General features: G+C 39.4%; 1 protein-coding gene and 1 long non-coding RNA gene across 5 annotated transcripts; one reads left to right on the forward strand and one right to left on the reverse strand.

Annotated features, from left to right (window-relative positions):
- Positions 1 to 49,561: 49,561 nt before the first annotated feature.
- On the reverse strand, positions 49,562 to 120,122 carry CYTIP (cytohesin 1 interacting protein). 4 transcript variants are annotated; one of them, XM_053215095.1, is made up of 11 exons: positions 120,015 to 120,122; positions 119,004 to 119,100; positions 118,397 to 118,525; positions 80,212 to 80,291; positions 72,975 to 73,024; positions 72,669 to 72,723; positions 68,580 to 68,682; positions 68,273 to 68,366; positions 65,368 to 65,437; positions 53,694 to 53,760; positions 49,562 to 50,862 (listed from the first exon to the last, which is right to left on the reverse strand). In XM_053215095.1, the coding sequence occupies exons 4-11, from the start codon at positions 80,278 to 80,280 to the stop codon at positions 50,405 to 50,407; spliced, it is 966 nt and encodes a 321-aa protein (XP_053071070.1). In that variant the 5' UTR covers positions 80,281 to 80,291; positions 118,397 to 118,525; positions 119,004 to 119,100; positions 120,015 to 120,122; the 3' UTR covers positions 49,562 to 50,404. The 4 variants fall into 4 exon arrangements, with proteins under 4 accessions (XP_053071070.1, XP_053071069.1, XP_014932213.1 ...); XM_053215094.1 differs by having other exon boundaries at positions 80,212 to 80,371; positions 120,015 to 120,121; XM_015076727.3 differs by lacking the exon at positions 80,212 to 80,291.
- On the forward strand, positions 61,630 to 65,014 carry LOC113598217 (uncharacterized). The gene is made up of 2 exons (XR_003418862.2): positions 61,630 to 61,842; positions 64,850 to 65,014. It is a non-coding gene; the product is annotated as an uncharacterized LOC113598217 (long non-coding RNA).
- Positions 120,123 to 121,896: the final 1,774 nt, after the last annotated feature.

Below are 121,896 nucleotides of genomic sequence, written 5' to 3' on the forward strand. Positions count from 1 at the left end.
TATGCTTTGAATTGACCATAGAAGATTCTGGCATTGGAATGTGACAGGAAAATTCATTTGAACATATCCCTGACCCAGTTTTCCATCCTTAATTAATTAATTATTTTAATTATTTTTTTTTAATTTGCATCCAAGTTAGTTAGCATATAGTGCAATAATGATTTCAGGAATATAATCCAGCAATTCATCCCCTAGGTATAACACTCACTGCTCATCCCAACAAGTGCCTCCTTCATGCCCCTTGCCCATTTAGCCATGCCCAACCCACAACTTTTCCAGCAACCCTATTTGTTCTCTATATTTCAGAGTCTCTTATGTTTTGTCCCCCTCCTTGTTTTTATATTATTTTTGCTTACCTTCCCCTATGTTCATCTGTTATATAACTTATATTTCACATGTGAGTGAAGTCATATGATATTTGTCTTTCTCTGACTAATTTCACTTAGCATAATACCTTCTAGTTCCATCCATGTTGTTGCAAATGGCAAGATTTCATTGTTTTTGATTGCTGAGTAATACTCCATGGTATTTACGTACCACGTATTCTTTATCCATTCATCTGTCCATGGACATTTGGGCTCTTTCCATAATTTGAATATTGTTGATAGTGTTGCTATAAACATTGGGGGTGCATGTCTCCTTTTGAAAAAGCACACCTGTATCTTTGGATAAATACCTAGTAATGCAATTATTGGGTCATAGGGTAGTTCCATTTTTAATTTTTTGAGTAACCTCCATACTGTTTTCCAGAGTGGCTGTACCAGTTTGCGTTCCCACCAACAGTGCAAAATAATTTCCCTTTCTCCACATCCTCGCCAACATCTGTTGTTGACAGAGTTGTTAATGTTAGCCATTCTGACAGGTGTAAGGTGGTATCTCATTGTGGTTTTGATTTGTATTTTGATTTGTATTTCCCTGATGTTGAGCATTTTTTCATGTGTCAGTTGGCCAGCTGGATGTCTTCTTAGAAGTGTCTATTCATGTCTTTTGTCCATTTCTTCACTGGATTATTTGTTTTTTCGGTGTTGAGTTTGGTAAGTTCTTTATAGATTTTGAATACTACCCCTTTATCCAATATGTCATTTGCAAATATCCTCTCCCATTCCATAAGTAGCCTTTTAGTTTGTTGATTGTTCCCTTCAGAATCGAAGGAGAGACAAACGGTTTCTAAGACAAGCAAAAACTAAAGGACTTCATGAACATTAAACAATCTCTGAAGGAAATATTAACGGGGACACTTTGAGCGGGAAAAAGACCAAAAGCAACAAAGACTAGAAAGGAACAAAGGCAATCTCCAGGAACAGCAACTTTATAGGTAACACAGTGGATGTTCTTTAATCTCCAAGTATTCGTTGTCTTTCTAAATTTTTTCTTGTGGTTGATTACGAGTTTCATAGTGTTGTGGTCTGAAAATATGCACGATATGATCTCGATCTTTTTGTACTTGTCAAGGGCTGATTTGTCTCCCAGTATGTGATCTATTCTGGAGAATGTTTCATGTGCTGCACTCGAGAAGAATGTGTATTCCACTGCTTTAGGATGAAATGTTCTGAATATATCTGTTAAGTCCATCTGGTCCAGTGTGTCATTCAAAGCCATTGTTTCTTTGTTGATTTTCTGCTTAGATTATCTGTCCATTGTTGTAAGTGGGGTGTTGAAGTCCCCTACTATTTTATCATTGTCAATGAGTTTCTTTATGTTTTTGATTAATTGATTTATATATTTGGGTGTTCTAAGTTGGGGAAATAAATGTTTACATTTGTTAGATCTTCTTGGTGGATAGACTCCTTAATTATGATATAATTGTCTTCTTCATCTCTTGATACAGTCTTTATTTTAAAGTTTAGTTTGTCTGATATAAGTGTGGCTACTCTGGCTTCCTTTTGGCAACCATTAGCTTGCTAGATGGTTCTCTATCCCCTTATTTTCAATCTTAAGATGTCTGTAGGTCCAAAATGAGTCTTGTAAATAGCATATAGATGGATCTTGTTTTCTTATCCATTCTGTTACCCTATGTCTTTTGATTGGAGTGTTTAGTCCATTGACATTTGGAGTGAGTATTGAATGACATGAACTTATTGCCATTGTGTTACCTGTAGAGTTGGAGTTTGTGGTGGTCCTTTCTAGTCTTTGTTGCTTTTGGTCTTTTTGGTTCTGTTTTGTCTTTTCTCCCTTCAAAGAGGGCTTGGTTTCTTCAAATTTTTGCAGGGTTAGTTTAGTGGTGACAAACTCCTTTATTTATTTATTTATTTTTTTTGGTCTGGGAAACTATCTCTCCTTCTATGTGGAATTGCAGACTTGCTGGATAAAGAATCCTTGGCTGCCTATTCTTCCAATTCAGCATGTTGAATATATCCCGCCACTCCTCTCTGGCCTGCCAAGTTGCTGTGGATGGGTCTGCTGCAACCCTGATCCGTCTTCCCTTGTAGGTTAAGGATTTTTTTCCCTTGCTGCTCTCATAATTCTTTCCTTGTCCGTGTATCTTGTGAATTTGACTATTGTGTGCCTTGTTGATGGTCGTTTTTTGTTGAATCTCATGGGAGTTCTCTGTGCTTCCTGGATTTTGATGTCTGTGTCTTTCCCCAGGTTAGGAAAGTTTTCAGCTATGATTTGCTCACATAAACCTTCTACCCCTTTTTTTCTCTTTTCATCTTCTGGGACTCCTATGATTCAGATATTATTCCTTTTTAATGCATCACTGAGTTCTCTAATTCTTATATCATGTTCTTTTGCCTCAGTTTCCCTCTTTTATTTTTGCTTCATTATTCTCCCTAAGTTTGTCTTCTATATCACTGATTTGCTGCTCCGCTTCATCCATTTTTGCTGCCATGGCATCCTGTAGGCATTGCATTTTAGTTCTAGCATTTTCAGTTTCATCCTGACTAGATTTTACTTCTTTTCTCTCCAAGAACGGGATTCTATGCTTTTTTCAACCCCAGATTGTATTCTTATAGTGATTCTAAATTCTGGTTCAGACATCTTGCTTATATCTGTTTTGATTAAGTCCCCAGCTGTCATTTCTTCCTGTTCTCTCTTTTGGAGTAAATTCCTTTGTTTTGTCATTTTGGAGGAAGAGAGATAATTAAGAAAATAAAATTTTTTTTTAAATTAAAAACAACACAAAAAATCAAAGAAAGTAAGCTAGATCCTAGGTGTGTTTTGGTCTGGTTGTTGAAAGAAGCTTGATAGAATAGAGAAAAAAGGGAAAGAAGAGAAAAAAAGGGGAAAAAGGAAGAAAACATTTAAAATAAAAAAGTATATAATAAAGTAGAATAAAATAAAATGAAGTAAGATTGAAGTAATTTACAAAAAAGAATAAAAAATATAGCAGAAAAAATTAAAGAAAAATCTTTTTTATAAAAATGGAAAATAAAAATGTGTTTCCTCTTTCTGTGTCCAAGAATATGAAAGGGAAAAAAACATTGAATAGATGGACCAGAGAACAGAATGAAATCCAAACGAAATTACATCGAGTTTCCCCTAGAAGTCAAATTGTGAAGCCCTTTATAGCCCATAAGCTAAACAGACAGAGAAACTTATGGTGGTCCTCTAGAGCTTAGTTGGCACATTTGGACGAGGCTCGTAACAGCTCCGTTTTCCACTAGGTGGCAATGCTTAGCTTACTGGGTTGGACTGGTGTGGCGCATATGTGTGTATGCATATGCACAGGACAGGTGAAAATGGCATCACCCAGTTTCCTAGTTTCTAGCATCAGAACTCTGTGCTCTCGCCAACCAGCAATTGAGCATCCCCTCCTTTGTCTCCAGCTTCTATCCATTCCCTGCCTTTACACTGTCCACAACCAAGTCATCTGTCTGCCAAACTGCACCTCCCTCCCTAATTTTATTTCAGGTGGGGTTATGTTTCCAAATCCCTCATTTCTAACGGCCTTGTGGCTTGAACCTACTCTGACCCTCTGGGAGAGGGTCTTGCTCAGCAATTGCTGGGTACCATCCCACTCCTGGGAATGCTCATGCTACCATGTCACTGCAGAGGCCCAGAGACTGTGACTGGGTGCCCACCCTGCCCCCCAAAAATTTGCATGATTGTGTAGCAACAGTGGTTAAGGGACTATGGTAAATCACTAAAGACATCTTGTGCCAGGCTTCACTGCACCCTAGGGTTCTTGTTCCTACACCAGCGAATGTGGCTGTAATTTGGGGTCTGCTGGGACCTTTGTCTGTGGGGAGGCTGCACGGCCTCTAGCAAATGCCCTCCTGGCAGGGGAACCGTCTCTCCCTGTGTGGCCCAAGGACCCCTCAGACCTTGCTGTCTGCTCCTGGGGACTCGCCCTTTCCACCAGAGCACCACCAGGTATCAAGCTGCGGGATTTCTGACTCTGTGCTCTTTTTTTATAGAGTCCTAATGGTATTGAAACCATCTCCTTTCTCCTTTCTCCTTTCTCCTTTCTCCCTTTCTCCCTTTCTTGTTCAGTTCCTTTTGGGTGTTTCCACTCTTTCTCTTTCTCTCCAGCTGCTTTCAGAGGGAGTGCTTTTCCTATACTCTCCTCCCTGTCTCTGCCCTCTCTCTACAAACAAAAACAGCTCCCTACCTTCCAGGGCTTATCTCTCCCCCAGTTCAGCTCGCTGTGCCATGTACTTACTGAGTGCTCTGATTCAAATTATGCATATTGTTGTGTTAGTCCTCAGATCAGTTTTCTAGGTGTGCAAAATGGTTTGGTGCTGATCTAGCCACCCTATCCTTCTTTTATAAATACGCTTTTATCAAATATTAGTGATTCAGGATCTAAGTGTTCCTTGGGTTCTCTACAATGTAGGATTTAGAAGACACCACCTACGGGCAGACAGGCAGAATTTAAGTTAGAAAATGAAATAAAGATACAGCCCTAAGGCCACACAGAATGCTGTTCTCTCTCACCTCCTGGCTGCTCACCAGACAGACCCTCGTGGTAAAATACACATTGGCTAATACATTCTTCATGTTAAAAGAGTGTATTGTGTATCATGTATTAGAGGGATTTCTAAGTCAGCCCTGACTAATTTGAAGATGGATATTCTGGGTCAAATTTCTCAGAGTAGAAAGCCCCAGCAGAGGAAGAGCCTGTGCTGAGACAGGATGTGACTTATTTGACGTGTTTAAGACCAGATTGTGGCCAGATAGACCCAATCCCATCTTTCAAAGTCCTATTAACTAGTATACCTTGGGCAAATCATTTAACTCTTGAAAGCCACAATTCTTGATCTGAAAAATTGAGATTATGATAGGACCTGTTCATAGAAGCTTCCTGTGAAGATAAGGGGCGCCCGGGAGGCTCAGTTGGTTAAGCGTCCAACTTCAGCTCAGGTCATGATCTCACAGTCTGTGAGTTCGAGCCCCACGTCGGGCTCTGTGCTGATAGCTCAGAGCCTAGAGCCTGCTTCAGATTCTATGTCTCCTTCTCTCTCTGCCCCTTCCCTGCTCAGACTCTGTTTCTCTCTGTCTCAAAAATAAATAAAAACATTTAAAAAAATTTTTAAAAAGCCTCTTGTGAAGATTAAAATCATGTCCAGAGAGCTCAGTAGTTGGAATCTAACATATTCTCTAGAAAGAGCCTGCTTCTGTGATGAAGCTAATGCAGGATATTCTTGTTGCCATCAAATTTCGGTTTGCCTCAAATCTCCTGGGTTCCTCATTTAAAACACAATTTCTACAATGCTTTTAGATATTTTGATTGGGTTAAGTCCCTGAGCATATATATGATAACAAATATCTGGGTGATTTGGGTATACATTCTAGCAAACACCTATGATAACTGACCTCCAACACACTCCTAAGCAAGGAAAAATAAAAAGCAGCAACTCTCTTGAAGGATAAAACTTCTTTCATTATTTGTATTACTTAAGAACTTAAAGCCTTAAGACAAACTTCTGGGAACAGTAATGACAAAAAACAACAATAATAATAAGCATACCCAACACACTCTACAACTTATTATGCACCAAGATTGGTCAAAACACTTTGAATACAGTAGCCCTTTATTCTTCAAAATAACCCTTTGAGATCGGTACTCTTGTTGCCACCATTTTACAGATGAGGAAACTGAGGCACAGAAAGTTTAAGTCACTTGCCAAGGTCTCTCTATAAGGAACAGAGCAAAGCGAGCCAGGTTCTAAACCAAAAAAGTCAGGCTCCAGAGCTGATGCTCTTAAACACAGATCCACCCTTCATCACAAATATGGCAATATTCTCTGCCAAACCAAATCACATGGACTAAACAGCTACTCTTCAACAAGAGGGACTAAGTTTTCTGTAGAGTTTTTCTATTTAATGAAGTCCCCAGGAGAACAGGTCATTAATACTGTAGTCAATGACAGCCTTTTACTGCGTTCAACTTTTTTTTTTATTACTTATTTTCATTTGTTGCTCTCCACTTTTTTTACCTTACAATATCCCCATGCTGAATTACTGTTGTTACCATGTTTTAGTCTGATGTTCATGGATAGACGTGCAACAGTCTGTACACGTGTGTGCACCTCTAATTAAATTTTTTTTCTTAACGTTTATTCATTTTTGAGAGAGAGAGAGAGAGAGAGACAAAGCATGAGTGGGGGAGGGGCAGAGAGAGCGGGAGGCACAGAATCCAAAGCAGGCTCCAAGGCTCCGAGCTGTCAGCACAAAGCCCAACACGGGGCTCGAACCCACGAACTGTGAGATCATGACCTGAGCTGCAGTGAGACACTCAACTGACTTAGCCACTCAGGCACTGCCCTCTAATTTTAAAAATGAGCTGTCTAACAAAACCAACCCATCCTTACTGAAAGTCAGGGTTCACAGAAGCTGAAGGGATGGAGTCCTAACAACCTCTATAGAAAGCTGGTTTTGGGGGAAAGAGCTAATGTGTACTTAAAAGCTTAAAGTTTATACCTCATTTTTACCAACTATAGCAAGAGACATAGTTTAATGGGTAGCATCACCTGGGCTGTATTTCAGGAGATCAATAGCTAAGAATAAAATTCATTCATAGGGCTGGATTTTGCAACCAATTTTAAGGAACAACTTGCCACTTCTTCCATCCAAAATCCCAAGGGAGAAGAGGAAAATAAGTAAGGAAATGACAGTAGTCAGAACTCATAGTCATCCTTAAGGGGAATTGGTGGCAATTCAACAGTGATTTCTTTCATTTCTCCTTTCTAACCCTGCATGGTCTGTGCACAGGCTTTGGGATGATAATTATGTGTGTATAGATGGAGCATTCCAGGGTTCATAACCAGGCATTCATTTGATATGACTGAAGCAAATCATTTCATACTGAGTCCAGTTAAGAACTTTCCAAAAGCTGGGGCGCCTGGGTGGCTCCAGTCGGTTGAGCATCCGACTTCAGCTCAGGTCATGATCTCACAGTTTGTGGGTTCGAGCCCTGCATCAGGCTCTGTGCTGACCGCTTGCTCAGAGCCTGGAGCCTGCTTCAGATTCTGTGTCTCCTTCTCTCTCTGCGCCTCTCCTGCTCACGCTTTGTCTCACTCTGTTTCTCAAAAATAAATAAATGTAAAAGAAAAAAAAGGAACTTTCCAAAAGCAATTCCTGGCAAACCAGGATCACAGACATCTTGTCACTGAACTGATGTGGGCTTGGAGAAACAGAGGGTGAGTAAGGACCTGCACTTTTGCATCATACACAGAGAACTAACAAGGTGCCTGGCACTAAATATGAACTTGATAAGTGTTTGTTGAATGAATAAATGATGCATCTTACCCAAATTCCTTCTCTTACAAATGAAAAACTCGACCTTCATAGAAGTAGAAAGTTTCATGAAGCAGAAATTAAGGCAGGAGAGAGGAAAAGGAGCCAGGCATATAAAGGAGAACATGCTTCCGGCAATTACCTTCCTTTTTTCCAGTTCTCTCTCACCCTTTGTCTGTATGTCTGTGAGTCCTTCTTATTCTCCCTTGGGTCTTTGTTCATTAAACTAACTGGCATTAATCAGTAACTAAAATATGTTGTTTATGTAGTGGATTAAGGAAAATTAAAGCATTTAAACACACATCTTTAAAAGATAAGCTGACTTCAGTTAGTTTTGAGTTTTTTCTGTACATCTTTACAATAGCAAATTGCTTTTATTTGTCTGTCTTTGGGTTAATACACCTCAGGGGTGAAGAGGTTCTCAATTTGTAGTCTAACTTACCAGCACCTTACCTTACTGGTTAATTTATGTAGTTCTCTGGCTCTCATTTTATTTTAGTGGCTAAAGAAGAGAATGCACTTGTTATTTTATACATATTTCCATTTTATATAAATTATTTTATATTACATATAATAATTTATGTTTTCATATTTATTTATATTTTACATAGTTACATTTTATATATAAATGTGTAATTCATGAAAATGGAAGAGTGTGTAAATTCATGGAAATGGGAGAATTACCACTGAGAACTCCTGCCTCTTGTGTCCCCTGCCCAGATGCTCAGGGATGAAGGCAACTTGAGTTGAATCTATGAAATGTACCGTCCAAAAGCTTAATGTCCTCTACAACATCTGTTCAACATTTGACTATTTTCTTTTTAAACATCTCTAAATCATGGAAAATTCAACACTTCATGGGGGCAGCCAGGATTTGAACTGCTCTCAGTTCTGAAAACCTCTTCTTGTGTGGAGCTGAACTTTCATGCCCTGAAACTTTCATACAGTGATTGTTCTTGATTAAACCCTTTGAGCCTCACAGAACAAATCTGATCTGTCTTCCACCTAACAATCTTTCGGATATTTGAAGACAGCTTTTATGCCCATCCCTGTCCCCCAAACCTTCCCTTTTCTGAAATAATCATCTCTGGTTCCTTTAGCTATCCCTCATATTACATTATATTGAGTATATTTGCACTGTTCAACATTGTTCTTTGAACATATTCTTGTTTGCCCATGTACAGAGCTGATCATGGGCAGAGAGACACTGCTATAGACACACTGCATCAAAATATTGAAATAGTTTCACTATAATGAGTAAAAAGCCATGATTCTAAGACTCTCCTTCAGTGCTCACCACCGCCCTCCCCTATCAACTGGGACCCTCCTGACATCTTTATGACCAATAGCTAAGAATTGTTCTTAGCACTGTCTTGTTGATTGGTAAATGACCAAATCATACCAATTGCTAACTATTTTAAACATGACCCATTCCTAAGTATCTTTTTTAAAAGTAATGCCTGGAAAAAAAAGACTTTATAAAAAACCCTGCATTTACTCAGCACTTCTGTGCCTAGCACAATGGCAAGTGTCTTCAAATATTATTCTCATTTTGTTGTTATAGCATGACTGTAAAGCAGTCATCATTATATTTATTCTATAAATGAGAAAACTAAGATCCTCAGAGGATACATATTGTATCCATTGTTTCACAACTATTAAATGCCAGAGTTAAAGTTAAAAAACAGATCAATGGTCAAATAAATTTGGGGAGTATGGCCAGTTCTTTATCTTCTTGCAAAATCATGTTGAACTTGAGCACATTAAAGATTCTAAGACGGTCTTCAATAAAGGAAGTGGTTCATCTAATGTATTTGAGTTTTTCCCCTTGTGATGTTTAATACCCCAAAACACGTTAGTGAACCAATGCTTTAATTATTTTTTAAACTGATCCCCACTTTTGAGTCATGGTAATCTAAATGGTGACTCAGAGCCCCATATTATTTTCATGTCATTGTTAAGGACCCATTCACCTTTCCCACCATTGGAAAATGTGTTCTGAACCCAAGGCCAAAAACTTAATTTTATCCCTCCTATATTATATTTAGTTAAATTTATGCTATGGGTTCAGATTGTCAGTATCACAACTCCGTCATCCTGTAGAGTCACTGTTCCTCCTGGTATAATTCATCCTCAGACTAGCTGACCATAGTCTCTAAATCTTCAAACAAAGAATTACAGATGTTAAACAGAAGAATTGGGACCCTCACTTTCAGCCTCAACGTAATGAAGTTGGAAGCCATCATTTCCATCCTTCTGGTTAAAATATCTGGTTAAACTAAAACTCAGTGACTTTTCTTGTACCCATCAGAGAACTCAGGTTTCAGAACAAAACATTACTCTGTAATCTGGAGAGACAAAGTCTATAAGTGTTTACTTAGAACAGAAGGCACTGGGACCATAAGCCATTAGGAACATTTATAGAGTAGGTCTGATAAATTGCTAGAGGCTAAGTCAGGATTAGTGTGAGAGGAAAAACTCCTGGGGCTGTAGTCTTAGGAGCGGCCCCACATATTTTTTAGTGCTACCTCCAGAAACCCAGCCAGGTTCTCATGATGAAGATCTGAGAGAGATTTTCCATTGGCTCTGGAGGAAAAAGGGGAAAAATCGTCATTGTGAAATATCTTGTAGTCTTCTCCATAACAAAGGCCTACCCACGGAAAGGGGGGGAGTCTTTCCCTGAGCCTTATTCCAGCTGAATGAGGCCATTCCCCCTGCCCATCCCCCTCTCACCTCACTGTACCAGTTAATTTTAAGGGATAAATTAAAAAGTGATGCCACTGAAGAAACAGTTGTGACAGCCCAGAGAAACAGTACCCCCTCAAAGAAAAGACTGAGATTTAATCATAAAATTATTGAATGTTTTCCCTCCCCTATACCTTCCCACCACAGCAATGGGGCTCTGGTATGATAACAGAGGATTACAGATGAAGGAGTTGCAAGACACAGAGTATCTCTGAAGAAAAGTGCATGGGGAAGCCCAAATCAAAAGAGGAGACCTTTAAGAAAGGATTTGAAGCCTCTGGCACCTGAAGCTTTAGTGAACATTAAGCATAGCCCAGTTTGTAGCCAGATTCACATAAATCCTTACAGAAAAAGCCTATTACCTATTTACCTGTCTGACTGCCTCCCCCCAAAAAAAATTACAAAAAGAAAACAAAAAACATAGTCAGGACAGAGAAAGCAACCATTAGAACCAGACTTAATATGTCATTGATATTGAAATGGTATTGAAAATCAGAAAGGGATTTTATAATATAATTTCTATGGTTAATATGTTAGGGGCCTTAATGGAAAAAGTATGCAACATGCAAGAACAGATGAACAATGCAAGAAGACAAAAGGAATCAAACAAAAATCAAAAGGAAATACTTAAAGAACCCTGTAACAGAAATGAAGAATGCCTTTGATTGGTTCATTAGTAGACCCACTAAAGCTGGGGAAAAAATCAACAAACTTAAAGATAGGTCAACAGTGACTTCCTAAACTGAAATGTAAAGAGAAAAAATGATGAGGAAAAAAAAAATAGCACAACATCTAAGAACTATGGAACAATTTCAAAAGTCATAATATATGTATAGTTCAACTATCAGGAGAACGGGAATGGAGCAGAAGAAATATCTGAAGTAAAAATGGCCACAAATTTTCCAAATTAATGATAGACCCTAAACCACAGATCCAGGGAGATCAGAGAATACCAAGCCGGATAAATGATATAAACAAAAGAAACACCTGGTCATATCATATTCAAACTGCAGAAAACCAAACAAAAAAGGAAAATCATGACAAAAGCTGGGGGAGGGGGAGTGCATCTGTAGAGGAACAAGAATAAGAATGACAGCAGACTTCTCATCACAACCGATGCAAGCAAGAAGAGAGTAGAATGAAATAGATTGCTGAAAGAAAAAACAATAATAAATCCACCAACCTAGATCTCCTGTGAAATTATCCTTTAAAAGTGAAGGAGAAATATGGGGCTCCTGGGTGGCTCAGACAGCTAAGCATCTGACTTTGGCTCAGGTCATGATCTCGCGGTCCAAGAATTTGAGCCCTCTGCTCTGACAGCTCAGAGCCTGAAGCCTGCTTCAGATTCTGTGTCTTCCTCTCTCTCTGCCCCTTGACCATTCACTCTCTTGCTCTCTCTCTCTCAAAAATAAATAAACATTAAATTTTTTTTTAAAGCGAAGGAGAAATAAAGACTCTCTCAGACAAACAAAAACTAAGTGAATTCATCACCAGCAGACCTGTCCTGCACAAAATGTTAAACAGGCACAGATCCTGGGAGGCAACATTAAAAATCCTCTTTGAATGACATCATTCTGTTAAGCATCCCTTGTTTGGACATATGTGAACCATCTTGCAATAGGTTGCTTTAAATACATACTTTTTCATCCTTTCCCCAGAAACTTTATGAAAAAATTCCAATATGCCTGTGGAATATCAGATATAAAACAGGCAATGTTTTTTGCTAAAAAACAAAATGATGAATTCTGTCATAAGTTGATCATAGTGAACTTTTGTTGGATCCTCTTCTAGGATTTTATGAATCATCTCTTTAATAATTCATTCTGGAACCTTGCCCAACATTAATTTAAAGTTCACTAATTTGGAATGGCAGAATACATTTTTTTGTTCCTCTTTTTAAAATTTGAATCTACATTTGCATTTTCTTATCTTCCATTTCCCGCTTTATCCTTAAAATTTCTTCATATATTACTCTCCTCATTTGCACCCTAGGATATTGTACTCTGGGGTTTGGTTTTCCCACAGCAGAAAAGTTGAGCTCATTTTTAGCAGCAGGATCATCTTATACCATTTATCTCATCTTTATCTTTATTCTTCCATACTAATGCTTACTCTGCATAGTCCAGTGTAGAAGTCAGTCTCTTTCACAGAAAAAGACACAGCAAAATAGGAATTAAAGGTTCTACTCCATTATGTCAGCCATTGGCCTCATACCCTAATGGTGAAATACTGCCGTATTCCTGAGTCTGTTCTTATGATGATCTTATTCCTGTCCTAAATGAAACTAAGATTTTTTTTTAATGTTTATTCATTTTTGACAGAGAGAGAGAGAGACAGAGCTTGAGTGGGGGAGGAGCAGAGAGAGAGGGAGACAAAGAATCTGAAACAGGCTCCAGGCTCTGAGCTGTCAGCACAGAGCTGGACACGGGGCTCAAACCCACAGACCGCGAGATCATGACCTGAGCCAAAGCCCGAAGCTCAACTGACTGAGCCACCCAGGCGCCCTGCAGCTAAGATCTTTTGATCGTTTTTGGTTTTATCATAAGTTGCAACCCATTTTGGACCTGAGCCTTTCTAAATCTGATCTTCAGAACTTTGCTTTCCCCTCTGTTGTCACCTTATATATATATTTTTTAATATTAGGAGCCCTTGTTTCCATTGTTGTAAATCTAAGGTCAATTGGAGAAGTCTAATACGATTTCTCTATTGCCACCCATATCAATTCTCTTCTTTCTCCATACATTTATTACACTATATACAAATGCAGATGAATAAAGCTCACTTCCAGTCTATATCCCTCTTGAAACAAATCACTAGCAGAGGTTGAATATCTCTCTAGTTAATAAAATGCCTATCATTAAGGTATTGATAAAAGAAAGCTCAGTTTCCTGTTTCTTGATTAAAAAAATTTTGCTAATTTCTATGTTACTTATATGGGATATTTATTAATAAAAGAGCTCAATGAAATGTCAGAGAAAGGCAAATATTGTATTCTATCACTTATATGTGGAATCTTTAAAGAGCTGAACTCATGGAAACAGAGTAAAATGGTGGTTCCCCAGGGCTGTGGGGTGGGAAAAATGGGGAGATGTTGGTTAAAAAGTTCAAACTTCCGGGGCGCCTGGGTGTCTCAGTTGGTTGAGGCTTCTGGTTTCGGCTCAGGTCATGATCTTGTGGTTCGTGGGTTCAAACGCCGCATCAGGTTCTGTGCTGACAGCTCAGAGCCTGGGGCCTGCTTTGGATTCTGTCTCTCTCTCTCTGTCCCTCCCCTGTTTGCACTCTGTCTGTCTGTCTTTCAAAAATGAATAAACATAAAAAAAAAGTTCAAACTTCTAGTTACAAGATGAATAAGTTCTGGGGATCTATTGTACCGCATGGTGATTATAGTAAATAATACTGTATTATATACTTGAAAGTTGCTAAGAGAGTAAATCTTGAATTTTCCCGTCACAAAAAAAGGTAATTATGTGACACGATGCAGGTGTTAGCTAATGCTATTATGGTAATCATTTCACATTTCACAATATATATGTGTATCAAATCAACAGATTGTACACTATAAACTTGCACTGTGTTGTAAGTCAATTATATCTCAATAAAGCAGGGGGGGGTGTAGAATAAAAAAGAGCTGGAAATATTTGTTGCATAGTGCATACCATAATACAATACATGATCTTATAATGGAAACGGCTTTGTTTTTCAAAACTCTGGGTTTGTCTGCTGTCCACCACTGACTAAACATAGAAGGGACCTTGTAACTTCTTGTGCCTTTGCTTCTACATCTCTAAAATTGGGTTAATGAATGAATATGCCGGGAAGCCTGGGCAGCTCAGTCAGTTAAACGTCTGACTCTTGGTTTTGGCTTAGGTCATGACCTAATGGTTCAGTTCCTTACGTTTGAGCCCCTCCTCAAACTGACAGCACAGAGCCTACTTGGGGTTTTCTCTCTCCTTCTCTCTCTGCCCCTCTCCCGCTTGCATGCATGTTTTCTCTCTTTCTCTCAAAAGAATTAACAAAACTTAAAATAAATAAATAAGTGAATATGCTGTTAGTGCCAACCTCAGAAGGTTAAGGGTAAATAAAACAAACTACATGAACTTGACCTTAGTGCCTCAAGACAGTGAATTCCAAAGTTTGGAACATGATGCTTTACACAGCTGTTGGATGTGTACTAAATAGCATTAAGTCACATAGTAAGAAAATTATTTCAGTTCTCTTTAGTCCTTCTAATTATGTAAAGAAGAAAGTCTGCGTTCAGTGTGAGTACGGTTTCACACCTTTCTAGCACTTGTTAATCTCCCTTTTAAACAGAGAGAAACTAGGTCAAAGGCCTTTCTTCAGCAGGCAACGGCATTTATCTACGATTTGATTACATTATTTTGTTTTAATTTTATTTCTTTTTACCATTGCCTTCTATTTATGCCAAGCAATATTTGTTTTCAATTTCCCATTTCTTTTTCAAATAAAGTAATTTAAAACTTTTTAATTGATTTATTTTAAATAACAAGTGAAAACTAGTACAGGTGAGTTGAGCTTTGGCAAAAATCATGAACTTAGTTATAAAAGACTGTGGAAATAGTCTATAATTCAATGTACACATTTTTAAATGTATTATACTAGCATTGCCAATGAAGATATATTCTTTTTTTTTTTAATGTTTATTTATTTTTGACAGAGAGAGAGACAGAGCATGAGCGGGGGAGGGGCAGAGAGGGAGGGAGACACAGAATATGAAGCAGGCTCCAGGCTCTGAGCAGTCAGCACAGAGCCTGACGCAGGGCTCGAACCCACAGACTGCGAGATCATGGCCTGAGCCAAAGCCAGACGCTCAACCAACTGAGCCACCCAGGCGCCCCCAGCCAATGAAGTTATATTCTTATTATCAAGTTGTTTCTTATTAATAAAAGAAACTAGTTCTTTGGTGCTTGGCACAAATTCCTAAGACTGACTCTCAAAGCTTCCTCCGCAGAATTTTAAAAGGATTCATCAATAAATAATGAAAATACAATTTGCATGTGACACCTGATTTTATCTCCTTTAAGTTGAGGGTAATATCCTGCCTCCTTTGCATGACCTGCAGTAACCATCTGAGCGTTGAATGCACAATTGTTGCTAACTAAATATTCAAATGTTTGAGTTGACATTTAGACGTATCAAGAAAATTTGTTTAAGATAGGAATCCTCCTGCTCTTCTCAGATGTTAACTACCAGAACAATTTCCACACCTAACTTCCACTCTCTCAAATTTGAAGTTATAGCTCAGATAAAGTAGAGAAGAAAGAAACCATTTCTTCAGCTATTTGTTGATGTCATATCGTGAGCCAGTAGCCTGTAAGCAGTGTGTGTGATGTCTAAGACTAGCTCAAGGAAGTGTACTTTCTCCATAATTTAGATATGCTAAGCCTTTGGTTACCATGCTATACTGTCTTCTCTAATTCCTTTCCAACTCGGTCTCTACCCCCATCACCATGACAACACATATCTTATAAAGAGAGCCTTTATCAACAGGTAAGGTAAGACCTTTGATGTTACTCTTCAGGGATCTCATCCATATCCATACTCTCTGTGGGATCCTGACATTTTAATGTCTGAAATACCTGAATTCCAAATAACCAATAGGAAAAGGGAAATAACTCTTCTACATTCTAATCACAAAGAAGGTTGCTCAAAGTCCTAAGCCAAAAAGAAATGCAAAATGTTTCCAGAACCTCATCATGGAAGATATTTAAATATTCATGAGAAGCATTATTTGTCATTAGAATATCTAAAAGGAAATCCAAAAGCTGCAGAGGAAGGCCAGCCCAAGGTGGATTTAAAATTCGCTGCCCTTGAAGCCAGGGCAGTAGGGTTCACACCAACTCCATTTGACTGGCTTCTTCTTTAAGCCTATATAATCTTCTCAACTAGTACTTTGCTTTTCCTTTTATTTCTGACTCTTGGTCTTAAGGCCCTTAATAAAAAAAGTGACATGGATGACTGCCAAAATAACATAATTGGCTAGAATCCAAAATTCTGACATTTGTCTGGCATGCTAGGTTGTTCATTGGAGCCTAGATTTCTGAATCCTTTGAATATTGGGCTGGCTGACTGCTCGCCGATAACAAGCTTTCCACCAGACTCCCATCTGCCCTCCGGTAGGAATCTGGTTTAACTACTTTGTGAAAGACCAACCTCCATTTTGCCCTTAATTTCTCCCATCATCCTCCCAACAGCCCAGTGAAGTAATCTTGCTGGCTGTTTTCTATGGAGTAAGAAACCTGAACTTGGAAAGTTAAATAAGTTACTCAAGGTTATGGAACTGTGAAGGGCAGAGCAAGGTTAAAATCCAGGTCTGTCTGAATACAAAATCCATTCTCTTCCTATTACGACAGCCAGCTCCGTAACAGTGTTATTCATAATGTCAATCTTAAGAATGTCTTAGAATATTAAAAGAAGTATTTCAATTGACTTGCATCCAATATTAGCTTATCACTTGCCTTAAGAAGCAACTATTCTTCCTCATCTGTCCGATCAGAAATTCAACTCTCCGAGGATATTTAGTATCCTCTCTGGCAACTTTTGATGGTGAAACAGCTCTTCTGTTCAAATGCTATTGCTGTCAGTTCATATACATGTGGTTAGAAACAAAGATGGCTACCATGCCCTTGTCCCTTCTGCAGAAAACAGACAATAAGTGGACGCCCTCATTTTACTAATGCTTATAATTGGTCCATCATTCAGAATCCCAAGCTTCTGTTCAAGTTCTATTTTTCTACTTACCCTCTGTGTGTGTGTGTGTGTGTGTGTGTGTTTACCATGCATAACTTTTCACTGTTTCTTTGTCAAGTTTAAGAAAGTCATGTGTCTGGAGCTCATTAACAGCATCTCTAACAGACCAACAGCACTTGGAATAAGCATGAGCAGCCTGCAAATAATACTCCTCCCATGTATGTATACTGAACTTTGGGAAATATTCTATGATTCCTTCAGCTTTCTCAAAGAAGACACAGTTTCACCTAGAGAAAAACAAAGCTTGGGACAACTGGCTTCCTTCTGAAAGCTTCCATATGTAAGTCTGTGACTCCCAAATTTTCTGACCAGGAATGCATGTTGGCACCTGTTTATGGCATGTAGAGGTAGCCTGAAGTACATGGAGTGTGTGTGTGTGTGTGTGTGTGTGTGTGTGTATGTATATATTTGTGCACCCTTCCCTGAGTTCTTCTCATAAACCAATTGTTAGAAGAAGCCCCAACAGGATCTCTTACACCAAGAATGTTTTTATGAAGTTCTGGCAGTCCTTGGACCACAGTTTTTAAGAGCCCACTATTATTATCATTTATTGGAAAGCTTATTACCACCCCTCTTCAGTTCTCAATAAGAACAGACTTCCACATCTCTCTGAAGTGCAAACAGTGTGTTCTAAGTCATAAGGAGCCCACTATGTCCCCCACAGTGATTTCTATTGTTCCGGTTGCATCCTGACTGATATAGTGATGTAACTATGGGTCTAACACAGCTTCCTTCTTTAGGATTGAGGAAGCAAGTCTGCTCTGAAACGGTAAAGGAAAGAGTGAGGCATGAAAAAGTGGGTAAGCCGATTTCCCTTGTGTGCTTCAGAGCACGCAGATCACCTGCATCCACTACCTGGCAGGTGAAGGGCTGAGGGTAATGTGCACATATAAAATTCTCCAACATAGTAATCCAGCCTGGGGACTACAGCTTCCCAAAGGAGAGAAAAGGGTGGACTCAGAGCAATTTCAAGGGTTCTGCCAATACACATAAGTTCCTACCATAAATTTTGCTGTGGACTAATTAGTACCAGAAGGGGGCAATGAGAAAACAAAGTAAAATGGATTCTAACATTCCAAATGAGTAAGAGTTGTATTTTAGAGCAAATGCGTTAGCCCGGCCACATCTTCTCCATGCCCTGGCTTGCTTCCCTTCACCACCTTGGTCTTTTCTGGGTCACTGCACACCACAGCTGAAGGAGCAGCTGTGGCCTTCTCTGAGACTGCCCCAGACACCTGGGTGGGGTGAGATAGGGGAGGCAGCGGTACTTTTAGATGAAAAGGGGATCCACCAAAACAGAGAAGTTGCAAAAGTGGTCTTGGTCCCTGTCTCATTTTCACGCATTTCTTTAATTCTTCTTTCAATTTCGACCACAGGAAAAACAGGGACAAAACCAAACGAAACCGAACCTTGAAAAGGCTTTGCAAATATCAGCCAAGATCACGCTGAGTTCTTAATTGAAATAATTACTTTATTGCAACCAGCTCTTCATGTCAATAAGAATGAGCTGCATGTCTGATGTAGAGGTTGGGGCGAGACCATCAAAGCAACTCTGAGAGCCCCTGGACTCAACGTGATTGCACTCTATGATGTAAAAAGAGGATGGAGAGGGATATGATGAAACATGATACATGGCACAGAAGGCCATGTCAACATGCTTGGCAAGCATTCTCCAGAAACAACGGTTGAATTGAACTTAATTAAAACCAGCTAACAAAGTGGAATTTCAACCGGATTTTTTCATATTTGATTGTAAGGCTAAAATAACTCTAGGCAAAAGTGAATACTGTGAAGAATAGAGAGTCTTAGAGGAGTCTGATAATGCCATTGGACAACTGGAGACAAATTAAACATTTTTGTGGGCCGAGATGACTAAGTGTGACAATACATCAAGAAAAAATCATAAATCATGAAATAAAAATCTTAACAGAAGGGAATAAAACATGAGGAAACTTTGAGCTTTCTCTATGGGTCAAACCACCGCCTCCTTCAATATTCATTAAGAACCTGGGAGGTGAATATTATTATTCCTACTTTAGACATTATGAGGTCATGATTCTGGAAGATTCATAACATGTCTGAAGTCACAAAGATATTTGTGTTCCCGCAAACGTTGGCAGGTATTCTACAAAAAGAGTTCCATGGTACATAATTTTTTTGAAAAGCAGATCATACTGTTTCTCTCTTCTAGAGATTAGACTCTGAGAGGTCATGCAGAGATCAATCTTTTTAACTTTTTAAATATCTCTTTAATTCAAAACTTCTCAAACTTATAACATGATGGGAAATATGTGTGTGTGTGTGTGTGTGTGTGTGTGCACTTACCACCTTTGTGAGCACATGAATGTTCTACTAGAAGCATTTTGAAAAGGCAGCAAAATGTTATAATGGAACTAAACCAATAAGACTAAATTTAATACAGATAAATTTAAATCACATATTAGATATTTTAAAAGTGTAATTATATAAGAACAAAATTCAGGCCAACAGTGTATTTTAAAATGCCCAGGAGAAGGACTACTACAAGCCAAAGATGATGACAAAGCTAAAAGTTAATGAAATCTTAGACACCTTAATAAGAGGATGCTGTCTATATCAAGGGAGAGTAAGGTATATGTCTGGCCATAAATGAAACCTTGAAATAGAATGTTGACAAATTAAAGGAGGATCAGACATTGACAGTGAAGTTGAAAGTTCTGGAAACTATGTCACATGACTTTACTGGGTAATCTGGGACTATTTCATTGATGTAACTATTTGTAGGTTTGAGGTTGCTAAGATTCGGTAGTTAACATTCTTCCCATAGTTAACAGATTGTGATAAGGATAATGACTTACTTAAGGATAATAGACTTACTTGGTATTTTCCTAGAGTCCTGAATGAGGAGTAACACTTTATAGTTATAAGGGATTAAGTTTAGTTGTCACATAACAAAATGACTCAGAAGAAAATGGACGGATGAAAGATCGAGCTTGTTAGTCTCTTAAAAGTCACCAAGGAGCAGAGGTGTTTTTCTAGTTACTTCACTTAATGGGAATACACTCTGAAAATTCAGCTGTAGTGAAAAAGGAATTTTCAAAAATGCCAAGGGAGCCTGGATGGCTCGGTCGGTTGAGCGTTCAACTTCAGCTCAGGTCATGATCTCAGAGTTTGTGGGTTTGAGCCCCAGGTTGGGCTCTGTGCTGACAGCTCAGAGCCTGGAGCCTGCTTCAGATTCTGTGTCTTCCTCTCTCTCTGCCCCTCCCTTGCTTGTGCTCTGTCTCTCTGTTGAAACAAATAATAAAAACATTAAAAATATTTTTTAAGGGGCGCCTGGGTGGCTCAGTCAGTTGAGCGTCTGACTTCAGCTCAGGTCATGATCTCACGGTTGGTGAGTTCGAGCCCCACGTTGGGCTCTGTGCTGACAGCTTGGAGCCTGGAGCCTGTTTCAGATTCTGTGTCTCCCTCTCTCTCTGACCCTCCCCTGCTCATGCTCTGCCTCTCTCTGTCTCAAAAATAAACATTAAAAATTAAAAAAAATATTTTTTTAATGCCATAGCCATGTTCAAAAAGGAAATAAAAGTGTATTTACTGGTCCAGAATTGAATAGCATCTTTGTTTATCAAATAACTCTTCTGTTGACCCCATAGCAACTTCAGTCATTGACTATGCTTGCTACAGTGCTTCTCCTCTTTGCTGTTGTAACTGCATTGACCTGCCCCACAACCGACTAACGTCTTTCCCTTTCATGGCTTCCTGTACTTCAAGGCAGGAGAACCTTCCTGGTGGCTTCTCCTCACTAGTTTCTCTGTTGTTTGGCTTCTGACATCTGTGCTCTCTGGTGATTTTCTCTATGACATACCTTAAAACCTCCTGAAAGATCATCTTATTGGATTTTTCCTGCTAACCATCCAGGGGAGCACATTACCGTTAGATTTCTCTTACAAATGCCTTACAGACTGATCTCTCCGGACAGCGGCCTTTGAGACAGCCACTCAGCCATGATCTACCCAGTTGTGACCAGGGTGATGTGATAATAACACCACAACCTGTATGAGAGACATTCGTAAGAGGGTCTATAAGTGGCAGACACATTAGATGGCCCACCAAATACCACCATCTCAGAGGAATGCTCCAGAAGGTACTTCTGTTTTGTATGAGAGAGTAAATAATACCTTTCGTATAGTCCCTTCTAACACCAATATTCTACTATCTTAGAGCGTAACTCTAACCCATTGTTTTTTCTTCATACTGAAAAATTAAATCTTAAGTCTTATAGAAATAATGGATTACTGGTACCATGTTTGATACAAAACATAACTGAACATAATTTTACGTCTTCCAATAGAAGTCTCTAATCCAGAACATTTATTAACAAGTGAGACAAAAGAGAGAAATGAGAATAAGCTGTAAATATACATGGACACAAGTTTCTATTTTACATAAGCCACCCTGGCTCTTACTTGCTGAATTTAAGTAGATCTCAGTATCTTTGAGATTTGGTTTCCTAATTTGAAAAATGGAGACTATGATCTGACTTTCAGGGTGTGAGAATCAAATTTTATGAGTATGAGAATTCTGTATAAGTTGTAAAAATGTCTGTAATGCCTTAACCGATAACCCGGAAATGATTCAAATCACAGGATTTTGTTTCCCTCAGTATCCAGTTAGCAAAATAAGTTCTTTCAAGCAAATGCACAGTGCCTGTTTTCTGCCCAGAAGAAAACTGGGCATTTGAAATTTTCAAAGGAGCACAATAAATTCAGGCATCCTTCTAGGTGATGAATTTACAACCAGCCAGTAGTTCTGCCTTGATTCTTATCTTTCTCTTCCTCATGGTCTGCTGTTTGATTTCCTACATGATTCAAAAGTATAGAACCACCAATTAGTTTATATTTCATATTAATCTCTGCAAACCAAGTTGAGTTACAATCTGGACAATAAATCCTAGAGGAAATACCCAAGAGACTGTCATGACACATTGTTCTCTGGCATAAGCAGAGATAATAATTAAGAATCACATGACTTAACACTAAATATAGATTTCCTGTGTGGTTTTTGTCATACACGCATCTCAGCCTTTTTTAAAATGTTTATTTTAATATGCCCCACATTTAGCCTCTGGGAATCATTTCAGTGAGAAGCTGGGAAGCTGCAGTAAATTTTTGATTACTAAAAAGACAAATGGATGGGTTATTTAAATATCTTTATGTTTATGACAATAGATTTGTTTCAGATCAATCGTCCCATTGTGGCTAACTCATAAAGGATTCACATCAGAGTAGGAGAGGCTATGCATTGTTTTTCTCAATACATTATTATCTTGAGATATTCACTCAGTCAACCAACATTTATTGAGCCCTCACCGGGCTAAGGCATTTCTTCCCGGGCTAAGGATACTGCAGTCAAAAACACAGATGAGTCTTCTCTGGTAAACTGTCAATTCTGTTTTGGAAAGGCAGACTGTAAACAAGGAAATAATAGAGAATTCCAGATGGAATGAAATGCTAGAAAGAAAATAAAGTGGGAAACAGAATAAGGAAAAGCAACAGGAAGAGGGATGAACCTATTTAGATGAGGAGAAGATGGCGGGCCCTCAGAAGGGAGGTACCAAGTGATGAGGAGCCCTCCACTCGCACACTGGAAGGAAAAGTCATCAAAGCGTAGAGAACCACAGGGGCAGGGTGTGCTCAGGGAACAGAGGCCAATGTTGCTGAAGCACAGAAAACAGAATGCGGTTGGAGATGTGGTCAGGGAGACAGGCAACAGCCAGAGTCCACGTGTGCATGTGCGCGGTGATGAGAGGTTTGTGTTTAATCTAAATTCAATGGGAAGCAATTCGAGCTTTAGCAAGGCACCCATCAGAGCTACATGTTTAGTTTCTTCTGATTATTGGCGATAGGAATGGACTTAGGGAAATCATTTCCGTTTTGGAAACATTGAATAACACGGACCAGTTTATTTTATACTGGTCTGTGCATTGCATAGTAGGAGTTCAAAGCTGATAATAATAATTAAAAGAAAAAAAAAAGAGTAGTCACATAATAGAAGGGTTGAGCCTTCTGGTTCTGTGATCACTGTAGGAAGACCAGAGATTATGAGTTTGTGGAATTTTCTACTTCCTTCCTGTATAGTAACAGATGACTCTACTTTGTCTTTACATTTTACCCCAGATGATAACTTTTGGGCCACCTGGGTGGCTCAGTTGGTTAAGCCTCCGACTCTTGATTTTGGCTCAGGTCATGATCTCACCGTTCGTGGCATCAAGCTCCATGTCAGGCTCTGCGCTGACAGAGCGGAGCCTGCTTGGAATTCCCTCTCTCTCCCTCCCTCTCCTTCTTTCTCTGCTGCTCCCACCAAAATAAGTAAAATAAACTTTAAAAAAGACTATAATTTTTGCACAATGTTGTTTTAAGCACACAGCCCTATTATCTAATTTCAATGAAATGTCATCAGCATAAAAAGCAAACAACAAAACAGAACAAAATTTGATCAGCATCGATGTGGACAATGAAAAGAAAAAACAAAATAAGAGTGCAAAAATATGCAAAAGCAAAGAGGATGGAAGAAAGAGAGGGGAGAAGCCTGACACACGCCTGGGGAATACAAAGAAAGTTCATTTCTAATCATCAGTTTCTGTGTACTTTTGAACCGAGAGGGTTTTGAACGGAGTGAGTTCAAAAGGTGGCCAAGACGGATAAAGTGTCTTTGTTAATCGAAAAATTTAAAGTGAATCTACTCAAGAGAAGCATATCTACAAGCCCTCTAATGAATTTCTCAGTGGGGGAAAAAAAATCTGAACCCAATTCTTTAGGTTAGTTCTCTTTAGTGAAAGACAAGTCTAGTGAACCAACTTTTCTGAAACGCTGAAAGGAAAATGTTGCAGAGAATTAGGGCTGCAAACCATTGCAGTTTAGGCCTTTCTCCTTGATCTATTTTATTTTATTTTTTATCTTCTTTGTTGGCTAATCTGAGAACTCTGTGTCAGGCTGCCAGGCAATGCAAAGGTCTGAACTCTTTGTGATGGGAATTTGAAATAATCACATTATGTCTGTCAAGGCTTTGTATTTGTAGAGGTAAACAGTAACAATCAAGAGAAAAAGTCTGCAATCTGTATTTGTATTACAGGGATAATGACCAGGACCCATTGTACTTAATGGAAGAATAGTGTCGCATCGCCAGCTAAGTCTTTGAAGTACAAATATGATCGCACAAGGTTTCCCATAGAAAACTTCTTCCTTGAACTTTGTGACCGTTGGTATTTCGGTAAACCTAGTTCCATAGCCTTATAAAGGATGCAAGGGAATTTCAATAAGAAGGTCATGAAAGTAGACTTGGGTTGTAGAACATTTTATAAGGCTTTACTTCTGTAAGTCTCAAGGTAATTGTAAACATCCAGTTTTATCAGTTCATTGCATCTGGGAAATAAGTCAGCTGCTTTTAGTCATGGAATAAAGACAGAAAGAAATTTAAAGGTTCAAAGCTCTGAACTCTCTTAACTCATTTTTTAAACAATTACAGAAGATATTTTGTCAACATGAATAAATAACACAAAGTGGTACTTGAATTAAAATTGGAGGTGTTGCTACACTAGATAAGTATTTATATATTATTAATGGTAAAATGGCCAAGGTAAATTGGATAATGGGGCTGGAGGGGAGGGACACATTATTTTTTTGTGTGTGATATAAAACAAGTTTTCTTTTTTTCTAGTACCAGTTTGCTCTTCTAGAAGCAATATTTTCCATCAGTGGAGGAAAAAGAACTATAAATAGGGATGGTGAAAAAAAATCTGGGGGAAAATATCAAAAGCGAGATGCTTAAGCAAGATGAAGGCTTAATTCATGTTTTGGGGTCACTTTATAGAAGGCCATATGGTTTTGCAAAAATCAATCAATCAGTCAATCAATCAATCAATAACACTGGTATCTAGTAAGAAACACCTGTTTGCGTCCATTATTTACCATCCGGGTGATCTAGGGCAAGTTATTTCACCTTCCTGAGCCTTGAGGTCCTTAACTCTAAAATTAAGAGTCCAAATGAATTTCATGGAGCTATTGGGGGACATAAATGAGATATCACCTTAAAAGCAGCTGACCAATGGTATATAATACCTAAAACACATTCACATCTAATTCACAGTGTCTTCACTAGTATAGCAAAACTATATCAATTTGTATTTAAAAGAAATCTGCGTTGGGGCGCCTGGGTGGCGCAGTCGGTTAAGCGTCCGACTTCAGCCTGGTCACGATCTCGCGGTCCGTGAGTTGGAGCCCCAGGTCAGGCTCTGGGCTGATGGCTCGGAGCCTGGAGCCTGTTTCCGATTCTGTGTCTCCCTCTCTCTCTGCCCCTCCCCCGTTCATGCTCTGTCTCTCTCTGTCCCAAAAATAAATAAAAAACGTTGAAAAAAAAATTAAAAAAAAAAAATCTGCGTTAATGCAAGAAATAAGAAAACTAAAAGAGTTCCATATTTTCATTTCCCTTTAATATACTGTATCTTCCTCTGTAAGTATACTGAGGGATTTTATTAGTGGCAATGAATTAACCACCCCTTTATATAAATGCACTTCTTCCTGTTACCTTAGACTCTCAGGATAAAAGACAGTGGGAAACTTGCCTTTTTTTTTTTTTACAGGTTTAGGAATGAAGGAAATAAGTTAAAGCAAGAGGCTAACGAGATACGCAATTTCTTGTCTCTCAGTGGTACTTTTAGAGAGGGGATCAGAGCTGCTAGAGAAGAGCACCAAATGTGGAATTATTTAAGGTGACTTTTATTAGTTGGATAATGACCTGAGTTCTGAGAACTCAAGTAGGATTAGCCATAAATAAAGAAATTCTAGAACCAACGAAAAAGATTTCTGCACTTTCACCTTTTTAAAAAAATTTTTTTTAACATTTATTTTTGAGAGACAGAGATACAGAGCATGAGTAGGGGAAGGACAGAGAGACAGGGAGACACAGAATCTGAAAGCAGGCTCCAGGCTCCGAGCTGTCAGCACCAAGCCTGACCAGGGGCTCAAACTCACGAATCACGAGATCATGACGTGAGCAGAAGTCGGATGTTTGAGGGCAAACGCTTAACCGACCAAGCCACCCAGGCGCCCCTGCCCTTTCACCTTTTTAAAAGGGTTGGGAAGATAGAAACTGAAGTGTTACAGTTTTTAAACATAGTTAAATTTACTGAATCTTTATTGTGGATCAGGCACTAGGCTGAAAGCTTCTTTGTTTTTCGAAGCTTATTTACTTACTTTGAGAGAGAGAGAGAGAGAGACAGAGAGACAGAGAGAGAGAGAGAGAGAGACAACGAGTAGGGGAGGGGCAGATACAGAGAGAGGGAGAGAATCCCAAGCAGCCTCCATGCCCTCAATGCAGGGTTCGATCCCACAACCCTGGGATCATGACCTGAGCCAAAATCAAGAGTCAGACACTTACCTGCCTGAGCCAACCAGGTACCCCTTGGCATCCATTTTAAAGTTAACAAAGTAAAGACATATGATATCTGTCCTTCTCTGATTGACTTATTTCCCTCAACATAATACCTTCCAGTTCCATCCACATTGCAGCAAATGGCATGATTTCATATGTGGATCTTAACAAAAGTCCATGGGGGAAGGGAAGGGGGAAAAATAGTCACAAACAGAGAGGGAGGGAGGTAAACCACAAGAGACTCTTAAATACAGAGAACAAACTGAGGGTGGATGGGGGGCTGGAGGAGAGGGGAAAATGGACGATGGGCATTGAGGAGGACACTTGGGATGAGCACTGGGTGTTGTATGTAAGCCAATTTGACAATACATTATATTATGAAAATAAGAATAAAGTTAACAAAGTAGGCCAAGATCATATAATTTTTAGACAGAGGATACCAGCATCTGACTCCAAAGTCCTAGCTCTTGACTACTTCATTGCACTGTTCGGTAACACCAGTACATGTCATGAAGCCTCCACTGAAACATTTCCATTTACATGGCCTCCTGGTATTTACCCATAGTTTATGGGAATGAATTCTTCAAAAGGAGCAGTATGATATGGGATACAGTCTGATAATTTGTCCTTGTTTTCCTTAAGAGCCTGTAAAGTCTCATGTTGGGATTCCTATTTTAAGTGAATTTATAAACAACACAATCCATTTTCTTCTCCTCTTGTAAAGTATTATTAGGACAAATTTCAGTGAACTCCGATTGTCAGATTGTTTTGCAGGAATTCTCTCCTGTGAGGTAACCTCTTGCTTTCAGTAGAGGTAATAATTAGTTACCGTCTCTGTAGCTCACATTTATTGAGAGCTTAGTATGTGCTAAACTTTATATATAACTTATCCCATTTAATTCTTACAGATCTCTACAGGTAGACACTACTATTATCTTCGCGTTATGGCGAAACAGGCTTGAAGGAGGTAAGTTTTTGTCTTGCCTGACATTACAAAGCTAGCAACAAGTAGTGGCAAGATTTGATTCCAGAGCTATGCGCCTACAAACCCAAAGTCTCCGTCATGTAAAAGTTGATTGTAAAGTTGATCATCGTAAAAGTTGATTAAAGTCACATTTTACATTTTACACTCTTGGGCAAGACATACAACCTCACTGTTCCACAATCTCCTCTTTTGAAAAATGGGAACAATAATATAACTGGCTCTCAAAGTAAGATGAATAGATATGACATAAAGTACAGATAAGAGTTTGAAAAATTCTAGAGCATATAGTAAGCATTAGATAAACGCTAACAGAAATTTTAATTCTACCCAACAATGTTCTTTGAATAGAAATGCTAAACTCTATCTAAATATCTTTGTGTGTTTCTTGAGGTCCATGTAGAACCAAGTTACAGTAACGAGAGTGAACCTTTCTGGAAAGAACTCAATCTGATCACACACTGTTAAAATGCTACAGTTGTTGGAGGTTAATCCTACTTGGATTTGTCCTTTGGTTCCAATCCCACTGTCCATGTGAACTAGTGTCCAATTTCTATGGAGAAAGGAAGCTATAAGTGAAAGCCCCTATACTGTTTTGTGATCCAAAATATTTATAAGACTCTGGTGTATGGAAACGGGAATGCAAGGTGCCATTTCTTTATGATCAAAGTAACATGGGAAAGAGACCCTCCTAAAAATGTTTTCTAAGAAGTTAATAGCGTATGCACTTTTTCTCTAACTTTCCCATTCAGGTTGGCCACCTTAGATGGCATCTCATTTTACACCACATCAAAGGACTATCCTGAAGACTTACATTAAAAAAGAAACAGACTTTACATATAGCCTATCCTTCTAAAATTGTTTGATTTGGAATTTCTGGAAAATATTAGATTAAAGGCATATTTATTCTATATTTTTCCTTGGCATCTATGAAAACTGTCAAAAACTTTTTAAATGGGGAAGAGCATTACAAGTTCAGAAAAGAGTTATAAAACAAACAAACATAGAAACAAAAAATCATGGGACCATATTCACAAAATCTACCAATTTCTGTACAATGTTGACCAAAATGAAGGCAAAAGCTATAAACATACATATTTAAAGTAAGCCAAAGAATTGATAACGATGTTTCCAATGACATTTTAAATAAAATAAGAAGGAATAAAGGCATGGCAGTCCACAAAAGACTTGGGGAATGGCCCTAAGAGAGTCAACATCAACACTATGCAAATAGCATAGAAGTAATTGATACCGAGGCTCAAAAAGTTTTGACTTCAAAAAATCCATCTGGAGGTAACATGAGAAGAAGAACAATAAAGAGAACAAAGACCAGATTTGTAGTTAAAGATGAATGCAACTGAGCAGAAATAAATCCAGAGTGATCACTTCTAAAACCACAGTAAGCCAAGAGGCTCTGTTGAAACCCAAGATGACCTCAGACTAGTTCACCTGCTCACCCCCAAAAGAACCATGCAACAAGGTCAATAAACAATTTTGAGTTGATGAGGACTAGTGAGGCACCATTCCCAATCTGACGGTGTCCATGGCTCTGACTCAAGCCATTAGTGTGTTCCACACTGCTCTTAATCTAAGGGCTGGTAACATTAATTTCTTCATTCAAGAATAGTAACAAACATAAAGAGTCCAACATGAGACCCTCAACCAGAAGCTACAAAAACCTTTGTAAATGAACAAAAGGAGAAGAAAATAAGATAATACACTAAGAAATAGAAAACCATTAAACTATCCTGCTCTATGCTTAAAGGGATTATAAGCATATTCATAATCAAGGGGTTATGAATTCTTAAAAGGGATTTGGTGAAGAGCTACAGTGATCAAGGACACACCATACGGGGCGCCTGGGTGGCTCAATTGTCTAAGTGACCAACTCTTAATTTTGGCACAGGTCATGCTTTCATGATTTGTGAGTTCAAGCTCTTCGTGGGGCTCTGTGCTGACAGCATGGAGCCTGCTTGGGAGTCTCTCTCTCTCTCTCTCTCTCTCTCTCTCTCTCTCTCTCCCCCTCTCTCTCTCAGCCCCTCCCCGCTCAGGTGTGCACATGCACACGCTCTCTCTCTCAAGAAACAAATAAAACAAAACAAACAAACAAAAAACACCATAAAAACATGTGACCCTATGTAAAAGTCACCAGAAGTAACACATAGTATTATTAAAGTCTTCAGATATTGGAGCTATCAGATACAGAATATAAAACAGCTATGTATTAAGTATTTTTAAAAATAAAAGATTGACTTTTCTTTCAATGCACAAGGACAAAAAAGTAATGATGAAAATTTGAAAAAGAACCAGGTAGGACATTTAGAGAATGGAAGCATTGAAATTAAACATTTAGTGGATGGATTAAATAGGAGATTAAGCAGAGATGAAAGGACCGTGTGAAGAAATTATCAAGAATTAAGTAATTATGAAGAAATCAAGATGAAAACAAAGTGAAACTAGGAGATGAAATATGCAAAAGCTACATGAAAACACAGACGTATAGAATAGGATTTTCTAGCACACATCAAATTCAAAATGTGGAGGGGGAGGATAGAAAGAATGAAGGAGAGGTGATATTCAAGAGATACAGCTGAAAAATTCCCTGACTTGCAAGATAAGCGGCCTTAGGCAACGAAATCAAAATATAATATGCCATTCAGGGTAAACAAAAGAAATTAACACCTAGACATATTGTAGTGAAAAGGTATATTATTGAAAATAAAAAGAGGACATTATAATTATTCACTAAAAAAAAACTAGCAAAGATAATAAATTAAGAGCAGATTTCTCAAGAGCAAAAATTGAATAAGGAAAATTGTAAAATAAAATCTTCAATGTTTTGAGAGAAACTGCTATGTGCCTATAATCATGAATCTGGCAAATTTTTATTTCAAAAAATGTGAAATAAAGATTTTCTTACATTAAGAAATGTAAGTTCACCATTAGACTCTCACTGAAAAGATCAATATTGGGGAGAAAGAAAATGATGTCAGAAGCACTATCTGAGATACAAGAAGGAATGGTAAGAAATTAATAAGGATGAGAGTAATAAATATTTACAAAATAATCATTATTATCATATTTGTATGGTTGGAAGAAAGAATTGAAATACTGGAAAACAATAGCATACAATTCAAGAGAAGGGTGATCACAGTTAATGGGCAGTATCTTTGCTTTCTTCAAAAGAAGAGGTTAACTGTGTCGACTAACTTCAGACCTTGCTAGATTATTAAATGCACATGGTACAAGTTCAAGCATGTCCATTGAAAGAACAAACTGGAAATGTATGCCTTCAAATCCAACCTAATGGGATGAAAAGCAAAAGCAAAATACATTCATTTAAAAAGCAGAATTTTTATTTTTTATTTATTTTTATGTATCTATGTTTTTGAAAGGAGAATTTTTAAAAGCATAGAAACAAACAAGTCAATAGCACAATATAAGATACTAGAACACATACTAATAAAGTAAATAACCAAAACAAATAAAATAAAACTAAATGTTCCAAATAAAAGATAGATTTTTTTTAAGGATGAACTTTTAAAAATCTGGCTATGTTATGTTTACAAAAGACACAGTTACAAAATAAAGATCCAAATGTGTTAAGAACATGGAAAATGATATGCCAAATCAAGAACTGCAACAAAAAAACTCCGTAATATCTATTTTATATTAGAAATATGGACTTTAGTCCAAAAAGTATTAGAGACAAAGACATCCCTACATAGTGATAGAAGTTTCCAGGGGCACCTGGGTGGCTCAGTCGGTTGGGCATCTGACTTTGGCTCAGGTCGTGATCTCACGGTTCAGGGGTTCAAGCCCTGTCCGTGTAGGGCTCTGTGCTGACAGCTTAGAGCCTGGAGCCTGCTTTGGATTCTGTGTCCCCCTTGCTCTATGCCTCTCTCTCTCACTCTCTCTCTCTCTCTCTCACTCTCTCTCTCTCTCTGTCAAAAATAAATAAACATTAAACAAAAAGAAGTTTCCAGTAATCAGAAAAATATAATTCTAGACACTTATACACCCATAAAATAACTCCAAAATATGGAAAGCAAAATTTTATTTAAACATGAGACGTTGACAAATCTAACAAAAAGTGAAAGATTTCTAAACATCTGTCTCCATTTAATGGCCAAGTATAAAAAATTGAATTGTATTGATTTGGCATCCAGATATTAGAGAATACACATCTGCTCAAATGCACATGGAACAACAACAAAAAAGGCGACCATGTAACAAGCTAAAAGCAAATCCCAGCTAATCATAAACAATAATTATTATACAAACTATATTACCTGCAGTGTAATTAAGGGATTCAATAACACAAAAGTAGGGGTGCCTCAGTGGCTCAGTCGGTTGAGAGTCTGACTTTGGCTCAGGTCACAATCTCAAGGTTCGTGAGTTCGAGCCCCACATCATGCTCTGTGCTGACAGCTCAGAGCCCGGAGCCTGCTTCAGATTCTGTGTCTCCCTCTGTCTATGCTCCTCCCCTGCTCACACCCTGTCTCTCTCTCAAGAATAAATAAAGATTAAATTTTTTTTTTTAAAAATAACACAAAAGTTAAAGTATCCCATACTTTTAGAAATATAAAATACAATTCTAAAAAAAAAGCCACAGTTCTATATAGCTCATTTGCAAAATAAGTATTCATAATGCAAATTTAAGATATTTAGAACAAAACAATAAAAAAATACACATCCAATGTTTGTCAAAACCCATGGGATCCATCCAAACTAGTAATTAGAAAGAGATGTATAGCCTTAAATAATTACTTTAAAAAGCGCAAATCCATTCTAAAAAATTAGATACGTAACAGTAGACTAAATTTGAAGAAAGTAGTAGAGGGGAGAAAATTTTGAAAGCAAAAATCAGTAAAAGACAAAATATAGTAAGTACAACAAAGATAACATGTATACTTTAAAGACTGCTGAAATAGACAAGCCTCAGCCAAAACTGAAAGGGGAAAGTGAGAAGAGACAAACAAACGTTAGGATTTTTAAAGATAGCATAACTAAATAGTTAATGAAGATTAAAAAGAAAATCAAGGGGCGCCTGGGTGGCTCAGTCGGTTAAGCGTCCGACTTCAGCTCAGGTAACGATCTCGCGGTCCGTGAGTTCGAGCCCCACGTCGGGCTCTGGGCTGATGGCCCAGAGCCTGGAGCCTGCTTCCAATTCTGTGTCTGCCCCTCTCTCTGCCCCTCCCCCGTTCATGCTCTGTCTCTCTCTCTGTCTCAAAAAATAAATAAACGTTAAAAAAAAATTAAAAACAAAAACAAAAAAATAAAATAAAATGATACCATGCAGAATATTATGCTAAAAGCTTTCAAAACTTACATGACATGAGCAGTCTTAGAAGTATGTAAGTTATTAAAAATCACTCAAGAAGAAACAGAACTATCTTTTTAATTTTTTTAAAGTTTTTATATATGTATGAGAGCTAGAAACAGTATGAATGGGGGAGCGACAGAGAGAGGGGGAGACACAGAATCCGAAGCAGGCTCCAGGCTCTGAGCTGTTAGCACAGAGCCTGACACAGGGCTTGACTCACAAACCGTGAGATCATGAGCTGAAGTCGGACCCTTAACTGACTGAGCCACCCAGGCAGCCTGAAACAGAATTTTTGAATAATCCTATAATTAGTGTATAAAGTCAAGTAAAAATGTGCAGATCTTCTTGAGAAGTAAATAGCAGGCCCAGATGACTTTACAGTTGAATACTACGAAGTTTCCAAGGAATAGATCATGCCTATCTTTCAGAAACTCACCAGGAGAAGAGAGAAAAGAGGAAACACTCCTTGATTCAATCCTTAGACTGATTGGTAGGTCCCAGAGCTACAATAAGGAAAATGAAGGTGATTCAGAGAAGACTTCTGGCCAGTACCAAAAATTTGGGATAATCCTCAACCTCAGATGGGATAGGAAGAATGGGGTGGGTGGGGGTGATTGAGTACCTGCAACATAGACAAGGAATAAGAAAACCAGGAATCATTAGCATGTGCAGGGGCCATCACAGTGAACAAGGGACTCTTACTAGGATAGAGTGAGTATACTAATTAGAAGAGAATATTTAGAAACATAATTGGTAATTTCAAGGTGATATAATTCAATGCTAAAACGTTCCAGATATTAAGAACTTGATTCTGAGTTTTACAAAAATAACTCGATGTACCAAAAAGAAAAGTAGACCATGATTTATGAAGGAAGACCATCATAAATCAAGCAAAAAATGAAGAAAAATGATGGCAACCCAGGGTGGGGGGGAGAGAAAAGATTTGGAGAACAGAATATGCAGATTGTTAAGCTATAAAAAGTGGGAATTCAAGAAAAAGAGAAGGTAGAGATAGAGCAGAGGCAATAATCACAGAAACAAAATAATGGTAAGCCATCATTGGGTGAAAAAGGAGGCGAATTGTTCAGATCGAATGGTCAATCTAAACACGTGTAATGCACACAGACACCACTGATGCTCCTTGGTCTGATAGGCAAAATGTATCCGAGAATGTTTTCCAAGAATAAGTGCCCAAGAATTCCAAGAGTACGTATTTCAAAATATACTTTATAAGGGAAACAAACTGGCTTTGGATTGTTTACATGCAAAATGAGAACGCAAAAGAGAGAAAATATTTATTACCGTCTTGAGAAAAGGCTGTCATCCTAAAGCACAATCCCCACCAGTAGAGCATTCACCTAAGAAAGCAAAGAAGAGGTGTTTTCATATATCAAAGGTTCAGAACATATGCATCTGATGAAGTTTAAAAATAAAGTTGTGGAACATTATATGTGGTAAAATTCAGTTTAGGTAAATGTATTAGATGTTTACGGTTTTTAGATATTAAAAACTACAATTTCATACATAAATTATATTTTTTACAGTACAATTTCATATAGACATGCCCAAAGGTCTGTAAGAAAACTCACTAAAATATTAACAATACCTCTGAGGACATGAGTAGGCATTAACTGGAAACATGTTTTATTTGATTTAATAAAAGCCTTGAGATGCCTCGGTGGCTCAGTGGGCTGAGTTGTCTAACTCTTGATTTTGGCTCAGGTCATGATCCCAGGGTCGTGGGATCAAGCCCCAGGACCAGCTCTGTGCGGAGTGTGGAGCCTGCTTAAGACTCTCTCTCTCTCTGTCTCTCTCTCTCTCTGTCTCTCCCTCTCTCTCTCTGTCTCTCTCTCTCTGTGTCTCTGTCTCTCCCCCCCCCACCCTTCTCCACTTGTGCTCTCTCTCTCTAAAAAAACAAAAAGCATAAAAATTATTTTGTCATTGCCAAGCAACGATGCCCATGAACGTTCTCGTTTGAGGATAGTCTCCTAATCCATGCTTAACTCGTGTTAAACATGTTCCTTCTTCTGGCACCTCACAGAGGATTTTGCTCTCAGAAACCTGACATTTAAAAAAAAATTTGTTTCCAAAATGAGCCCAAAGGGCACACATGTCTCTCTTGCTTTCTAAAATGACTGCCAAATTTTGTGTGTCCCATGCTTAGTGATGCATACACAACATTTAGCTTTTTATTGTTTGTAAGACAAGAGGGTCAATAAGTATCTTGTGGATCCTTTTGCTTATTAAATTTCCCCCCTAAAGGAGCAACAATCAAAACCCTCCAAATAAATGACACAAAGGGAAAGCACGCGGATTTGTGTGTGTGTGTGTGTGTAATTCTTCAAATTGTAAAATCAGCAGAGATACTGCAAACATGATCGGTCACACATTAAAATCCAAGGATTTTGTTAAAAGCAATGAACATGAACTCGACAGTGGTCTGGCAACATACCATTTCTAATCTCACTGTATCTTTTTACCAGGGGCTGGTTCATCTGTCACCTCCAATGACAGAGAAAGGGGAGACACTCGTTTGTTACAACTGGCCTACAATTTCTGAGACAGATTCTAAGTCTCTTGAGTATTTAAATACGATCGATCCCAAACCCTCTGATTACCAATAGGTTTGAGCACCCATTTGAGGCCCCGCTGAGCCTGCCCATTAGCATTATTTGGTGCCAAGTCAGAGAGAGAAGAGTTTTGAGGCACAAGAATCAAAGCCAGCTTCAAAACTTCGCACGTGCGTGGGCAATGCTAGGTACTATGGGACACACAGAAATGAATAAGTAAGCAAATCCGCCGTCAAAGAAGGTAGTATTTTTAGCGGCATAAGGTAAGAACATGTATGACGATATATTCCATACTGTTATATACAATATAAAAAAAATACAATCAGTGCTATTAAGAAAGTGAAGCACAAAGACCAAGGAAAGGTAAAGGATGGACAGCTCACATCAAGGAGGAGATATCAAGGGGGAAATTGTGGGTGCGTGTGTGGATGTGAATGCATATGTGTATTCGCACATCTGTGGTGTGACGGGGAGGGTGGCATCTGAGCCATTTACACACAATTTATGGAATTTGAGAAAATTAGAAACGGAGAGGGGGGGAGCTGTATGTAGATCAAAGGAACGGCATCAATAAAACAATAATGTCGAGAAAGCTTGGGAGTGAAATGGCGGTGCAAAATCCCAAATTCAACCCAAGATAATTTGGCATGCACTCGATCAATCTACAAATTTTGTTAAAGCAGGTGATCATAAAAACCAGAAGATTTCATCTAAAAGATACGGGTGTATATTCATTCACCAACATTGTAACCTAAAACCAAGTACCCTTCTTTGAGTATGGACTTCCTGATTGGAATTCCAAAGGCATCATTCTCTTATAAAGCATTTATCTAGGGGCGCCTGGGTGGCGCAGTCGGTTAAGCGTCCGACTTCAGCCAGGTCACGATCTCGCGGTCCGTGAGTTCGAGCCCCGCGTCGGGCTCTGGGCTGATGGCTCAGAGCCTGGAGCCTGTTTCCGATTCTGTGTCTCCCTCTCTCTCTGCCCCTCCCCCGTTCATGCTCTGTCTCTCTCTGTCCCAAAAATAAATAAACGTTGAAAAAAAAATTAAAAAAAAAAAAGCATTTATCTAGAATATCCAGCCCCAATTTCTTTAAAGTGCGAGGTGAATTCATAGACACTTGTGAAGCAAACCAATTGCAGAATTTGAGGCTTTTATTATTTTCTTCCAATGTTTTATATTGTCCTGCCCAATTTCAGTAACAATTTTTTTTTTTTAAATTAAGTTTATTTATTTTGAGAGAGACAGAGACAGCACAAACAAGGGAGGGGCTGAGAGAGAGGGAGAGAGAGAGAATCCTAAGCAGGTTTGGTGTTGTCAGTGCAGAGCCAGACTGGGGATTCCACGTCACAAACGGTAAGATCATGACCTAAGCCAAAACCATGAGTCAAATGCTCAACTGACTGAGCCACCCAGGTGCCTGCCCCTCAGCAACATTTTTAAATAGCAAGTACACTTGGGAATTACAAACAACCAAAGCCTGAAGAGCATAACCTCAACGAAAGTTAGATGAACACACCGAATGTGAATTAACCCGGGAGTGGAGATCTTGTGTTGGTCTGTTGAGGCAGTTATGCAGAGAAGTCTGTTAAGAAAGCCTCTTCTGCAGTCCAGAGGCATGAGATGCATGTAGAGAAGCCGGGGAAATACAGCTGAATGGGAAAATCGGGACTGTGTTGAAGGAAGCATCGAGAGCTCTGCTAAGGGGGCGCCTGGGCGGCTCAGTCTGTTGCACGGTCCACCTCCTTACATCGGCTCAGATCATGATCCCAGGGTCCTGGGGTTGAGTCTCGAGTTAGGCTCTACACTGAGCATGGAGCCTGCATAGGATTCTCTCTTCCTCCCTCTGCCCCTTCCCCACTTACACTGGCTCTCTCTCATCTCTCTCTCTCTTAAAAAGAAACAAAAGGGGTGGGGGAGATTAACCTAGCAATCGAGTAGGATGAGAGGGAGTAGGCAGAGAGTGGGGGTAGGAGTGTGGATTGTGCAGGGAGTTTCTTCCAGTCTAGATTTAGGTCCGAAATTGCAAACTGGTTTCCAGGAGGCTAAATATGGCTGCCAGATATATTTTCTTTGGCTTGCACTGTGTTTTCTCAAGTTCAAAATTTAGTTGTCGATGTTTAGAAATGGGGAGACCATGACCATGGACAAGACAGTCAAAAACAGAAAACCTGAAAAACAATTCACGGGAGCCGAGTAGCAGCTGCCCTTCTAGCCAGAAGCTCTACAGTCCCCATCTCTTTCTGCTGTCCTGACACTGAGGCTGATTTGTTTTTATCTTGCCTATACCACTCACTCATGTATGTACTCTCCCTAATCTTTGTAGTTATAGAAGCTGGAAGGTCTGTCCATTTGATACAATCGAAATACAGGATATCTAGGAGAGACAGGGAGAGTGGGGGTCAGGTATATTAGAAGCAAGGAATTCTGGCTTGAGAAAATGGCTGAGGAACACAAGTAATATTTTAAGTTGTGACACAGGATGAAAACCCCAGGGAAAAGGGTAGAGAGGGAAAAGCAGAGAGCAGAGGATATAACTCAAGGAATGGTTCCATTTAGGTCAGTGAAAGAGGAATTAGAAAAGGAATAATCAAGAAGGCAGGACGAGAGTATTTCATAAAGGAGAGAGTCTGATTGCAGAGAGCAAGTGTTACAAAGAGGTTGAGAAAAACCAGGCTTAATATACACACATATTTAAAACATGTAAAATTATGACTGGATCCCCTAAGTCTAGGAGTAGAGACAAGTTATCTTGGAGTATGATTTTGTTATGAATAGGAAGCTTCTAGAGTGGATCCTTAATTAGCTAAATATAATCTACTGTCTTACAGAAATAACAGGACCTTTCATCAGCTAACTGCAGCTGCCCCTGGCATGCAAAGTTGGGCGCTATTGTAGGTGAGACAAGAAAACACTGATCCCTCTTTTTAGACTCTAAAATTAGCCATTTAAGACCTCCACTGCATTGAGATTGTCCTCAATGCGATCCACTCACAGGGAAAGGACACAAAGGAGATTGACCACAAGGGAAGGAGTAGTCTCAACAGATGGTCTTTGCTCAGTACTAGAACCCTGCTAGGCATGCAAAGAGGGGTTGCTCCCATGTGAAAATTAGAATAATTCCTTCCAATTCAGCCATCCCATCATGAAAGGGGTCCTGAATCCAAAAGACTAAGCATGAGAAATTGAAAGAACTGCCATCTTGAGAGCTCACGTTCTCTTGGCTGAATTAAATACCAGATGATCTAGACTGTCCTCTTTCCAAAAAATCCCAAGATACTGAAGCCTTGGGACCAGGAAAAATACCAATCAGTGCCCTACACTCTGGAGAGCAGGATTTCATTGATGACATTTTGTGACACAAACAGAAAGAACAGTAAGTGAACCTGGGCTGCCAAGTAACTTCTCACAGTCTCCATTTTTCTTTTCAGGAAGTTTGGAAGCACAACCAAGTAAAGTCCCAAGGTTCTCAGGGAATTAGGAAAGGAAGATAGAATAGGACCCATGAATGATAGTTTGCTCATGCTAAGTTGAGCAAATCCGAGGATCACAAAATTTATTTCAATATTGAAGACATATGACCTTCTTTTTACTTTTCATGTTGGTAAAGCAGACTTAAGTATTAAATTCAGAATAAAGAAAGATGGCAAACATTTATAGGCCTGATGGAAGAAATCGGTGGCTAAGTACGAAAGATGTGGGACATGGGAAAAACGGATTCACATCAGTCAGTACCTTTTCTCAGAAACAGGGCCAGAGGGAAAGTGACACAGACACCACTGGGGGTAAAAGAATTGAGGATATTCTTTTCAGATGGCTTCCATTTCAGTCAAGTAAGAGTCAAAATCATTCCGTGTTGAAAATGAGGGAAGGGCACCTGGGTGGCTCAGTTGGTTGAGGGTCAGACTCTTGATTTCAGCTCAGGTCATGATTTCACGGTTCATGAGTTCGACCGCTGAGTTCGACTCATGAGTTCATGAGTGCTGACCGCTCAGAGCCTGGAGCCTGTTTCAGATTCCGTGTCTCCCTCTCTCTCTGTCCTTCCCCCACGTGCACTTGGTCTCTCTCTCTCTCTCTCTCAAAAATAAATAAACATTAAAAAATATATAATAAATTAAGACATGTAATTTTCAATAGTTTTCATAACTTTCTTATCCTTTTTCTCTTATCACTCAGAGTTCAACCCTTTACCAATAAGAGAGCTGGCAGAGAAATCATGAGCATAGAACAGTGTTTCTATGGTTCCTTGACTATTTGTGTAAGAATCTGTCGGGGAGCTTGCTTAAAAGGAAGATTCCTGGACCCCACCCAGACTGATTTGACAGACTTTCTGGGATCTGATGCCTGCATTTTACAAGTTTCCCAGGTGGTTCTTATGCAACAAGCCAGCACTTGTCTGAAGACTGCTGTTTTAGAACCACTATCTTAGCTCATGTCTAGTCCAGCAAGTCTTAGGCACGACTACTCACCCACATCCTGTTTTTAATCGGTGGCTCTGTCTGTAGTTTTAGAACTAAAATAAAAGAGTCACACACTGTGGTGAGGAAATGGCAATTCTGTCTATTTAGGATCAGTCGCATACCCATTACTGTCTTCTATGTTTCACCTATGCATTTTTAAAAAACACTTTAAAAAACTTGCCTGTACATCACTTATGGTCAAGAATTGAAGGATACTATAATTAAGTATAATTATATAATTTTATAATATTAAACTGCATTGCCTAGTCAATCAGTTTATCATTGTCCACTATTTAGTTGTGGTGGTGATGAGGTATAAAGATGTATTGACACATTAACTCAATTTCTGGACATTTGGGGAGAAAGCAATTACAAAATTTCACCCTCCAAACAGTGTCAGTTATGTACTTCTCATTTCCTTTCTGGCATTACAGGTTCATTAGCATTTGCAGATTCGGATAATAAACAATTGGGGCAAGAATGGAAGACACTGTCTTCAAACATCCACCGAGAAGGGAAGGGGTACTAGGCGATATCTTGTGTGCTTATCATTTTGAGCATGGACATCAGTAATAATTTGTAATCTTACCTGAATGCTCTCAGGTTATAATCACGAAATTGACACTGTCGTAAAGAAAAGAAAAGCTTACTGCAAATTCAGGTGATTTGCTTAGAACAACAGTTTTATAATTTCCCTTAGCATATATCTGATTGATTGATTGACTGATTGATGACAAACAACTTTTTTTTTTTTTTTTGAGAGAGAGAGAGAGAGTGCATGTATAAGAGCAGAGAAGGGGCAGAGGGAGAGGAAGAGAGAGAATCCTAAGCAGAATCTGCACTGGGCACGGATCTCAAGAGCTCAATCTCAAGATTGTGAGATCATGACCTGAGCTGAAATCAAGGGTCAGATGCCTAACTGACTGAGCCACCCAGGCGCCCCTCATATATCTGTGTTAATGTCATAAATGAAGTGAAGTTCTTTGCACTCCTTCCCTAAAGGGTTTATGTACAAAAATAATCACTTTTCTGACTCCAAATTGAGTTAGGTGGCCCTTGTATAGGCTCCTAAAATATATTATATATCTTCTTTACCTTAGAGTTTATCATAATATAATATGTGTCTTCTGACACAACTGTAAGTATTGAAATAAGAAACTTTTATCTGTTTTCAGTTTCTAACACAGTTCCCCCTAATTAAAACTGGTCAATTGTTCATTGACTTGTTGAGTGATTGATTGAAGAAACAAATGAAAACTGAACATAAGCATTCTTTTGTGAATCAAAATTCTTGTCCCTTTAAAAAATATTTCATTCATCTGGTAGCTACAAAATTATAAGAAGGAAAATTGTACATGCCACCAAAGGTGAATTAAGCTGTGCACCTAGGAAAGGCTAGTAGACAGTCTCACGAAAGATATCACAAAGTGACACTCTTTATCATGGAGAATTTAGTTAGCAGTAGGTGTCCCCACCGTTGTAGATTTAGAAACTTGATTCTGTCATCATCAGTATTGTTCCTTGTAATCGGTCCTTTCTCTGGCTGCTTTTAAGATTTTCTTATTGATCTAAGTGTTCCATGGTTCTACTATAATGTGTGAGTGTGGGTGGATGTTACTTACCTGCTCAAAATGTAGTCTTTTTTGACTCTCGTAATTCATGGGTTTTTTCTTGGATTCTGTTAAATTCCCATTCATCAGCTTTTCAAAACAGCAACCCTCTCATTTCCTCTATTTCATTAGATGTATCCTCAATATTTTCATTCCCTCCTCCCTCTCTTTAAACTATTTCTAATCTTTTCACTCTTTTTGTCTTTCTTTCTCTATGTGAACGTAATTTCCTACATCTTTTAGTTCACAAATTCTCCGTATCTATGTTGGGTTGTTTTGCTCCTCCCATCCGGAAGGCTTAAGTTCAATGACCATGTTTTTAGAGTAAAAATGTGCCTAAATTTATTTAAATCTTCCCAGTTAATCTTGAGTAAAATAAAATTCCACCGTGCTTCCTATTCCTTCCTTTTATTCTTTTCAATCAACTTCCATGTACTTTTTTTTTAATAAACTTTATTTCTTGAACAGTTTTGGTTTTACAGAAAAATTCTGGAGATAGTTCAGAATTCCCATATACCCAGCACCCAGTTTCCCCTATTACTGACATCTTATGTTAGTATGGTACATTTGTTACTGTTAATGAATGAATATGGATGCATTTTTAGTAACTAGAGTCCATACTTTATTCAGAATTTCTTTTTACTTAGTGTCTTTTTGTTGTTGTTGTTCCAGGATGCCATCCAGGAGACCACATTACATTTAGTCATCATACCCACCTTGGCTTCTCTTGGCTAGGACAACTTCTCAGACTTTAGTTGTTTCTAACGATCTTAACCATGTTGGGAGTTTACAGTCAGTATTCTATGAAATGTCTCTTAACTAGGATTTGTCTAATGTCCGTCTCATTATTAGACTCAGGTTAAAGGTTTGAGAAGGAAGACTACAGAGATGTAGCTCTTCTCACTACATCATATCAAGCCTACGTGTAACCAATGTCACCTGTCACTATTGATATTGATCTTGATCACCTGACTGAAGTAGTTGTCAAGTATCTCTGCTGTAGAGATACTTTTCTCTCCCCTTTCCATGCTGTATTCTTTGGAAGGAAGTAACCACGTTTAAGGAATGAGGTGCTATACTCCACCTCTTTGAGAGTGGAATGTCCACATGAGTTATGTGGAATTTTTCTGCACAGGAGATTGGTCTCTTTCCTCCATTCATTATTTATTCAGTCATCCATTTATATCAGTATGGGCCCACCCATGGATATTTATTTTATATCTTTGGCTACAGTCTAATACTCTTTTAATTAATTTGTTGCTCAAACCTCCACATTTGGCCATTGGAAGCTTCTGTCTCCCTTTGATATCTCCATTACAATGAGGTTTTGTTTTTATATTAAATACTTTACATTCTGGCACTACAAACTACTCCAGGTTCTTGTACACTTCCTGCCCCAGTTCTAGAATCAGTCATTTCTGCAAGGAATCTTGGCTTCTTTTACTGGAAATGGATTTAGAAACCAAGATCTTGGTGCTAGGTCTGCTCATTGATTCTAGGGTATCTCATTCCTTCTATACCTTCTCTGCTGACAGAGCAAATTAATATGTGTGAGTATATTAACCCATGTATATAATATAACTATAAATATTTCTCTGTGTAACCATCTGTATCAGTATTAAGCTAATACTGAGTGCATACTGATGTCTCTATCTATAACCCATTTCCACATGGACCACCCTAGTCTCTTCCCTTACTTACAGTAAACTCCCACTCCAATAGAGAAAATCCAGGCTCTCATCATCAACCAGTCATTTATTAATAGTTCAACTCTAATATACATGTACAGAAGTATCAGAATGGTTTACAGCCACCCCTATCAGAAAAAAAATTTTTTTTCAACTGGGATATGTTTATGTATGGTTTCTTTTGCCTTTAATTTTATAGACTAATCATTCCCAAAGTTACTTAAGTTGGCTCCTTTTCCTTATCGTTTCTTAAGTAGGTTGTTTCATACATTAGTAATACAGTCAGAGTGTCTTGTCCCATTCTGCATTCAATCCTGGGATCCTCCAATGTTTTAAACGGGTTTTTGTTAATTCTCATACATTAAGTTATTTTTTGTGCTGTAAAGTTCTACGAGTTTGGACAAATAGATAGTGTCATGTATCCACAATCACAATATCATGCAGAATAGTTTTATCATACTTGTCTTGGTCTGCTTGGGCTGACATAACAAAATTCCACAGATTGGATGGCTTAAACAACAGTTGTCTCACAGTTCTGGATGCTGGGTCCAGATCTAGTCCAACATTAAGGTTCCACAGGGTTTGGTTTCTGGGGAGAGCTCTCTTCCTGCTTTGCAGATGGCTGCTTTGTCCTCAAATGGCCATTTCTACCCACAAGGCTCTGCTCCTGAGCAGTCAGTCACCAGAACTGTGAGAAAATAAATTTCTGTTGTCTAAGCTTCTCCATCTGCAGTATTTTGTTTCCATAGCAGTATTTTGTTTCAGTAGACCAAGTAGACTTAGATCTATAAAACTCACCAGGGCTCCATCTATTCAACTTTCTCCACATACACATCCCTCCATCCTACCCTAGACCTCTGGAAACCACTGATTTATTTGTCTCTTCCAGAATTTCACGTAAATGGAATCTTATAATAGCCCTTTCAGATTAGCTTCTTTAACTTAGCAACAGGCATTTAGGACTTATCAGGTCTTTTCCTGTCTCGATAGCTCATTTTTTATACCTGAATAATATTCCATTATATGGATATACCACAGTTGATCCATTAACCTATCAAAGGACATTCAAGTTGCTTCCAAGTTTCAGTGATTATGAATAGAGCTGTTACAAACATCTGTGTGTGGGTTTTGTGTGAACATAAGTTTTCAATCAGTCGGGTTAATACCTAGGAGCACAAGTGCTGAACCATATGGTAAAGCTATCTTTAGCTTCATGGGGAAAAAAAAAAGCCAAACTGTCTTCCAAAGTGACTGTGCTATTTTGCATTCCTACCAGCAATGCAAGAGCTTTTCTGTAGCACTACATCCTTGATGTCAATTGGCATGGCCAGTTGTTTAGATTTTAGTTATCCTGTAGCCATGTAGTAGTACTTCATTGTTGTTTGAATTTGTAAATCCCAAATGACAAATAATACTGCATTCTTTTCATGTATGTATTTACCGTCTACGTATTATCTTTGGAGATACGTCTGTTTAGATGTTTCGAACATGGTTTAATTAGGTTGGATTCTTAGTTTTGAACTTTAAAAGTTCTTTTTGTATGTTGCATACAAGTCCCCTTCTAATATGTTTTTTTGCAAATATTTTCTCTCAGTCTATGCTTTTTCTTTCGATTCTGTCAACAGTATCTTTCCCAAAGCAGAAGTTTTTAATTTTAATAAAGTCCAGTATATTGCTGTTTGGTTTCATGAATCATCCTTTTGTTTTACCTAAAAATTCATGACCAAACCAATGTTATCTTCCAGAAGTTTTAGACTTTTAAGTTTTATATATAGGCCTATAATTCATTTTAAGTTACTTTTGTGAAATGTGTAAGAGGGCTTGCATATGGATGTCCAGTTGTTCCAGAACCATTTGTTGAAAGTACCATCCTTTTTCCATTTAACTGCCTTTACTTCTTTGTCAAAGATCAGTGGCTATATTGTTATTACAGGTCTATTTCTGGGTACTCTCTTCTGTTGTGTTGATTTACGTGCTATTCTTTTGCCAATATCATGCTTCTTATTATTGTAGACTTACAGAAAGTCAAGAAATTAAGTATTGTGATTCCTCCAACTTTCCCCTCCTCCTCCTCCTTCTCTTCATTCTTCTCCTTTTTCTTCACTTTGGCTATTCTAGGTTTTTTGCCTCTCCATAGAAATTTTACAATCAGTTTGTCAGGGTCTACGAAATAGCTTACTGAAATCTCGATGAGGATTTCACTAGATGTATAGATTAAGTTAGGAAGAAGTCACATCTTAACACGACGAAGTCTTCCAGTCCTTGAACACAGACTCTCTATTTATTTAGATTTTCTCAGACTGAATTTTTCACATATAGTAACAGTACATATTTTTTCAGGTTTATACTTAAGTATTTCATTTTGGGGTATTATTATAAGCTTTGCTGTCATGTTTTTGTTTTTGTTTTCATTTCAAACCCCAGTTGTTCAGTGCTTGTATATAAGAAATCAACTGGCTTTTATGTAGTAATTTGTATTCTGTGAACTTTCTGTACTCACTTATTACTTCCAGGATTTTTGTTGTTGTTGATTCTTCCTGAATTGCTACATAATCATGTCATCTGCAAAGTTTAATTTCTTGTTCTCAGTTTGTATATACTTTTTGTTTCCTTTCTTGTCTTAGTACACTAGCTAAAACTTTTAGCACAATGGTGAATAAAAGTGATGACAGGACATCCTGAGTTTGTACTTGATCTTAGTGAGGAAATAGACAGTTTCTCACCATTATGATATTTGCATATATTCTTTAATAAGGGACTTCTCTTCTATTCCTAAGAAATATAAGTCTTATTTTCTTTCAAACTGCTTTATTTTCTCAAATTCTGATGATTCTGCTATTTGTGGCATCTCCTGACTTTTGCTCAGGGTTAATCATTTCCTTCTGTGCTTTGTAGTTTTGATTATGAGAATTTTATTTTGTTTTTCTGTGCATTCCTGACCTATGCTCATAAAGCTGTACCCACATAGAAGTGACAAATTTCATCGTGTCAATCACTGAATTCACTTCAATACACTCAAATTCCCTGAGAAGAATTTTAAAGGAAGTAGCTAGCTCACACTTTAATATTCTTTGAAGTTTCCTAATATTTCATGCACCTGAGGAACAATGTTGGGAGGTCAGTAATGGACCTGAATTCAGTTTCCTCTTCAGCTTTTTTGCTTAGTTATACAATCTTGGCCAGGTTCTTTAATTTCAGAACTCTTTAATCTTACTACTTCTGTATTAAAAATTGTTAACATTCTCCATTTATATTTACTCAAAGAAGTTTAGAAAAGACTCACTGTATTATCAAGTTTGTGAACTCCTTGAACGATGTTGTGAACAAATCCTAAGTCACCTCCTTGATCCCCACCTCCTGATATTCACGCCTTGCGCAATCCCTGCTCTTTGAGCTTGGATGGATCCCATGACTTACGTCTAACATAATATGGCACAGTTGGTCAGATGTCACTTGTGCAGCATGTCCTGCGATGTGGCAAAGATGATGTCACCTGTATGGTTACATTGCATTATTTAAGGCTGCCTTGCTTGCGGTCTCTCTTTCCATTGCTGGCTTTTGGTGAGCGAGCTTCTGTGAATCCTATCTATGGCACAAAGAAATGATTCTGACAGCAACCTGAGGGAGCTTAGTAGTGTTTCTTTTCCCAGTCAGAACTCCAGGTAAGAAGTCATCACAGATGACACCTTGATTGCAGCCTCATGAGTCCATGAGCAAACCCAGCTAATATTTGCCCAGACACCTGACCCACACAAATTTTGAGCTAATAAATGTGTTTTAAACCTCTAAGTATGTAGTAATGTGTTAAACATCAAAAAGCTGATACAAGGGTGCAGCCTCAATTAAGTAGGTAATGCCTTTTAAAAATGTCAGGGGCACCTGGGTGGCTCAGTCAGTTAAGGGTCTAATTTTGGCTCAGGTCATGATGTCGCGATTTATGGGTTCGAGCCCCAACGTCAGGCTCTGTGCTGACAGCTCAGAGCCTGGAGCCTGCTTCCAAGTCTATGTCTCCTTCTCTCTCTGCCCTTCCCCTGCTGATGCTCTGTCTCTGTCTCTCAACAATAAATAGATGTTAAAAAATTCTTTTTTACAAAATAAAAAATAAAAATGTCAAAAAATTAGGTATCAAGAGGTCATCCCAGATCTCTTAAAAATCTGCTTTTAAAATAATCATTTCATGTAAGGTGAATAGGTAAAGAGATAGAGATAGAGAGAAGGGGGGGAGAGAAAGGGAGGGAAGAGACTTCTGACACTGAAGAATAGCATTCTTTATTCCAGAAAGGTATTAACTTTTTTATTGCCCATATTCTGTAAGGAAATAGATACAAAGTACCAATAACCTTGTAAACTGAAGGGTTGGATATAGTTGTTATGTAGTATTTACTATACTTAAGTTGTATACATCCATAAATACACTGTATGATCAGTACACACAAATTATACCCAAGTTTGATTTCTTCAGTTCAAACTAGGATTTTTAATACTATTTGTACATGCAACTAAGATATAAAAACACTACAAAGTAGAAAGTGATGAAGAAAAGCTCATTTCAAAAAAAATAGAGTACCCACGTTTCTGACACCACAAAGGTGGTGTTCCTTTAGCCACATGACAGAATAATTCTCAATATGCTTCATTCAAACTTGGCTTCTCGATGCCTGCCATGCGACAAAAAATGCATTTTCACAACCAGTTATCAATTAGTGAAATCCACCAATATCGCATATTTGACAACTTTGGGATAAGCAAAAAAACAAAACACTTAGCTTTTCAATTATTTTCTCAAAAATTACATCAAAGTGAGTCATTGTGCTCCAAAAGATTAGAGAAATGAAGTCTTCTAAAGCCCCACTGAGGTCACAAGTCTGAAAAGCTCTGCTGTGAGAAATTTACCCACATTTCCACTGAACAGCTAGTTTTCTTACAACTTGTGAACACACAAAACATGAGATACCCTTCCTTCCTGTACTTTGGTTAAAAAGTGCTTTTCTTTTTTTCCAGAACATATCAAACTCTTGACTCTAATTCTTCTTACCTCAGACTATAGTAAAATTTGCTCTGTCCCTTCCCTGAACTTTTTTAGATTTGACGATTACTGTAAGGAAGAAGCATTATACTGTATTTAACACGTAAAGCCAGAAGAAAAGCAAATAACCTATAACCTGCTTTCCCAGATGATCTGTGGAAGTTCTTGAAACACTGATCACGTTGTAGAAGAATTTTAAGTCATCTTTCCTCAAATAAACATGATGATTTCTTTCCTCCGGATTTGGCAAAATAAGGTTAACAAAATACACTGCAGATGATCATTCTAATCTATGATGGGAAATAAACAGTGTCAGGCAATCACAACTGGTTTGCAAGCCCTTGCTGAAAATAAATGTATTGTTAACCACGTAGCTATTAATGTGCCCATATTTGAAAACTAGCCTGTGGAGGCCAAGAGAAAGAGTTATTCTAAATGTGTTTGTTTTCTTTTTTACCAAAGACAATTTTTATCCATGCAGAGTCTCTGAGGGGTGTGCTTTATGTATTCTCTGAGGAGTGGGGGTGGGGGGAAGTTCTGTGGTGATGACCACACAGAACCAGCAAAAGAGTAAACAATATCTCGAAAGACTGAAGATAGGCCAGAGCCAGAAAGGAATGGCTTTCGATGTAAGCCTCGCCCTTGGCCATGGGAACTTCTCTGAATTCCTCCTCCTTTCTGTAGGCCTAACACCTATCTAACAGGGTCGGATCACATGGAAAGCATCTTTAACCTGCTAGGTATTCAGTAAGTGGTACACAGGATTGTAACTGTTCCTGTGAAACACTACAAACTGCTTTTCATATGAATGATTCTCAAGCAGAGCCGACTGGATAATTCTAAGTTCAAATAATTAATGGAAAGCAGGTTCCAATTAGAAATCTTTTTATATTTTATTTTTTAACATTCATTTATTACCCTACAGGCTTCCTCACACTTCCTTTTTTTTTTTCTCAAAATGACTCATTCTTTTGATTTAAGTGTGGTTCCACTCAAAGTCACCTATCAAACATCTCTTTCTCCCAAACACACACACACACACACACACACACACACACACACACACATACACACAGCTTTAAATCAGTAAGGACTATTTATTACACTATCTACTCTAGAATATAGGTCATGAGCAGCTGTATCACCAGAACAGAGTAACCATGGACTTCAAATGGATACTGAATGAAAATGTGATTGAAAGGCTAGAAGTAATGTGATACTAACATGACCAACACGCAAAAGAATGCTAAGGCAGTAACTGTGGAATCTATAATATAAAGTGAGGAATAATGCGAAAAACTCTACAGGAGAAAAATCCCCTTCCTGGCTTTAATTTTTCAAATTTCAGACATTTGCTCAAAAACAAAGATTGCAAAGTTGTATGCAGGATCTTGAGAATTCTAGACTTGCCATCAAAGTTTAGGCAGAACAAAAGTTGAATTGCGTAAGTGACATTCTCACCTATTTTGTTTAGGCTGACTATAAAAAAGGCCGTATCATAATCTTCCTCAGCACCCCTATTAGACAACATGTTTCCATGGATCTCATGGATATAAACCCTAATATTAACTTATATGCCTCCTGCTTTATTGTTGCTGTGTTTGTGAAACATAGCTGACTATCATCTTTATTTATAATCCTTCACAGATTTAAGCAGAAAACGTTCAAAATTGCCTATTATTAAGCCTCCCTGGAGGCTCCTGATCTTAAGCAAACATAAGGTTCCGTGACCTACCAATGAACCTACGGAAGGTATCCCAAATAATTATATTCTGTCACTCTTTTATTTACACTTGACTCTGAAAAGTTCTCAGTTTTTCACATAGATAATCCAGAAAATAAATATAACCCTTGCCTTCACAGGCAGCATTAAAATGAGCAGGAATATGCATTAATTTGTTATAGTATCTAACTTATGACTTAGTTCCCCTACCTTCTGGTTATAAACAGAGCTTTCCTGGCTACAAAATGACTTAAGAAGCAAAAATCATGACACAAAAATTTAAATAAAGGTCACTATTGCCATGAAATGGGGTTTCAGTTTTGCAATCCCTCCACAGTTTCCCACCAGGCCGGGTGGAGTTGTTCTAAACAAGTCTAGAGATATTTACGAAATAAGCTAATACAAAAGGGCAAGACAGCCCATCAGAAGCGACTCTCTTCCTCTTCCACTGCACGGTGAAGGCCGGGGATGAATTTTAAGAGTTGTTTCCGGACACTTCCCCTTCTGCTTTTCCGGGGCAGGGTCCCAAATATGTTTGACAAGTTGCCCTCCCACAAGGGAGACATGGACCCACTACTGGCAGTACTAATGCTTCGGTTCCTCCTCGAAGAAGACCTCTTCAGAAAGTCGTCCCCATCCCTGGGGACAAAGCACTCATCATCTGTGCTCGTCTGTCGACTGAAGGCTCCCCTGCTTGAGTCCTCAGACACACAAGTCTGGTAGCCATCTTCGCTGTCCATCGTCATGGAGCTCAGACAGCTACTCTCGCTGGATAATCGATTCCGGTCCAGGAGGGCAGCGCTGGGCCCAGGCAGGGTTCCAAACAAAACTGATTCATCTATGTCCATGTTCTCCAAACTCGAGCAGTTACCTGAGTCACCTAGAATGCAGAAAAGAGAGTCTACTGTGGAATGCCTATGAGCATCACTCCCTCTGAGTAAATACACAAAACTTCTCTTCAAAGGGTGCAAAAAAGAAAGAGTAAAAGTGAATAATATTTTTCACTGAGCTTCGCCTATATGAACAAGTGACTTATTTTGAGGCCATTTGATAAACCTTGTAGGGGTGTTTCCCAAACTATTGTTCGTGGACTAGCTTCCATGTAACAGTGTTCCACGGTCACAGAAACGGTAATGCTAAATGAAATAAATTTAAACAAGAGTCTTCGTATAAGAACAGTTCAACTCATCTGACAGTATGCCAGGGTGACTTGTCAATCTTCAAGAATATAATTTCTTTTTTTTTTTAATTTTTTAATGTTTTATTTTTGTTTTAATGTTTTAATTTGTTTTATTTGGGAGAGAGAGAGAGACAGAGCACAAACAGGGGAGGGCCAGAGAGAGAGGCAGACAGAATCCAAAGCAGGCTCCAGGCTCTGAGCTGTCAGCACAGAGCCCAACATGGGGCTTGACTCACAAACTGTGAGATCATGACCTGAGACGAAGTCAGATGCTCAACCGACTGAGTCACCCAGGCACCCCCAAGAGTATTATTTCTTAAACTGAAGTGACTCTGCAACATTCATTAAAATTCTCATAGAAATGGGGTTCTAAAGAATATCTTTGGGGAAAAAAATAAAGAATATATTTGGGGAAATGCTGTCTTATGGACTTCCTCCATTTAGTTCCTCTGATTTTTAGTTACCATATTTTTGCTTATTTTTTTAATGTTTTTATTTATTTTTGAGACAGAGAGAGACAGAGCATGAGCAGGGGAGGGGCAAAGAGAGAGGGATACACAGAATCCGAAGCAGGCTCCAGGCTCTGAGCTGTCAGCACAGAGCCTGACATGGAGCTCAAACTCACGGACTGTGAGATCATGACCAGAGACGACGTCGGATGCCCAACAGACTGAGCCACCCAGATGCCCCAAGGTACTGTATTTTTAAAATAATTATATAATTACTGTAACATAAGTTGAAGTATATGGGAAACACAGTTATATAACCTGCACCTATAGGCTGATTATAGAGAATTCAAAAGGTGTTTAAAACAGAAAAAAATACCTTCCAGCCTCAATATTCCTTGTTTCTTCCCAGACTACTTTAACACTTAAATGCTCTGGAATGCTAGTGTGCCCAGAAAACATCCCTGTCCTGAAATAAGTAACAATTCATTTGGACAAGCTGAATTTGATTGGCTTAGTTAAATTTGTTCATCAACTTTCTCTGTATCTGGGCTCTCCAAACTTGAATTTTAATTGCACACCAACATCCATCCTGTCCATACCCCACTTGCTTATGTACTACCTGAGTTGGTTGGTATGCTGCTGAAAGAAAGGGGATTAATTGTTATACCAGCCTGAGAATGACATAATTAGAAGGTGACTCTGCTTCAGGAAAAGAAATAGAAGCGACTTTATTTTTCTATTTGATCTGCAAGGTTCAATATGTGAGCTCTGCACTGACTAGTCACAATGCTTTCCTTTTTACTAATAAAACCTACTTTACATCATCTGTCAACGAGTTGATGAATTCTTTTTGATTGGAAAGCCATTGAGAATCTCATGCCTCGTGTATTTATTCTATGGCTAGAAAAAGTAAACTAAAGAAGTCCTTCAATCTCTCAAAAAGAACATGTACAAAAGTGGCTTTACGCGGAGTCGTTTTCCCTTAATCCTGAACGAAACACCTTGTCTGTACAAGCCTGTTCCTATAGAACCCCAGAACTGCCTGTACTTATTAGACCAAACCCCATCTCCACCGCAGAATGCTCCAGAAGGGGAGGCAAAGGTTTCCTAAACACCCTCAAGTCTACAGAAATCCAGGAGGTAGCTGGATTTTTATACCTCTGTCCTGCTAGGACACTTCAGACCCCCCCCAAAAGAATCTATTAAGAATTGTTTTAATATTAATTTTAAAACATACAAAAGAGAAGTAACTTATATATAAATTTCATTTAAGAGAACAAAATTTCAACACAAACCTCTATGTCATACATTAGTGACTAATTATGAATTAAATGTCTTTTTTCCCGTAAATAAGTTATGACTTGAAACAGACATTCTGGGTTATAAATGGAGACTCTAGCTCAGTGTTATCTTAAGAAGATATAACCTATGTTTCACACCCACATACCTAGTGGTTTCAGTGAATTATTTGTATGTACAAGTTCATTCCTCGGGTTACAGGAGTCACATAGCAAATGTCGCATCAACAAATTTTTCAATCAACCCATTCCCTTCAGAATTCACACAACTGCGGGAGCCATGCATTGACTATTGGGATGATCATTCCGATTTCTGTCTTGGGTTTATGGGCCAAGAAGAAGAGATTCTCTGCACTCATGTAACTTGTATAATATGAACAAATGACAGGAGCTCTACCCAAGAAGCGTGCTACCATTCCAGCTTCCATAGTTTCTGAGACTCACACAACCCCCGAGCCATAAACATTGTCAGGAATTTAACTCATCTATGGCTCTTCTAAAATCTCCACATGCCTCTTGCAATTGTGCACATGCATGTGAGCATGTGCGTGTTTTCATGTGCCGATGTGTCACACGTATGGAGGAGAGGAGGTGACTGGACTTACTCACCCTCCAGATACATAGGTCACTCCAAAAGTCATGACAAAAAACATACACTAGCATTCCTGATCCATGCTAGACAATTTTTTCTTACAACGATGATAATCTTAAAATAACGTAGAAGCAGAAATACAAAAAAAAAGATGAATGTTAGTGTGGTTTCTGAACAGGAAGTCACATTTACCATGAAGCAGACGCTGTTCCTGTAACTGCAGAGATCTGAACTCCACCCATTTTTTCTTCAAGGTTTGCTGATAAAGAAGAAAAAAAGCGTTAATTATTGGGAATCCCCGGTGAAGGTAGCAATTTACTTCTGGGTGTTGAGATTTGTCATTAATTTTTTTCTTCCTTTCTTTCTAGCACTAACAAACCCTCTCATTCATTCAGAAGATTATTTTCTATACAAAAGGGGGATATTGGGAATACTACTTTCTCAAGAAATAATCTAGTAGCACCAATGAGTTGAAACAATCGACAACAGAAACAATGACTTTTTTTATTTTCATTTGTTTTAAATATTACATAACTGATTGTTTGGGTCTGTGTCCATTTACTAGCTGTTGAGGCAAGGATTTACCATCTAGGCTTCCCCCCATGCACAAGATGAAGGCCTTCATAGAATCCAGACCCTGGGATTGTCATGAAAATTAAGTAAGTTAGTAGATGTAGAATGTTTGGAACAGTGATTACAACTTAGTAAATGTCCAGTAAATGCCATCATTCTATTAGCCTGGGGCATTAAACCAGTGTTTTCTGCTGCACACCTATTTATCTTTCATACCAAAAAGGGGAAGCTGGCCTGTCTGAAAGGCTTCCTTTGGAAGGCTAAACTTAGAACACTGCTAATAAGGACCCTCACTTAACTGCTTCCTTCCTTGGCTGCTCAGCATGAGAACAGCGTCCCAGGGTGGGAACGAAGTGGCTGCTGTCAGTCAAGACTGCTCAGGAGACCTGGCCTAACCCATCAAAGGGGCTGAGGTGAGGAAAATCAAAGCCAGCCAGGCAGAAGAAACCATCTGACAAGGATAGCTAGAGGCTCATTCTCCCTCACATCCTTTGGCCTTTACCCTACCCCCGGTCCTTGCCGGTTGCCATCCCCACAGCAAGCCCAGCAGGCAGGCACAGCTCAGATTTGCCTATGGCCGCTTCATCCCAAAGGAAAGGCAGCCTAGTTGGAAACAGGCACTGCTCGGTAAGAAACAGTCTGGAAGAGGTAGATGAAGGCTGAAAAGAAGGAGGGAAAAAAGCACATTTGGAAGGGGAAAGCCTAAGGAAAAGAAAATAATACACTTACAAGAATATCGTCGAATGCTTAAGGGAAGAATGGCTTTCCTCAGTTCAGGGACTGAACTATCAGTGGGCGGGATTTTCCAAGCCTTGGTAACAGTAACACTAAGCATCAACCCTTAGAGTTACCTATATGATATGCAAGCACTAAATCAAAGCCATAAAATGCCTGGCTCAGTTGATGTCTTGTTTTTTCTACATTATACTTTAGTCAGCGTGTCTACGAGATGGCCGGGCTATCTGAATTACAGCTCCTTTTATTTGTGCAAACTGTGGTCCTGTGAAGGTCAGAGTTAAGGACCCATGGAGAAAAGACCTAGGATCCAGCGCCTTCCTCCTTACAGGGGTCTATCTCCTGCAAGAGAATAGAGTCCAGGAGAGGAGCACGGCATAGGCTGACAATCAACACTAAACACAGAGAGAAGCTTGCACTTGCTTTCAGAAATACAAAGTCAGGCCTTGCCAAATAGTTATTTTTTGTGAAAACAAACGTTTTAAAATATCTAATCCGTTGATTTGGTCCAGTTATCTAGGCACGTCATCAGTTAAACCAAGAAAACACCAGAGTAAAGAGCAGATGTGTCAAAGTGATTAAGAGTTTTTGGTCTCTGTGGAAGCTTCCCCATTTTCCTCAGAATCTGTTTCTGCCTGTTCTTAACATTACAGTGGTATATTTGGACCAACGAGAGCTCTTGCCATCAGAAGAAAATGAAAGCATATGGGAGATCTAACCCCATTGGGCCCTATTGCCTCAGTGTACCTAGCTCAGGGCCTGGTATGCAGCAGCTGCTTAGTAAATATTGGTTGAATGAATATATCAAAGGATGGCTTCCTGAAATCAAACTCAACTCTCACAGACGGGTATTTTGAGTTGGATGGATTTCCAACGTTTCCAATATACGTGAGACATACAGCTAAACATTTCCATCTTTACGACTTTTATAAAGTGCTCTCGTGGATAATACGTGGTTTAATTTTCCTAACTGTCCTACGAAGTTCCAGATTAGAAAACAAAGGTGCAATGTACCAAATCCTTCCCAAGGGCTACGAACCCAGTAAAAAGCAGAGTTAGATTAAAAAGTAGCCCCTCCAGCTAGCACAGTGGATGTGCTGTTTTCATGTTAAACATCTGAATCAGAGGTCCTGAGAAAGGGAATCCCTGAAGCCATGGCTCAGAAGGGACCACTCTTTCTAAAGAAGAGCTTGTGGCCTCACAGAGTCTTTGAAAGATCAGTGCGTACTTATGTGGGACCCACAAACTAAATGTCATTGTGGGAAGGGGAAGCCAACTTGACCCTGGTTACACGTCAGATCCAGACATTTCTGGCTCGTGACCATGAAAATGAGGCTGAGAAAAGCTGCTAATGGTGGCTATGGCTCATGTAGAACTCGAGCCTAAAGAGGCAATTGTATAAAAATGCAGCCTCATGACCTGAGCCAAACAGGACACTAACCCTCTAGAAGGCATCCACACGGCCAGCCCTGGCTTGGGATTGGGAGCCTCGAAAGTGCAGGGTGGAGGAAACCCAAGCACAATATTGAGTGGAAGGGAGAGACCACCATATAAGGGAAATGGGCAATATAAAGTCCAAAGGTATGAAAAGCTAGAAAACTGATTGTCAGCACATGGATTCTCTCCAAATAAAATGAAAATGAACAGTGTCCAAAGAAGACTTTAAAACAAGAATATTTATAATCCTCTGAGGAAGAAATGAAACCAATGTTGATCAGAACAAGAAATCTGAAACAAAGAAGTAAAACGAGAACGGATAGACATGAAAAAGAATGATCTGAAAATTAAAAATCAATTAATCCTGGGGCGCCTGGGTGGCTCAGTGGGTTAGTCATCTGACTTCAGCTCAGGTCATGATCTACCAATTCATGAATTCGAGACCCGCATCAGGCTCTGTGCTGATAGCTCAGAGCCTGGAGCCTGCTTCAGATTCTGGGTCTCCCCCTCTCTCTGCCCCTCCCCTGCTCACTCTGTCTCTCTCTCTTTCTCAAAAATAAATAAGCATTAAAAAAATTTTTTTAAGAATCAATTAATCCTTAAAGCTGGATGGAAATAACTCATTCTATACAGCATAAATACAACATTACTGAAGAACTAAACAAGAACCTAACAAAGAAGATAAAGTGATACAAAATATGAGTGGTTAGGAAGCAAGGGAAATAAATCAAAAGATTCTAAAATATGTCCAACATGAATTCCAAAAGATAATTCAGGGAATGGTGAAGAAGGTATATTCAAAGAGATCAAGATGATAGTTTTCCAAAACTGAAGAAATTCATAAGTCTTTAGATTGAAAAGATAGTGCAATTTTTAAGCAATATAAATATAGAAATGAATCCAGACCTAATCACATTTCAGTGAAACTTTAGATCAGTAAAGACAAAAGAACATCTTAAAAGTAACCAGAAAAAGACAAAAGATTGCCACAAATCGAAATACTGGTTTTTGAAAAGACTCAAAAATAGAAAATCCTCTAGAGTCCCATAAAAAAAGGCATAAAAAGTAGTACAAGTAAAAATGGGGACATAATCCTTCTTGTGAAGAAAATAAAAATACGAGAATAGAATTTTTATTATCAACTTATTCGATAAATTTGAAAAATTTGAAAATTTATTAACAAAAACATTAATTCAATAAAACTGACTCAAACAAAACAAAACAAACAAAAAAGAAATCCTGAGAAGTCTTATAATTAATAAGGAAACTGAAACAGAGTTTAGAAGTATTCTCACCAGAAAAGAACCTTAAGCCCAGATGATTCAGATAGTTACAAGAATTCTAGCAGAGAAGAAAAGGGGAAGATTCTTCCCAGCTCATGCTAAGAGTCCAGAAAACATGATACCAAAACTAAAGAAAGATAGTTTGAGAAAAGAAAACTGCAGGCCATTTTACCTATAAATTGAAGCTACCTTCAAAAATCCTAAAGAATATATTAGCAAATCAAATCTACAATTATATAAAAAAAATGATTGTAAATTATGACTAGGTTGCATTATTCTAGAAATGCAAGAGTAGTTTAACATTAGAAAATCTTTAAATGTCATTTGCCATATTGACAGATTTTTAAAAAATACATAAACAGGAGGGGTGCCTGGGTGGCTCAGTCGGTTAAGCATCTGACTTCAGCTCAGGTCATGATCTCGAGGTTTGTGGGTTCGAGCCCTGCATCAGGCTCTGTGCTGACAGCTCAGAGCCTGGAGCCTTCTTCGGATTCTGTGTCTCCCCCTTCTCTCTGCCCCTCCCCTGCTCACACTCTGTGTCTTTCTGTCTCTCGATAATAAATAAATTTTTTAAAAAATTTAGAAATACATAAACAAGAATAATACATGCAGAAAGCAGTGTTTGATAAAATTTAATACACAAGCACTATAAAAACTACCAGTAAATTTGGTATGGAAGGGAGCATCCCAAATCAGAAAAGTATATTCATAGAGAGAGCTCGTTCCTAATAGGAACAAGTGGGAATTCCCTTTAAAATCAAGAAAAAACAAAGATGCCTATTATTATAGTTTCTATTCAACACTATATTATAGGCTATAGTCAATGTAATGAAGAAAGAGAAACTGTTATTCTCAACGGTTACTATCTTCACAGAAAACCCAAAATAACCTACAGATAATTTGTTTAAATGATATAGTTTAGCAATAGTTTGAACAAGATAGTTTGAATGACAGCATAAAAATTGACTTTACGTATCTATACATCAACCTCAATCAAAACGTTTATTTTTTATACAGAAACTATAATACAAACAAAAGTCATTCATAGAAAGGGATACATCTAGCGAAAGACATACAGGATCTACTTGTGTAAAATTATGAGACTCTGTTGAAAGAGACAAAGAAAACAATTAAAAATGGTAAGATTATGACAACTTTTCCTCTAAGATCAGGAAGAAGACACGATGTCCACTCTCACCACTTTGATTCAACAGAGTGGAAGTCCTCGCATGATAATCAGACATACAAGGAAATAAAAGGAGTCCAAACTGGTTAAGGAAGAAGTAAAACTGTCACTATTTGAAGCTTGTATGACACTATATATAGAAAACCATAAAGATTCCACCAAAAACTATTAACACTAACAAACTCAGTAAAGTTGCAGGAGACAAAATTAAAATACCGAAACCTCTTGCATTTCCACATGCTAATAATGAAGTAGCAGATTATAATTGCATCAAAAAGAACAAAATATCTAGGAATAAATTTAACCAAATAGGTGAAAGACTTCTACTCTGAGAACTGTAAGACATTGATGAAAGAAACTGAAGACAATGCAAACAAATGGAAATATATTCAATATCCACCCTTTGGAAGAATTAATATCATTAAAATGTCCATACTACCCAAAGTAACCTAAAGAGTCAATACAGAATACAGTCCCTATCAAAAGACAAACAGTATTTTGTAAGTTTATTTATTTATTTTGAGAGAGAGAGAGAAAGTATGAGTCGAGGAGGGGCATAGAGAGAAGGAGAGAGAATCCAAAGCAGGCTCAACACTGTCAGCACAGAGACTGACATGGGGCTCGAACCCAGGCACCATGAGATGGTGACCTAAGGCCAAAGTCAGATGCCCAACAAACTGAGCCACCCAGGCGCTCCATGAATAGCATTTTTTAAAGAACTAGAATAATCCTGGGGCGCCTGGGTGGCTCAGTCGATTAAGCACAAGACTTCGGCTCAGGTCATGATCTCAGGTTTGTGGGTTTGAGCCCCTGCATCGGCTCTGTGCTGACTCCAGAGCCTGGAGCCTGCTTTGGATTCTGTGTCTCCCTCTCTCTCTGCCCCTCCCCTGCTTGTGCTCTATCTCCCTCTCTCTCTCAAAAACTAAATAAACATTAAAAACAAAATTAAGGGGCGCCTGGGTGGCTCAGTCAGTTAACCATCCGACTTCGGTTCAGGTCATGATCTTGTGGTCTGTGAGTTCGAGCCCCGCGTCGGGCTTTGTGCTGAAAGCTCAGAGCCTGGAGCCTCTTTCAGATTCTGTGTCTCCCTCTCTCTCTGACCCTCCCCCGTTCATGCTCTGTCTCTCTGTCAAAAATAAATAAACATTAAAAAAATTAAAAAAAAAAGAACTACAATAATCCTAAAATTTGTATGAAACCACAAAAGAACCCAAATAGCCAAAACAATCTTAAAAATGAACACCAGAACTTGAGGTATCACAATCTCAGATTTCAAGATAAACTAAAAAGCCAAAGTAATCAAAACATCACACCAGCACAAAAATAGATACATAGATCAATGGACTAGGGTAGAGAGCCCAGAAACAAACCCATACTTATATGGTTAATCAATCTATGACAAAGGAGTTAATAATATACAATGGGGAAAAAATAGTCTTTTCAGTAATTGGGAAAACTGGACAGCTACATGCAAAAGAATGAAACTGGACCACTTTCTTATACCATATAAAAAATAAACTCAAAATGGATTAAAGACCTAAATATGAGACAGGAAACCATAAAACTCCTAAAAGGAAACATATGTAGTAATCTCTTGGACATTGGTCTTAAAAACAGATTTTTGGATATGTCTCCTCAGGCAAGGGAAACAAAAGCAAAAATAAATTATGGGGCTACAACAAAATTAAAAGCTTTTGCTCAGCAAAGGAAACCACCGATGAAGCAAAAAGGCAACTGAATGTGAGAAGATATTTGCAAATGGTATCTGCAACAAGGGGTTAATATTCAACATATGTAAAGAACTTCCATAATTCAACACCAAAAAGCCCCAAATAATCCCATTAAAAATGGGCAGAGGACCTAAATAGACATTTTTTTTCCAAGGAAGACATACAGATGGCTAATAGACACATGAAAAAAAAACACTCAACATCAGTTATCATCAGGGAAATGTAAATCAAAACCACAATGAGATATCATTTACATCTGTCAGAATGGCTAATCTAAAAAACCCAAGAAATAAGAAGTACTGGGGAGTATGTGGAGACAAAAGAAACTTCATGCACTATTGGTAGGAATACAAATTGGTGCAGCCACTGTGAAGAACAGTATGGAGTTTTCTCAAAAATTTAAAAATAAGCGCCTGGGTGGCTAAGTTGGCTAAATGCCCCACTCTTGATTTTGGCTCAGGCTATAATGTCACGGTCCGTGAGGTCGAGCCCCAAGTAGGGCTCCGCACTAACAGCTTGGAGCCTGCTTGGGATATGCTCTCCCCCCCTCTCTCTGTCCCTCCCCGACTCACGTGCATGTTCTCTCTCTCTCTTTCTCTATCTAAAAATAAATAAACTTAAAAGAAATAGCCAAGATATATAGGCACCCTAGGTGTCCATAAATAGAGAAATGGATAAATGGTGTCCATAAACAGTGGAATATTATTCATCCACAAAAAAGAATAAAATCTTGTTATTTATGACAGCATGGATGCACCTAGAGGATATTATCTAAGTGAAATAAATCAGACAGGGGAAGACAAATAGCACAGGATTTCACTCCTATGTGGAATCCGAAAAAAGTCCACAATCAAACAAACAAACAAACAAAACAAACAAACAAAAAGAAACAGATTCAAAAAATACAGAGAACTGGTGGTTGCCAGAGGGGTGGGGAGTGGGAGGATGGGCGAAAAAATGGCGAGATTGTCTGTCACTAAGAAAACTCAATACCATACAAATGTCAAGCATTTTAAAATTGAATTATCTACATACAATGTGGTATCAATCAAAATTCTAAAATGTACTTACAGAACTTGACAACCTGATTCTAACATTTATATAGATGATCAAAGAACCAAGAATAACCTGGACGTTTTGCTCAACGGAATACCAATATTTAAGGTAAAATAACTGAGTTTGAGATAAACAATGGATCGGAATACGGAGCCCATAAGAAAATCCATGCATATATGAAACGTGCTTGAAACAGAGGTTTCTCTGCAGTTCAGTTGGGGGAAAAGACGGACTATACAATAAGTAGTACTGAGAGAACTGAGTATTCATATGAGAATCAGAGAAAATTAGAATCCCATCGCAAACCACATGTAAAACTTAACTCTGGATGCATTCAGAATGTAAGTGTAAAAAAGAAAAACCTTAAACCTTTTAGAAGAAAATATAGAAAGTGCAGATTACCTACGAAGGATAAAAAAATAGGAGATCTTTCGTAAACAAAAATATCAAAGGCGCAATACATTTAAAATGCTAAGGAGACAGAGCATGAGCTAAGAATAATTCAGTCACCTCGCAAAACTCTCCTTCAGCAGTAGCAGTGAAAGATTTTCTTGGCAAAGAAAGACCTACTTACCCTTGCTAAAAGCAAGTACTACGGCAAAAAAAAGAAAGTAAACCCAGAGGTAAGGAAGAGAAAAAAACAGCAAGCAGGCCAATTCAACATATGAGTGTATTTGTTCACTAACAGATATCTGCAACAGAAGCCTGTAGTTTTTCTTTCTAAAAGTTGATAAAATTCTCCAAAGGCAAGCAATAATAAGAAAGATGGGGTCTTCAATGGACATTTAAACATGTTAACGTTCTTATGATGTTCTATGAGAGGATGGGTATATTGAAGAAATTCATGCATCGTTTAAAAAATAGGTAAGTATGAATATTAAAACTTCAAGAGAAAACATTGAAGGAGCAGAAATTGCTTAGAAACATGAAACGTGTTTTTTACAGGAGAATTCTCTATTCCATGAAATATAGTCCTATTTGATCAGTCATACTTTAAATAACACCACCAGTTTATTTTGTACATTTCTTTCCTTTTTCTACAAAAGGTTAAAGAAGCCACGTTTATTTAACAACAACAACAACAACAACAACAACAACAACAAGATGTTCATGAATACTCTCTTTTACAAAAACAAATTAAGTTTTGACAGTTTTAAAACCTAAATAGGGGAGCCTGGGTGGCTCAGTCAGTTAAGAATCTGATTCTTGATTTCGGCTCAGGTCATGATCTCACACTTGATCCAGCCCTGAACTGGGTTCTATGCTGAGCCTGGGGCCTGCTTGAGATTCTCTCTTCTCCCTCTCCCTCTCCCTCTCCCTTTGTCCCTCCCCACTTGCACTTATGCTCTCTCTCTCTCTCTCTCAAAAAAAAAGAAAAACCTAAATGTAATATGAAGCACTGTTTATTACATACAAAATATTCATGATAAAATGTTAGAGGCATTCCCTTTAAGGTCAAGAACAAGAAGATTATCACTCTTGAACAACATGGGGGGGTTGGGGCACTGACCCCTGCACAGTAAAAAAAATCTACATATAACTCTGCACTCCCTAAAAACTTAACTACTAATAGCCTACTGTTGACTGGAAGCCTTAATGATAACATAAAGAGTTAGCACATATTTTGTATGTTATGTTACATACTGTACCCCTACAATAAAGTAAGCTGAATCCTTGCACTTCAAACCTTTGTTGTTCAAGGATCAGCTATATTTGAATAATCAGGGAGTAAAGGGCCAAACCTTTCAGTATCTGCAGATAATATTGTGTCTAAATAAAAAAATCTAAGAGAATCTACAAACATATTGGAATAAAGAGACTTCAGCAAGACTACTGGATTTAAAATTTACACAGGGGCACCTGGGTGGCTCAGATGGCTAAGCGTCTGACTTCAGTTCAGGTCATGATCCCACGGTTTGTGGGTTTGAGCCCCGCGTCAGGCTCTGTGCTGACAGCTCAGATTCTGTGTCTCTCTCTCACTCTGCTCCTCTCCTGCTCACTCTTTCCATCTCTCTCTCTCTCTTTCTCTCAAAAATAAACATTATTTTTTTTATTTACACAAAAATAAATAGCAACAACCTAAAAGACCTTTTAAAAGTAAAAGATCATATTGGAGCGCCTGGGTGGCTCAGTTAAGCGTCCAACTCTTGATTTCAGCTCAGGTCATGATCTCATGATTCATGGGATCAAGCCCCCCATCAGGCTCTGGTCTGACAGCACAGAGCCTGCTTGGGATCCAATCTCTCTCTCTCTGTCTCTCTCTCTCTCTCTTCTCTCCTCCTCTCTCCCACTCATGCATGTGCACTCTCTATCTCTCTAAAAATAAATAAACATAAATAAATTAAATTAAAGTTAAAAGATCATATTTATTATAGCAAGAAAACTTAGAAGGTACATAAGAATAAACATAATAAAAGATATACAGCAGTGCATGAAGAAATTATAAAATATTTTTGAAGTACACAAAAAAACCTGATTTAAAAGATCAAGTCCTATGTTTGAAGTAGGAAAAGTGAAAACCATAAAGATGTCAATTGATATTTATTCTATAAATGTCAATTCCCATCATAATCTGAACAGAGGAATTTTTAAAGAAATTCTACAAATTAACTCAAAATATAGCAATAAGTACAATAACAAGAGTACAAAATCAGTGTTGATACAGAAGGAAACAGAGGTTATTGATGAACTAGATGTGGGGGGAGGGAGGAAGAATACAAGATAAAACAGAAACAGTAACTCTACCCTCACGGGCGCAAAAATTAAAATGTACACACTTCAGGGGCGCTCAGTTGGTTAATCGTCCAACTTTGGCTCAGGTCATGATCTCACAGTTTGTGAGTTCCAGACCCACATCGAGCCCTCTGCTGTCAGCACAGAGCCCGCTTCAGATCCTCTGCCCCCAGCTCTGCCTCTCCCCAACTGGCACGCACATGTGCATGCTCTCTCTAGTTCTCTCAAAAATGAATAAACATTAAAAAGAAAAGAAGTACATGCTTCACAAAGAAAATTGATAAACACCAGCTATTGCTAAACACAGTCCAGGCAAGCAACCTGCCTCTAGTAGGCCGTGTGGTCTCTGCTTAGACTGGCCCCCTCACTGCCATGCAGGGGAGATCTCTGGGATAAAGAGATCATTGCAATCTGTAGGACCATGACTCACATGCACATGGGTGAGGGCTGTACTTCATGGCCTGGCAGAACCTCACCCATCTAGCAAACTGAGATTTTCAAGACCCCCAAAAAGCCATCCCAGGGAATTGTATCTAAACATCCTGCAATATGCACTGTCTCCTGGAAACTTAATTTCCCCCCCCCCCCCCCCCCCCCCCCCCCCCCCCGCTTCAGAGTTGATTGCGTGTTGGCCAATGAAAGGAGATTCAAGGACAACCACAGGAGCAGAGGGAGATGATTTCTGGAGGAAGAAAGAGGCTGAACAGAAAGACACAGAAGAGGAAAGTGGAAAAACAAAACTTCTAGGCCCTCCTGCAAACAGGCAACGTGGGGGGGGGGGGGGGAAATGAAGAAAAGACAGCAACTCCTCCTTTGTTTCTTCCCCAAACAAAATGTAAATCAAGAGAGATCACAGGTGCATGAATGAAAAGTTCTTCAAGTGATGTGCCTTCCTGTTGCTTTTCTGAGCCTCACAGAAACACCGAAGGAGGAAGGAAGAACGTGATTTGCACTGGCTTGTGGAATTTAATATTCCTGTAAAGATAATTGTATGGCTCTTGATAATTCAGCAGTTTAGACTCATCATGACATTTCATCTTGAAGGGCTATTTCAATCCCTCAAATAGATTTTTATTCTACCACTCACACATTCAAGGATGAAAAAGGTACCTCACTGTATTAAATTAAATTACCTTTAAAACTTGTAGCTTTGCTTCCAGCTCTGTTCTTTTGAGAATCATTGTTCCATTAAGAGTCTCTATCCTGTTTTAAGAGAAAGGGAGGGGGGAAGGGAACAGCATGAGTGATTCTTTCAAACAAGTACCATCCTTGTAGATTATGCCACTTTGAGCACAGACTACACTTAAAAAAGCAACATAAATGTTATTATTTCCATGGCACTTCAAGTATCTGCACCTAGGCGGAATCTTCTGACAATATTCAGAGAAAAAAATGGAACAAAAGCAACACAAAAACAAAATGTCCCCTAGAGAGGGAGGTTGAAAGAAAAGATACTGTTTAACTTGTAACCGATGGCTCGCTTTATAAATGCCAGCGTATGGCAATGATTGTTGTTCTCTAATGGAATCTGTTCTTATGGTCTCTGACTGAATCACCTAGTCTATTTGGTGAATATTTACTGGGCATTTACTGTGTGCCGGAATTTAGATAGTCATGCTTAGCATGAGGGGTCCAGCAATGAAACCAACATGCAATAGGGATTTTCAAACAGTGGAAGCAACATGCTCTTTTCTTGGAAAAGGGAAACATCCTTTCTTTCCTGGGATGCTAGGGACCTTTACTCTGTAAATTGACTTAATTTCGCAGCTCGAACAAACGGAACCGAAACCACTAAGAGATAATAACCTTCTTATGACTCTCACATCTTGGAGCCTTTTAAGTTTATAAACCTTAATCCTAGCATTATCAGTTTGATGCTGTTCTTTTCTCCCTATACCAAATGCCTTTCTAAAAATAAAAGGACGTGTTCTGTCCTGAGTGATTTGTTTTGTGGGCTCATGTTGAGGCCTTTATTTTGACTACTAAGTCAGCAATCTGAATACGGTAACAAATTCCATGTGTTAGTCACACACCTAAATATTTTTAAAGTATTGGTTCAAATTCCTTCTGACAAATAAGCTGTAACTATTTATTAAGATTCAGGAAATCTTTCAAGTCATGGGGGAATAATAGCATTAAATATGGAGACGAATTTTTCTGTATTTCTAATAGCATCATTCCCAAGATAATGAAATGATAATGAAAGCCGAGATGTTGTCTCCTTTCTCATTAGGATGGTCTTGTCTCTGGTCACGAGTGAGGATCCCTATGAATCTGTTTCAGCGGGAACTTTAATGCTGACCTGAGCTGAACAAGCAATAAATGTCTATGTGCCAAACCTCAGGAATACACTGGTCACCCTCTTCAGTATTTATACAGTTGTCTCTCATTTTCCTGACGTCTGAATTTCCATTTGTCTCCACCCACTACTCCTTAATTACATACCTGCGTTCTACCCACTTCAACCATTTGGAACATAGCCTCCTGATTCTAACTGCCACCATTTTCCCTGGGATTCTATATGGCTCCAACCATATAGATTCAAGTTTCTCTGGAGTAAAGAGCTCCTTTACCCTGAACTCACGGGATCCACAGAGTTAGACCATCAGGAGTCCCACACACAGTAAGAACATCTTTGAAGCTTTAGACCAGAATAATTGAAGAGCATCCAGAGGATTTTCTATTGGCAGCTTGCAATGAGCAGCTGTGGGGTAGCTGAAGAGAACAGATCTTGGATTCCAGAGCGGGTGGTCAAATCCTAGCCCAGTCACTTACTATATCGTTGATCTTAATTCCACCTAACTTAAGCTTCAGGCACTTGATCTATAAACAGAAATAAAACTAACATCACAAGGTGGCTGTGAAGGATGAGCGAGATAATGCACACACACCCCACCTTAGTCAGAATAAATGCTTAAATTACTTAGCCTGACAAGACCCATGCTCTGCCCCCTGGCCAACTCCCTGCCTTCATTTCTTATATTCTCCCTAATCTACCAACCACCCATCACACTGGTTGTTTCTCTATCTCTTGGACATGCCAAGCCCATTTTGAGAATTCACAGACCTCTCTCTTTGCCTGAAAGGCTCTCACCAGAAGTTCACATGACCATCCCTTCTTTTTCTTTATGTCTCAGCCCAGATTTCCCCTCCTCAGGCAAGATCCCTCTAAACGCAGGTAGAATCCTCTTACTCAGTATTCTACCCCGTTCCTCATTTTACTTTCTTAATAGCAGTAACCAAAAGTTGAAATTTCAAAATTACTTATTTTGAAGGCTTTCCTTGTCCATCTCCCTCCACAGATAATAAAGCACTACAAGAGTCCTTGTCTTTGTCTCTCCTAAGCCTATATCACAAAGCTGGAAACATAGTATTTGCTCAATAAATATCATTTGAATGACTGAGGAAATTCCATCTTTTAACTAATTACTGAAGTCTTATTAGGCTCTAAAGGATGGTATGGTAGAAAATTCAGTCAAATCTCTAGTTGGGGAGAACACTCTCCCATGAGTAAGTCTGGACTATTAGTAAGTGTGAGTGTGTGTCGCAGGGCAGGGAGGGTTGACCAGAGTTTTCTTCCTGCTAAATGGAACACTAGAAGAGAAAAACAATTGGCTTGTGGTGTGAGAGTAAAAAACTCAGCCCTCCTGACCTTTTATTTGTTCTAACCACAAGATTATATCAACCATGGAAGCTGGACTAATTCCTCTCTATCCAAAGAGAATGTGGTGCCAGTTTAGTTGAATTTGACATTAAGATAAATAAATAAATAAATAAATTTTCTAAATGCCATCCCTCCCACACAGATGTTGGGGCTATTGATGTCCTCTGACTTTAGATGTTGACAATACTTTCAAGTTTGAGGAAACCTTGAGAAACAAAAGGGACTGATAATACACGTCTGTACCCGATCCCAAAGCTTTGGTGCACTGCCTCCCTTCTTGTGATCCTGAACAAAAAGCCTATTCATTCACTCAACAGGCACTGTGAGAGACCATAACATTTCTGAAGCCCCATGGGAAGCAGATGGATAGTTACGTTAACACGTTTCCTGAAGATCTGATCAGGTCAACGACTTGTTTGTGGGTAAAGCCTTCCGTGCTCACACCATTGATATTTGCAAGGACATCACCTGGGAGATGCCAAGGAAAGTGAGTGTTAAAACACTTGCTTGAAGAATCCCTCCTGACATGCAAATAAAACAAAACAAGCAAGCCCCAAACCTTAGCAACATAAAAGAGGGAAGAAAATTCAAAGCAGCAATCACATCCTGACCTTCCATAGCATAAAGATTTCTTTTCTTGCTATTTAAATCATTCCCAACATGAGCAAAGTTATAAATTACCAGTTTGCAGGCCAGCGTAGTGGGCTGGGCTATCCTCCTGTATTTTGCAAATCAGAGTGCACATCTCAGAAGAGCACATGTTCTGGTTCTGGAGCCTGTAAGTCTAAAAATTCAAGTGATACATAATTATTATTCAAAAAATTCGAAATCTATGTGTCAAAAAATAAAAGGGTGTTGATTACGCAGCAGAACAGGTAAAAGTACAAAGAACAATTGGAAAGGCTTTCTTGAATATAAACTGAATCAAAGGTACCAGTCTTGAGATTCTATGATGAAATCTGTAGCCAACCCTTTTCATTAAAAAAAAAAAAAATCCAGCGTGAGACTAAAAGTGGGATAAGACTGGCTCAAGATTTTTCCATTTTCAAGCCTGAGAGACCACCTGATGCTCTCATTATTACATATCTATTAAGAAAAATTAGGTTTCTTATTTCCCAATGGGATAAAACAATAGTAGCCAAAAAGCAAAGAGAAAAATCTCTGTGTGGTTCTCCCAAGCTAAAGCACTCATTACAAGAGCATATGGAACAGTACACATCCAGGAAGGGAGATGTGCCAACAATAATTATTTTAAATCAGAGCTCTGCAAATAATGACAATCTGCCCTGTATTTTTTCAAAAGTGGTATAATTGACGTGATTACCTTCTTGTCTAAGTGCTCTCTGGTATGCCTGCCTGAATACTCACCGGTTCATTAGTCACTAAACTAAATTAGAAAAAGTTATGCTTCGTCTCTTGCCTCAGTTTGTCAAAAGCCGCTTGGTTTTGTTTTTATTTTTGTTTCAAATTGTAACAAGAACACTCCATAAATATTGCTCGATATAGTGGCCCAGTGACCTATAACAAACATATTTTTCTTTTTCACACATTTAAGTTACGAAGCCTGGTTCCATTTAGAATCAAAATCAGTATCTGAGTTGAGTAATCTGATTCCTAAAGTTATTCCTATTACAGTACTGCTTCTCCGTGGAGAAATTAATGCCTGATGTTCACTCCTTCTTATTTTACAGACGCAGAGACTCCAGAACCAGAAGTCAATCATGTGCATGCAACTCCTAGAAACTTGACTTAGTTAACATCTAAGGAATCTCTATTCACTCTGCAAGGCATTTAGAATCCCTATATCATAAAGGTATGAGGGACCTTTAAAGGTCATTTATTACACTTCCCTCTATGTCAGATCCCTTTAACAGCTTTTCTGCCAGGAAGTCTTGCTACAGCCTGGACCCTTTCAGGAATGAAAAGGTGATCTAGTCCATGCGGTACATGAACCAAAGCTCTAACAGTCACTCCTCTGGGAAACCACCGTTATAACAGCTCTTATTAGCAGTGAGAATCTGCCCTCCAGGTCCAGTGATCAAAGTGAGTACAATGAGGGGAAACATGTTGATTTACACAGCCAGCATATATGCGCACAACCAGTGTAAAATTTGTGGACTGGGGACAGAGAAGAAAAGGCAGAAGCCCCATAGTTCTGGATTGAAATAGTCAAATAATCCCCCCCCACCTCCCTCACACACACACACACACACACACACACACACACACACACACACCTAGTCTTCTAGTTCCCATTTTTAGAAGCCAATGACAGAACAATCCCCTGCATTTCTCAGAGATATAAAAGTCACATTGCCCTCTCTCAGGCCCAGTGACCTTTATTCTAACACCTGCCATTGTTTGATCTACTGGTACCGGGCACGTTACTAAGGACTTTATATGACGTATTGTTTCATTTGAAACTCCTAAGAATCCCACCAGGTAGCACCGAGAGAACATGAACTTGGTGTGTATGAATCTAACATTTGTGTTGCTATCAAACTGTGTGACTCTCACTAACAGTATAAAACTAGCACCCAGGGAAATCCAAAGGGGATGTGTAGTTTCTTTGCCAATGTGCTCTTCACTTGGTAGACCAGAACCCAAATACATGTTAACCATGGGTGCACGATGGGGATACATGAGGCTCTATCTGGTCTTCAAAAAATTCCCAGAGTATTTCCCCTATTTGATGACTACTGCAAATCTTAGGACTGTTAAAGAATAGATTATGGTGTGGGGACGCTTGGTTGGCTCAGTCGGTTAAGCGTCCGACTTCCACTCAGGTCATGATCTCGCTGTTCGTGGGAGCTGTGGTGACGGCTCAGAGCCTGGAGCCTGCTTCTGATTCTTTTGTCTCCCTCTCTCTCTGTGCCTCCACTACTCTCTCTCTGTCTCTCTCAAAAATAAATAAACATTAAAAAAAAAGAATAGATGATGGTGTGGAGCTGGCAATGGAAAGCATATACCAAGAGGAAATTGGCAGAGGACTGGGTTCCTGCTTTACTGGAACACACTGCAGTTCAGAAATAAAATCATTAACTCGTGTTTATCTACAAAGGTTCTAGCTGCTGTAACCTGCTGTCCACTAATGATAGTTTTGACTTGTGCTCCATGTGGAGTCAGCATTCATGGTATGGGGGAGAAACATGGGGAAACAATGACATATATCATAGAAGAGTAAGAAGAAAATCCTCATTTGTTACATTAAATAGGATAAGTGGGTAGTCATCGATCTTGTTTCCAGTAGCAACTGCTACATACCCTCTGGATAATTCTCATTTAAAAGCAAGCACAAAAGGTAATCTCTCCACAGCAGAGAGAGAGAGCGTTTCGTATGAATGGGGAGTAAGAGAGAGTACTATGCTTCTAAAACCTCATAGAAGAATCATAGATGTCACCGAATTTAAAAGTAGAATAGTTCAGAAAGTAGAAAGTATCTTTCTTCTTCCTATAGCCTTCTCCCTATTCCTTATAGCTAGGGTTCCATTTGGTTTCTTCATTCAGAAGGCATGTTTTACTTATTAGCAGTTTCCTGTTCCTAATCTTCAAATACACAGCATCTTTCCAATTTGGGGGTTGATATTCAGTCACCAAAGTTTTTTGAAAGCAGCACCAAAGTTAATCTCAAAGCTGATGTGCACTATAAGAATACGATTATGCAAAAGAATATGATTATCTAAAAGAAATGCCAAAGTGTGATGGAGGAAAAAAAAACAATAATACATAAGCTATTACTGTTGCACTTAATTGGACTGGACTTCATCTGACCTAACTCACCATCTTTACAAATATGGCCATGAAAAAGCAGAGAGCAAATAAGAAATGAAATTTTTAAGCTATTAGAAATTGAAAGCTATATGAGGCACCTGGGTGGCTCAATCAGTCAGGTGTGTCCGACTTCGGCTCAGGTCATGATCTCATGGTTCATGAGTTAGAGCCCTGCATTGGGCTCTGTGCTGACAGCTCAGAGCCTGGAGCCTGCTTCGGATTCTGTGTCTCCTTCTCTCTAGCCCTCCCCTGCTCACGCTCTGTCTCAAACTCTCTCTTTCTGTCTCTCTCTCTCAAAAAATAAATAAACATTGTTTTGAAATGTCAAAAAAAAAAAAAAGAAATAGAAACTTACAAAGACTGTTAGAAACTTCCTAGAGCATGAGACAATATGCAGGTAGACCCAAATGTTCTAAAATGTTTCAAATAGTAATTATAAGGTGCTGTCATTAAGAAAAAAGTCCAATTTCCTTCGCTATATCCAAGATGAAATCCTTAGTATCTCAAAATGTAACAGAGGTTCCACACGAATACATGCAGTCCCATATACACAAATATACACGCTTTCAAGTATTTCTCGAATGCCAGAGAATAGATTTAAAATCTGATATACAGTACAAAAATGATTATGCAAAACACATCCTAAATGCAAATATATAAAATGCACATCTGTAATAGAGTATTTCACTTTCTTATTTAGAAGATCTGGCTGAAACCAAGTGTTTCTGATCAGGCTCAGACTTACAGGAAAACTAAAGCAACTCAGAACAAGGAGCTGAGCAGGTCTCAGGGGTTTTATTTTGGCTTCAATGTTTTCTTTCCTTGATGGCCCCCAACACGCTGAAAAACTCCCCCAAACCACTGCACACTGGATAAAAGTCACAGATACAAGTCACGGAGCCCATGATTCTCTGATCCTGTCTTCACTCTTTCTTTGCAAATATCATACTATCAGTGCCACTTTCTTCATTAAAATCTGGAAAATTGAAAACTGCCCACCTGGATTTCAAATCCAAAAGTTCCATTATCTTGCTTTTCCACGGTAACAAGCTTTCTGTAACAAAAAAAAAAATTGAAAAATATGCATGAAGACCAAAGTATCACATTTGTCACAGACGTATCATTAAATAACTGCCACAATTACGAACAGCTGACGTTCATGTAAACTGTAGTATGTGAGACTCTGTGTGTGTGTGTGTGTGTGTGTGTGTGTGTGTGTGTGTGTGTGTGTTGTCGTCCACAGTCTGAAGAGCTGTGCTCCTGAATGCCTTGGTGAGAGACACAAAAATACAAGGATCTCTTTACCTTTGAGACCAGGAGAAGTCACCTAAAGAACTTGATCTCGTCAAAGCAGGCTGAAAAATAGAATAAGCACACAGTTATCCAAAGGTCCTTAAGACACAACTACGAAGTGTTGTAAATAACCAAGCACTTTGTTCTTTGTCACCTTCTTTGGCCCAGCTCTGGGAAATTGTTATGGAAAGGTAGTAATTTCCATTTTCTAGTGGTAGCAAAGGAGAGCGGGGGAAGGGGAACGTTGGAGCATTAAAAGGCTAAATGAGGCTCCGATAATAATACACCCTGGCAAAAAGAGTCCACGTAATGTGGCAAAACTCCAAAGCTTCCAAAAGGAATGTCATCTCTAATCTCTATTTAAAATAGCCTCCGAAAGATTAACCATAGCAATTTCTAATCACACGGAAATCCAAAGAAAACAACACCCACAGAATGGCATATAAAACTCAAATGCTTGATAGTTTTTTGAGATACTGATGAAATGACTGTATTTATTATAATAGTTCAATATGTTACTGTTTTTAACAGGATAAAATAATCTCTAAAGAACCAACTCATATGCAGAAGCACAATTCAGGTGAAACCAGGGACTCCAAACCTCAATTCTGCTTATGATTGATTTTTGCAGAAGGTCTGGAAGAGTGCGGTGAGATCTGCAGCCAAGAGAGCAAAGGAACCAAATAGTATAAACAACAGGAATACTATCACCTTTCCTCCTCGGCATATTTTGGAAAAAGATCCTATAAACATAAACTTCCGAGATACCTTCTACCCTTGTAAATAGGAAACGTAAGCAAAAGGCAGCATCTTGTTTTCTCAGGTGATGGCTGTTTTTTCTGTGTTTTTGTGTTATTGTTTAGGAATTAACAAATGGTAATCAGCCCTTTCTCAAATGTTGGTCCAGTGGCCCAAAATGTAAACTGCAATCCTAGCTAACCCACGGGTGTTTCATGGTCAACCTGACACGCCTGTCATCTATCAGTGAATACATAAAAATGTCAGGGGCCGCTTGGGTGGCTCAGCCAGTTAAGTTTCTGACTCTTGGTGTTGGCTCAGGTCCTGATCTCGAGGGTTGTGAGTTCAAGCCCCACATCGGTCTGTGAGCTGACGCTGTGGAGCCTTCTTCGCATTCTCTTTCTCTCTCTCTCTCTCTGCCCCTATCCCGCTCATGCTCTCTCTGTTTCGCTCTCTCTCTCTCAAAATAAATAAATAAACTAAGAAAAAAAAAGTCAGGAGATCAACACATAATCCAAACAAATAGAGGTTGAAAATCAGAAGGCGAAAAACACATAAAATTAATGCACAAACAAAACCCTCATTAAGGCATTTGTTAGGACAGAAGCCTACATCACTGTAATGAATCTGAATTATCAAGTACGAAATGCCAGCCTTTTCACGAACTTTCTGAAATGGCTCAGCATTCAGAATTTGGCTACTGATTGGTCAGTTAAGCTAATGTAAGGAAGAGATGATCTCTCCTCGCTTTGATGCAAATTGATTATGTTTTGGAATTCCTTGTCTTTTCAGTTCCACCCCTCAAATCATTTGCATCATCCTGAAGTCTGCAATCAGAAGGCTCAGACCCAAAAAGATTCTCTAGATTTGCCAGAAATTATTTATTTTCAATTTGTAAGGACTAACGATAGATGGCCCGCAACAATGTTCATAGTTTATTTCATCCTGATTTGTCCTACTAACCACAAACATGGGCGAGGGACGACTCAGCTGTGCAGTAGGGCTGCCTTCTTATAAAAGAGAGCAATAAACTTGATATTCCCAAGTATTTTCATCTCGCCAGCCCACTGCACTCACATTGTCTCAATCGACTTTCATTATTTGCATCTCCCTGGCTTTTATCCTTGTTTCCGATTGCAAGCTTTGTAGGTAGGTCATATCTACCTGTTACCTGTTATCATAGCCAGGGCTTATATTTAAAAATACTACTCTTGCTATCAATATTCATCATATTAGTCACACATTCTTATATGTGGAGACTGTATGTGTATTTATATAAAGGGTATGCTGGATCAGATACCTCACCTCTGTACAGAATTATCTTTATCCTTAGAGCCACGTGGGGACTGTACTTGTTTTATTTTCTACCCCAGTGCCTAGTGCAGTGCCTGGAATATAGGGGAAACTTCAAAATAGCTAAATAGACAAATAGAAGTAAACTATTAGACACCAACGTAAGTAAGTAGTGGTGAAAGATCAAGTTCAGGAGAAATGCATTAAAATGTTCTTCAACTTTGCCCTTCATCAAATTTTAAATATTTGCAGGAAAAACTCAAGGGTAATCATTAAAAATAGAAAATTAAATTTAAGAAAATCCCAAACACGTGACAAAATCAAAAATGAAAAACGAAACAAAACAAAACAAAAAGAACAAAACCATCTCAGTCCAAAAACAGCAAGAACCATAAAGGATTAATAGGAAACAAAGGAAGTTCTAATGCCTTAAGACATAACTGCCAAATGAATAAATGGTGGCCAAAATGAATGAGTTATTTCCAGCCTTTCCTCAGCAATTTTAAATGCCCTTTTGCCAGGCAAATAATCACAGCACTGACAGGAACGTTAAGATTTCATCTGGTCCACCTGTAACCTGCCTTCTAAAGTAAAAAAAAATCATTCCAGATAAATTCAAATATAAAATAGTTTAACTCCACAAGACAAACCCAAATCCTCTACACAGAAAGCAATTTTCCTACTTTTCTCTGGCTCACCTCTCTATCTAGCTAATCGACTAGTTGAAAATATTTGCCTAGCACACCGTGAGGCGCACAGCAGAGACCCAATTCCTGTGGATCAACTGATTTGGGTTACCAGCGACACACACACAAAATCAGACTAAGTCAAATTGTAAATTGGTTTCTACTCTAGATCAGCGATGAACCTCTCTTAGGCACCTAATGTTTAAAGAAAAAACAATTTAAACAAATTACGCACCATCAAATTCTCTGACACGTGCCACATCTTGACACACAGCCTCCTTGCATGTGATCTCGGCTGTCAGACTCAGGCCATGTGAAAAAGAATGTTCCCAGGGTTCAGCCCGTGCTCAGGCACCCGGGTATCTGCCGAAGTGGGAAGAAGCATGCCTAAGGCCTTATCCAAAGCATCACCCTTTGAAAAATATTTTGCCTACAGCCCTTTTCCTAGAGTGAGCGGTCCTGTTCTAGGCTCTAACCCGTTCTAGGCTCTAACCCGGGGCGCCAGTGCTCCCGAATGCGCTCCCAGCCAGAGCCTTTTCTCGGGGTTGCAGCGGAGACACCAAAACGTATGGATAAGGAACGGGTGTGTGATGAACGGCATATGCCGGCAACAGCTGTCTTTTATTACACATTATCTAATATGAGAACTCTAGGTTTGGCAATTTGGCAGGCCTGCAAGCCACACATTCAATGACGACCCGCTGATTAGACAAAGCTCCTTAACCCCTTGTTAGCCACTAATATAAAGATGCCTGGGGTTGAGTTTATGATTCCTCTTCTTTTGTTTTTAGTCAGAGGGCTTCAAAGATCAGGCATTAATATTCAAAACGGAATTTTTGCCGCTATGCGGTGATTTACAATGTCCCTCTTTAGGGGGAAGCCAACACTAAATATTTCAGCTGTCAGTTTGCAAAAGATCAGGGTAATCTGTAGCTCAGCCAGAGAGCCAGCAGACTCACAGGAGCTCAAAGTTCAATACTGCAGCCACTTCTGCTGCTAAGTAACAGATTGTTACTTCCTGGTCCCCACTGAGTGAATGCATTTCCGGAAAGTATTGGGGGTGGAGACAGGATATATATTAACATGTTTCTTTTGTTTCTATTGTTTGTTTCAAAAGCCCAAATCCTGTGCCTTGTTCTCTTTTCCAGTCTCTGCTGCAATCTCCCTAATTCTTCCAGGAATCCAGGTGTTTTGTTTTGTTTTGGTTTTTTTCTGTTTCCCTTTTAACCCAGGAACCTTGGGTTAGCAAGGCTCTACAGACTATTCTAAGATACAGCAAAATAACGGAACCGTGTGCAATTTCCTAACTCATAAGTGCCCTTAAGGAACCCAAATAAATGTCACAGCTTCCCAAGAAAGTCTCACTGTGGACTCATGAGCTTCTTTTCCAAGAAAAACTGTGGGCTATTCACTCAGGGCATGCCACAGTATGAATTAGAGAATACTTTCCCAATTATTTCGTAGTGAAATTAACACAGTGTTCTACCTAAAAGTATTCAGTTAATGATCAAGATACCTTGTTGCAGTTAGAAACTTGGGAGTTTGGGGTCACAGATGGGTGAACAGACAGAAATCATGTGAAAGTTTCTGCAGGGCAGAACCCATCCCAGAAATAGACACGTTACAGAGTTTAGCACAAAATTCCGGATCAGAACTTTTAAGTGAATTCACCCTTTCTGAAGTTGCCTATTGAGTAATAATTCAATAACCTTGAGAACGTCAGGCAAAGACAACCTGTGGTACCAGTGAGGCACATTCCAGTTTCTAACCCATTTGTCAGGTCCCTGGTTCTTAAACTGCCTTCCAACTGCAACCTACTACCCTTGAGGGAGCGGCCCAGAGGTACAATCACTACTCCTTTGTTATCACCACATTTATAAAGCCTATCTTTATTTCCTCCTGTCTCCTTCCCACACTGTTTCCCATTGCAGGGATTTTTACCCCCCAAAAATATGTTCAGAAGTAGAAGCTGTACTGAGATGTCTGTCGCCTCCTACAAATACAGGTATTGAGATAAGAGGTACACACAGAAATCTATTTTTAAGCAATTCCAAGTGTAAACACCCAAATGCTTCCGAAGATTAATCTGAAACTACATGCTCACCAGATACAGCTTTGCAGAAACCAAAGCCAACAATAACGAGAAGTATGAACTGTTGACGTCAGCCCTGAAAGTGTTGAAAATAACAGTGGGCAGAAAAACACCTGCTCATGTGGTTGCCTCACAGGGATCTTGTTGCCTGCGATTCAGGGAGTGCCAAATGGGTGATTATTCTCTACAAACCACTTAAAGGAAATGAACATCCATTTGGAAAAGCCTGAAATGTTGGGATAAACTTGCATCAAGTCTCATTGATGCTAACTGTACAGAATCATAAGTATCATGCAGAAGAGAGTTTTTGTTTTGCCTTCTTTTTTTCCTTAAAGTCATTCTCACAACAGGAAGAAAACACTGTTTGAATAGGAGTTTGCTATGGGAGAGAATAGGAGAAAAGGGAGAAGACGGGGCCTAAAAAGATGAGAACATCAGATAGATTCGTCGGTGTGAGAATGTGGGCATTTGTGTGTATATAGGTTATATACCTATGCACAATGCATGTGTTTTGTGTGCCCAAATCCCTCTCCTTATCTCCTTCCAGTAACCTCATACTGACTGCCTTCTTTTTAGTGGAAGCTATCTTCCCTCGAGTTTAAGACCAGATGTGACTCCTCCGTTTTCACTGCCTTTCACAGCCAAGTCTCCGGGTCTCCTCTCCATTCTGTCCATTTCCTTTTTCTCCAACTACTATAAAAGTTGGTCCCTCATTGCTAGTCTCTACCCATGTACTCACCATGTTTCTAGAGTGAGGCTCCTAAAACCCTCTACTGCTCAAACATGCCCAGTGGCTACCTGTGTTGGTCAAATCACTGCTTCCTCAGGGGAAGTGTTTAGTAAAGCAGCCCGCCGGCTTCTCGGCCTTTACGCTAAGATCAAGCGTAAAGGAGCCCAGCACCAAGGTCTCCACTCCCCTTCAACAGACACTTATTGGGTCTCCCAGACATAATAATGTGCTGTTACCTCAATGTGCCCTAAAGGCCCCGAGATCTGTGCCTTGGCATTAATTATTCCCTTGCTCTGGAATACCGTTCAGAATTGGAACATCCTATCCTTCAAGGTTATATTAAAAGACATGTCCTTGAATTAGAGCATTTATGTTGTGTAATGCCTATTTTGTTCTGCCTACTGAATTGTTAACCCTAAAAGGCCAGGAAATGCATTCTTTTCATCTCTGTACCTTGTACACACTGCTCCATATCTGAAACCTGAATAAAGACCTTGGTGCTTCCTATAGCTGCTTTATTTTCAGACAGGCAGTAAATTGATAGAAATGTTCATCACTTGATTAAACTTAATGTCATAAAAGCACTTTCGCATTAAACGAAGATCAAAAATCCCAACCATGGCAAATTATGCCTTATCTTCATTGTGAAAAATAACGAGGAATCAGCTGTATACATTGCTGAGAAAAGATCATGACTCGCCCACTATGCTCTAACTCTCTAATCCTGAAATTAGAAGGCTTAAGAGGAGCACATGATGTACATGCAGGATTGAAGGGCAAAAATTCATGCTTTAAAGCAATTCCAGTTCTAAATTCAGATATGCACTTGGAGCCTGATAGCAAGTTATATAACTAAAACCTGAAGAGGTGCTATGGTTAAAAAATTATTTTAAAAATTGGAAATTGTAGAATCAAAGAAACGAAAAATAAACTCAGCTGGACATGGATTTTCCTAAGTGAGTTTTCATCTCTAGGGAAATCCCTTACAATAAAAATAAAAATGATAACATGATGGTTGAGCACCAACTTCACGTCAAGCGCTGTGTCAGGCACGGCGCATTTTCTTCACTTACTCCAAAGAAGAGCTCCTTAGGGTGGCTCTATTATTATCTCCATTACAGAGAAAAGAAAACGAAGTCTTAGGCAAGTGGCTTGCCCAAGGTCCCACCAGCTAGTAAATAGCTGAGCTGGTACTCAATCTGCCAATTTATCCAGCAAAAGCCTTCATTCCCAATGGCATTAGGTATGTACCTGTGCCCCTGCACTGAAAATAATTTAGTCAACAAATGCTGTCCTGGAGAAAAGGTACTCTCATTCCATTGAAAATGACTATCACGGAGTGAGGCTGGGAGGCATAGAATCAATGGGACACATACAGGGGGAAAAGATCAATGATTCTCAAACGGGCCACATCTGCATGCACTCTCTAAGTTTGATGCACTTAACGATTTTCATTTACCTGAACACCTCTTCAAATGAGAAAAACAATCTTCTTTTAAGTTTGGCCTTGAAAACAATATTTTGTTAATGGTTTTAAATCTTTTGGACTAGTCCATGAGCAACCTGGGCTTCTTAGCTGCGTCCTCCCCCATACTCTTAGTAACTAATTCCAAGCCTCTAAAGTACAAGTTCAGTGCAAAGTCAGATAAACATATCACTCTGCTCCCAAGAGAACAGGAAAACTCTGAAAGTACAAAATAGTAATCATACCTGCTTTCTTCCCCGAGGCAAAGTGGCCACTGTGTCTGCCAGCATTTGAATCCTTCTATTATCATCCATTCGGAAGCTGCCTGTGAGTGTGGAGTCAGAGTTATAAGATGGACCAGCACAGTAGTCCACCAGATTGCCATTGCTGTTCTGTTGCAGGAGCCTTTGTAAAGACATTGTGAATAAAGATTACTCCAGCTAGCACATGGTTGAGTGGCCTTGCAGGATGGGGGAAGCTAAAACTCTAACCCTCTGACAAGTAATCAAAAGTAGCAAAGCAGAAAGAGCCCATGTGACTTCTGTGGTTTTAGGTACTTGTTACACAAACCCTATCTTGCAGTTCACTCCCATTTCTCAATGCTTTTTTTTTTCTTTAAGCCCCTGGGAGAAACAATACTTTTACCGTTAAAAAAAAAATCAACTTATTATTTTCTCTTTCAAAAAACCAGAACTCTTATGCTTTTATGAGCTGTGGCAAATTGTGTTCAAAAAACCATCTGCCTTATTTTAAAAGGAAGAAAGAAATATTTCCCCAAGTTCTGCCATTTGTTACCCACCCATTCTCCTACTTAATATGGGCAGTTCAATGTCAAAGTCAAGATACGCAGACATTCAGTTCTTGTGGATATAAGCAAGAATTACAGGGTCCAGTCATAATGTTCTCTTACAAAGTCCTTGTAATGTACTTTCCCCAAAGTACACCCTAGCTCATTAATGTTCATCAAAAAGGCATTATATCTGCCACTTGGATAACCATTCAGCATTCTGCCGGTTGCCCTTCTACTACTTTGTCCTGACTAAAATTATCCATCATCTTACAAGGAACAATGGGAGGAGAAGACCAGCACGTTCAGAGCTCAAAGTTGACCCTCTCTTAGACTGGACTTTGCTGCAGCATCAGCCTGTGGTCCTCGGGGAATAATGGAAAGAACAGGAAGTTATCAGGCAAACCAAGGTGGCGCAAGAATGTTTCTTGTTGGTCCGGGCATGAATATGGGTCAAGGACGCCATCATGAAGTACTCAAGATCACAGATACTTTTTTTGGTGGGGGTTTGAGACCTGTAGTTTTGAGAGAACTGGTTTCAGAGGAGGAGCGGGGATGTAAGTAGAGAAAAGAATCAAAACAAAAACCAAAAAAAGAAGTTTTACCTACTAGAAAAAGTCAACTGTGATTTTCAAAATAATTGTGAAGGTCAATAGTAGGACGTAAAGGAGTTAGAAAGTTTTGAACTAAAATGGAGGTCAAGGTAAATCCAGGCCGAACAGAAGCTGCCAAGTATAAAGGGTAAAATCTTGAACAAAACGATGTTTCTAAAAACATAAAAATATCTAAATCAGGGATTACAACTGCATTTGCCTTCAGGGCCCAGATGGGTAAAATAATATAACATAAATGTGTAAAACAAAAGAGAGTGGTAGAGACTTTGACAACTAAAGAATGTGTCAGTTATGAAGACATTTATGTGGTGTGTGTGTGTGTGTGTGTGTGTGTGTGTGTGTGAGAGAGAGAGAGAGAGAGAGAGAGAGAGAGAGAGAGAGAGAGATTTTAAAACATCTCCAGGCTATGAGGTACATGACTTAAATCAACACTATTAATTGAGGACAGCAGTGCACCTGCCCTCTCAGAATTTGATAAAGTTAAGTAAATATTTTCATATTTCAAAATGCCAAATGGAAATTATACACTTGCCTGATATAAGGCCATAGAGCAAAATGACAACCAAGCATTACAGATGGATGCCAAAATTGTATCAATTTAATTTGTTATGCTGACCTTAGCTAATATAAATTATAGAAGTTTATTATTAAATTAAGAAATTAGAAAAAAAAAAGCTTTACTTATTTTATGACATTTGTTTAAGAAGGAGAATCTTTCAAATCGTAAGATCCATTGCTGTGCAACCAGAGACAAAGGCAGAGCTGACATTCAGTCAGTATATACCAGATTGGTCAGACTTGTTAATTATATATTTAGGACCTGGCCTATTTTGATTGGCCAGTTTCCTTCTCTGATTGTCAAAGTCTTGTGTCATACCAGTTATTAAATATTTTTAATAACATCCTCCATCAAAAATAGCCTTTGTGATAAAATGTGGAGAAATACTAATATTTTCATACAAATATGACTTCAAGCCTCAAACCCTTGATTCACAAAGGTGTTCTACTATTTACAATTTATTTGCTCTATAGAATTTACCTCAGAATAATTACACTATTCCGAACTCTCTTCCTCTTCATCCTCCCCTTTATTTATAAAGCTGATTCAGAAAATAAATCAGATCAATCTATCTACCTACTCAAAAGATTTCAAAATTGCCTCATTGTCCACAAAATAAAATAAAATAAAACTTTTAAAAAGTCCAGTTCTTATCTAACTTTATTCTCTGAAATGTCATATCATTTTTTTCAGATCTTTCTTTTGAACTTAACATATGATACTTAGATTACACCTGGAAAGTAAGAGCCAATTTGTATCTTTAAATGTATACTCGTGTCCTATGTACAGAAAGCATTCAAGCAATGTTTGTTAACAAAAAGGGGAGGGAAGTAGATATTCAACAAAAATGAATTAATATTCATCTAAAGCACCAAAGAAGAAAAACTAAACTGGTAGAAAATTCTTGTATTATGGACCCATAGTCCAAAGAGCCACAATCTTATGTAAAGAGAAATCTGAGAGATGCAGAAAGAATCTCTTTTAAAATATGTCTGTCATGGGGTGGTGCCAGGGTGTCTCAGTCAGTTAACTACCTGAATTTTGGTTTCAGCTCAGGTCAGGATCTCATGGAGTTGGAGCTCTGCATCAGGCTCTGTGCTCTCTGTCCTTCCCCCACTCATGTTCCCTCCCTTCCTCTCTCCTTCTCTCCCTTCCCCATTTCTCTCTCTCTCTCTCTCTCTCTCTCTCTCTCTCTCTCATCTATCTCTTTCTCTCTCTCAAAATAAATAAGCTTAAAAATATATATATGTCTGTCGTCTACTCAGAAAGCTAACATCCCATTATTGGGGGGGGGACATTCTTATTTGAGGCATTTTTTCATAAATATGCAAATACTTGTGGATTGAGTTAAGTTTTAGTACAAATGAATTGAACCCTGAGGTGCTGGAACATGGGCAAGATGTGATAGAGGCCTCTGAGAAGGGTATATACCTAGAGGACAGAACATAGAAAGGCAGGAGGGTCTAGAAGGCAAACTTGGCCAATTCCATACATAACACCCATTAAACTCATAGACAGCTATAAGAAGGTTAACAACAGCGGTTTCAGTGCCTAACTTTTTGGATTCAAATCCTGGCTCTACAAGTAGCGTTTGACCTTGGAAAAGTCATTTATTCTTTCTGCTATGGACTGAATTGTGCCCCACTATACTCATATGCTGAAGCTCCAAACCCCCGTGTGACTGTATTTGGAAACAGGACCTATAATTAAGGAGGTAATTAAAATTAAATGAAGTCCTAGGGTAGAATCATGATCCAATAGAATTGATGTCTTTATAAGAAAAGACATCAGAGAGCTAGTGCCTGCTAGCTTGCTCTCTTGTCTCTCTGCCATGTGAAAACATAGGGAGGGGGTAGCCGTCTGCAAGCCAGAAAGAGAGGAAAGAGAGCTCTCACCAGGAACCCAATCTATGGGTACCTTGATCTTTGACTTTCCACCCTCTAGAACTGTAATAAATTTCTACTGTTTAAGCCACCTGGTCTGTGGTATTTGTTATTACAGTATTGGTCCAAGCTGACTAATACGCTCTCTAAACCACAGTTTTTACATATCTAAAATAAAAATTTGTAGGGAAGAACAGATAAAATAGTCCATGCATAGCGCTTGGTTCAAAGTAGAGTATTACTATTGAATTTTAAGTAATAAGAATTCAAAAGGAAAAACTTCAAAGGAAATTACTTTAATTCTCTATGAAATGCCTTATCTACTACCAAATGCTCATATATGCAGCAAGGATGAGCAGTCTAAAGGCCAGCGTACATGTGAAAACCCTTGTTGTCCTGTACCATTTTGCAATGCTTGTAAAACACTGTCAGAGCCAACGTCAGAAATTTCTGGGTTTCCATTACCCCTAATTTATCTATTCATTAGAGTAGATATGGGACAGAAGGAAATGGCTGCTCAAAAAAAAAAAAAAAAAAGGAAAAGAAAAAAGAAAAACCCAAGAATTCCTTTGTATCCTTCAGGTTTTAAGACAGTTGTTGGGTTTATTTTATTTTGGCTGTTTGCCTTTATCTGCACAAGAAGTCTTTATTTGCTTGCTGGAAAACCATAGGGTTTTGTTTTGGTTTGGTGTTTGGTTTTGCTTATTTGTTTTATTTTTGCGTTTTGCCTTCATTTACACAGGAAGCCCTTATTTGGCTACTTGCACTGACATAGACACAGGTTATAGTCACACAGACAATATTTGAGTCTTTTATGTTTGAGTTTATGTAAGGTAAATTTAATTTGGTAGGGCTACTCTCATATCTGAGAGCTGACTAACAGTGACAACTGGCTTGTCCTATTTCTCACCTATTTGTGTGATTGGACTGGGTGGATGGGTGTCTCTATCTTCCTCAAAAACTCTGTGTGGGTCCCTGGGATTCTGAGAGAGTTCCTTAAAGGGAATTCTCCTTCTTCAGAAAAAGGTAAACGACAATCAGGGCTGGCTCTGAAAAATAACAAGCTGAGGAAAGAGAAATAATAGAAACAGAGATCATGAAGTCCCTATATTAGAAACCCTAATGTGGATACAAACCAAATATTAGCTTCAAGTTGTGACGTACTTATTTAAAACCACACACACACACACACACACACACACACGCAAGACTTTAAATCTAATATAAATAATAGTTAACAATAGATCATATCCATTATGTTTTATTACAAGTACAAGGAAGTTTTCTGACCTATTAAAGCTTAATCCAACCAGTCATGAAGCTATGGGTAGACTATAGTGCCACCTAAGAGATTTAGCTGCTGAATTCATCTGGGGTCCTAAACAGATTATCTAGATCAGGTGTTCATGAATCCATTCAGTAAGATAATTTCAAGCCTTATTTCAAATGTAAAAACAGATTATCTTTGTGCATTCATTTTGTGCATTTATCGCATAGAAACATAATCAACTGCTTTTTAAAAAAATTTATTTACATCATTTTACCTACTTCAGGTTTAGGGAGCGTGCTCTGAGCATGATGGGAATATGCCAAAGATGGGTCTCTAAGAAGGTCCATGTTAAAGGTATAAAGTTGTACATGTTAAAGGTATAAAGTTGTATGTGGGCCACTTTGAGGTGATACGTATGTGTGTAGGTTTTACACCGGATCTTTGTGGGTGTGTCAATACATCTGTACAAAATGCTCTGTAGGTACGAAGGACTTAAGTCTTCAGGACACAGTCTCTACAAATTATTTTATTTATTTTAGTTATTTATTTAATTTGAGAGAGAGCGCGCACGAGAGAGAGCACGTGTGCGCGCATGCAAGGGAGGGAGGGGCAGAGGAAGAGAGAAAGACTCTCAAGCAGGCTCCACACTCAGCGCAGAGCCCAACGCAAGGCTGGATCCCAGGACTCCGGGACCATGACCCGAGCTGAAAGCAAAAGTCCGAGCTCAACCAACTGAGCCACCCAGGCACTCCCCTACAATGCTTTTGAGACTGTGCTCCTCAGAATGTAAGAAGATCCTTGAGTTACCCGGAGGAGAAAGGTGTGCCAGCTTCTGGAATTTCCAGCCCTGACTTGAACCACAGTAGCTCCATCTTTATTTGCTTTGTACTGTGTTCCTCCTCATACCACATGATTTCCTTGGCTTAAAAAACGAAAGCTACAGGCTTATAGAACAGAGAAAAGAATCACAACACATACTGTGTGAAAAATAATAGCCTGTTAAGTCACTCGTTAAGAAAGTGTCAGTCCGCAAATGAGTTTCCCGGTATTCACAGACATGGCTCTCTTTTGGAGGGAAAAACACCAACAGTGAGATAGTTAGGGTTCGTGGGGACAAGCCCCAAATGAAAAACGTTGTGTACCTGAGGTGCTTTCTGTTGCCTACTCCTGTGAAACTGTTTCTCCTCCGGGACAGAACCAGAAAGGGGCCACAATGCAGCCTTATATACAAGCCAGACTTAAAATGGGAGACCCCGGCTCCAAACCACACCAATGAGCTTCCCGAATTGCCTGTTAGTATTGACCAATCAGAACAAGGCCCTTCCAACCTTTTTGGAGAAGGGCACTTTCTCTATGGGAGGCCTGCCTGACTGGGGTCTGTCTGTCTGTTGGTGCCGTTGCTCCTGTAACGATAGTAAAGACTCTTTAAGCATGAACACAAAGTAATGAGTGACCAGTAGCCCAAGGATCCCTAATTCTGGATTTGCTGAAAAAAGGTTTTAAACTACTTTTTTCCCCATGAATTTATTAAGAGAAAGGTGAAGATGCTTTAAGCAAACTGAAGTACATTTTAATCCTAAAGAAGTCATTCTCTGATATGAAGATGCCTTTCTCAGAAATATAAAGTCTCTAAGAGAAATAAATTGGCCACCTAATTACCAGAATATTTTCCTTGCTTGAAGATTATTATCTTAAAAAAAAAAAGTAGCTATTGTTTTTTCTTTTAAAGTTGCTTCATTAGTAAAGCATTTGGGATATGACCAACACGTTTAAACATAAAGGTCAAAATATGTATTGTTTTTTATTCTAACAACCATAAAATAGGTGAAAAGTATCAGCTACACCTAATAAAAATTACTTCAGTAAAGTATGTGGTTTCCATTTGAACATAGGGGTAATTCACTGAAATGAGTTCATTCAGATCCATTTGAGTCAAAGAATAGGACCTTAAGCATGTGGGCAAGAAGATAAAATATTTATAAATAGATAATATATACATATGTGTGTATACATAGATGAGTGTGTGTGCGAGAGAGAGAGAGAAACTGTAATCCTTATTGGTGATATGGTTGCATAACTAGAATATCCGTGACAATCTGCAAGCCACTGAAAAGCAGATTCAGTAGACGGTTTTCTTAAGTGTGAGTTTCAAAGGATACCATATAAAGAGAAACGAATTTATCATACTGCAGCAATGGATGAAAAGAACTGAAATAACGGGGGAGAGAAACATTATCAAAAGAGCCAAAAACCATAAAATAGGAATGAACCTAGCATGTTTAAGATTTTATGAAGAACATTATAAAATCCAGACTAAGGAAAAGAAATACCATGTTCCTATATGAGAAGAGTCCTTCTTATAAAGATATCTATAAATTTCCTAAAGTATTCAATGTACTGCACATCAAAATCCCCACAGGTTTTGTTAGCTTGTTTGTTTATAACATTTTATATACATTCTTACACTCATCTGAACAAGAAAGTACACAAGACTGGCTGAGAAGAATTTGAAAATAATAGTGGTAGGTAAGTATGGGAATTGAGAAAACTATCGTACCTGAGTATCAAAAAATATCATAGGAGTTAACACCATCAAATAGAATAGGTCAATAAAAAGAATATTAACAAATAGAATATTGTCAAATGGATAGAGAATCCCAAACACATCCATGCATATTCAGGTATTATATCTTTAAAGCAATTAATTTCATCAGGAAAAGAATAGACTCTTCAATAAATGTGGTTGCTACCCATGTGGAAAAAAATTAATTAACTGAATGGATAAAGGTGTTAAATAAGCCAGTCCAAGCAGAACAACTCTGGGAGGGAGTGTGCACCTTGGAGTTTCCTAAGTAGACAGCTCTCCAATCTACTGAACCCCTGGAGCTGCCTGGATTGACCTTACTACCTGTAAGGGACTTGCTTTCGACAATAGCAAGAGAGGCAGCAGAGAAAGGCTAGCAGGAAGCAACTTAATGGAGTGTACTTCACCTTCTCCATTTTTGCTTTTAGAGTCTAGAGAGATGGGGTGTGTGTGTATACGTGTGCATCAGAAGGAAATACAGAAGAACAATAAGGTAACTCTTAGAATATCAGAATTCTCTATTTTACTTCCATCCCTGTCTACTTACAAAAAGAAGGAAAGACATGAAATCTTAATTTCTCTGAGATCCAAATGTAATACAGGGAAGGACAGTATATTAGTCATTTCCATGTGTCCATAAAGTTATGAACAGAGCTGGCTAAAATGGGCATCTATAAATTTTTCCTATTATTTAATGGAAATAATAAAGTCAGACAGACACTGTACAAGGTAGTAAGCACAGGAGACAAACCAATGACAATGCATCCTTCTTTGGTAAATCCATAGTTAGAATCTTCAATATAGAATCAACTAAATATACAACTGAAAAGACATATATATCCTTGAAGTCATAAGAAAATACTAGCTGAATTTACCGAATGTTACACTGGAAGGAACCTAAGAGTCATCTCAGCTAACTCCCTTAATTTTGGGGTAACAACAACAACAACAACAACAAAAACAACAACTAAGCCCTAGAAAATGTAAGTCTCACTGAAGAGACAGAGTAATTTCATGGCAGAATTATAAGTAGACTACTTGGTATCCTTCGATCCTACAAGCATTTACTGAGTATATAATCATAGTAACATCTCGGCAATGTCTAAAGTGTTTACTCTCATAAAAATCATAAGAATAGTATTATATTTATCATTATTTTTCAGATGAAGCTCACATACTTGCCTAACCTTACACAACGAATATCCAGGACAGTCAGGATTAAAATCCACAGCAGACATTTCCAATGATAACAACATTAATCACTGTGCAATATTGCTTCCCCAAAACTGCTCTAACACTATGGGGACATAAAGATGAGCCAGATAGGACCTTGCCCTCATGGAGATCAGAATCCAGACATATAGGGAAAAAAGTCTCTCAGAATGATAGCAATTAAAACAATAATTCAAGGGGCACCTGGCTGGCTCAGTTGGTTAAGCGTCCGACTTCAGCTCAGGTCATGATCTCGTGGCTTGTGAGTTCAAGCCCCGCGTCGGGCTCTGTGCCCGGGCACAGCTCAGAGCCTGGACCCTGCTTTGGATTCTGTGTCTCCTCCTCTCTCTGCCTCTCCCATGTTCATGCTCTGTCTCTTTCTGTCTCTCAATAGTAAATAAACGTTAAAAAAAATTAAAAAAAAAAATCTAAAAAATACTATGGATTTACTAAAGAGGGACAAATTATTTCCTCTACTGTAGCTCAGTTCATCCCCCTAAGAAATTTACAATCTAGATACAGTGGTATGATTTGTACATAATTAAATCATAATAAAAAGGAAGAGTACCACAGGGACTGAACTGTGTCCCGCCCCCCAAAATAATGTTGAAGTCCTAACCCTTGGTACCTGTGACCTTATTTATTAGAGTGTCTTTGCATACATAATCAAGTTAAGATGAAGATTTAGGGTGGGCCCCAATCCAGTATTATTACCCGTGTCCTTATAAGAGGAAAACATCATATTGAAGGGAGACACATAGGAATCACACAACGTAGCAGAGACAGATTTTGGATTGCTAAGCTTTGTGGGTGCAAGTCAAGGGACACCAGGGATGAAAGGGCACCACCAGAAGCTGTGAAGAGAGAAGGAAGGATTCTGCCCAGAGTCTCAGAGGACACATGGCCCTGATGACACCTTGATTTCAAACTTCTAATTTCTAGAACTGTGAGAGGAAAAAAAAAAAGTCTGAGTTAAGCAGCTAAGTTTGTGGTAACTTCTCATGGCAGCCCTAGGAAACGCATACACACCCATTCTTCCTTATATTTAAAGAAAGTATAACAATATTAAAAGTGGAATGTGTGGTCAATCTCAAGAGCAGGTGGTTATTCAGCCCCTCCTTGATCTGGGTGCTGATTCAGAACACAGCGAAAGGTCTGTGAAGTGACAAGTATTGACATTTTATACACAAATTCACGACAAGGAATTATGCTGAATTTGGAAACAATGATACTTTCTCTTTAGCCAAGCACTGATCATTCTTTTTTACTAATCACCTGGATGGGGCTGGGGAGAAGGTTGTGAAATGAATGATCTAACCTAAGATAGGTAGACAGCTGGCCTAGTTCCCAAAACAAAAGCCTTGGGAAATTGCCAAGAAGTCCGGACACTAAGTTTCCGGAGGCAGCCAGCTAGGGTTTTTCCCTCCCCACTGACGGAAAAATACAGGAACTACTGCCTCTCTGGACGAACACCTGATCATATGGTCCTGCCAGTGTCAGCCAGAAAGTGGTCCACATCTCTTGTTGAGCAAGGATATGATCTACTTAAGAGTACTGATTTCCAGTGTTGAGCAAGCCTATCAATTACTATATATATATATATATATATATGCCCATTTGCACCTCTGATTGCAGAGGAAATTGTTAAGATAAAAGTAAGTGAGGACCAAATAAGGACAGTAGCAATGACTTAGGCTCCAGAAGATCTTGTTTCCTTCCCCAGCTCTGCCACTTACCAGCCTGAGGGCTTTGGCAAAGTCAGTGACAATTTGGGGTACGTTTCTCCATGGACTCAATGCCGGGGGAAATGCCACATCATTATGTGGATCAAAATAAATGACATAGGAAATGGAAAAAAGATCTATGAGATTGTAGTCTTACAAGAATCTAAGGGTTTTAAAGTTCCCTAGAGGATGCTAGAATTTGATGCACAACCTACACTCTTCTGGTACCATATATCTAAAAACCACTTTGGTCCACTTCCATTATATACACCATAGCAGTGAGAACGTAGTATTTCAAACCCAGGGATGCCATCACATCAGCTACAGAGTAAGCTTCAGAGTCCTTCACATAGTTTGTGGCCCCTTCCTCGGCCTGTGTCCAGGACCCTTTCACAGCTGTGTATCCCTGTGTGTGACCTTACACGTACACTGCTTATGAAAGGAGTAAGGCCAACCTTTCGGCTTGAGCTCTTAGGCCCCTGGGCAAGTTACTGAACTGATCTGTGTGCTATTGTCCTCACCTATAAAATGGGACTAGTTATACTGCACATCACCAAGGAAAACACAAGAGTACACAGAACCTAGTATTGTTCAGTAAATGCTTCCTGAAACCATTATTACTCATACCGTTTACTCATATTGGCCCGCCAGCCACCCTGGACTGCTGTGTTCCTTCTATACACATGATTTTTCCCAACTTCTTACCTTTGTTCACAACACATTGTTCACCTGAATCTACTTACACCAGCTCTATCCGTAGAAATCCAACCCATCCTCCCAGGCCTGACTTAAATACCCTACCTTTCACGAAGCGTTGCCCGATGTCCCCAAGCAGATCTGAGCATCCAAAACACATTTTTGGGGATCTCTCTTATGATGAATCACATTTCCTCCTCTCCCTTAATAAGTCGTGAGCTCACCTCTCCACCCCCCCTCCCCAGGCTAGAATTCTTTCCTCATTCATCTCTGTATCTTTCCAGCTAGCACTTGGAAGAGTGACTGTCTCATAAGAGCTGCTCAGTAAGCATTTGATGAATGCATTCATAACCTGCCCAGAGCTCTGGCGGTTGATTTATTCTCCTGGTGGTTCTTTACTCTGGGCAATGTAGGCATTTGATGAATAATAGTTACTGTGTTTTCAATATCCATGTGTAATTTACGTTTCCTGGATTGTTTGGCTTAATTGTAATGAGTGTGAAATAATTTGGTAGTTTGAAAGGAAAACTTAATACGGTAATAATATACATTTTATACTTTATTTCTGTGCTGGTAAAGTGCCATCAACTGCCATTGAAATACTATACTTTTCAAGGAAAACTTCCATGTTAAATGTACCCATAGGCGGCAAGAAGCATCCTAATATCAGAAATGTAAACTGTGGAAAAGATATGCATCAGAATTGAAGAAGTGTAATTAGGGCTCCTTTCTCCCAGCATAGACCCCTCAGTGCTCCAAGATGTACACACTTTATAAATTAGACTCACCTAGCCAGTCCTGTAGGGCAGAATGCAGCCTCTCACTTTGTTTCAGACTTCTCTTTTTCTACTTGATTGAACCTCATGTTTTGTCACTTCTGCCTCTAGAATGTCTAACGTCTAACATCTGACCACCTACCTGCCTCTTCCAAGCTCGGGCCCTGGGTCCAGCAGCCTACAACACAACAAAATGGTAGGCAACGGATCTCCCTACGTACAGTCTCCCCCAACCCAACTATTCCTGTCTGACTGTGTCATACCTCAGGCCTACTGAATAAAGTTTACACTTCTTAGCCTGGCATTAAAACTCAGTCAGAATCTAATTCTTACCTAATTTTCCAATCTTAGCTTTTAATCCAAATAAATTTAGAGTCCCCAAGGTGTGAAAGCCTTCCTCCTGAGAATATACCTAGCATTGTCATACCTCAGCATCTTTGTTTAAACTCTCCCTTCTTCCTGTGTCTGGGTGGCTCAGTCCGTCGAGCATCCAACTTTGGCTCAGGTCGTGATCTCACAGTTTGTGAATTTGAGCCCAGCATCGGGCTCTGTGTTGATAGCTCAGAGCCTGCAACCTGCGTCATATCCCATGTCTCCCCCTCTCTCTGCCCCACTCGTGCTCTGGCTCTCTCTTTCAAAAATAAATAAACATTAAATAATTTTAACTGTCCCCTCTTCCTAAAACCTCCCCCTCTTTTCTATTTGTTGAAACTTCCTCCACTGTTAAGAGCTAAGCTCATGTCCTACCTCCTCGGTGAAGTATTCCCTGATGATTGCAGCCAGCCTATCTCACTACCGCTAAACTCCTATAAAATTTAGTATCTGCCTCATTCACACAGCCCTTGACACATCACCATATATTCTAGTCACTTATGTGAATCGTCGTCCTCCTACTATTTGGATGAAAACCTCATTTTATATATATTTATCCCCCTCATGGGCTTAAACCACATATTGGTTTAGTAAAAATCGAATGGATAGATATCAAGTGAGTAAACAAGATTCTTGGAGCAGATAACTCACTTGACTGGATGGCACATGGAGGTTTCTGGAGTGACATGGGGGGAGTCAGAGCCGATGAAAATTACTGAAATTAAGAATTTTACTTCAAGCTATTCCATAGGCTCGTCTGACAGGGCACTCAGGAGCGTGATAGAGGAACAACTGGCACGCTTAAGGATGCCCCTTAAGGCTATTGGTAAAATAGCCACTGTCCTTAACTGATTGGTTTTGTTTTGACCAAGTAGAAAAAATGCAAAGTAGAAGGGCTAAACTATTAAATATTCTTGGGGTCACGGAGGGGAAACCCTCAAGTGTATGTCACCACCGAAATACCTGTTGTAGGTTAGCAGTGTCAGAAAAAGATGTCACCACTTTACAGGAAAGAGACGAGGAAGGAAAAATATGTCATTTTGTGGAAAGAGAAAAGGAAGCATTTCACGTCTTCCCTGCTGGTGGTTCAACTTCAGCCGACAGGCTCTGTACCGCGGAGGATTTCGGGACCACCCTCCTCGGCAACACTGGAGAAGCATAAAAATGAAGTCTGTAGAAGAGATGCATCTGGAGAGAGACAGTAATTACTGGCCAGGACTGATTAAAATTCTTGCTAGGACCTCAGAGAAGCGCTGAGCGTGGCTAAGCAAAGAAAGGAAAGCATAACTGCTGCTTCCCGGAGCACGTGTGGAGTGAGGAACAAAGACAGGAAAATATATCACTGGCTCCTAGCCACAAGCTAAGAAAGTGAATGAAGGAAAAGCCAGATTGTATCGATCTGTCGCTCCTATCTATGATATGATATTCAACGCCCTAATCAGTGTGTAGGACAACGCTTTTGCTCCCTGTAAGCAGATTGTTAATATTCCCTAGGTCTTTCTCATGCTGCTGCATTTCATCTCCCTCAATAACAGCAATCATAGGGGCAAAGTTTGTGCGAAACACTTGTCTCACTCATACACCTGGCAAAAAAAAAAAAAAAAAAAAAAAAAAAAAAAATCCCGTACGTGTTACACACTGACACACTGATGTTTCCTTCCCTCTTCACTCCAGAAAACAAACAAGGTTTTACTCCCTGAACCAGGGATGACAAGGTAGTTTTTGTTTTTGGTTTTTTCTTTCTTTCTTTCTTTCTTTCTTTCTTTCTTTCTTTCTTTCTTTCTTTCTTTTTTTTGCCAGGTTGTTGACTCCCACCTTTCCCTGACCTAGAGAGTTGGTTTACTAGCTGGTTTCTCAAGTAGATTTTTAAAAAATAAATGCTTTTGAAGTATTCTGTCCAAGATGTAGGGCTAACATGAGCAACGGTCTTCAAGCAATTAACTTTGATTTGTTTTCCAATAACTGCTAGCTGATGATGTTACTAAACTTACGCCTTTGAACTTTTCTAAGGATACAGATTCCATTCAGGAGTAAATGGGGTGGGCCTGGGTGGCTCAGCCAGTTGAGCATCTGACTTGATTTTGGCTTGGGTCATAATCCGAGAGCCCCACATTGGGCTTTGCGCTGAGTGTGACACCTGTTTAAGGTCCTCTCTCTCTCTCTTCCTCCCTCTGCCCCTCTCCCCTTCACGTACTCTTTCTCTCTCTCTCTCAAATGTAATAATCAGTTATACCATTATAGATTTGTCACTCTCCACTATATCCCTTGCTTGCTGTTTGCTATCCTTTGCTTAATGGTTTTGTTTCTGGAACATGGTTCACTCTCCCAAGCAAATGGAAAGCCAAACCATCTAAATCAATGAACTCCCCAGGAAAAACAGCGTACTTGAAAATGCTGGCAGTGTTTAGGGACACGCTAGTCTGTAATATGGCTTTTGTCATTTTCAAGTGAACCACCATGGCTTAGTGTAAATTTCCCTTTTTCTCCACTTTTTAAATGTGATTTCCCTGAAGGCAGGAATCATGTCATGAAAACTATGGACTAAATGGGATCTTTTTTTTTTTTTTTTCAATATATGAAATTTACTGTCAAATTGGTTTCCATACAACACCCAGTGCTCATCCCAAAAGGTGCCCTCCTCAATACCCATCACCCACCTTCCCCTCCCTCCCGCCCCCCATCAACCCTCAGTTTGTTCTCAGTTGGACTAAATGGGATCTTGAAGATCATCTAGCCCTGCTTACCAAACCCTGAGGCCCTCTTTGTCATTCCCCAGGTAAGCAGTAGTTAATTATTTACTTAATTCCGTGGGTGCTTGAAGGATTTAGGTACAGAGAGGAATGCAGTTGTGTGTTATTTTGCTTTTAACTACTGGTAGTTTGTTAGTAATAGTTTTGTAATTGTCTGTCTTTTTCTTTTCCTTATTCCTCCACTTTTTTACAAAAACTCTAACAAGGTTTGCAAAGAAACACAAAATTGGCATGCAAACAAGGTTTGAGAAAAAGCAGGGCAGGCTGAGAGGAAACCAGCGATCTCCCCAGAAGAAAGTGTAGTTCGCATTAATTTTTCTATTTACATTCCTTTTTTTTTTTACAGCTGTTTTTTGAAAACCGCTAAGAATAAACAAGATACAATGGTCTTTGTAAAGGGAAGGAAAAGAAGATAAGCGTTGCACCCAAATGCCAACATCACAGATTGAATAGAATTGCCCCAGGTTTTATGACTGTTTCATCCCTAGCTTGAAAAATACTGTACATTTTTTGTCACCAAGGCTAATTTCATATACTTTGTACGTTTCTCCTGTATTCCTGGTGGATGAGAAGCCATTATAAAGTTTGAGATGGGGGGACCTTAGAAATAACTCAATACAATGCCTTCATTTTACTGATGGGGACAATCTGAACCAAAGAGGTGAAGCCACTTGCCTGGAGAGACATGGAACCCTGGAGTAGCTGTGGAGTAAGGCATGGGGCTTCCACTTCCCACACCAATGCTCCTTCTGCCAAACCACACCACCTTTTACCAGAAGATCATCATTAGAACCTACTTTGCCTTTTTCTTTTCTTTCCGCATAACTCCAGGCTACTAGACTTTTAATCATTTTTATGATCTTTCAACTAATCAGTAAGATTGTGGCATGGCATAAGATCACAGGTAACTTTTCAATAAAATATAAAACCATCAGTTCATTTGCCCATAATGGCATCTATTGTTCTAGCTCTCTAGCTTTACTAGTTTTCTGTTCCTCTTAATAAAAATAGTTCTTTGCTGCTATTTTCTGTTTGAAAACCAAACTCTCATACATATTTCTGGTTTTTGCTCTTTTCCTACTCCTTTTCATGTGCTACAGATCAGACTGCTAAGATTTCTGAAGCCTGACACAAGAATCGCTTAGTGCTCAATCCCGCTGCCTTACTGCCTGTCATCCGTCCATCAATTCAAAAATGAATATGTAGGAATGTATTTCACAGTCTTGGCAGGACAAATTTTTTAAAGACTCTGACTGATTTACAACATTTAACCAAATTGCTAGAAATATACCCTGACAAAAAATAACCCTCAATACTAAAACATAATTATAGGAAAGAAAAAATAAATTCTTTCTTCAGGTACCTGGAAAAAAGTCTGAGTTATAACAACACCGAATGAACTACTGGTTTTTGTTTTGTTTTGTTTGCCTGTTCTGCTAAATTAAATAAACTAAAAAACTTTTTTATGCTTGGTTATTTCAGGTGGGGTAGGAAAGGAGATAGAATATAAATTCAATCATGGTAACTGGCATTTCAATGGAAAACAAGATTAACATATTAAAACAATAAAAACCCATTGTACTAACTATGTACACTGGGTTAGCATGCCCTTCTTCCATGAGAAAGAAAGATACTATGCATATGAAAGGGGTCTCACATCCTAATAAATATTCTCTCTGCTAAGCCCTTGTTGTCTCAGGTGGAAAACTGGGAAATGCAAACTCAATTTAATACACAAATAATAAAGTTTAAAAAACACACATGCACACTGCCACAGGGTTTTTGTTCAATATGAGTCTACGTAAGAATAAGAACTTGGGGGTAGTCATTCCAAAAATGTTCCAAGTGTGCTGCTTAGAAAATTATGCCTTCTTACCTCTGGAAGAATAAAATGGAAAGAAAGAAAAAGAAGGCAGAACATAGGAGAAAGAGGAGGAAAACAGGAAACAAAGAAGAATAAGAAGGAAAGCAGCAGGAGGAGGAAAAAGTCAGACTCTTCCTGAGTTAGGGGAAGGCTCTCACAGAGAGAGCAAGATTGTTCTGTTTGCACCCAGATCTTGTTCAACTTTATAATTCTTGTCTTTCTACCCAACGGTCTTTTCTAATCACCATTCTGTCCACACTAAAGGTTCACCTAGAATCACAAAATTTAAAAGATATGATTAGAGTAAAAAAGTCCTTGGGACAATCCCCTTCCTCTGCTACATTTGACACACAAGGAAACTTAGGTAGAGACAGTGTATTAGATTTGCCCAAGAACACAAAACATTATTCTAAATAAACTAGAAGAGATAAATTCATTCCAAAACAAATTTACTCGGGGTAAGGGGTGGTAAGAGTGGTCTTTTATATCAGTTTAACAGTAAGTTACACCTGCGTGTGAAAACACTCAAATTGGAGGATTAAAATGTCCTTTGTGAAAAACTGGTCACAGGAGTATCTTTTCCTGGTCCCTGAGTTTCTTAACTAGAAGAGCCTGAGTTGAACTGGTTGGTGAAAAGCAAACTTTGGCCCACTCAGTTTACTTCATATAAAAAAAACTTAAATATGGAGACTAGCGATAGAAGCAAAGAAAGTCCCAAGTTTAGCATGTCATAAGTTATGGATATTTGAAGAAGATGCAGAGAAGAAATCAGGAAGAAGCTAAGAGTTGAATGACATGGTTTGGATAAAACACAAAGGCTGACCTGATAATTTCTGTTGATTAACTACAAGAGGACAAGACTTGATGTCCAGACAAGAGCAACCCAGTTACCACTCTTCAAATGACTACTTGAGGTGACATTTTCCAGAAAAGAAAGGCCATTCAACATTAGCATGTACTGTCAAGGAATTTGTGGAGTGTCTTTTTTTGGAGTTTTACAAAGTTAGGCAAGACTTCTAGGGAAGAGAGTTGGATGAAATCCAGTGGTTACATATGAGAACTGAGCATCCTTAAGTACCCATCTAGCCCTAACAAGTCAAGCAAAGGATCAAGAATGTAAAATAAGGTGGGGGGGGGGGGTGCCTGGGTGGCTCAATTGTTAAATGTCCAACTTTGGCTCAGGTCATAATCACGTGGTTCGTGGGTTCGAGCCCTGCGTTGCGTTCTATGCTGATGGCTTAGAGCCTGGAGCCTGCTTTGTATCTCCCTTTCTCTCTGCCCCTCTACCACTCGTGCTGTGTCTCTCTCTGTCTCTCAGAAATAAATAAAATTGTTAATTTTTTTTGGAAAAAGAATGTAAAATGAGGAAAAATATTGTATTCTCTTTTAAAAGTAAAAAACAGGTAAAAAAAGGAAATGACCTTAGTCTATCTCCTAGCATTTGCAGAAGAAACACATTGTTTGCATCTACAAGGACTGAAAGACACTGTCAAAAATTATCAGTTTGTGGGGTGACGGTTCCTGCCAGAGTAACCTAATTGTCTTTGACTCACTTTTAATCTGGGTGGATGTGGTGAGAATGGCTGATGTTGCTTAACAGCATTTAGTGTTGGTGTTAAATATAGAAAATTCACAAAAAAGATTCTTATCTACAGAGGAGTGGAAAACATTGTTATACATGATGAAACAGTAAGACAGAGAGGAAGGTGGGAAATGTCCCCCTTCCTGTCACATAGTTCATCTGTGAACAAAGTTCCCTCTGGCTTCAAAAAAAAAAAAAAAAAAAAAAAAAAAAAAGACCTGTGCTCAAGAGAAATAGGTAAATGTGTGGTCGGGACTGAAAAAGCAAGTCCAATATGAATAACATTACCCCCAAGAAAGTATACATTACCTGAAGGTAATGATGGAAAATGATGCACTATTCAAAACTGAAAACAGGATAACTAATTATTACAAGGTACAAAGAGAGTCAATTCTGAAAGTGATACCTTTTAATATGAGAGAAGGAAGATTTGGAACAACAAATCACAAAAACAGCTTTTCTTTAAAATAGCAGTTTTATGACTTTACTGTACAATTTTCTGTGACCCTAACCCTCAGTCTAGCTTACACATTAGTTGGATCTTATTAATATAGTTGAAGATGGAAATACACACTGGTGGTCTCACTTCTCATAAGCATACCACACAATAGAGCAATAGAGTCACCTCTAAAAAGAGATGAGGAAAATAAAGGCATATATATATATATATATACACACACACATATATATATATACACATATATATATATGTATATATATATGTCTCCTCTGTATTAGGAGTTTGTTGTTAGACTTGACAAATTCTAACACACTAACACATAAGTGCACTCACTGTGCATCCAGTGTTTGAGAAAACTGTCCTATTGTCTTTCAACAATTATATCTCTTAAGCATCCTTTATTAAATCATATTTAAAATGTCTGACTTAGAATATATAATCAAAGTAATACGAAAACAAACCAATCATACACATTTCACCACACTCGCTTTATATGCTTTATATAGAGAAAAACTCGAGTTGATGGTCTGGATTAAATTTAACTTTTCCCCCAGAATCTGTGAAAATTCAATTCAAAACAACAACCTTTAGCAAAATCCCACTATATATCTGGCTCTAAGCTAAGGAAAAGCAATGCTGAATTTTGTAAAACATTGTCTCTGCCCAGAATGAGCCTACAGTCTAGTAAGAGATCAACATACCCACTTCCATAGAATAAAAGACAGAAAATGGTACAAAGGATTTCAAGAAGACAGAACTGAGAGACTGATTTCTTCTTGGGATGGGGCAGGAGCTCTCTTTAAAGGAGGAAGACAAATTTAGAGATACTAGTATAATTTCAATAGTTAGATACGGTGGTTATGGAAGACTCAACATTTCACATATGGATGAGGGTCCAAAGGGAGTCATCAAGAGGAGAAAACAGAGAGAGAACTGATCAGAGACTGGTAACAAGGCTGGTGTTTCAGGAGTGTGGGCTGCTTAGTAAGAGACAGCTACCAAGCACCTTACAGGGACTGAATGGGTAAGGGCTCTTATCTACTATGCTAAATACTTTTGACTTGATTCAATAATCAAAGGGGAATCACTCATTTTTTTGAGCAGAGGTATAAGTCAACTAAGTGGAAATTTTAGGAAAATTGACTTGATTGTAAGATAATTGGAGGAAAAAGAGCTAAAGGCCAGTTAGACTAATGTCATAATCTTAGAAATAAGCAATAAAGGCTTGAACCAGAGTAGTGTCCATTGGGGAAAATGGGAAAGAGGAGAAGCCAGAAGTACAGAAGTATAGGAATAGGACTTACATAGTGACTCTTAGGTATAAGGCACAATGGGAGTGCAAGTTGAACTCTGAGCCATACTGAGGATGATGATACCTTGGGCAGGAATGGCAAGGAACCTAATGATTTCACTCCACTGTTGGACTCCAATTTAACTGCCACTTCTGTAGCCAAGCTCCTACAAACAGTGCTCAACCTCTGAGGTCCAAAAATCAAATTGCATTGGAAAATCTAATCCTCTCCTTATCCCATGCTACAGAATTCATTTGTAATGGCAGGTCAACAATTGTTGAGATTGTGTAGTTTTCTAAAAACAGTAATTCTGAAAGCCGCACTAAATGTGTATCTTGAACTCAGCTAGATAATCAGAGTCTGACCATCCCTTCAGACTAATGTCCAATCAGAGAATCTGACCTGAGCATCCAAAGACTGTAATGGAATTTGTGTCAGTTGCTTCCTCTTCCTGTATGAGACAACTCCCAGTGGGTACCAAGAAGTCATACTCTACTAGTGAATCTTATCAGTAGAGGAAGAACGTGGCCTTTAATGACCTATTCAAGAGTAATGTTTTATTAAAGTAGTTTAAATGTTAAAAATAATAATGAGCTAAAGGGTAAATGAACCCAAACAATACACATGGGTGGAGAAGCCAATGTAGGCAAACATGACGGAAAGCTCCTACAGGTCACTGAGAAACATTTAGCCAAAGATATTGCCCTTGTGTCTCTGTTTGGTTTTTTCTAAATGCACTTAAATATGAACACAAGCTCTTTTAAAATTATATCTCTGGTTCTAAGCTCTTGTAAGCACATCATCATGGAACCTTAATGATCGTATGGTCTCCCTCTATTGAGGCCAAACTAGGAGGAAGAGTAGAGCCCCTGGAGCTTGAATTTCCCCAGTTAAAACCCCCACAAGGGAGGCAACAAGTATGTGTACTGCAGGTGTACATGTGAATGTGGAAGGAGGTGGGGGAAAGATTATTCCCAGGGGCCAGGCTGGTCTGATTTGAGGTTATCGGTTTAAATGATGTGACACCAAGAGACGACAAACGTGTCAATGTCCAGTGAGCAGAGGAGATGGAGAGCTGACTGAGGAAACCACGTGTGAGAGGATGAAGGGCAGGACAGAGGAGAAGATACACAAACAGAAGCGACAAAATAAGATGTAATAGGAATGGGTTTTGAAACAAATTCTGTGAACAGGGACTTCCCTCGTGTTTCCACATCTTCCTGTGCATAGCCCATCCCGCTTTGCTTGTTCAGGAGATGTGTTCTTTGATGCCAGAACTCAGCGGGTGTTAGAGACTTCATGTCAGTACCAGAAGGCCCACAGAGATACCATTGTGTCAAAGCTTTTCTCTCATAGGCACCTATAATAATTTTTGCCACGAAATCTAAGAGCCAACAGAACGCAGCCTGGACACTTGGCCCTCACCTTTCTACCCCAGGCTTTCACTTCCATACTCACGTAACCACTGCCAAACCATTACTCGGGCTCTTGAGTCATCCAGGTGAGTTTCACTAGGACGGGGCAGGGCTTTATGCATGGACTATAGTCCCTAGAGGATGCAGTTTTCAGCACACCTGCTCACATGAAACTCAGCACAGCATTCGTCCCGGTTTCTCCTGCACAGTCAAATGGTACTTTTCACACACCTTTTTGGCAAAGAAAACAGCTCAAATGCATCTGCGGTTACCCCAGGGGAACCATTTTATAAGAACCTTTTCTTTTTAAATATAATTTATTGTCAAGTTAGCTAACATACAATGTGTGCTCTTGGTTTCATGGGTAGATTCCCGTGATTCATCGTATAAGCACCTTTTCTAGCAACCGCGAACCATCGTCTCTGGTGAGATTTTATACCTGGATCTTCTTTCTGAGATGATGGGCAGCATCCTCATGAGAATGAGCCATCCCCCCTCTTCCCTTGTTAGCCCAGTTCAGAAGTGCAAAGAACTTCTACCTGTTCCTCCTCCTAACCAGGATTCAACAATTCAATTTCCTGGACATTGATCCATCATCTACTATGTACAAAGCTATGAGATGAAGTTCTGGAAAGTAGAGGGATGAGCCTAACATGAAAAGCTACTTGGGGGATAACTGTATTTTATAAAGATGACCTCATAGATATCCCATAGGCTTTCCTTACAATGTGATTTTTGAGAGGTAGGATATACATTCTATTCCCTTGAGTCTAGATAAGGCTGTGGCTAGTGCAGAAATATGCCATGTGACATCCAAGGTTAAGTTATTAAAAAAAAAAAAAAGGAGTTTCTATCCTGTTCCCTTGAGATGTATGCAACCCAGCCACCATGCTCTGAGGAAGCCAAGTAGGTCCATGGAAAGACCATGTATGGGTGTCCCGGCCACCATGTTACTTGAAGTTCCAACAGAGAGCCAGTATCAAGCACCCACATAAGAGCAACTGAGCCTTCCCATGATTCTAGCCCTACCTCTGAGCCACCCCCCCCAATATTGAATGGAGCAAAGATTATGTTCCCCTTGGACCTTGGTCAAATTGTCGATATGTGAGTAAAAAGAAAAAAAGAGAAAAAAAGAAGAAGAAGCATTTATTTTAACCTCTGAGTCTTAGGATCACTTGTCACTTAATGATAGATAACCAGAACCATCATGCATAGCATGATGTCCTCAGAGAGCTCACAGTCAATTTAGGGAAATAAGCATGTTCACAAATGACTATAATATGTCAAGGTATAACACAATTACCTTAGGAGATCCACAAATGAAACTGAATATGCGTGCGTATGCATGTATATCTGGGCTTATGCATAGGCAACTCTGAATACATTAAAAATTCATACCAGTTACCTCTGTGGAGTAGTCTTTGGGGGTAAGGGAAGGAAGACTTCTTTTTGTCTACCTCTTTGTATGTTTTAAGCTTCACCCTATATATGGACTTACTTCCGTAACTACAGAAACTGTTTAAATGTCTAAAATAATGATAAAATAAGTTGAAGGAAAAAGCTAGACTTTTGCTGCAAGCACCTTACAGGGACAGAATGCAATGAAGCCATTGGGAAGAGCTGCCTCTTCTCTCTCTATGCCTCTGTTTTCACATCTGTAGAAAATAGGACCAGCCTTAGAGGGTTCTGTGAAAATTTAAATGCTGTATGAGCACCCAACGCTGGTAAGCACTCAACAAACAGAAATAAAAAGATCTAAGAGATCCTGAACTGCTGAGTGTTGCCATGGCACGCAGACAGAGGGTCCCAAGTCACAGAATCAGACCTTTGCTTTAGGAACAAAGACATTGTCTCTCCTACTGAGAGTAGAGGATAAAACGGAAGCAGCCCTGTTAGGTGTCATTACAAGAGACAGTGTATGATGGCAGTGATTACAATGTGAAAACTTCTGCAAATGCTACACGGACCTACTCATTTTCCAAAATGTGAAGAGACCACTAAGAGAAAACTTTCTATCCCAGTTCCCCATTCTGCTTCCCCTTTCATGATTTTCATTGGGTGTAACAAGTTGTCTGCGTCTTACAGATGACTGCCATCCACAGGCGGCAAGGTCAGTGTTTACAGTACTTTTGCATCTAGTGTTCAGCTTTTCCCTGTATCTTGAGAAACTAGGCGTTGTCTCAGCTACATCAGGGGAACACTGATCTTTTCATTTGTTCTCATACATAGTTTCCCCATTCAAGTTATATAGGTCACCCAAAAGATAGGGAGGGATAAGTTAACTTCTTCGTCATCAAAGTGCCCCACGTTCTAAAACGTTGGTGACAACATGATCTATTTCTAGAGGTATGAAGGTTTGGAGCACTCTAAACGAAATGGAGAAGGTGAAGCCAGCCAGCCATGAGATTACGTGATGGGCGAGTATAACCATAGTATTTTCATAATTGGCAATGAGTTATCTTAAGTGTTGTATGTTTCAGGGCAATGGCATCATCACCATGCTTGCAAAGTCAAATGAGTAACGAGCAGTTCCTCTCTGACTCAGAAATTTCTGTTGTTTCCTGTTTGATTTAACTTCCCCAAGTATCTTAGAAACAGATAAAATATTGCTTCAGCTGCTTCAAGGTGACCAGACTTGATATTTTTTCTTATGGACCAGGTGTTTCACCTCCTCCAAGCTTCTGGCACGTCAGGAACCGTGTTGTATCTCCATTTCCCTTTCCTTAACTTAGCCGTGAAGCCAGCCTCTCAAATGCAAGAGAACTCTCTATGCTCACAATGAATTAAGCAACAACAAAAATAGCAAAAGAAGAGACATCATGCTAAATGTGGTCAAGAGCCAACTTGTTCAATTTTACGAAAATTTAGCCACTTGAAATCCCTTTTTAAACAGGGATAAAATTAAATAAACCAAGAGAATGACTAAGTAACAAACAAATCTTGCTGATTCCATCACTGCATAACGCATATGAGGAAATGTCTGTGTGAACTGAGATGAATATGAAGAGTACACCATACAAACTATGTACCCAGAGTTCCCTCTCATACCTTGGGTGGATTGGACAGGGGCACGAAGCATCCCTAATTAGCTCTATAGGAGCTTGTCTTGACGGGGACAAACACAACCTACAAAGGTTCTGCGGTGACGCTTAGCTGGGACTTCTGAAAGATGGTTCAGGTCTCTAGCAAAAATAGTAATAGTAACAACTGGACACAAGATTTATGTGGTACGGCAGTCATCCCCGCCCTCCTCCAGACCATTTTCCCCTACTTGTCATTGTCACTGCTGATGGCAACATTCTGGAAAGAAAGTGAAAGGAAGGGCATGTTCAGATAACAATGAGTCAATGATTCTCTTTTATATCTTTTAAGTACCCTTTTATCATAAGTCTTTAGCACAAGAGGTCCCTCAACAAGAGGGCACTCAGTAGAATATGAATAAGGTCTGACGATCTCATGTATAACTTGTGACTGTAGTTGAGAACACTGTATTATATTATTGAAATTTGCCAGGAGAGTAGAACTTAAATGAAAAAATAAAAGGGTGAGGTGATGGATGTGATAATTACCTAATGAAGCAAATCCTTTCACAATGTCAAAATCATTGTGTTGTACACTTTAAATATCTTACAGGGGTACCTGGGTGGGTGGCTCAGTTGGTTAAGCATCTGTCTCTTGATTTCGGGTCAGGTCGTGATCTCATGACATCAAACCCCTCATGGGGCTCCATACTGACAGCATGGAATCTGCTTGGCATTCTCTCTCTCCCTATCTCTCTGCTCCTCCTCCACTCACATGCTCTCTTTCTCTCTCTCAAAATAAATAAATAAACTTTCAAAGAGTAAAACTAGGGGTGCCTGGGTGGCTCAGTCGGTTAAGCTGCTGATTTCAGCTCAGGTCATGACCTCACGGTTGGTGGGTTCGAGCCCCGTGTTGGGCTCTGTGCTGACAGCTCAGAGCCTGAAGCCTGCTTTGGATTCTGTCTCCCTCTGTCTCTGCCCCTCCCCCACCTATGCTCCGTTTCTCTAAAAAATCAACAAAAAAATTTTTTTAATAAAAAAATAAATAAATACCTTACAATTTTGTCAATTATATTCAATAAAGTTGGAGTGCGGAGAAAGGTGTCTACTGAGGTTGACATTACTTCAAAACAAGAATCAGAGCCCCACTAACGCATGGCATGTGGCTAAGTGCACCTTCTATTCTTAGCTGCCCAGGCCATGCCTTTCTCCACCACTAAAAGTGCCTCCTCGATGGTCTAATTAGAACCAATTTGACACCTGCTCTATCTTGAACCCCTCTAAGTAAGAGATTTCTATACTTTCTTAGCCACCTGTCAAAGCGCACATATGCATAACAGCCCCTCCACTAGCATAGAAAAAAGTTTTAATTAGTTTCTTGTGTTCTTTCTCAGTTTATGTGTTCTTACAGTAAGTAAACCCACATTAAAAAGGTGGGTTTTTTTAGATAATAAAAGTTTTAGAGCATGTCAAAGAGTCTGTAGATTTACAGGGTTACCTAGGAATTACTGATGTCAACAATATTGATCTGATAATCCAGACAACACTTTCCCCTATCCCCAAGAGGAGTGGTTTCAACTATAGTAACTCCGATCATTTTTTTGGCCAAGAAAAAACACATCTAAGCCCCTAACGACCAACACGCAGCAGACAGTACAAAACAGAAACAAAAAGAAAACAAAACAGAAAACTAATGCCGGGTGACACTGCTGGCCTGGGGTGGGCTACTCAGGGCTCCTCGCTGATCGCTGACTCTGGGGTCTTCCAGATTGTGTTATTCCTCTAACAAGGCCTACTTGCCCCCAAGAAGGCCCTTTGTTTGCCTTGTATTATGAAGTGTATGTTTACATCCCCACCCCTACCACATTTATGTATTGAAACCCTAACACCCAGTGTGTTAGTATGTGGTGATTAGGCCTTTGGGAGGTAATTATGGCATAAGGGTGGGGCTTGCCTCTCTCTGATCTTTTTTTTTTTTTAATTTTTCTTTTGATATTTTATTTATTTAGGGGAGGAAGACAGAGTTGGAGCAGGTGAGGAGCAAAGAGAGAGGGAGACACAGAATCTGAAGCAGGCTTCAGGCTCCGAACTATCAGCACAGAGCCCGAAGCGGGGCTCGAACCCACGAACCTCGAGATCACGACCTGAGCCAAAGTCGGACGCTTAACCGGCTGAGCCACCCAGGCGCCCTGTGATCTTCTCATCATATGACACACAGCAAGATAGAATCGGGCTCTCAGAAGAACCCAATCATGTTGGTACCGTGACCTTGGGCATCTGAGTCCTGTGAACTGGGAGAAATAAATGTGTGCTGTTGAAGTCACCCAGTCTGTGGTATTTTGTTATAGAAGCCCAAGACTAAAATTCCTTGAAACCTGTGGCAACTGACACAGCCACCAGTCCCACGGGGCTCTTCTGGGCACGTTGCTGCCAGTGTGTCACAGGCCAGGAAGCGCTGCTGGGGCACAAGGGCCTTCTGAACCTCAGGGATTATCAACAGAGCTCAGTAGCAATGCGGTGTTCCCTATTGTATATGAATTTTTAATATGTCCCATAAGCTGAGAACAGTGGCCCAAAGCTTTTTACACTCCCTGTGCCTCCGTAACCTCACCTGCAAAATGAAGATAATGCATCTGCTTTTGCAGGATTGTTCTGGAGATAGCGAACGATGCTTTGGACAGTGCCTGCAGTATTGTCACTCAACAAAAACAACAACGCCAAGCTGTAGTAGAAGTAGCATCAGCCGCACAAGTAGTATCATTTCAGCCTTGCCCAGACAGATCCTCTCTAGTGGGGTTATTCACAAGGTGGGTCCATTCTCAGAGGTCACTCTGGGGCTCGAGCCAGCCTCCAGGAAAGTTAGATCTGCAGTCAAACCCCGGAGGGAACTTTGGATCCAACAGGGCACATTCAGAATTTTGCCCACAAAAAGAAATAAACCATTTATGTATTTTTGTCTTTAACGTGTATTAAGTGACACTGAGAGAATGCCCCCAAACGTTAACAAACTGGAACACTACCCAAACTAGAGATTAATGATTGTTGTTTCCCCAGAGCCTGGCCAAGCTTGCTTTGGGCGATTTACTGCCCTATCATCCTGGTGCTTCTGGAATCCCAGTGTGTGCCCGTGTCACATGCATCATGCAGATGCCTCCCATGGAGGAGGGATCTGGAAGCACCAGACAGCTTTGCCACTCTTCTTCAGGCTCTAGATTGCTTCTCCAGGAAATTTCCCCTCTCCAAAAGCTATTCTCAATGTCCCTCTCATGTACTTACATTCCCACAGCATGGGGGATTTTTCTTACCACCCCACATCATTCACTGGCTTTTTCTCTTCTGTATTTCCCAACAGGTTGTAAGCTGCCTCAGGGCAGGGTCTCAACTCTTTTGCACTTGTATCTCTAGCACCTACCAGAGTGCTCTGCACTTTGCATTTGCTAAATGAATTACTGAATACTAGAGGTAGAAGCAGTGGCGGGCAGGGTTGACATGAGAAGTTAATAACAACGTCAGGATTTCCAACAGGAAACAGAGGGGCTTTATGTGGCATGGAAGTCTGAAATGGCTCCACACCTCTAAAGAGATTTAGTGACTTGATGGGCATTTGAAACTACCTGTAGACATGCTGGTTTTAAATGAGCACTTTACAACTCTGATTGTGACCTCTGTCTTTACAAAACAGCAGCTAAAACCACCACTGTACTACTGGTAGGTGTGTCCTCCCTGAAAGAATGAGCTGGCCTGAGTGACAAGACGTTCCTGTAAAGTGGCAGAATACCATTTGCATCTGAAAATCTGGCACCTGGGGTACTGCGTGTGGTGACAGCCAAAACTGCCTTTTGAGATAAAGTGGAGATGAGAGAGGAGAGAAGGTGACCTTGGAGGAGACGAATTCATAGGCATCATCTCCTAGACCTCACAGAGCAACCAGTGAAACGATGCACAGGCTATGATGATTCATGCCCTGGGATTGGTGATATCACCTTTTGAGATCCAACAGCCAGAATCTCATATCCTGGGCTGATGGAGAACCCCATGGGATCTTACTAAGAGAGAGGAAAGAAAATGTTATTCTCTATATAAAACAGTTCAATGATGACTCAATGGAAAATGCAGCTTTAAATACACCTGATTTCTGTTCAAGTTCATTAAAAATAATTATGTTCATGGTTGAACCAAACACAGATACCTCCTAAAAAAACAACGAAAGTAAACAACATTCTTTTCTACCATACCTACATAAATGGCCACTCACTGTGGGCAGGTAGGCAGGCTAGTGCAAGGGAACATAGGAAGAGATCCCAGGTAAGTTGAGGAGACAGAAACTGAGAGGAGAAACTTGAGTGTGGATCAAGGATCCAGGATACTGGATGTTAGAGCCTGATTCCAGAAGGGTTTGATTAGAACCAAGAGGTCAAGATGAGAACCAAAATGTAGGGAAATAAATCCTTCTGGTCCGGCCATGGAGCAGAGCTTACAAGAGATAAATACATCCAACCTCCCAGGGGAGACAAGCGTTTGAAGAAAATAATTAGACCTTCAATTTTCTCTAAGACATTTTATAAAGTTCAATTGAAATGGGGGGGGATTGGAAAATTCTGTGTATATTTATAGAAAAATGAAAGTAACAGCTAACAGACCAATTACATCTACTTTTGTTGCTGCCCTCCTCCCTAGTTTATAATATAGCAGGGACTGGAAAGTTCAGAGATTTAATAACAGAGAAATGCTAAAGACTGAATTCCAAGACTCATTCCTTTTTTTTTTTTTAATTTCAAGTTTTTATTTAAATTCTAATTAGTAAACATATAGTGTAATATTGTTTCAGGGGTAGAATTTAGATTTGTAGCATCACTTACATGCAACACCCAGTGCTCATCCGAAGTGTCCTTTTTAATACCCATCACCTGTCCACCCCATCCCCCCACCTACCTCCCCTCCAGCAACCCTCAGTTTGTTCTCTATAGTTAAGAGTCTCTTATGGTTTGCTTCCCGCTCTCTTTGTTTCCCTTCCCCTATGTTCATCTCTAGTGTTTCTTAAATTCTACATATGAGTGAAATGATATGGCATTTGTGTTTCTCTGACTTGACTTATTTTGCTTAGCATAATACACTCTAGTTACATCCATGTCATTGTAAATGGCAAGATTTCATTCTTTTCGATGGCTTAGTAATATTCCATTATCTATCTATCTATCTATCTATCTATCTATCTATCTCCCCCTTCTTATTTATCCATTCATCAGTTGATGCATATTTTCGCTCTTTCCATAGTTTGGCTATTGTTGATAATGCTGCCGTAAACATGCTGTTGATAATGCTGCATATGCCCCTTCAAATCAGTACTTTTGTATCATTTGGGTAAATACCTAGTAGTACAATTGCTGGATTGTAGGATAGTTCTATATTTAACATTCTGAGGCACCTCCATACTCTTCTCCAAAGTGACTGCACCAGTTTGCATTTCCATCAACAGCTGTTGTTTCCTGTGTTGTTAATTTTAGCCATGCTGACAGGTGTGAGGTGGTATCTCATCGTGGTTTTGATTTGTATTTCCCTGATGATGAGTGATCTTGAGCATCTTTTCATGTGCCAGACTCATTCCTTTGGAAACATCTTAACCAGACATTTTAGAGGTAATACTGAAAATCTACATGACATCTGTAAAGACGTGAGTTTGGGAAGAGAACTGGTTTGTTTTAGAAAAACACCAGCTTTTATCAACATATCCCAGGGGATGGACTGGCATCTGTTTTCAAAATTAGAGACAGAGGCACCCATCCTTGCAGTTTTTCTCTTGACTCCATTGCTTTGAAGGGGCGGACCAAGAGCATTCATTGTTTCAACATTTTTATTCACTCTAGACTTCCTCCTGGCTGTGCGATCATCTCTGATTTGAGATCATATTTGTGTACCTCTCATCATTTTCAGTGATCTGCCCCTCTTCCTTTGTCTCTATTTTGCCCCCATACTTCTTCTTTTGTTTGTTTAAAATAATTTTCCACCCATTCTTGTCTCTGTTTTAAGGCAGCCTGTAAGAGATAGAAATCCCCACCACTACCTGTAACCATGAGGAACATATGTCATGATCTTTCAAGTCCTTTTTTGTTGTTATTATTTTTAACTGGACGCATAAATAATTGCATATCCTCTCTTGCTACACTTAACCATGTTCTCTACTCACTAAGAACTACTCACAACATGATTTTAATTGTAGAGAGATAGTCCACTCTATAGCCATGCCGTATTTTCCAGTTATTACCAACTCATCCAACCTTATTAAACATTAAGTAGTTTCTAACATTTCACTATTAGAAATAATGTGATGAAAACTTGAACATAAATAGTTGTCCACGTAACCATTTTCAGAGGATAAATCCTTATCTAAAAATATTGGTTTGAAATGATGGATGTTTTAAGGCTGTCTATGGATATTGGTAAAATTTTGGTAGAAATTTTCCATCCATCCTGAAGAACTTCTGACAACCTTGATTACTGCCAGTTAAAACTTGGTCTGTGAGAGAATCCCAAGCAGGCTCTATGCTGTCAACATGGAGCCCAACATGGGGCTCGATCCCACGAACTGTGAGATCCTCCCCTGAGCTGGAATCAAGAGTTGGATGCTTAACTGACTAAGCCACCCAGGTGCCCCTAAAACATCTTATTTTGATAGAAGGTGTCTGAGAGGCCAACACACAGAATGGGTGTCTACAGTTAAAAGTAAAATAGTACTATAATAGTTAAATGTCATTTTTGCCCAAGTGACTAAATGTCTCAGAGCTCTGCCATGTTTAATTTGACAGCTTTGGTTTTGTCTTTCTCTGCCTCTAGTACCAAGTAAACACCAACTGAAGTTGTGAACAGAGAAAAGAGTGTTCTAAGAAAAGAGCATCCCAGCTTTTGGAGATTGCTGTTTTTTTAGGTAACAATGAGTCACTGAAGAGTTACATTGTTTGGAACGGTAACTGTGGTGCAGGATTCTCTGTAGACTTGAGGTAGCTGCACTATCAAAGAGAAGGCTTCCTGGAAGAGGTGTCTCTACTCATCCACCTGTGCTGCTGCCTAGTCATCTCAGGATCAGTGTCTCCTAGTATAACATATAGAGAGGACGTAGAAGACTAAATTGCATCTATCATTTGCTAGACATTCTTTGCCCAAAGGATGGACAAACATGTAACAAATTACTTGGTTCTATACAGATGTGAAGAAATCTGTCATCCATTTAGAAAGCAGATATCTTGGGGCGCCTGGGTGCCTCAGTCAGTTAAACCTCCGACTTTGGCTCAGGTCACAATCTTGCAGTTCGTGAGGCTCAGGACTCACAGCTCAGAGCCTGGAGCCCATTTGCAATTCTCTCCCTCTCTCTCTGCCCCTCCCCTTCTCTCTCTCTCAAAAATAAATAAACATTATATATTTTTTTTAAAAGTAGAAAGCAGATTTCTCTATTTTGGCTACCTATGACTGTTTATAAGAATATATTTTTTAAGTTTATTTTTTATTTATTTTGAGAGAGGGGGAGAGCAAGTGGGAGAGGGGCAGAGAGAGAGGGAGAGAGGATCCACAGTGCACAGGGCTTGATCTCTCCATCCCATAACCTGCAAGATCATGAGCTGAGCCAAAATCAAGAGTTGCTGGCTAAGCCACCCAGGCGCCCCAAGAATGTTTTTAATGTAAGTTAATTCTTAAAAGACTTTCTTTTTTAGAGCACATTTAGGTTCACAGCAAAATGTAACAGAGAGTATAGAGTCCTTATATCCCCTTTGCCCCTACACACGCACAGTCTCTCCCACTATCAACCTCACACTCGGGGAGATTTGTTACAGTTATTGAACCTACACTGGTACATCATTCTCATTGAAAGTCCAGGGTTTACATTAGGGTTGACTCTTGGTGCTGTATGTTCTATGAGTTTGGAAAAATAGGTAATGACATGTATCCACCACTGTAATATTTTACAGATTAGTTTCACTTCCTAAATATCCTCTGTGCTCTATCTATTCATCCTTCCCTCCTCTGACATGCTGGCAACAACTAATCTTTTTGTTGTCCTCTAGTGTTGCCTTTTTGAGAATGTCATATAGCTGGAATCATACAATATGTAGCCTTCTCAGATTGGCTTCTTTTCCTCAGTAATATGCATTTATGGTTTCTCCATTGCTTTTCATGGTTTGATAGATCATTATCTTTAGTACTGAATAATATTCCATTGTGTGAACATATCACACTTTATCTATTCATCCACTAAAGGACATCTTAGTTGCATCCAAACTTTGGAAATTATGAATAAAGCAGCTATAAACATCCTTGTGTAGGCTTTTATATAAACATAAGTTGGTTTTGTTTTGTTTTGTTTTGTTTTGTTTTGTTTTGTTTTTTAGGTCATTTGGGTAAACATTAAGGAGTGCAATCCTTGTATTGTAGGGTAAGAGTATTTTTAGTGTTGTCAAAAACTGCCAAACTCTCTTCCGTAGTGGCTGTACTGTTTTCTCATTCTCATTAGCAATGGATGAGAGTTCCTGTCATTCCACCTCATGGCCCCAGCATTTGGTGTTGTCAATAATTTGGATTTCACTGTCCTAACAGGTGTGTAGTGGAATTTCATTGTGATACGGGGATCATACAAATGCTTAACCATCGTCTTGTGTATCTTCTTCAACAAGGAGTCTGTGCAAATCTTTTGCACATTTATTTCATCAGCTTGTTCATTTTCTTATAATTGAGTTTTAGGTGTCATTTGTACTTTTTGGATAACAACCTTTCATTCGGTATGCCTTTTGCAAGTATTTTCTACCAGTCTGTGGCTTGCCTTTTCATTCTCTTGGCAGTGTCTTTAGCAAATAAGAAGTTTTTCATTTGATATCAATATTTGTCCCCAGAAGGGCACAAATGTTAATAAGCTATTAAGTGTAAGTTTTCCTGCCGCCGCGGAATGAACTACTGGAGTCCCAATATTGAGATAAAGAAGCTGGAGGACACCTGCAGCCATCAACTCCTCCCAGGCTCCCTGAGGGAAAGGTAAGTGGCCCCACTGCTCTCAATTGCCACTCCGCACCGTGTCCTCCCCTCCCCCAGTGAAGTCTAGAAGGAAGATTGGAGGGGAAAGAAAAGCAGCAAGTCTTCAAAGCTGTGAGGCGGCCTTAATACGGGGGGGGGGGGGGGGGGGCGGGGGGCGGAAAGAGTGATGCTGAGGGTTTTTTATCCGCTCCCCAAGGACACACCTCTCACCGCTGAGCCAAGTGCGGGGGCTGCCAAGAGAGCCATTCTTAAAGCCAGGGAGAGGGGGCTCTAGGGGGAGAATGCCAGCATTTCATGACTAACTTGGACATCTGCGTATGCAGTTGCCTTGCCAGTTCACTTACTGTATCTATTTGAACTGAGGGAAAAAAGGGACGTGGAGAGAGGGCACAGCCCCGGGGCCACTTGCAAGCTTTTGTCTGTGGGCCAAGGGAACTCAGGGGAAGTAGCCAGTTAGTGCAATCTTGCCATATTCCGTGCACGAGGGCTGGCTGCTGACCGAGCAGAGCCCAGCAGCAGTAGGGTGGGTGGTAGTGTTGGAGAAGGGGGGGGTGGGTGTTACACGTATAAGATCTTACTGGAGCTGGATCGCCTATACCATTAGCTTGGAAAGGCCCCCAAAGGGCCCTCTGAAAACTGCTATATGGACGCCTACCATACCGGGAGCTTCAGCCTGCCAGTCAACCTTAACCAGAGGAAGAGAAAATCTTTCACAGAAGGATGAAAACCTCACTATTAAATGTGAGAAACTTGGCCTTTTCTTCTCCTTCCTCCCTGCCCCACATCTCCTCAAGTTGTTGTAGCCTGGAAAAGGGAGACAGAGATGGTGTCCCAGAGGCAAAGCAAACCCCACCCTCCCATTCTAAGACCTTGTCCTAACTGATGATGTCAAAGGGGATACTTTAAAACCGGCTCGAGACTGAATTTTTATAACAAGGAGTCACTTGTGTTTTGTTGTCATTTTTTTTTTCCACAGAAAAACTGACCAAAGGTCATGGTATCTGTCCAGAGAAAAGAGAATTTTGACAAAGCTTAAGCAACTGGAGACGGAAACATTGTTACTTTCACGTGTATGCCCGCAGGCCAAGTTCAGACTAGTCAGTAAACTCATTATTCAGTTTAAAAAACAATGTGATATTGATGTGGCCCCCTAAAGTGGTCACAAGTAAAAAGTGAAGGAGGAAGACAATATATGTACACTTTGCATTCTATTTTTTTTTTATGTTTATTTGCTTATTTTGAAAGAGAGAGTGAGCGCGAGCAGGGGAGGGGCAGAGAGAAAAGGAGAGATTCCCAAGCAGGTTCTGCACTGTCAGCACAGAGCCTGACTTGGGGCTCTAACCCACAGACCGTGAGATCATGACCTGAGACGAAACCAGGAGTCAGACCCTCAACCGACTGAGCCACCCAGGTGCCCCTGAATTGTATTTTTGAATAATGGAAGACCCTGAATTGAGAAACAAACTATACAGGCATACTATGCATGTACTTAGTAGAGTAGATTTATGGTATGTTACAGGATAGAAACATGGATTTTAGAGTTAGAAAAGACCTGGCTTCAAATCCCAGCTCTGCCATTTGCTACCTCTGTGACTCCTTAGAATCCTCATGAAAAATGGCCACAATGATGCCTTCTAACAGTGTTAGTGTAAGGATTAAAGAGGAAATATGATAAGCATAATATGTAGGAGGTCACCGTGTTCAAAAATGGTTAGCATTTTTTCCTTCATCATTTATTTATCATTACCATGCGTTATCATGGATGTTTACTGAGAGGATATGAATAACATCAATAGAAATAACAGCACTGGTTAAAATATATTTCAGTTGAAATTTGGGTTTATAGAAAAGCCCAGAACAATTCATGTTTCAGGGTGAACAAAGTTCTTCAAAACAGCTAGCATTTGGCAATAATTTAGGTCCCCTAGTTTAGGGACTACATTCCAGGTACAAATACGAATGCTTTGGGATTTGCCCCACTATCTATGCCTTATCACAGTGCGTCAGGGCTAGAAGGGCACTTAGGGAGGAAAGTAAGGCCCAAAGAGGGTAAATGATTTGCCCAGGGACAGTCTGGTTGCATCTCACCCCCACTGGTCCTTCATACTCCCCGTCTATTAATTTGTTGGCTGTTGCAGTCATAGCATACATTTCGGGGCCTCTAAATTTTATCTTTGTCTTTTAGGAAAGACACCTAACAAAGGTATCAGCCTGTTTCCTCTACTCTTCATGCTTCTCCTTGGGAGAGTCCCTGGCAACGGTCACATGCACGCGAGCCAGACGGTTCAGTACAACCTGACATCGCACTGAATTGCCAGAAAAGGATTTCATTTCATGACAGTCTATTTGATTTGTAGTCCCTGTTCCTTTCCATTTTTCTCTTCATTCATTACTCCTCCCGTGGAGAGTGGGTGGCAGATAGGAACAACTTGCCGAATTTGGTGCATTTCATTTTGTTCCCTTTTAGAAGTTCTTACAATGGTTTTCCTGAGGAAAATCAATTAACTATTGACATAAATGCTATTTGGGGATCAATTATAATTCCAATTAACTGTGCCATCTGGGTGGCTTATTACCACTTCTGGGAAACATTTGTAATGGTGAGAAAGGGTGCCTCCTGTCCTCATGTTTATGCATTTTTCCACTCTGTGATCTATCTTCAGACCTTGCCCCTGGACCCCCAAGATCCAAGAACTAGCCTCCTGTCGGTCACACCTTGCCCCTGGACCCCCAAGGTCCAAGAACTAGCCTCCTGTTGGTTACCCCTGTCTCTATCTTCCCAGAACCATTTTCCTGGCCACTGAGGTCTTAACCACTTCTCTCCCCACTGCAAGAAGTAATATTTACTAATTGCATTATTGTATATCCCTCCCCTAAGTGCTTTCTGTGGACCATTAAACCCCTGGAGGTAGACAAGATGGCCGTCCTCAAATAGGAGGAACCTGAATTTCCAACAAGAAAAGCACTTTGCCCACTGCCACAGAGGATTCAAACCCAGGTGTGTGTGACAAAGGCACGGCTTCTTCATCTCAACTGCTATGAGTCTCTCTCACAGCCAGGCTCCTGGCGGGCTCTGAACAGTCTTCTCATGAGGTTAACAAGCTAGAGAAACCCCACACATTTTCTGCATCTTTTACAAAATGAAGATCCCCAGGGATATTCCCCCACCACCCCACCCTGACTGGCTGAATCAGAATCACTACAGGTAAGACCCAGGAACCAGGACTTGAACACTTGTCATACTTGAAAAAGTTTGAGATCCACTGCCCTGTGTTTTTGATGCCAACTGTCCTTTAACAAACCTTTCCTGGAGACAATGCCCTGCCCCCTGGTGGCCTAACCCAAAAGTGTGACTGCCGTAATGAGGGGTTTGAGGGAATTCTTGATGATACACTCACTGATCACCATTTGACGGACAAATTATTTGATTGGGTTTCAGCTGCCTCTGTCTGAGTTCCGCTTACTTTATTCAGGCCCATCACACAGAAAGTACCTGAAAGCAATTGGCTTGCTGACTTGTTTCTTGTTTGTTTGTTTGTTTGTTTGTTTTGTAGCAGCTACAAAGAGAGATCGGTTTTTGTTCAATAAATGTTTGATTGTTTATTCTTTGCAGATGATACGGAGCTAAGGACAGAGCTCCTGTCCTTAGAAAGACTAGTGTAGGGGCGCCTGGGTGGCGCAGTCGGTTAAGCGTCCGACTTCAGCCAGGTCACGATCTCACGGTCTGTGAGTTCGAGCCCCGCGTCAGGCTCTGGCCTGATGGCTCGGAGCCTGGAGCCTGTTTCCGATTCTGTGTCTCCCTCTCTCTCTGCCCCTCCCCCATTCATGCTCTGTCTCTCTCTGTCCCAAAAATAAATAAACGTTGAAAAAAAAAATTAAAAAAAGAAAGACTAGTGTATATATAGATAAGAAAATACCCAATTCTTTTCCCTAAACACACACACACACAGACACACACACACACACACAGAAAGAGAGAGAGTTTTCATGAGCTGCTTTGCTCTGCCTTCATCATTAGGATACCATGTTTGAGCTCTAGTGCTTAGCCAGTTTAAACTTGGCTTCTCACCAGCTTTTTCCTTTCTCTTAATAAGAGCTTTCAACTTTCCAGGCCATTCTCTACTCTTTTCCCTTTTCCTGGCCATAATGTCACACTCCTGTATTTATTGGACCTTTCTGGCTGTTACCAAAAATAGCACGCATGTCACAAACTCCACATCTGCCTTTTACAGAACGCATTCCCACCACCAAATCTGCTGACCCTATAATATAAGAAAAAGTAGAAGAGATCTAGTGACAAGAACAACAAGAACAAAAAAGAGAGACCGAGTAACAGCAAGTAGAAGCCCAAAATATTTAGGAAAGAAACCCCAAAGAGCCAATCAGCTTACTCACTAAACACTTGACTAAGGACTTCCCAGTAATAATTCCCTCAATATTTTATTTATCTTAATATATAACACTTCGTTCACTCTTGTTTGCTTCCTCCCCGCCCCACCCCCAAGAAAATAACACAAGAGGAGAATCAACCCGCGCGTTGCAAACTCAAACTTACCATAGAACTTTGGTTGGCAAATCTCAGACAGTGATTCCTCCTGGTCTCCAAGCCAGGCCACATGACGTTGCCTGCCGTCTGCTCTACATGAATTTACAGCTCCATGCAATACCACAGGACACTGACGTTCTGAAAAAGAAATTTGATCTTACCCTGATTCATACCGCCCTTCTCCTCTTTCCTGAAGGGGGATCCCGTGTGTTTATTTTAGGACCTGGGCAAACTGTCTAGTTTCAAATACCTCACAAATAAAGAGATGGGAAAAAAAAACCGTAACAATTCAATAATACCTATGTGATTTTCAAGCCCCAAACAAATGGGAAATCATGGCGCTTTATTTTATAATGAATCAAGTGGGGGAAGAAACCATTTCTTATCTGGAGTCACCCCCAAATAAATGTTTCACGGGTGGCTTTTATGGGGACACTGAGGTCTCAGAGTTTCAAATGCTGCTTACTATAACCTAACCACAAAATATACTCAGCTTGTGTTTGTTTTCAGATTAATAAGTCTAATTTAATTGGAGAGAAGTTTCCTTCCATAGTTTCTTAAAACAAAATCGAAGACTTTTGGTTTATTTAGTGCCGTCAGCTAAACCCAGACTTACCTCAGTTTTTTCTTTGAAGCAAGACAGACATCGTTTGTGTGGTCTTTTTAACAGGGAACCATGTTAGTTTTTGTCCACATAACATTCGTTTCCAGTCCTTAGGAACAATAGAGAGAGAGAGCAAATTTGCTACATGTACAGCAACCAGCATATGAATATGTATTATGGAAAATTTTCCACACACAGAGAAAACCTCATGATTTGCTCTGGAAAACAAGTCACTTCAAAGTTGTGGAAAATAGGACCTGTTCCTTCCTTTAAGGCAAACTCTGCCGCTGATACTCAATTTGGTTTTTCTGCTTGTAACCGGCTCTCCCTGAATTACTTTGAGATGTTTGTTGTGTGTGGTCAGCTGAGAGTTAATATATTGTAACCTCAAAACAAAAACACCCAAACAAAAAACCCAAACCTCTTTTTCTTGAATTTGTTCATAAAGGACAGCCATTCTTAATAAAACAAAACAAGCACAAACACAAAAACCTTTTGTTTCCCAGATCACACTTGAACTGCTTAATGATCGAGTTCCTAGAAATAAAGGCAATTTTTATAGTCATAAACACATTGGAAAACATTGAAGCCTGTATCTATTGAGATAGACCTCCTTTTTTTGCCACTATCAAATATTTAAATATTATGGAGAAAGTGGTCACAACAGTTGAAATGTACCCATACAGAAGATATCTGGTTTGTCCTATGAGTTCCTTGTAATGCAACACTATTTTCTGCCAGTAACTTGTCAAGGCTTTGTATTATGTGTTTAAAACTACATACATTAAAGAAACCACCCATGTTGGCACATTCTCCCAGTCGCCTGTATGACATCCTCTAGTTCTCCTTCAGAATCTAGTCCCCATGGGTCAGCCTGTCTGCCCTAACAGCTCCTTCCATGGCTGGGGAGCCCTCTATACACTATTTGCTCTAAAGGTCATTAGGATCGACCCCAATTCCATTTCCCCGGAGTGTCTTAAGGAGGCCTGAAAGAAATCTTTCCAGCATTTGCTCTGTCCCTACCTCTCCTTTAGGGCTGGAGGTGGCTGGAGGAAGGCAGGAAGACCCGTGCAGCTGTCCTCTGCGAGATGCTGGCCTGGCATGGAGCTGGGGGAGGGCACAGTGCGAGCAGCTGGAGGAAGAGAAGGAGGAGTAATTCATGTGCCACTGCAAACATGATACAATGCCAACAAAAACACCATTCTTTTTCCCAAGAAGTTCAAAGCGCTTTGCAAACATTAACTCATGAGCCCAAGTAGTCATGGAGCAAATATTCCTTTATTATGCCCTTAGGGTAACCACTGCAAGCAAAGTCAAGAGAAAAGGGACTCTCTTCATTGTTTCATTATTCCTCAGGTATTTATTGAACACCAACTATGTGCTGGAGATGAGAGGCAGAAGAACAAACAAGACAGACATGGTCTGCGCTCCTACGGCAGCAGTGGGGGGCACGAAGCACCAGACTCTGCTGCATACGCTTCTTTATGCTTTGTGTTTGTCCAAATTGTTTAATGGAATTTGTTCCATTCTTCAGAATGTCTATAATGTGCTAAGTGCTGAGCAAACACACAACAGAAAAACTTTTTAAGCTACCTGTAAATAGCATTATGACGATAGGAATTGGGAATATCAACTCAAAGTGCTTTCTTTTAAGATACCATAAACAAAGCTTTACTGGGAGCAGTCCTGTCTCTTGCCATGTTCATGGAATTACTGTGGTCGAACAAGGAGAGTTAAGATCAGTAACATCATACCAAGCAGTTTATATAAATAATCTGGCTTTCTAAAAATGATTAATCAGATGAGCAAGCATATTTGGTGAAGCAGAGAGCCATTATCCACAGGTCTTCTCCTGACTCCTTTTTATTTTATGTGAAAAGATGGCTGATGGGATGCAGAAAATGACTTATGCCAGTTCTGAACCCTTCTCTTCAGTCAATGGATTCCAGATATTTTAGAGTATAGGGTTATCTAAGACTAACTAGACAAGAGTCTGGTAACTGCTTTTAAAAAATGCATGACTTTCTGATGAATCAAAAGGGAGGTAAGCCTTTATGTTTTAAAGATGTTAAGTAAGGATTCTAGTCTGTCCTGGGAGTCACTAGCTCAACCCACTTTGAGGCTGAACATAGAGGCTGTTGCACTCCTCCGTCAGCAACTTACACATATTTTAAAAGTCTAGGGAATTATAGCACCACTTTAAACCCAGCCTTCCTCCCCAGCAAACACTTCCCTACTGACAGAAAATATTAGAGTTCTAATGTTGATCTGCCACTCAAGCGTATAGGTTAACACACAAACTCAGTGAGATTCAAGCCCCATATCTTAGTCCTTAAATAGGGTCTTCATTTGGCCCCAAACTGCCTTTCCAGCCTCAACCTCCCCCTCCGTTACTCTTGTCACAGCACGTATGTCCATAATACAATATCACGCTCTGCCTTTCTGCCTTGAAGGCTGCTCCCCTGCCTCCTACTCCAACACACACACACACACACACACACACACACACACTTTGCCCACCTGGAAAATTTTTCATTCTTCAAGATTAGATGAATTCTTTTGGTTATTTCTTCCTCAACTCCCACACTGCCACCTTATCACATATTTATTTATATAGGTCTCTAAAGCTTGAATGTCTCAGGTTTTGAGATCATATTTTATTCCTTTGTATCTTCAGCAGCTAGTATTAAATTTTTGATGAAGTTAAATTTTCTACAGAACATCAATATAGCACTTATGGAGGCTGGCAAGGTGATCAATTACACTTGGTTTTACTCTTCATCTGGAAGCACAAATGGGAGGTTTTAAAATCCTTTATTAAACAGAGTTGCTAATGAAGAGAATAAAATTAATTAAATAAAATTTTCATTTAAAATTATTTTTGATTCAAGAGCTACTATATTAT

This window comes from Acinonyx jubatus, chromosome C1 (assembly GCF_027475565.1).
Source record: "Acinonyx jubatus isolate Ajub_Pintada_27869175 chromosome C1, VMU_Ajub_asm_v1.0, whole genome shotgun sequence".
NCBI classification, from domain to species: domain Eukaryota; kingdom Metazoa; phylum Chordata; class Mammalia; order Carnivora; family Felidae; genus Acinonyx; species Acinonyx jubatus.

Coding starts and splice junctions, on each gene's coding strand:
- CYTIP (XM_015076711.3), bottom strand. CDS start 80,385: ATGTCTTTACAAAGGCTCCTGCAACAGAACAGCAATGGCAATCTGGTG. Junction 68,367..68,579: donor CTACGCTGGCCTGCAAACTG/GTAATTTATAAC, acceptor GGCATCTCCCAG/GTGATGTCCTTGCAAATATC. Junction 65,438..68,272: donor TCTTCAGGAAACGTGTTAAC/GTAACTATCCAT, acceptor CTCTTAAAACAG/GATAGAGACTCTTAATGGAA.